Genomic DNA, 119,412 nt, shown 5'->3' with positions numbered 1-119,412 from the left:
TTCGCTAAATTAGTGCAATGGATCTTTCTGCATGGAACGAAGGAAATGTTCGATGGCTGGAGCTACGATTACATAAGTGTAATAATATAAAAGGGCAGTCGATGCACGCTGGCGTGCCACCATTAGCACCGTTCGATACCAGTTCAGTGGTCTATCGGGTGAGGGATTCGGCTCGAGAATGGTAGGTCCTGGTTTTGAATCTCGCGAGAGCGGGTTGGTGGATGCGCACTGCTGAGGAGTCCCACAATAGGACGAAACGGCCGTCCAGTGTTCCCAGGTTTTCCATGGTGGTCTAGCTTCAATTGACTCACGCTTTCAACTATGGATAAATACTAAATCTCCACAAAACCCCTTCTGATAATTAAATAAATATTTTGATTTTTAAATGAACTATCAGTCTTATATAATTTATGTTTTCACAATTGATTGATCACTGGGTGGTGATCAATGTCATGCGTATGAAGCTGAGTGACACGAGATCGAATCCGTCAGGGAGCACCAGTTCCCTCAAGTTTACGGGTACACTTTGCTGATGAGTGCCAAATAGCACGAACCCAGGGTCCAGGGTTTCCTGTTGACCACCTCCAACCACCATAATTTGTGTTTATTGGCTTATGATTTATAATAATAAATTTTATTAGTTTAATTTTATAGATCAAAATCATAAATTATAATCGACATTTAAGGCAGGTAGTTTTCAACGAAATTCATTTATTTCATAGCTCAGTTACAATTTTGGGATTTTCATTAACTATAAGATTTTACATTTGGCTGCTTACTTTCTGTTATAAAGTAACTAAACTTAATGTTATTTTAAATTATTTTGTTTAAATTGTAAAACTTATCAATCAATTCTTTCTATATAAAGTAACTGTTATTTCACACGATTTGGAACTCCATGCTCTGGTTGTCAACAACCTATTACAGATGCATATATAACTGCATTGGATATGCCTTGGCACAAAGACTGTTTTACTTGTCATGTAAGTCATTTTATTCAATCAATTTTAATTGCATAGCTACTTTTGCCCAACTTTCGTCTTAATACTTTTGCTTAAAAATTCTCATTGTATTGAAAGTATAGATACATGAATCAAAAATTTTTTCCAGCAAATTCTTTCCAGTTTTGAAAATTATAAATCCAAATTAATTGTTGAAAATGATGATCGACTTTAAAGCATTCTTGAATATAGTAGTTTATAAATTCAGGATCATTTGTAAAACGAAGTATAATTGTTAATGTTATTTATATTTACATATCTCTGACCAAATATTTAGTTCTGTTTGTGATTGAATTATTATTTCTCTCACCATATGCTGTCTACAGTTATTTGTAAAGTACAAACTGTTTCACGTTAACACTGCTTACTAGTCATTTTAACAATGTTATTATATCTTACAAACAAACACTTTATTTGTGGCGTAAGCGAGATATCCGTCTGCCAACCAAAGAACGAGTTTACTGTGCAACTGTTCATTTCGTTCTTTTTTGTGGGTGTAAACATAGTCGTTAGGAACAGAAAATATTTGTAAGTTCCTATTATTCGACCATAGATGTCCTCAAAGCGTCACTCGTGTACTTTTGGACCACCGAGTAAGTAACATCTGGGTCTGGAATACGGTATTAGGCAAAGATTACAAACCACTTGATGAAGTAGTAAATCTTCATCAACTGAGGCGGTTTGGACATGTGTTACTAACAACTAACCACTTTCTTCCTTGAAGAGTAATGTTTTCTAGTGTAAAAATAGGTTGAAAGAACCCTAGAGGAGGTCAGACCAAAATGTGGCATCAGTCCATGAAGTCAGTGACAATCGAACTGAGCCATGTAAGTAGGTGTAGACTACCTGATCATGACCGCGTGATTGTTGTAACCAGTAGTTAGAGACTTTGAATGACGTTGGCAAAATCGTTTGTAGGGGCACGGGTGGATTCACTCTTTGTCTTCCCCTAAATTCCAGGTTTCTAAATTCCTCATAATTTTTTCATTACATTAACTTATATTTCCTTCGTCTTTTTGTAGAGCCCATGTTGCCAAGTTCCTCAACCATGTTTTCACTAATTATGTTATGTTTTCTTTAATGTTATCCTCGATGCTCAATCTTTTCTATTACCACTGATACTATTATTACCTCTACTACTCAGGGGTCTACCCTAAAAATTTCATTTTGTTGCACCATTGTGGTTCGGCGATTCTAACCAATGTACATAATTACTGGGTTCAACGTTTAATCTAACAGAATAATTGATATACAATCATAAATTCACGTACTATAACTTAAAAACATGCATTTGTCTCAAACTTGACATTCTTCTAGACAAAATAATTTGAATTTAATATTGTGATACCCAATATGAACTTATTGGGAAGAATACTTTTCGTTCTTATATCTGTACTTTTTTGTGAAGGAATATAGTTCAGAAACACATTGGATTGGATTAATGAGTAGTGATGGACTCATGTGATACAATTGAAAAGTGATAATGCTTTTTTGGCAAAGTGATAATTCCAAAGATTTCATAGTGTACATCAACTTTCAGCTATTTTAAATATTTCGGGGATTTCATTGTACTTTGACAATATAAATGGACGACGCACGCTTCAATAGAAAATTTTAATTGTACACAACCCACTGTGTCACAGGAATTAGTTCACCACTCGTATCGTCAGTAAACCAAAGATTTTGAAATCACTGACAGTTTGATGACCAAACAATATGCTTTTTTTTAATTACAAAGCGATTTAACCATTCATATATATTTCCAGTCTTATCTAGTTCGTCATTATCTTTCCACTCATTTCAGTCATTTTCCTTTTTTTATACAGGATTGTAATAGAATACTCACTGGATCAAGTTTCCATGAAATTGAAGGATATCCTTACTGTGATTCTCACTATTATTCAAGACGTGGATTATTATGCTTTTCATGCTCCCTACCAATTACTGGAAGGTGTGTAAACGCACTCGGTAAACGTTATCATCCAGAGCATTTTTTATGCGCCTATTGTTTACATCCATTACAAACTGGTACATTTAAAGAACATTCAAGTAAACCATACTGTCATCAGTGTTTTACCCAATTGTTTGGTTAGTATGGTGCACAAATATCTATATCGATATATACATACATACTACTGTTTTTTGTCTTCATGTTTAAGTTTCAGATATTGGAAGTTGAACAGTTATGTTTATTACCTTTAAACTCAAAATAGTATGATAAACAGTAAATGTTAAATTATTTTTAAATACTATGCTTCAAAGTATTGTAAATACTGTTTGTATCCTGCTTTTTTATTGGTTAGTCTTACATCTCATAACCTGTTTCTTGCTTAGGCTCAACAACTTACACGAAGATTTATCAAGCACATTGTGTTAGTCAACATCCCACTTTTTAATTTACATCGCCTCTGAATGAGTGTTGCGTGTATGTTTTTTATTGCCCAAACACTATTTGATGTAAAAAAAAGTGATATATTCATTTTGTAATTTCAGTATTCTGTTATTACTCCTGATCATCTTCGCCTAATTGAATATTTTAAAATGTTTATGTGTACTGAAAATTTTGATAATTATTCAATTAAGAGAGAAGTGCATATAGCCTAAATAATTAAAAATCATTAATGTTATGATTTAAAATCTATTTTTTATCCTGATAGTTTGCTATATGCACACTTGGTGTTAGAAATGTTTCCATAATTAGCTTCATATTTAATTTCATAGATAAGTAGTTAGATTCTTGTAAAATATTGAACACCTTAATGTTGAATAACTTGCTAAAAAGCATAGAAACCGAACCTATGTTCCATAGTTGATATGAGCATAGCAAGATAGTTGATGGCTTAACGACATTTAGAACAAAATATCATCAACTGTTATATAACAACTTGCGTAATACGCAGAAGACATGCTTTTTGTTGTCCCAATAAAAGGCGACATTCCCGCATAAGACGCATGCAAACAACTCTGGATAGTTGACGACAGAATAATACTGCAAATCAAGTAACAAATAGAAGGAAAGTACGATGATGATCCATAAACAGATAGGAAATGCTATTCAAAATTTTTTTTAATATACGTGAAACGTGCCTGTCTAGAACTGTAATCTTGGAAATCCCCGATTCCCTACTTTCTCTATTTGCGATTTCGACAATTTCGCCTTTGAGGGCTTGTTTTAAAATTACTATTAGAATAATATATCCGTGTTGATTACTTGCAATTTATGCAAAAATGTTGGTACCTGTAATAAAATCTGTTCTTCTTCGTTGTTTGGGTCGTAGTTTACGGGTTTATCAATGAACCGTTCTTCAAAAATGGACCAGAGCAGAATTTAGACATGGCAATATATATTCTCATATTGGTGTCTGAAACGGTTCAGCACTAAGATCAATGATGCACCTCATGATCAAACACGACAAACTATGGTGTCAAACTCGCGGAAGCCTCCTGCTGCCTAGATCGAGGAAGTATAAAATAAAAATTTTCAAAAAAATATACTAGAACTTCTGGAAGATGTTATTAGATTGCAGTTTGGCAGATGATAATTAGCTGCTTTCAAAATTTTAATGGTGTGAGGCTAACACTTTGTGATACAGTAAAGTCTGTACATACAGTCTTAGTAAATCTTAACTAAACGCATTACTAGCAGTGAAATATACACGGGCTTCAGTTCTTTATGGTTTTAAATCCAATGCTAATTATAAAAAAACTTTACGAGTACATCATATACTGCCATATTTAAGTTCCGAGCTGACCAGTTTGGCAAAAGATATTTCCAGAGTTTCATTCAGCTCTACCTCCAGATAATATGATTACTTGAAAAACTATCCAAAGCGAAATCACAAAACCCATTCTTGTACTAAGGTATATGTATTTTATCCCACTATGATTAATTTGGAGTGATCTTACTGATTAACCCACGTAATTACACTTTCAAATTACATTATTCAAAGTTTCATGGCCTGATTCACTTTAAATTGGATAAAAAGTTACTGTTGTTATTAAGTAAAATAGATTGAGTATTTTTTTAGTTGGTATTTGTGTGGTTTTTGGTAATCTATAAAGTAAACATTGATTTCATGCTTTTTACTGCTCCGTCTGAAAGTGTTGAGCATGTATGATTGGTACTTAGTTTCTTGTTGGTATCCGGCTTTGTTGTAATAAACGGTTGGGACTGCTTACTTAAAATACCATTTTCTTCTTTCTGTTAGTCATCGTAGAAATCAGGTTTTATTCTATCTGTCGGGTTTCCTTCTTTTCACTTTTGTCAATGATGGAGTGTCTACTTATACGTTTAACGACTTGGTAAGGTCTTTCATACGGTTGCCTTAATGGTTTCCGAATGGCGTCGACGTGGATAAAAATGAATTTGCATGTCTGTAGATATTTTTTGAATTGTACATGACAACCATTTTCACGCGGAGGTGCCTCTTTATTCTGCGTCATTGTTTGTAATAAAAGGCTCGCTACACGTGTTATATCGCTTGATGTTCTTTTCGTTAGGCTTAACCGGTTGGTTCAGTAGGGGCCAAAGTTGCACTGTAGAATAGTTCGGCTGATGTGCAGCATACATCTTCGTAAGTTGTTAAAATAAAACTCAGAGAGGACTAGTGGTAAAATGTCATCCCATTTTGTTGTGTCAGCCCATGACATTGGCGGACACTTTTATTGACTGCGAAATCTTTCGAATGGGTCACTGAATGACGAGTGGTAAGCTGTTGTCTTTATGTGATTCACTCCTAAAAGTCTGATGAACTCCTAGAATAGGACAAATTGAAACTGGGATCCTCGTTCTGTAGTGGTGGTATTGGCAATCCATATTTTGATATCCAACTGTAAAAGAGTACTGAGTCTATCGACTCTGCTTATGTATCTCTAATGTGATATGCTATTGTCCACCTGGTAAACCTGTCAACACTGATTATGATGTGAGTGAAAGAGTTAAAAGGTGAGAGGAGACCGACGGTATCTGTATGAACGTGCTGGATAATGAAAATTTTATATTGCCACTGACAACACGCCATTATACCTTACTGTGCTGACATTATATGCAGTTTCACCGTCACATTTCTACATCTGAGTTAATTTTCAGCCAAACATAACGTTTCATGATGAGTTTTGTTGTAGCCCGAATATCGTAGTGTGATAGACCATGGAACTGTCGAAACACTCCTCGCCAGAAACTTTAGGAGCAAAGGGACGGGTATCGCCTGCTTAAACGTCACAGATGATAGAAAAACTCGGAGAAAAGAATCCGTAGACGTTTGCAGATGGAGTTAAGCTTTTCTTCGCACGTTTTTAAATCTGCGTTATCTGCATGTAACTTAGCCAAGGTTTCCAGATCGATATCTTGTTCTGTACCAGCTTGTTAATGTCCTTTCTTGATACGGCGTCTGCTAAGGCTGATATGATGGACCAGTCAGCACTGGTCTAGTGAGAAGCTCGATCGATGGCAAGCAGAAGTTACCTGAAGGACAAGTGCGTTTCACTGGCTAAGAAATAGATGAATTCATTAAGGAGTAGAGTTGTATGTACGCAAGTGTGTATTTATGACTTTTATTCGGTAGCACAATATACATTCTCGCTTACTCTCGTGTTTTTACCCAAGTGGTAAGGTGGGGGGTTAGTGCATACCACATCGTAAGTCAGTATCAGACTTTGGACACCACCCGTTACAACAACATTACAGTGTCCATGTCGCTTGTTTATTGTAGGATCTAATCCAACTGTCGCGCTTCACACGTTGAATGCCGATAACATGATACGATAAAAGAAAAACATATGGGTTTGTCACCGGTCATTATTGTCGACTCACGTCATTGTAATAGGAAATTGGAATGTTTTATCGTCAAACACAACTTTAATAACCCATGTCCTCAGGTTTCATAGCGTATTCGGGCTACTGACAGAAGTTTAGAAGAAAACGATGAAGTGTGACTGGGTCTTTCGCTCGTTCTTGCAGCACTGCCTCTAAGGCTCTTTCTGAGGTATCGGTGCACAAAATCAGGTGAGTTGAGGGATCCGAGTTTAAATGCTTCAATATAGCAGTTATCATCATCATAGACTTTGCGTTAATAAAAGCTGCTTTTGCATCGAGGGATAAGTTAAAATTTTCGTTTTTCTTCGAGTAAGCCACAGAAGATCGGTTAGAGATTTTAGTGTTATTGTACGATTCGACGAGAAACAATGATAGAAATTACACATCCCAAGAAATTGTCCCAGAGCTTTTAGCAAATCTGGTTCCGTCTAGTTAATAATTTAATCAACCTTCCTTTGGAATGACGTGATACAGTGCTGATCCGTGAGTCATCCTAGAAAGTTTAAAGCACCAGCGTCGAAAAGTAAACTATACGCAAACGAAGGCATGGAACATTACTTAAGTTGTCAGTAGAAGGCATGTTTTGGACTTTCATTGGTCTCGTAATCCACCATCGAGGTAGACATGGATTCCAGATATTACTGAAATGATGCAAGGTGTGTATCCAGCGTAATTACATAATAAGGACATGCATGTGATTTGTAAATGTAGGTAGCAAATACATAGACTTGTTATCATCGCAACAGCTAGTTATTGAGAGCACGAAGTAATAATTACAAAATAAGCTTTTATTAACTATCTCCACGTATTCCAGCACATGAGTTTGTAGTTTCTTCACAAAACGAAGTCCAGTCAGAATTTTACTCGGAATAAATCTCTATTAACAATGAACTCTGAGGTAGCAAACTAAACATATCTTAGTGTGCACAGCCAGCTTGCTAATATTTAGTTATGCAATGAAACATAGCCATCCTAGACTCCATTCATTGGACACCACTGGTAACTATTTATTTGTGAAAACTTTTCTTCACGCATTTGACTAGATTGCCTTACGTGGTCGCTTTTTGTAGTCAAGGAGCTACGTCTTTCCCTTATTCATCTGATAAGCTAATCAATGAACAACACACAATAAACATTGTTGAACATGGGCAGACATAAACTATACTTAAAAACTGCATCTACTACTCAATAACGCTCACAGCAAATTCAAGTACAGGCCCACAACCGAGATACTCTGACCTTCACAATATAACTTTCTATGGTTTTTCAATACGTTCTGAATCTTCCGGGTGTCGCTTGACATAGATAGGGTCATCTGAAAACAACACACATTCATCATAACTTTCTTTTGTTTGCTAACGATTGTAAGATGTGTTTATCATCTGGATTTGTGAGTTTCCTAATTCATGTAGTTTTTGTAAATCCTTGAACTCATGTACGAATCCTTGGCAACGGACGAATCTTTCGTTGAGCAACCGCTATCTTAAAAACACGACCAGGTCTACAGATGCCGCCCTGGAACTAGTTGATGTAAATTACCAACATCAGCATTATTTTGAAGACATCGGAAGGGTGCGAAAATTTTAGTTAGCTACAGAACAAACAATTACTGAAGTGGTCAAATAATAATATTAAGCTACAAGAAAAACAAAAACATAGCGTTTATATTCTTTAGAATAAGAGACTACGAATATATCCGGTACACTTTCAAAATACATAAATTCAGCCATAACACTGAACCAAAGGAATACATCTGTGTAAAAGTCCAGACATTTCTTCTTTAAAAATGGTGATTTCAAATATTCGATGACGCTCCATATATTTTAAGCTTTAGAGGTAAATAATTCATCAAAATCAATAGCTCTGTAAGTCTTCGACATTTGAAGCTGACCGCAGTAGTTTCAATGGACTTACCTAGTTGAAGGCGCTAGGTCATGCATTCGCACCAGATCACGAGTACGAAGTGCTTCAATTCTCTGACAACCACTAGCCAACCCAGCCTAGTCACTTCTCCATACATTGATATTCTACCAAATATATCCTCGAGCCTCTTCGCTTATGACTTTCAATTTAACCGGGTTGGCACGTTTCGATCATAAAAGGTGATCCCGGTTACAGTGTTCTCAAACTCCGAATATTTGTGGCATCTTCATAGCAATATCTCCTAAGTCCTTCAAACAAAATCGCGACCTCCTTCCTGGACTTCGTACTTTATTAAGTAAAGCGTTTTTCCACCTGAAGAGATAAGTATTATCCTTCTAGTCAAACCATTCAACATCATTTTGCATTTGTTGAAGATCACTTATTTGACCTTAGTTGAATTCATTAGTGAAACTATTTGTTGCGAACTTAATGATCGACCTTAAAGCTCATGCACTATCATAGAGAAAGGTTACTAGAAGTCATAACTAATGTAAAATTATTATTTGTTTTTACCAATCATCTGTAGGTCATACTGGTGCTGCGTTAAACCAGATGGGCTCAAGGTCGATCAATCTGGAGTTCCTCCTTACCGATAAACTTTCAACGTATTTGTCCAAGGTTGGTGGTCTAGATATATGCTCACCAGAACTCAAAAATTCAATAAACCAAGTACTAGAAAAAAATTCAGTTGTCCCGTTTTCAGTTGTAAATGACTGCTATCACCTAACGAAGATGCTGTCGGATACTAGCAAGGACAATATTTATCTCCAATTTTGGCGCATTTCTCTGGACACTTCAATAGTCTTTCCAGCGATAAAGCAGACTTTTAGAAATCAAGTTTTTGATGCTCACTGCGAAGAACTAAAAAATAAGTATGATAACAAAGGCTACGAAAAAATAACAAAAGATATTGGTACACCCATGGTCTTTTCAACAACTTCCAAGGTTCAGAAAACTTGCTTTTCTGAACTCAAATGCGCTAGGAAACAACTCTTTATGGTTCTCAATTTCATTGTTATTGTGATGTCCGCCTTTGCGTTCGGATATTTCCTTCCTGATTTAATGTTCGCCAGTTATTCTATATCACTCTTCTCGCGTATTGTCTGTGGTTTGTTGTGTGCGGCAGTAGTTCTGGTTGCTGACTTCTACTTCCTGCTTAGAAATTTCAGTTCATTGGAGAAAATGTATGGGTGATTCTTAATTTGCAATGTTTTGGGAGTACTGATGTTTCAGACTTATTAATGAATAACTTTGAATAACTCGTACAGGTTTATGCAGCCTTCTTAACTAGTTTTTCGGATACTTATGCGGTCAAATGAGACTTTGCTACACTTTAAATGCATCACCAGAATTTTCACTCTCAGTGCCTTCTATCAAGCTTTTCAGGATAATAAGTAACATGAAACGTTGATTCTCTAATAACCTTTGTTCTTTGTTATGACTTACTATCACTAGGTAACAATCTGCAACTTCAATTCACAGACTAATTAGGATCCCACAGCCCAAATTAAGACACTAGTAAAGTCATTAATACTCTGGGGCGTAGGACACTATTTTCCAACGTAATAAACAGTAGATTGAGGTTTAATGTGCTTAAAGGTTGCCAAGTATTGGATAATACTCCACGAGTGCACCATATCGACATCCGACTTCAGTTTATTGTTAGTTGACATAGCAGCAATCGCCTTGTTCTGGAAAGTGTATGTCTACCGATGGACTAGGGTTCATGTGCATCAAAACGTGAATATGATAGGTTTGTTGACTGATTAGAAGTGCACGACCAGAACTACTCATCTACCGAAACGCAGTTATTCCATTAAACATTCCGGTTATTCCACTGCATAAAAAAATAGCTACTACGACTGAATGATATCGAAACTCCATTATTCTCAAACGTTTATATCTTCGTAGAGTATTTGTCGTGCAATACACTTACTCAGGAATAAACGTTGAAGTCAGATTTTTTGTCCATAAAGGTGAATTAGTTAGTAAACTTGTAAATCTAAACACCAAACTACTTAAAATATATCCCACATGTCAGCCTACCGCTCAGCCAGGAGTATGTTGTTGGTTGAGTACAAATCAATATGAAAACCGTGTGAAAGCCTCAGTGTTGTTTAAGACCATTAACTGCCAAACAGTTTCATAGGAAATTATGGATTTCTTTTATTTGAAGTTAAAATATTGGGAATTAGCTAGGGGAATCAAGAAGACAAGTATATATACTTATCTGTATTTGTTTCTTTAAGCAACACAATCTTTGTTGTAATTGACACTCTGGAAGCACGGCTAAATTTGTTTGCTTCTACTCGAAATGTGTAAAATTTCTATTCCTAACAGTTAAAGTGACGATTGTTGAACTCAGATCGATAATGACTGTTAACTCCGCACCTGTAATCTGATAACGTTTGTTTACATTCCTTATACCTTCGATTATCACTATCTTGAACATTTTAGAGGATAAACAGTATAGAGTTATTGGTCTTGAAATAGCTTAAACCTTTTAAAATAACATATTCTTGCCAAGCTTATGCTCTGGTTTTGTGGACCTGCAAACTAAACTATTCCTTACACGAAATCGGGGGAAAATATTTATCTTAGGACAACACGTATGTGGAATGGAAATTACAGGAAATTTCGAGTGCTCTAAGGCACCCTTTAATTCAGAAAATATTAATGGGCCTTGAGCCGTAGGTTACCAATATTCCCTCAGAAATGTCTTCTAAGCGTCGCTCGTATGTGTTGAAACCACCGAGTGGGCAATATTGAACTAGTCGTGGCTGCATCGACTACTCATTCACTATTCGTCAGGTTTTTGAGCACGGACATGCTTATCGGCGTCTGACAATGATAGTTTTTCTTGACTTAAGAGCAGCATTTGACTGTAGACCGAGAGGTTCTGTGGCAGTGTCTGTCATTGAAAGGTGTGCCTCAGAAGTATATAAACCTTGTGAAGGCTTTTTACTGGAACACTATAAGTGGAGTGAGAGCTTATGTCGAACTGTCATCTGATTTTACAACCTCAAGTGGTGCCCGACAAGGTTGTCCACTGTCCGCATTTTTGTTTAACTTAATTATAAACCTATTGCTGGAAATAACACGTTGAACACTTAACTTATCTTGGAAGTCTGATCAGCCCTAATGGGATGGTGTCTGACGAAATCTCAGCACGGATTCAAAAAGCTCGTTTGGCTTTTACCAACTTACGTCACCTATGGAGAAAACGAGATATCCAAATATCAATTAAGGGACGAGTATACTGCACAGCAGTTCGCTCTGTTCTACTTTACGGCTGTGAAACATGGCCATTAAGAGTACAGGATACTTGTAAGTTACTAGTATTTGACCACAGATACCCTAGAAATATTGCTCGCATCTGCTGGGATCACCGGGTAAGTAATAGTGAGGTTAGACGCAGAGTATTAGGGAATGATGGTAAATCAGTTGATGAGGTCATGAATGTTCATCGACTGAGATGGTTGGGCCACGTGTTACGTATGCCTGAACACCGATTACCACGACGCGCAATGCTGACTAGTGTAGGGGATGGTTGGAAGAAAGTTAGGGGCGGCAGAACCAAAACGTGTCATCAGAGTTTGAAGTCACTAACTTCTAGTCTGAGCCATGTTGGTAGATGTAGACTACTTGGTTGGGGTCCGCGTGACTATCGTAACCAATGGTTGGAGACTCTGGGTGACATGGCTCAGAATCGATCACAATGGTGTGGGTGTATACACTCTTTATCTTCCCTTAAAATATGAGGTTAAATTGCTTCATATCTGTCTTTCTTCCTGTACCATATCCTTCTATACAACCTATCTTTTATATACTACCACCACTAAATTAACTATTTCTATGAATTCGGTGTTCATCTTGTTGTGCTGACTGGGTATGGCAACTTGGACCGATGCATATATATGCCTGGTCCTACGTTGTAGCTGACTGACTGTGAGCAATATTGAGGTTAGAGACAATGTTGTAAATGAAGATGGCAAGTTGGTCAAGGGAGTGCTGAATGTTCACCAATTGAGGTGGTTGGAACATGTGTCACGTATGCCCAACCGCTTCCTACCTCGATGCTCAACGTTGGTGTGGAAGAAGATTAGAAGATAGAGACGGCCAAACTAAATCTGGCATCAGCCCATGACGTCATTGATAATTGGACCAATCCATGTAGATAGGTGCAGACTACCTGGTTGGAGTTTAGGCATTTACCATAATCAGTGGTGGGAAACGATGGATAAAACAGCCCAGGATCAACTGAGACGAGCAGATGCATTTACCCTTCATCATCCCTTACATCCTTAGCCTCAAAACCTTCCCATGCCTCTTCTCGTCTTTCCTACTACTAGTAATATGACTGTTTCCCTCCTCAGGGACGTCCTGATACTTTCATACCGCAATCTTAGTGTGGTGTGTCAACTCGAACTGATGCACATACGCGCTAAGTCCTATGTTGTGCATGACTGACTAACTAATTGATAAGTCTTACTGATTGGACGCTATACTCGGATCCTAAGCTAGTCTCGTAACCCCTAAGCTAAATCTACACAACGACTTGAACACGAGAGAAAAGGCGCAAACTTGCGATAAGCACTTTACTCCAAAAATATAGGGTTCTTATTTTATAAGTCCTTGGGTTTTCCTAAAAATTCTGGAATGCTACTAAACATAGTAGCAGTGTAGTAAGCAGCCAATCATAAACTCTACATGTGGCTTTTCATTTTCGTGATGTTTCTAGCAAAACTTTTAGTCAACGCTGATCAGATGAAATGCTTCGTAATGTTTCCTGAGCTTGTCATGTCTATTGCGAGAAATTCTTAGGACCACTCCAACATTAATTATTGGCAACACATGTACACAAGAACTTAGCACTAAACATAATATCAAGGACACAAATTGACGTACACTGTGTTTAAAAGTGGTGCTTCCAATTAACAAAACTCTAAAGTGTAGTTAGTGTACAACGATATTTTAATTAAGTAGCCGCCCACATCATGGGTATAATCCCAGTTAGCTCTCTCGAAATTTCGTGACAGCTAGTGCGGGATCTAATTTGTCCTAAAGATATTCTGCCGGGACTGTAGACGCGATACTGACAACCCAGAGTCAATATGAAAGCTATGGCCAGAACAAGGACAACTTGGCTTATAACTTTATCTGTTAATAAACAGAAAAAACAATTCGACTACAATAATTAAAAGGAACATAGCCATTAAGAGAAAAGTAGGTTCTGAAAATACCATCTATTATTACTCCGTTATATCGAGACCCTAAAAGATTCTGTAAAGTCCTAATTGTAGATTGATTATCAATAATGGTCTAAAACATCCCTGAGTAGCTAGTTGAGAAATATATATTTGCAAAGCAAAAAAGTAAACGCCATAGAGCATAAACTAAAAATATTTTGCCAAACATCCTCTTTCTAAATGTTGATCATGTAACTATTAGCAGGATGAAACAAACTTCTAGGCATGATAGTCTGTATTCGTTTTTTCTCGAAATTATTGTACAATATGATATCCTGGTTATTATGCATCATTCTGAAATTGATGTACGCTTGTGTAAAAGACGGCGTTCGCGTTCGTATTCCTTCATTCTATGCAGCAGGTCACTTTCTTTACAATGACGATATTTATGTTTCAGATCGGAACAGTAAAGAGCTGGTATAACATGTTCATCTCCGCATTTCCTGAAAGCGAGCAAAAGGTGAGCGCAGTAATCTCGTTCGTAAGGTTTTAGTCCTGCAGCTATCATTTCTTCCTCAGTCAGCTAAAAGAAAAAAAGCGTATTCTATGTTGGGATTATTGAATTACAAAAAATATTAACAAGTGGCTTCAGTATCCAGATGACAACATTAGTTATTAATAAATATATTTTTTGTTATATTCCAATGAGTAGAAAAATCGTATTTTTGACGTTTCGTGACTTAATGCAAGTCACTTCTTCAGAGTAAGTAAATTACCGAATTACGTCACAAAACGTCAGAAATAAAATTTTCCTACCCATTGAGATATAACATAAATATAACCTCTCTGCCCAACCCGAAGTTTGTGCTGATAATGCCGTTCAGAAAAACGATGAAAGCTTCACGACCAAACCGTCAAGCTCAGAGAACAGAATTCCATCTATGGTTATCACAGGACGACTTTGACTCCTTGTATATTAGGACAATCACCAGTGATTGTGACCAGTCAGATGGGATTACGTCAAACTCCCAGATTTTAGCCAAAATATTAGTCAACCTAATCGCTAAAACTGGACCATCATATTTAAAGACCTCTGGAGCCAATCCATCAGGACCAGCTGCTCTTCCTCGTTTCAGATTAGCTATAGCCTTTTGAAATTCAGCTAGAGTCGGGGGACCTACTTCAGTATTTCATTCAGGCTGACTGGGAATGGTGGGTAACTGTAAAGTAGCTGAAGGCTAGCTGAACTACTCCTTAAAATATTTTGTGAAAACAGACCCTAGTTAACTAGTTTTAGAACAAGACTCCTCAGTTTGTAACCTTGTCTTGTATATTGAACACTGAAAAACTAACCTTTATAACATAAACTCCACTTAGCAAAAATAGTGTTTTGGTTCAAACTCTTCGTTTGATACGTTTATACACTGTGTTGATAATTTTACTAGTCTGACTTTAGCATCGTGAACGAAACTACTTTATCTTCGTTTTGCTGTCGCGCTAACTGAAGCAAAAGTGCTAGTTTCGCAACCAATCTGTTGAAGTTAACCAGTGTAATCAACCAAAACAAGCTTTGTCGGTTATATATAATAACGCTCAGTGTTTGTTATTAACTCAAAATATCGCAAAAATGCATTAGGATTCCGTGAATAGTGTTTACACCGAACAATTTACTTCAGAAGAATTTCAACCTTATTGATGTGGTTCTATCAAGCTGTAATTTCAAATGGCATATCCCCAACATCATTTTTGACCGTAAGATAAACAATTAGCAAGATTCAGTTAGTGTTTAAGCCATTTAATGAGTACAAGCATGTTTTAAAAAATTCATAATTTCCAACCAAAATAGCAGTTTGTAAATGCCTAAGTGAATCACCTGTAATGAGTTTGTCCTGCTGGAAAATTTACTTAGACTTAGTGGATTTTATGATTATCTGCCATTTATTCTTATTACGATAAATAATGTTCCAGGAGGACATTTTATTTATTCAGTAAAATAAGTCGAAAGTGGCCACAAGAAAATTCCTAGTTAGTTGTTTTTTTACTGTCAACTGAAACCTACAAACGAACCTGGCCACAAACAATATCCGGTGTCGGACTGGTAGCTTTAGAGGATATAATTGACATAGCCCACTTCAATGTCACTTTATACCTTCGACTTATTGGTTTTTATGGGAAGAGAGCAGGATGCAAATTATTAAAAGCCCGTATTACTTAGTGAATGTATGTACTAATCACTTAGTTACTCAACTTTCGTTGTGTAATTACAATCGCCAGCTTTACTCATTTGGCATGTGCTCGAGCATCATTTAGGTCAAACGTTATCTGCAAACACGTCAGTTAAAAGAAAATCTGTGAAATCATGAGCATGAAGTAAACGCTGGTGCTGTCCAGAAAGGTAATAAAAGTTTCACAATTAATTCACTCAGATCAAGGAACATAGCATAGTAGAAATACCTCTCGATTTGAGAATAATTCATCAGACTTTCAAGTCACTAACCGATGTGTGGGCGAGAATGATAATGAATGGTTGTCTTCTTAGTCACACATGTAGATAGTCTGACATGTGTCAGATGAGTTATATATTCCCCTGTCCTCATTATTTATTATTGATTGATTGTCCATTAGTTGTTGGATTGTGTCGATTTTGATGTGGAAATATATTTACGTCCTAATCAGATTAATCACGTGTTCCTGATCTGAGTTGTGTTGAAGTCCTGCAGAATAGACACTGGGAGGGAATCTAGTGTAGATATTCGTCTAAGGTAAATTAACGTCCAATTCGTATAAAAAAAGGAAACCTACCGTTATACCACTACCTGAGCATAAAATGATATTATATATATATATATATATATCCGTTTGAATTACCAGACCACAATAGCACAGTGAGCCAAAATTATCACGTCAAACACTACTCAGTCAGCTACAACGTAGGACCAGGCATATATATGCATCGGTCCAAGTTGCCATACCCAGTCAGCACAACAAGATGAACACCGAATTCATAGAAATAGTTAATTTAGTGGTGGTAGTATATAAAAGATAGGTTGTATAGAAGGATATGGTACAGGAAGAAAGACAGATATGAAGCAATTTAACCTCATATTTTAAGGGAAGATAAAGAGTGTATACACCCACACCATTGTGATCGATTCTGAGCCATGTCACCCAGAGTCTCCAACCATTGGTTACGATAGTCACGCGGACCCCAACCAAGTAGTCTACATCTACCAACATGGCTCAGACTAGAAGTTAGTGACTTCAAACTCTGATGACACGTTTTGGTTCTGCCGCCCCTAACTTTCTTCCAACCATCCCCTACACTAGTCAGCATTGCGCGTCGTGGTAATCGGTGTTCAGGCATACGTAACACGTGGCCCAACCATCTCAGTCGATGAACATTCATGACCTCATCAACTGATTTACCATCATTCCCTAATACTCTGCGTCTAACCTCACTATTACTTACCCGGTGATCCCAGCAGATGCGAGCAATATTTCTAAGGTATCTGTGGTCAAATACTAGTAACTTACAAGTATCCTGTACTCTTAATGGCCATGTTTCACAGCCGTAAAGTAGAACAGAGCGAACTGCTGTGCAGTATACTCGTCCCTTAATTGATATTTGGATATCTCGTTTTCTCCATAGGTGACGTAAGTTGGTAAAAGCCAAACGAGCTTTTTGAATCCGTGCTGAGATTTCGTCAGACACCATCCCATTAGGGCTGATCAGACTTCCAAGATAAGTGAAGTTGTCGACGCGCTCGACTACTTCGCTCCCTATCCTTAGTTCAGGTGTTGACACAGTCCAGTCCTGGATTAACAATTTACATTTAGATGAGGAGAAATGCATCCCAAACATCCTGGCATTGTTACTCAGTTCTAACAGAAAACTCTGCATTTTGTCAACATCTTCACCAAACAGGACTATGTCATCTGCGTATTCTAAGTCGCTTAGTGGACCCCCTGGTAAGAGATCAATTCCTGAAAATTCAGTCGAAGAAAGTGTTATTTCCAGCAATAGGTTTATAATTAAGTTAAACAAAAATGCGGACAGTGGACAACCTTGTCGGGCACCACTTGAGGTTGTAAAATCAGATGACAGTTCGACATAAGCTCTCACTCCACTTATAGTGTTCCAGTAAAAAGCCTTCACAAGGTTTATATACTTCTGAGGCACACCTTTCAATGACAGACACTGCCACAGAACCTCTCGGTCTACAGTCAAATGCTGCTTTTAAGTCAAGAAAAACTATCATTGTCAGACGCCAATAAGCATGTCCGTGCTCTAAAATCTGATGAATAGTGAATATGTGGTCGATGCAGCCACGACTATGTCTGAAGCCAGCCTGATTTTCTCGTGTTAGCAGTTCACGAGTCTTAGTTAGGCGCCCGATAATTATTGAGTCTAATCTTTTAGATGCTATGTTGGTCATACTGATCCCTCTATGGATAATTGTGGCCCCTTCTTATATATTGGGACAATCACCAGTGATTGTGACCAGTCAGATGGGATTACGTCAAACTCCCAGATTTTAGCCAAAATATTAGTCAACCTAATCGCTAAAATTGGGCCACCACATTTAAAGACCTCTGGAGCCAATCCATCAGGACCAGCTGCTCTTCCTCGTTTCAGATTAGTTATAGCTTTTTGAACTTCAGGTAGGGTCGGGGGACCTACTTCAATGTTCCATTCAGACTGTCTGGGAATAGTGGGTAGTTGTGCAGTAGCTGAACTGCTCCTTAAAGTGTTCTGATCATCGCTCTGAACGTATGAGCTGAGAGCAGATAAGGGTTCCGTCTTTTTCCGAGATCGTTTCACTCACACTGGACTTATTAATTCCGGTTTCTTTTATTAGTCTGAAGAGTTGCCTGGTGTTGCCTACAGCCGCTGCCTTTTCCATCTCTTTTGCTTTCGTTGCCCACCACTGCTCACGATCGTTCCTTAGACTTTTAGTCAACCTAGATTTGATTTGTTTACGCTCTTCGTCGTGTTCAGAGCCTGATGGGATGAATTTATGCGAATCCATCAGTGAAATAGACTTGGAAGAAATCCACTGGTTTTTTGGAACCCTACGGTTTAAATTACTAATAGATGTGACTGCTGTTTCCACAGCTGTTCGTATGCCTTTCCAAGCAGCATTTGGTTCAGTCTTGTTTACAGAACTGCCTAGATGTGAACTTAGTTGTTCCTGAAATTTACATTTGGATTTCTCGTCCTCCAGTTCAATCCTAATGAGTCTTCTTAGTGTAGTTTTCCTGCGTCCAGTGAGGTGCAGACAAATGCGTGCTCGTATTAAAGCGTGATCAGAGTCTAAACAAGTATTCCAATACGAGCGAAAGTCTTCTATCAAGCCTCTCCAACGATGACTGATGGCAATATGGTCTATTTGAGTCCATCGTTGGTTTGGTGCAGGTGGTCGCCATGTTAGACAATGTCTCTCCTTATGCTTAAAATTAGTGCTTGCTAAAAATAAACGATTGTCTGAGCATAGTTGCAACAGACGATCACCATTATCGGTTCGTTGAGCCGGAATACTGAAATACCCACCTAAATGTCTTTCTGTTTGATTTAAGCTGCCTACCTGGGTATTAAATTCACCAGCTACGACTACTATGTCTGAGCGCTTAGCTTTCTGAAGAAGCTCAGAGAGCTTTGTGTAAAAGTCGTTTTTCACTTCATCATGGCTGCAGTCAGTGGGAGCGTAGGCAGAAACGACGTGTGTCTCTATCCTTCCGAGTTCTTACGGAGCCATTTAGCCGGACAGCACACAGGCGACTGTTAACCGGGATCCATTCTAGTAGTGCTTGTTTTGCCCTCGTACTAAGTGCTATGCCTACTCCCGCAAGTCCACGAGAACTAGTCATGGGGTCGCCAGATACACGGAGGGTGTATTTCGTTGGCTGTCCATTTTGGCGAGGTGCGGTCAACTAAATGACCACACTGGGATCCTGTATGCGTGTTTCGGAGACACAGCATACACCAAAGGTACGAGATTTTAGGATCTTAGCCAAGGAGGCCTGTTGACCGATTTGACTTAGGGTACGTACGTTGAAGGCCCCAATGTGTAGTTTGGAGCGAGGTTTTAGTAGACCTGGGACAGTGTTTCGCGCACAGGAATCGTTGACCATGGTGACACTTGAGGAGGAAACCGAAAGAGGAAGCTTAGTGTTGAAAGTAGAGGTAGAAGGAATAGTAGAAAGTGAAGGAGATTGATTATGAATACAGTGGTCTTGAGTGCTGTTAGAGGTATGAGGGTAGTTATCACTTCCCGGTTGCCCATACCGTGGAAGGGTTCTTTTAGAGGTACCTGAAAAGGAAATTGGGTTAGAAGTGGTCTTAATGACCTGAGAGCGTGACCGCAGTGCTCAAGGGACAACTGCTTGAGGCCGGTCACACACGACTTTTTTGGGGATAGTTTTTGTGATAGCTCCGTACTTGTAGGGACCTTACCGCCGGAGACGGATATCCGTGGGATAAGGTGAGGTGTGCAAGCCCGACCACCACGTCAACGTAGCAGCAACGGTCGGGAGAATCTTCTGTCAGCATTGAGTAACAATGCCAGGATATTTGGGATGCATTTCTCCTCATCTAAATGTAAATTGTTAATCCAGGACTGGACTGTGTCAACACCTGAACTAAGGATAGGGGGCGAAGTAGTCGAGCGCGTCGACAACTTCACTTATCTTGGAAGTCTGATCAGCCCTAATGGGATGGTGTCTGACGAAATCTCAGCACGGATTCAAAAAGCTCGTTTGGCTTTTACCAACTTACGTCACCTATGGAGAAAACGAGATATCCAAATATCAATTAAGGGACGAGTATACTGCACAGCAGTTCGCTCTGTTCTACTTTACGGCTGTGAAACATGGCCATTAAGAGTACAGGATACTTGTAAGTTACTAGTATTTGACCACAGATACCCTAGAAATATTGCTCGCATCTGCTGGGATCACCGGGTAAGTAATAGTGAGGTTAGACGCAGAGTATTAGGGAATGATGGTAAATCAGTTGATGAGGTCATGAATGTTCATCGACTGAGATGGTTGGGCCACGTGTTACGTATGCCTGAACACCGATTACCACGACGCGCAATGCTGACTAGTGTAGGGGATGGTTGGAAGAAAGTTAGGGGCGGCAGAACCAAAACGTGTCATCAGAGTTTGAAGTCACTAACTTCTAGTCTGAGCCATGTTGGTAGATGTAGACTACTTGGTTGGGGTCCGCGTGACTATCGTAACCAATGGTTGGAGACCGACCATTGCTGCTACCTTGACGTGGTGGTTGGGCTTGCCTATCGTAATGAAGCAATCGAGCTATGCTGGCTGGAACAATCGTTCCTCGAGGTCCTACCATGCCAGACAGGTCGGTTGAAGAGCGGTAAGACTAAAAGCAGCAATCCCAAGGTCCGAAGGCGAAGTCGTACTGCCGACTGTACAGAGGTGTGACAGCAGTAAGCTGTTTCCTTCAGACAACCAGCATGACAGCGACGCTGCCTTCCCACAAGGAGGGGTGGGGTTAGAAAAGGTCGACCCTAAAATTGCACACCTCGCCTTATCCCACGGATTTCCGTCTCCGGCGGTAAGGTCCTTTGAAGAACGGAGCTAACACGTCAAAAATCCTCCACAAAAATGCCGTGCGTGACCGGCCTCAGGCAGTTGTCCCTTGGGCACTGTGGTCACGCTCCCAGATCGTTATTACCAACACTAATCCGACTTCTTTTTCAGGTCCCTCAAGAAATACCCTTCCACGGTGTGGGCAGCCGGGAAGTGATATTAGCCCTCATACCTGTAACAGCAAACGAGACCAAGTTGGTCACTTTCAAATCCTTCCTACTCCTAATAACTCTCTTACCTCCACGACTAACCCTTCCCACGTCGTTTTATCACCTCGCACCGCTAGGGCAAACGATTCAAGTACACGGAACGTTATTCCTGGTCTCCTGAAACCACGCTCTAAACTACATATAGGAACTTTTAATGTCCGAACATTGTGCCAAATAGGACAACAGGCTTCCTTAGCTAGGACTCTAGAATCTTACACCATCGATGTGTGCTGCGTCTCCGAAACGCGCATACAGGATCCGAGTGGTGTCATTCATTTGACCTCACCTAATCAAAATAAAGAACCATCTCGATACACGCTTCGTGTATCTGGAAGCCCTGATGCTGCTTCCCGTGGCCTCGCTGGAGTAGGTATAGCATTAAGTCGTAGGGCAGAACTAGCTCTTTTAGACTGGGTCCCAGTAGACAGTCGTCTATGCGCTGTCCGACTAAACGGATCAGTAAGGGCTCGGAAAGATATGGAAACTCGTCGTTGCCTCTTCGTCGTCTCTGCCTACTCTCCCACTGACTGCAGCTCAGACGATATAAAAGATGAGTTTTACAGAAAACTTTCTGACCTTCTCCGAAAAGCTAGGCGTTCTGATGTAGTAATAGTGGCTGGTGACTTTAATGCTCAAGTTGGTAAACTAAGTGAAAGGGAAAGACACCTGTGTGGATCTTATGGTGTCGTGGCTAAAAGGACAGATAATGGCGACCGTCTGTTGCAGCTGTGCTCAGATAACCGCCTATTTCTTGCAAATACTGACTTTAAGCATAAGGAAAAACATCTTTTGACATGGCGACCCCCGAATTCGTCCCAACGTTGGACCCAATTAGATCACATCGCTATCAGCCACCGATGGAGGGGCTCGATAGAAGACTGTCGCTTATTCTGGAGCACATGTTTAGACTCAGATCATGCTCTAGTGCGAGCACGTATCTGTCTGAGTCTTACTGGACGTAGGAAAGACACTGCAGGGAAGCCTCTAAGGGTTTTACTTAATGATAAACAAGCTAAGAATATATTTCAGGAACAACTGGAAAAACAGTTAGACAGACATGTAAGTTGTGCCCACCCAGAAGCAGCGTGGAATGACATCCGTAAAGCTGTGGAAACAGCAGTGATATCCGCTAGTAAGGTAAGCCATAAGGTCAGGGAGAAACAATGGATCTCGGCAGTATCTACCACACTGATAGATGCTCGAAAACTCATCCCACCTGGCTCTGAACATAACGAAGAGCGGAGTCAGCTTAAGTGAAGGCTAATAAGAAGCCTACGCAATGATCGTGAACAGTGGTGGGTAGCGAAAGCAAGAGAGATGGAAAAGGCAGCGGCAATAGGTAACAGTAGGCAGCTATTCAGACTCGTTAAAGAAACCGGTATTAGGAACCCCAATATCAGTGAAACCATCTCAGATAAAGATGGGCATATCATTCATTCTCAATCCAGGAGATTGGATCGATGGGCAGAACACTTTAGGGTTCAGTTCAACTGGCCTTCAGCCACACATCAGTTACCCACGATCCCCAGTCGTCCTGAATGGCAAATTGAGGTAAGTCCTCCAACTCTCTACGAGGTTGAAAAAGCTATAGGAAATCTAAAGCGAGGGAGAGCCGCAGGCCCTGACAGATTTACCCCTGAGATTTTTAAGGATGGTGGTCCAGTATTAGCAACGAGACTGACTGAGGTCTTAGGTAGAATTTGGGATCTACACGTAATTCCATCTGACTGGTTTCAATCACTGATTGTACCAGTCTATAAGAAAGGACAGAAGTCCTCCTGTGACAATCACGGAGGAATCAGTTTGACTAATATAGTGTCTAAAATATTAGCTTTAATAATACTTAGGCGCCTAACCAAAGCTCGTGAAGAGCAGACTAGAGAAAACCAGGCTGGTTTCCGACCTGGACGTGGTTGCATAGATCAGATATTCACTCTACGTCAGGTCCTAGAACATAGACATACATTCAGACGTCCCACAATAGTAGTATTTCTTGACCTTAAGGCGGCATTTGACTCCGTTGATCGTGAGGTTATATGGCAGTGTTTGTCAGTGAAAGGAGTACCAAAGAAGTACATTAACCTCATAAAGGCTCTCTACTCGAACACAACTGGTCGAGTTAGAGCCTATGGCGAACTGTCATCAGAATTGGTTACCTCAAGCGGTGTTCGTCAGGGCTGTCCACTCTCCCCATTTTTGTTTAACTTTGTCGTTGACATGCTTTTAGAGATATCACTTTCATCATCTCAATCTCCTGGAGTTGAACTTTCACTGAAAGGCTCACTTGTTGACTTAGAATACGCCGACGACATAGTTTTATTCGGTGAAGACGCTGACAAAATGCAGAGTCTTCTGACCACTATAAGCAACAATGCAGGCATGTTCGGGATGCGATTCTCCTCGAAGTGCAAAATGTTACTTCAGGATTGGGTTGCATCGACACCTGAACTAATGATAGGGAGTGAAGTAGTTGAGTGTGTTGACCGCTTCACTTATCTTGAGAGTCACATCAGCCCTTGTGGTCTGGTGTGTGACGAAATCTTAGCACGGATATAGAAGGCTCGTCTAGCTTTCGCCAAATTGCGCCATTTATGGTGCAGGCGAGATATCCGTCTAGCAACAAAAGGACGGGTTTACTGTACAGCAGTTCGCTCCGTCCTACTTTATGGCAGTGAAACATGGCCGATAAGAGTAAAGGATATTCGTAGGCTACTAGTATTCGATCATAGGTGTCTTCGACGCATTGCTCGTATATCCTGGGACCACCGGGTAAGTAATGCAATTGTTAGGAAACGGGTACTAGGTAAGGATGGCAAATCGATTGATGAAGTACTGAAACTTCATCAGTTGAGATGGCTGGGACATGTGTTACGTATGCCCAACCACCGACTGCCCCGACGTGCAATGCTTTATGGTGTAGGAGCAGGTTGGAAGAAAGCTAGGGGCGGCCAGACCAAAACATGGCATAAATCCATGAAGTCACTGACAAGTGGACTGGGTCGTGTTGGTAGGTGTAGACTACCTGATTGGGATTCGCGAGATGATAGCAACCGATGGTTAGAGACCTTGAATGACATGGCTCAAAATCGTTTGCAATGGCGAAGGTGCATACACTCTTTGTGTTCTACCAAATTCTAATCTTCTGAATTCTTCATGTCCGTATCCTTTTTCTCTTTCCAAATTTATTTCACCGTATTATACTCCTTCAATAACATCTTCAAAACCTTATCTTTCACATAATACTTATACTCTCACTACTTCTACCAATATGGGATTTGAATCGACAACTTCATCTCTGTGCTAATGTGGTATGGCAACTCGAACTGATGTACGTACGTACGAAGTTCTACGTTGTAACTGACTGACTGGTTGGAGACTCTGGGTGACATGGCTCAGAATCGATCACAATGGTGTGGGTGTATACACTCTTTATCTTCCCTTAAAATATGAGGTTAAATTGCTTCATATCTGTCTTTCTTCCTGTACCATATCCTTCTATACAACCTATCTTTTATATACTACCACCACTAAATTAACTATTTCTATGAATTCGGTGTTCATCTTGTTGTGCTGACTGGGTATGGCAACTTGGACCGATGCATATATATGCCTGGTCCTACGTTGTAGCTGACTGAGTAGTGTTTGACGTGATAATTTTGGCTCACTGTGCTATTGTGGTCTGGCAATTCAAACCGATGTACGTGTGTTAGGTTCTACGTTATAAATGAGTGACTAAGTGCCAAAGAACACATTACACTGGGAAATAGAAGCAGATATGTAAAGGATGAATGACAACTGGAAAGGATTGCCAAAGACAGGATTGGATGGAGAATGGTGGTGGGTGGCCTATGCTCCTCCACGAGGGATGACAGGCGTAAGTATGTACCACTCATTACTATATGGTGACTTACGAAGTAATCTAATTACTGTCTAGATAGTCATATAGTGTACAAAAGCAATATTACCCAGCTGTTTAAATCACTTTACAAAGTTTTATTACTTCGTTTCCTCTCTACCCATATTAATGTCGGAAAAAACAATTTGAGAAATGCTCCAAGTTGGCTTACCAAAAGTTTGTGATCCGAAATTTGGTTTACAAGTTGTTAGCACTCTTAAAACGCATGTAAATAAAAGCTTAGAGCAAAGAGAAGTTAAACAGATACAATGGTAAATTAATTGCATATTCACAGAATGTCCCGTGCATGAAAGCATTGTCTAGTTAATCATTTATGTAAAAGTCAAAAGTGTATTTGAAAGCTGGAAAAGCACATTTAAAGTGACTGATGGATTTTAAAAGTAATAGGATAACAATTTTTGTTTATTTCCGAAAAAGGATTTGTAATTTGGCACATTTGTACTGTTTTACTCTACCGCGCTTTATACCGATACAAAGAGGAAAAAATATGACCAAAATAATACAAAGCGCTATCCAAATGGAAGTCCGGGCCTTAGAGGAAAACGAATACAGATCATAAGCTGACATCTTTTCTGAAATAGTATTTGACGCCCTAGACTACTTAACATGGTTACTATGAGCACCACAAACCAAATTATTTTTATATATGACTTCTATCCCGTTATCATTACACCAATGATGTATTTCTAGTGATTTCCTTACTAAAATGAATACGCTTGAATTTCAACTTAATGCTTTTAGTAAATGTGTTTATCTTAATTATTCTATTTATAACTCGTTTTATAGATTTCCTTAATCATCATTTTTCACTCGAATATATCATACAATTCCACGCAGAAAACAGTCTAATTCTCACAAACACAGTTGTCTGTTGACCTATAAATTATGCTGTACAGTGCTGATAATGAAATAGCCTACAAGGACTGCTTCACCAAGTTGTTTCGTAACAAAAATTATTTTTAAGGCGATTTCACTACGTATTCACCGACTCGCGTATGTACATTTAAGTACTTTACGGTTGAAGTCGGACCCGAGTTGACTTTTAAAGTAATAGATATGACATCTCAACCAATATAACAGCAATATTGCAAAATACGAATGCGAGCTATAAACCAACGAGCCGGATCAACTTACTCCGAAATGAGCTGCAATGAAATTAGTTCATACCCATAAAGTGAAACCAACAGTAATGTGAGAGAACTAAGGGTAAACACAGTTAAAATACTTTTTTCTGCTCTCAGTGAACTATTTTATTGTCTAACTAGGTCAAGTGAGGATAATGTAAAATTTGAAAGAGTGAAAATTACTACTAAATTCTTGCTTCTAATGTCACACTGATTTACGTTCCCTAATATTTTAAAACTGTGAGTACGACACCATTATCACGAAAAGTATTACATTTTTCAAATAAAAGAACGTACTATGAACTCTCGACGGTTGCGACCCTCAGGAAAGCCATCAACTGGGTCAAAAACTGGGCCTGTGAAGATATCCGGCATAGATTCCGGGTCCTTATATGTTGACAGGGCGTGACCCATAGCTGACAAAAGGCAATCTGACCCGTGACCGAATCCGCCTCCACGACCTTGAGTGGCTTTGTTCAGATGGTTCAAACAAAAGTGGACGGAATTAACGTTTTTGCCAAATGAGCTTCCGTATTTGGTGGCAGTGGTTCATGGATGTCCTCATTTAGAGACGTAGGTGTATTTCATCGTAAGGATAGAAATATTGCTAGCTATTCTACGTCTACCGCCGGTTCCAAGCACGGGTTAAAAGGGAGGGTTTGGCATCGGGTCGGCAACCTCATCCCGTAGAAAATAAATTCGCTAAAAAGGCGCCAACCGTATTAAACAAATTAAATAATTCAAAATCTGTTCTTGAAGTTGAACGCCCAAATATGACGTCTCATGATGAAAGCCGACATTCTTCGGAAGTCACGAGGCCGATGCCACTTCTAACAACCAGGGCAACAATTAATATAGGTACACGGGATAACCGGATAATGTGAGAGACCGGAAAGACCATTCAAACAGCAACGAAAATGAAGAGAAATAAGTTGGCAGTACTCGGAATCAGCGAAACCCATTGGACCCAAGCTGTACAGTAAAGGCTAGATACGGGAGAGATGCAGCTGTACTCCAGTCACGAAGAAGAAAATGCTCCACACACTCAGGGCGTTGTTCCGATGCCATCTAAAAAATCACGAAATACACTTACAGGATGAAAATCTCATGGGTTCACGGTCATCAAATCATCCTTCAAAACTTTGAAGGAAGGAATCACGACGAACATTATCCAATGTTGTGCACTCACCAATAATAGCAATGACGACGATAAGGATCAATTCTACAAGAAGCTTCAATCCGTCATAGGAAAGTGCTAAGGAAAGGAAGTGACATGCTGGTGGGAGATCCAAACGTCAAAGTTGGAATGGACAACACAGGATATGAAGATATCACAGGGTGACATGGACTGGAAGAGAGAAACGAAACTAGTGAGAGACTTGCAAATCAATGTGCATTCAACAAATTGACTACAGGTGGCACAATGTTTCCATACAAACGCTTACACAAAGATACATGGACCACACTACAGAAAACCAGATAGATCATATTTGTATCAACAAAAAATTTCGAAGGACAATGGAAGATGTGAGAACCAGGAGAGGAGCTGACGTAGCTCCAGATCACCACCTGGTTGTGGCCAAGATGAAACTGAGGCTAATGAAGCACTGAACAGCTGGGGAAACACCATTACGAAGGTTCAATATAGCCTTCCTTCGAGACACTGAGAAACTCAACGAATTCAAGATAACTCTCAACAACAGGTTCCAAGCCTTACAAGATCTACTCAAAGACACTACCATGGAGGACAACTGGAACGGTACCAAAAAAGCATTAACGTCTATGTGTCAGGACGTTCTGGGTCTCAAGAAGCTCCAGCACACGGAATGGATCTTTATCGACACCCTAGACAAGATTTAAGAAAGGAAGAACAGGAAGATAGTAATCAACAACTGACAAACACGAGCAGAGAAAGGCAAAGGCTGAATACACGGATGCGAACAAGCAAGTGAAGGAGGGAATTAGAACCGAAAATTGGAAGTACGTGGAAGAGCTAGCAATGACAGTGGGAAAAGCTGCAAGAGAAGGAAATATGAAGCAACAATTAAGAAACTAGCAGGGAGACATAGTAAACCAAAGAGACCAGTCAAGGACAAAGAAAGAAATACAATCACTGAGATTCAAGAACAGAAGAAAAGATGGATAAAACACTTTTAGGAACTGTCGAATTGGCCAGCTCCATCGAATCCACCGGAAATCGAAGCAACATACACAAACCTTTCTGTAGATGTCAATCGACCAACGATTGAAGAAATCAAGATTGTCATCAGACAAATAAAGAATGGGAAAGCAGCAGGACCTGACCATATACTAGCTGAAGCTCAGAAGTCAGATACAAGAAAATGCGAAAATGCTTCGAGGTCTATTAAGGAAGATCTGGGAGGAAGAACAAGTGTCGTCAGATTGGAATGGAGGATACATCATCAATACACAATAGGAAGATCTGAGAGAGTGCGAGTACTACAGATGTATCACACTACTGTCAGAACCATGAAAGATTTTCAACAAAGTGATGTTGAGCCAGACGAAAGATTTATTAGACACTTAATTTCGAGATCAACAGGCTGGATTCCGTAAGGATCGGTCATGTATAGATCAAATCGTGACACTATGGATCATTGTTGAACAATCAGTTGTATGGAACTCGTCATTATACATCAACTTCATTGAGTATGAGAAGGCGTTTGACAGTGTGGACCGGATATTATTATGGAAAATTCTTCGACACTATGGAGTGGGTAGCTGAGAGAATCATCAACACTATACGAAATTCATACGACGAACCACACTACAAAGTCATGCATGCAGGGTAGCTGACAGACACATTCCAAGTAAGGACCCGAGTCAGACAAGGCCGCCTACTCTCCCCCTTTCTCTTCCTTCCGGCGGTTTACTGGCTTATAGAGACCTCCACATCTGACGGGAGGCACGGAATACAATCGAAAGTTTGCATGCAACTAGACGATTTGGACTTCGCAGATCATCTAGCTCTCCTATCTCATACACACCAACAAATGCAGATGAAGACAACCACTGTAGCAGCAGCCTCTGGATAAGTAGGCCTCAACATACACAAAGGAAAAAGCAACATCCTCAAATACAACAGGGAGAGCACTAACCCAACCACACTTGATGGAGAAACTCTGAGAGAAGTGGAAACTTCCACGTATCTGGGTAGCATCATCGATGAACAAGGAGTACCCGATGCAGATGTAAAGTCAAAGATTGGCAAAGTAACAACAGCATTCCTACAGCTGAACAATATATGAGACTCAAAACAACTGTCAACCAACATCAAGGTCACAATCTTCAATACGACAACAAGAACCTCAGCAACAGCCCACTATGGGAGGGACCGAATCAGGTTCCATCTGAGGAGGAAATTAGGAAATGACGTTGGAGTAGGATAAGACATACATTGAAGAAATCATCAAACTGAATCAGAGGGGAAACGTTGGCTTTGAATCGTGAACGGAAAAGAAGTAAGCCAACGAACACACCGCGTTGGGAATAGGAAGCAAACATGAAAAGGAAGTGAAAATGATTGCACAGGACCGAGTTGTATGAAGAATGCTGATGGGCGACCTATGCTCCTCCACGAAGAGGGGGTGAATGGCGTAAGTAAGTGATCATGAAATATTGCATTTAGCCCCAAAGAATATGTCATTTTCTCGTAAAGCACTCCTAGGAAGTCGCCTGAACTAACTAAGCTTGCAGCAACTTCCACAATTTGACTGTTCTGAAAAGGTATAAGGTGTGATAACAGTACATTCTGCTATGTTTCTTCCAACTTGTAAATGTAACCCCAAGGTTTTGTGTGGGGACGGGGTTTAAGTGAGTTTTTAAAAGGGTGTGATGGGGGAGTAAGTCATTAGACGGTCAACCCTGAGACACATATACTTTATTGGGTGAAGGTTCGGTGATTCGAGGAACTCTTCACGAGAGTTTAATTTGAGCTATCGAAATGATTTCGTGTTTCACTCCAGCGTATTCATATATTTCTGGAATGAGGGTGGAAACACTAAATTTCCATCTTCTTAATTGGATAGAATAAAGCTGTTGAAGATCGATTGGTAATCATTGCCGTGAAACTGGTTGAAACTGCGCTTCAGCATGACCAGTTTGAGGTTTGTCAGAGTGACATAATTGTTTCGGCAGGCACAGTAAAAAAAATGTTGGGCTCATTCAAAGCCTCTTGCGGTTTTATTCTAACGACATTAAACAGCCTGGTATGAGACAGCCATTCCGTATTTTAATTTCTGTGTGTTGGTTGAGTAGTTGTTGAGTTGCATGGATTTTAGGTGATCTTATATTTTAGCCGTCTGTTGCTGCACCGTAATCACAAAATCATTGCAAAAAGAATCAGCTTACCTTTCGGGTCGGAATACGAGAAAGTGCGGAGACGTGACAGGAACTGTTTACTATAAGCTTTTTGCAGTTGTATTTTCAACATAGCTAGATACAAAACTTGTAAATTTATCTTCGTTAGCCAAATGTCATTCTATATTTACCAGTGTCGTTTATAAGCCAGTAAACTGTTACTCGATCTTTGTTTTCATCTTCTTTGTAGTTTCATGGTGAGGTATACCGGTAATCCTAACGCGTAACTGTTTGTGAGAACAATTACAACTAAGTCTTTGCTTTATAAGTACCCGTTCCGTTATGAAAACTTATAGTACTGCATCAGTTTAGGAGTTTCTCTAAGATGTTGCATTGTGTATATACATTTCTTTACTATTATAATGTGTTCAATGAATACTAAAACGATGTATAATGCAAAAGAATACTAACTTTCACCAAGCTCCCGCGGTATCTCAGATGCTACAAATTCTTCGCTTGTGGTATGCTTTTGCAAAAATGTCGAAAGATTGAGCATAGTTGTCACACCAATGTTTGAATAATTCATCAGATGCATATTCTCTGAAGTGGCCAATAATAAACACAGTTATCGTCGACTCGAAGATTGTTCATTGATATAATTTTCCTTATACGGCAATTCGTTAAGTTGTTCTCTGATAAAAACTTGAATGTTAGAAAGGTTTAATCCCTCCAATTAATCGACAGAAGCCATAAGGTACATGTCAGAAAACGTGTGGATAGTTTCTCAGCTTAACCAATGCAGCAAACCAATCATTACACAACTGATCCAACTTCTCTGTGAGTATCGAATTTAATAGGTAGATGGGATAGCAGCTAACAGAATGTAGCTATTTGCCTTGTTGTAAACAAAGCCCTTGATTCTTTAATCCTTCTATAATTTTAACTAGTCGTTTAGCATTTACAAAGAATGTACAGTCACCAAATAGGTCGATTCAAAAACGTCAAGTGGTACTATGAAATTTCGGAAAAGTCCAGTTACAATATTCGTAATACTATTGGTTATTCACAATTTACACAACAATGACATCATTGGAAAGCATCATTTAGACCATACTCATCAATATTCATTATATATTTGTCTATAATTCAGTCAGTGATTGCAAATTCTGTTCACAGAAACCCATTCACAGTCTCTATAACAAACACATCAATTCGTATTCACCAACAACATAGCTCAGTTACCATGTTCGAAACAAACATGCATCGTTTTACTTATGAAGTATATGTTACTAACTACTGTGACGCTTGCAGTGATGTTATATGTAGTTCCTGTATATGTTCGGAAAGCAGGACAAAAAATCTGTCAGCATCAATTATTACTCACATAACTTTTCATTCTCAGATAAGTTATATATTAATATGTTGGTTCTGTCAAAATTGATCGTACTTATAATGGTTAAAACTGTTTATGGTTGTATACTATCAAGTTATATAATGTTCAAAAGTAGCTTAACGCACAATTGCTCCAACCTGCATTTACTAAACAACTGCAAGACATACATGTTCATCGGCATATTTTAGGATGGTGAATCAAGCGCTGATGGATTTTAAAGCTCATTTCTACTTAGAAAATCTGACTATGGTCTATCTCTGACTTAATAAACAGTGAATTCTACCTGCTTGAGTTTACATTGCTACAAATGACCACATTAGGTTGACTTGACTTTCACTCAGGTATTGAAAATGATCTACGTCAAACTATTAGTTATCTGGGATAAAAGCTATGTAACAGGCACAAACATTACTATAACTGACGCGTGACGATGAAAATGCTGTTAATAGCTCATCAACAACGACATCCAAGATACTTGACAACATGAAACATATACACAAGAACCCATGGCCTAACATTTTTACCCGTCCCTTCGCTGTAACCAGCCTAACTTTGAAGAGGAGTCACGATTCTTCTGAACTGTCGGAATATTATCTTGGCTGCGAACTATTCATTAAAGTTTCACACAGCGAATAGTGATGAATCGGACAATACTTGCTGGGGAGGTTCATTTATATGAATCAGGAAGAGAAGCGACCCCAGAACTAAACCATGAGGGAACTCATCAGGACATTACGTAGTCCGAGCAAAATTGAGGGTCATCTTGACACTAAAAAGTCGATTATTTAGATATTAGGCAGGCCAATCAACTAACAGTGACTTGATAACTAACCGTTTGAGCTTGTCGGTGAGACGTGGGTGAGCTGATAAAACTGAAGGCTGTGAAAATGAGATCACTTTTTCCAGTCAAGAAAGGATTGAGAAGTCATCAACTATGCATTCTTCGTTTGTAAATACACAGTCCAAACGTGATGTCGTTTAACCGTTTCTCGACTGAGTTTCTTGGTTCACACTTACAAGTAGTCCCAAATCTTCAGTGAGTTTGAGGAACAGAGCTTCAGTAGAGTTGTCGCATCAAATGCACTTCAAATCAAAGAACTAGACGTCTAGAAGATTTAAATATCCTGGAGTCAAGACAATATGCTGCCAACCCTCCAACCCTTTCAACCCATTTCATCTGTAATATTGGGGGAAACTTCTTCACTATCCTTTCTAGACTTCCTAGAGAGTTGAGATCCGCTGAGCAGTCCATTTGTTCTAAGGCTATAGAATAATTTTTCATTTCTGTTGCCAGCCTAGACAAGATTTCCCCGTCAACGTGTTCTATATTAGAACCCCCAGTAAAATCTTTTAGCAAGACCCGGCTGACTTCATATTTTCTGTCAGACAGCCGTATCAGTATAAAGCATACTCTAGGATAATCAAACGATGATAGAAACATGATGCATTCCTCTATGACCTCTCGAACCTTCCATATACCATGATGTAACGTTGTTACATTGTTACATGACTAATATTTTGGGTTTCTTTGAAGCCAACTTGTTTACAAGGTCGTGAGAATGGCTAACTAAACGGAGGACATACTCTTCTCGTTAGTCATCACAACCGAGAGAAAAAAATACTTCACTAATCATGTTCTCTTTTAGCTTTGATGACCCGAATTCTCTTTGAAGGCACAACAGTTGTTTCCTCTGTCTATCCTTTAACTCACTAATCTCTCACATTTGTCCTTCCCTCGACCGTCTTTCAAATCTACTACGCCTATGGTAGAGCTTATTTTACTAATTCGACCAGGTAAACTAACTTTGAAGCCATGAAAGGAAGGTCGATCAACAGGGACTTGTCATATATCTGAAGGTGCATCATTCACATTTCTTCTTCGTTCAACACTGATCATACATGGACCTTGATGCGCTTAACAGGTATTCAACTATTGGTCATCTGTGGTTAAAGCCAGTTTGAAAGCCTTGAAGATCGAAATGCAAATATTAGGGTTAAACGTAGAGATAACGAACCAAAATTTATTCGAATAGGCCAGACTACGTTCTTCTGTATAGCGAACAAAGCGCTTTTGAATTATTCATATTGAATTATATCAGAACACAAACTCTGATCAATTTAAACAATTCTAACCTAATAAAAAGAACAAATTATATCTGAATTACAAAATATCTCAAACAGTAAAGCCTGTGCTATACAGTCAAGGGTTTCGCTAACACAAACCAACGTGCTAAACAAGAAAAGGAATAGCTGATAAACAAGAGTTCGATACCTGAGAATCAATAAAAATGTTCCTAATAAGATGGAGTCAGGTGTCTATTTGCAGAGATTCCGGCAACCCTTCCAAACGGACAGCCAAAGGTAGACAATAGTACAATGAACCATGCCGTGACCCTGGGTTTAGCCAGATACGACCACATTATCAACCGTCCGGAGACATGCCACAGTAAATTAAATGGTGAAAGACGCACCTTTACCCAGGATTACATAACAGAAGCTCTGACAAGCAAGACTGTGGAACATAAAGTGAGGTTAACAAGAAGCCTGAGTAAAGTTTAGAGTACAAGGCAAGCAGACAAAACAAATAAGTGACAGTGCTGTTCAATGACGTGCTGTGGAAGGATTTTCAGAGTGTTCTTTTTGTTACACAACAAATGAGATTCAAGAATAATGGGATAAATGTGTAGAACACATTGAGTGAAATGTTAATAAGTATGAAAATTACGTAGGTTTTGCTCTGTTATCAGTGACAAGAAACGTTTCGAATTTTTTATAACCGACTGGAGGATTTACTAGAGACTCGACTTCGAAGTTAACAAGCTGAATTCCGGAAGGATCGATATTGTACAAACAACGCGCGATACTACAGATCATCGTAGGATAATCAGTTAGCTGGAACTCATATCCACACACCAACTTTCAAAGAGCATTTGATAAAGTAAATAGAAGAACCTTACAAAATCTTCTTTGGAAATACAGAGCACCTTAATTGACTTCCGTCATTATACGGATTTCACACGACAGGCTACAATGCGAAGTCGCACATGATGAACAGTTCACAGATGTAGGTACTGTGACATAATAACGTGTAGTTATTTGAGATATAGCATCTATGCAAACTCTAGAATTTCAGTGTGGGTATAGCTCCATATATATAAATTTCCAAAATATACATTAATTTGCACAAAATTTTAAGGATTTATCTGTATTCTGTATTTTTAATGGTTGTAGATGTCTTCTGAAAAACTCGACTATTTATAAAAGTTATATTACTCCAGAAACACGTGACAAAACGTTTATTAGAAGGTTCACAATAATAATGAATCTGATCAGGTTGTTAAAGTTGAAGGACCAACATTTAAATTTGAACTATTTACAATGTAAAATGGGTCTGATTGACATCATGATAATGGTCAATGTTATGGACAAGTCAGTTCCTGTCCGGGCAGAACAATCGTATCCAAAGTTCTTTTAACAGAATGATATTCACTATAAAATTATTACCCAGTTAAATGTTTTCATTTCCTCTTGTGACAGTCAGGACTCCCATTATCAAAGATCATCTAGAACAACAAAAGGTCCAACATTCGCAAGAGACCAAGCCTTGGAGGAAGTGGAAACTTTCATGAATCTGAGCAGCATCATTGGTAAACAAGGGCTATCTGATGGATATGTGAAGGCATGGCTTGGCAAAGCAAAGGCAGCATCCCTAAGATTGAGGAACATACAGAACTCGAAACAACCGTCTGATAACACCAAAGTTTGAGTTTCCAACGCCAACTTCAAGAACATTTTATTACATTGACCTGAAAATTGGAGAACTGCTATAACCATCAGCATGAAAGTACACATAATAATGGACACAAGATAATCCAAATTCGCTGGCCGGATAACATTGGCAACAACCTAATGTAGCAGAAAATAAACCAGGTCCCAGATAAAGAGGAAATCAGGAAAAGACGCCGTAGTTGGATAGGACACATGTCACAGACATCATCGAGCTGTACCATGAGGAAAGTCTCAACTTGAATTCCTCAATATGAAAAGACAAGGACCAGACCAAAGAACACATTGCTTTGGGAAACGGCGGCCGATATCAAGAGAATGAATTACATTAGCCTGAAGGCAAGACTCTGGATGAAGTTGTTTGGAGATTTTGTCAACAGTTTATGCTTCACGAGAAGTAACATATGTTACTAAGTGAGTACTGTTATGCACTCTAACTCTGACAAACTATACCCTTTAAAAAGTGCCTCGGCTGCCGGGAGAACGAAACGAATTAAAGCGAATCTTTCAAGGTCAGTAATAAATGAAATACAGGGTCAGCTTCAACAGACCAATAAGGATGCACTAACGGTAAATAAGACCTTACCATTTCGTTATAAGTAGGTAGTTGCTCAGGCGCTGACAGTTTCGGGTATTTTAGTATAGTTGTCTCTTTATCTTCACTGGTTGAATACTTTAAGGTCAGCATCATGACTGAAATGGTTCAGTTAGTTGGTTCTGATTTAGCATTTGTGTATGTACATGGAAGTGCTGTGTCTCCGAATTCCTTCAAATTTCTGGTTCAAATAATCTACTTAAATATTTTGTCGGGATCTCAAACTATAGCATCATCAGCATAATTGCATAGAGTCAAGACCTTCTCATCAATAAAGAGTTGAAGTATATGAGGCAGCGCTTCTTTTTACGAATTAATATGCGAAAATTCCAAAGGAGCAAATAGTGTCATATGTAATGTTTTGAGAGTGTTTTTGTCTGACAGTCACGTTTTTATGAGACTGTATGAAGATGATTTTTAGAAAAACCTATGTACTACATTTCGTGTTAACTGTAACAAAATGAATGTTCTGGAAATCTCTTCAGAGTGTGCTGTTTGACGTTATTACTTACGCAATCTTTCCTCGTGATATTTTTACTAACTCATGAAACTTATGCAACTTTATTTAAACATTTGTCAGTCTCTGGCGAAATTTCTGTGATTCGACTCTGCTCGGAGTTTACCTTTATTACCAGGTTTCGCTGTTATACCATGAATAAGAACTTGCAGAAACGTTTTGTTTGTACTAAATTGGAGGTTATGGCATGGAGTGGTTGGTGAGTATTGTTATTTAACTATCTTCTGGGAACGTTTAGCCAACTCACTGGGTCCTTGTAGACATAAGTTTAACTTCGTTCTGTCGGGGATATTTTTATTGAGTTTCGATGCGTTATTTTGTGCCACAGAAACCCTAGGTATTATAGCTAGAGTGGCATAGTTGCGAAACAATAATCGGCAAATTCGTTCATCTAATGTTGGTATTTGAGTAAGCCCTCCTGGTCCGAACAACATTTTTGTTGCCAGAACGTTTCCTGGATCCATGTTGTGAGACAGTTTACAGACGTCAAGGATGTTTAGAGCCCAATGACACTGTAGTTCGAGACGTATTTCCTGTACAATGCTCCCAGAGTCAATTAAACTAGAAGGCAGGAACAAAGTTATGGGGATGCACACTTAGAATTCGGTCGATGCGTTGATTTGTATGTAACTTGGGCTGACTTGTGGTTGCGAGAGATATGCAGCACCGTGTAACTAAAAATGATCTAATGAGAATACTTCCCCGAGTGCTTTACCCAAGGGTGTCCAGTGAAACTTATATAATCAGCGACAATGTCGAATCCTTACAAAAGTATTTAATTTGGCGATTTATTTACCACTACGGGTTCATTCAAAGATTGTCGATCTCTCAGATCTGTTCTTTCAAGGCAGTCTTGTCAAGTAGTCCTTACGTTCAAGGAACATCAGTATTCAACAGATGCGTCCCAAAACACAAGCATGTATGAAAGACGATAATGGTTGGGTGGAAATGTATAACTTATTATATCAGCATGTAGGAGAACATTAGACTGTTGAATTGGCGAGAGAATGAGAAGAGTTCCTCATAATGTCATACAGTGATATGCTGCTGACCGCTAACTGAGGGCTTCCAGCCAGAAGTTTTCATTAAAAATAACATGGCTAGCATTAATTCCAAGTGTTTAAAGTATTTGAATATAACCCAACACGCATGGTTGATTCTCTTTTAACCCTTTTGTGAGAATATGATCAAAAGGCATCATATTGCTGGCAATCAACTTCACCAGAACAAATATCCAAAATGGCTCGTTGTCAAATTGACCTAGGGTGATACCGTACAAAAGTAAAACACGTGTAAACATTTACACATGCTGGCCCTATTATGGATAGAATCTTTCCTACATGAAATAGAAGTGCCGAAACGTTCGCCATATTCTGTTAAATAAGGCCTGAAGTTCAGTGCGGTTTCGTGTGTACTAACTGATACTGCTCTAGGTGTTACTTTTCGACTACTCCCAGCAAAAATAGTTATTTACTTTCTCCTTCTGATTCCGAAGAGATAAGAGGATTCAGATTTGTATAGTAGGGACAGAAGGACTATGGCCTATGTTATTCCTTTTCTAGTATGCTTCTATGAGCATCCAGCCCTCTCTTGAATGAGTCATTGAAAGTGCAGACAACACTGCTTCGGGTAAAATGTTCCAAGAATTGATGACTCAGCGTGAAGACCCGTACGCCAGGCGTAGTTTATTCGTTCTTGGCTTTTCTACTGGCCTGCTATGTCCTCTGAGATTCCCCGATCTAGTGGGAACAAAAAGAGAGAATATATTAGGCGGAAAATCATTTCTTAGTATTCTATGCATCGAAATCAGATCATCTTATAATCTGCGATAGGACAGAGTAAAGAAGACTAGCTTTTTAAGCCCCTCTTTGTATGTTAAACCCCGGAGCTCTGGAAATGCAGGGGCATCTGACCTCTGTACTTTTCCCAGGATATTCGAGTCATTTTTAAAGTGCAGCCTTGATGCAGTCTTCAGGTTTAGTTCTCACTAGGGTTGTGTATACTGTGGTGAACATAGTAGCATCTAACTTAGTGAATGTCCGTTTTAAAGCCCATAGGGTTGTAAACCCTTTAACTGCAACCTCCCGGCAATGGGCCGTGGTCTTAAGATCGTGACTCACTGTCAGCCCAAAATACTTGTGAGACTGGACCACGGGTACAGGCACTTCTCCTATGTTATACCTATTCAATTTTGTATCCCCAAAGTGCATGTAGACACACTTTGCTGCTTTGATAGGCATCAGCCACTCTTTAGACCAGTTTATCACAATATTAAAGTCTGTCTGAAGTGTGTATGCATCTGCGTCTCCTGTTATTTTTCGCCAGATTTTTACATCGTCAGCGTAATATAACATTGGGGACTCTACTATACATGGAAGATCATTTACACATAGTATAAAAGTAAAGGACCCAGGACAAAAACTTAAGGTACTCCACTCATTACTGGTCTCCAGGTGGAGCGCTTCGAGTTTATTCTTTCTGTCTACGACCCACTAGGAAATCCTTAAGTCATTCCAAAAGAGGTCCGGCAATACCAAGATTTTTTAGCTTCAAGAGTAGTCTATTGGTTGGCACCTTGTCAAATGCTTTGCTGAAGTCTATGTAGACTACATTCACTGATTTTCCATTGTCTTGAGCCTTTGTCCAGTGCTCCCTTGCTATAAGGAGGTTTGTTGTGCAAGATAAACTTTTCTTGAAACTTTGTTTGCTGTTTAGTGAATTGTTGGTTTCCATTATGGTCTTTTTGACCATTATTTCCAGTATTTTAACTACGACATTGGTGAAGCTGATAATTCTGTAGTTCTATGGAGGTTGCGTTAATTCTGTTTTATGTATGAGAGTGACGATTGCATCTTTCCAGTCCGTGGGTAGCATACCTTTGTCAAGTGACATATTGAGTATCACAGTCAGTGAGGCTGCGATATATCGTACAATATGTCTCAGGATGTTGGGACGTAATTTATCCGGTCCTGTTGACTTTTCCATGTCTAAGGTGCTAAGAGCCTTAAGTACATCGTCTTGACCAAAGTCCACGGTGAGCAGACGGTTTGTTGACTTTGCATTTGGGTTTAGTTCTTCGTCTAGATGAGGTTCCTGAGTGAAAACCATAACCATATCTCGCCACAAATGATGAAATTTAGCTGATCCCAAGATGGTGTTTCAGAGGAATAAACAGTTTTTTGTTTCTGTTCAACATGGTTTGGTATTTGAGAGTTTGCACACTCTCAATTGTGTTACCTGTGACCTTCAGAATCATGGTCATAATCACTTCATGTGTTTGCCCCCTGAGTATTCTTCCTTAATAGATAGCCGATATCCCTTGGTACGTATAAATATGTATATCTATATATGTATGTACAAATATCCGAACACTGACTTAATAAATGCTTTGACGAGATGCTTCGAATTTTATATGCCACCTATGTAAAGCCACACTTAATACTGTATCCAAGCAGCTAGCCCATGTCTGATAAAGGATACTAAATCACTTGAGCTTGTCCAGCGTGTGGGTATAAAATTAATGAAGGGTCTTTCTAAACTCCCTTACGATGAGCGTTTGAAACGTCTAAACCTTTTCCCCTTATCGTAGGACACGAGGTGACCTAATACTGGCATTTCGTATCTTTAATTATGATTTGGGTGTTAATATGTCTTATCTTTTTGCCCCCTCCAGCACTAATAATCTTCGAGGTCATAGCAAGAAGGTTCGGAAACCGCGATCTAATAAACTAAAGGTGGGGTCCCGTTTTTCTCATCGAGTGGTCAATGACTGGAACGCGTTACCAGAACAAGTGGTATCAGCACCATCAGTGAACATTTCCAAGAAGTAGCTGGATCTTCACTGGAAGGAAATCTGTCAGGATTAACACAGGTTCATCAACCTACTATCCTTATTACTGAAAACTGACCGGTGAAAATGAAGATTTGTAGATAGAAACGCGAATGACTATATTTCACGGCAGTGAAATGTAGTGCTTCGTAGTAAAAGTAACTTTAACTTCAAGGGGAGCATTTAAAAGCTCGGGATAAGTACCTGTTAATATCATTACTTAGTTTAGTACACGTCAGTGTCCACTGCAAAAGACAACTGCATGGATCTAATCACCGTTAAGGTCATCACCTATGAGATTGGCTTAGCTGGTAGAGCCCTTGGCTTTCCGTCTTTGTTTATCATTTTGTGCCAATGACATGTTTTTAAATCATAAATATTATCAATACCACATGGGAGCACGTACACTGGACATTTGTCGAGTTTCCTATTATCCACAAATTAGAGCTAATGGATTACGTTTGTGCCTAGTTCAAGGAATAAAACTGATACGTACCATTCAGCTTCTAGGAATCAGTTAACACCTTGCCTTATAAATACTGATTAGTTGAATTCATTGATTTTCAGATCTGGGAGCCACGACGTTTTTACTGGGTAACAAAAGGTCCGGTGTCCGTAAACGGGATTAATCCAATCAGTTATTGTAAAAAAGCGGTCTCCAAGTGTCACTATTTGCATTTGTATAGAACCAATGTGGATTCCTCCAGTTAGTGATAATCCCACACCTTTCAACATTGAGAGAGAGTTGCTTCCTACTGTAATATCGGAACCATCATCCAAAACATCTAGTTTATCTTCAACTACTGGCACTTTGGACCGTGATTCTTTAAAGGAGAACTGCCCACAATATACTCCACAAAACGTCAGATACCAGCACTATCCGGTTCCGGTAATTAAAAGCACTTTTTTCATGTGCCATCTTGTGTTTATGAAATATATTCACATAGGTTGGTTGTCACTTCACTTTTTTCTCGTGGACTTTTCTTACCATTTTTTGTGTGCACAATTTGTTATCCAATACTCGATGAATTAATTGGGATCGACCTGAAGTTGAAATTTCCAGAATATCCTCCTAGATACTAGTTACGAAGGTTAATCCACTTGTACAAAGAACCGTAATGGAGTCGGTCTACTTACCTTCCGTAACAGTTGCTTTATTGATCGTCCATTTTAATACAGCTTATTGAACGATGATTGTTACTGATTTGTAGACGAACACCGATGACTCCGCTCATGAATTAATTATAACTGATAACCAGATATATTGATCTGTACATGGTTATTAGGTAATTGGAAGCTTGTCTGAATATTATTGCATATGTCTATGAATAATAAACTAAAGTCATTCAGGTGTGGGAAGACTATTTCAATTTAAGTTTCTACACCATATCAACATAAAGAGGAAGCCGATAAAAAATAAGGGAAAAGTGACACCACTAGTGTAAAAATAAACAAGCGTATTATATTAGCAGTAAACAAAATCGAAGGAAGATTTTTTAAAAGTAACTTTAAGCTCATAGTTTGGAGTTGTACTGTCAACAACACCACGGTTACTAAAGGTCATCAACTTAGTTGTTGATAGAATGGGTTTATCTCATTAATTGTTTCATATTTTGTGGATTTGGGTTTTTGTTGGTGTGAGTTCTCTCCATTCTCAGTTTTTCGACATAAAATCTGAATAAAAGCAATCATTTAAGAACCCGAAGGTAAGTGATGGGTGGCGCTAATAGCAGCTTTAGTAGTCAGTCTGTTTCCGTAAAATTTTATCACTTTGTGGATTGTATGTTAGAATTCATATAGCTTACTATGATTTCCTATCCATCAATTCAACTTGAACTTATCGATGCGAATATCGCCTTTCAAAGTAAATAGCCGGAAACACCACTCGATTACTTCGTTGCTGAACTAGCTTATTTAGGTGTTTATGCCCTTAGAGATTGTAAAGCGATTGGATGTGCTTCAAACAGATCTTAGTTAAACACTAGTGACTAAAGTTTTGTCTATACCTGACATATTTATGTTGCTCGTGTTAGAGTTCTGATTCTTGGTATAGCTAGTAATGTTGGTTAGAGTAAGTTGGCAATTAAAATACTTTGAGGGTGTAATAAATATGTTGTGCAAACTTCGATTTACCGAGTGCATATATTGTTAGATAACCGGTTAATATATGCTGTCTAGTTAGTCTATTTTCTGATGACATTAAGTTGTATGTAGCCACCGTATTAATGAAAAACAATTTATCTCATATAGATAAGTAACTAAGTTATAGCGTGAACAGGTAGCTAATGATATCATCGTCCCTTATTTTAAGCTTTTAACATATCAGTTTTTTAATGGTCGAGCTTTATGTAAAGAGATCATCTCAAGGACAGTTGATAGGAAGAGCATATGGTAAAAAAGCGTGTAATGTGTAATTTCAATGTTTCAGTCTCCGACTAAACATAAGACAAACTGAAATTCAGTGAATTTAGCAAGTGGTTACCACGTTAGTAGCGAAACCAACGTTTTGTGGCTAATAGTTCACATTTTTTAAAAAAGGAATACAATGTAGAAGATACTTTTTGAAACATTGTTCTAAAAGACTAATAAAATGGAAATTCAACATTGTTTTATCGATTCAAGTGAATTTACTAAAAGATCATTAAGGAAGAATGCAAATTTTAGCTAGTTGACAATGCTATACTTACCACGTACTATTACTATCAATCATATGTAATGTTTTTTAAACATATTTTCCAGAAGGTCAGATGCTTGTCATTCCCATATCAAACACTTCCCTCCTGTGGGTCGGCAGTGTATTTGTATACGTGGTCTCTCCCAAGGAGTGACATAATGACTCAGCTATGTTCACTTGCCGCAGCATGTTTTCAAGATACAAGCACGACCGTCGGACTTTTGTTTTCTAAACCAATATCCAAAGTAATTATATGTGCATGAATATCTGTGAATTATTTCTGTATGTTTCGATTTTGTGCTTAGGTATTTTACGGGATATTTTTCTGCTTATCAGCGTGGTCGTGCAATTAGCAAGCTATGGTGGTTCTAATTGGCTCTATAATTAAGCCTTATTTTCCTAAGATTTCGTTAACGAAATAAATAGTTCTTTGTAGCCTTTGCATTCACTAGTGTAAGTCGATCTATTATGTAGTGTCTGCTTTTAGCAAATGTGACGGTGTTCTAGAACACCGTCACATTATCACAGGCCAACAATCGTAGTGTTTCTTGATATCAGGGCTGCCTTCGATTCGTTGGACAGGACTGTTCTGTGGGATTGTTTATTGAAGGAGGATGTGCCTAAGAGGTTTATTAACATCTTAAAGGCCCTGTACACGAACACCTCAGGCAGAGTGAGGGCATACAACCACCTTTCTCCCTTGTTCCATTCAAGCAGCGGGGTTAGGCAGGGTTGCCCGATCTCATCATTCCTCTTCAACTTTGCCACCGATGACATTCTGGAAACAGCTCTGATGGATGTAAGTAATGGCGGTGTAGATCTGCTGCCTGGAGAAAGACTTCTCGACCCTGAGTATGCGGATGATATTGTCTTACCGTGCGACAATGCCCAAGCCATGAAATCCGCACTTAATCAGTTGGCAATCAGTGTCCGCAGGTACCGTATGTGCTCTCCACCTTCGTAGTGCAAAGTACTCCTACAAGACTGGCAGGATTCTAATCCTGTGCTCACCCTGGATGGTGAGCAGATTGAAGTAGTTGAGAAGTCCGTGTATCTAGGTAACCGCATAAGTGCTGGTGGTGGCGTGAGTGATGAGATCGATGCACGTATCGTGAAAGCCATAGCGGCTTATGCCAACCTGGACCATTTTTGGCGCCTTCGTGATGTTAGTCTGGCTGTTAAAGGTCAAGTAAAGTCGCTTGCGACTTCGTGAAACGTTCCGCTTACAAGCACTGAGTTTCTACAGGCTCCGACAACTCATTGAAGCCTGTACGTCTACTTCAGGTGACCGTGTGTTTGACCATAAAGGAAGACTTACGTAATTAAATTGTGCAAAGCTCGAGTAAGGACCGAGAAGCCTGGTGGTCGAAGCGTGCCAACGAGTTCGAAGCAGCAACTGCTTCTGGTAACTGTCGGAAGCTCTTTCAACTCATCTGAGCCACTGGCAGCAAGAAGTCTGGTGTGAGCGAAACGATCTGTGAGGATGACGGGATGCCAATCACTAACATCCATCGAAGTCTTGGACGATGGGCAGAGTTCTTCGAGTGGCAGTTCAACTGGCCTGCTGCTCCGGCAACATCGATCAGACTGTCCTGCCCTCCATGGCCTTTGACGACTGATTCACCAAATGACCTACCTCCAGCTCTTTTAAAAGATAATGGTGACTTTCTAGTTAAGGAACTGACTACGTTGTTTACAAAGGTTTGAGAGCTAGAAAGTGTTCCAACATTATGGAACGAGTCGATAGTTGTCCCTATCTTTAAAAAGGATTCACGTCACTTATGCAAACACTATCCGGGATAAGTCTACTTCCGATTGCGTCCAAACTATTGGCTTCTGTCATACCTCGTAGGTTGTTCAAAACCCGAGAAAGATTGACTCGCGAGGAGCATGCTAGTTTTAGTTTTGGTCGAGGATGTATTGACCATATCTTCACCCCATACCAAATGTTAGAACACTGTCATACTTATCACAGGCCAAAAGTCATAATGTTTCTTGACATTAGGGTCATCTTCGATTCGTTGGACAGGACTGTTCTCTGGGATTGTCAATTGCAAAAAGGGTGTGCCTGAAAAGTTTATTAACATCTTGAAAGCTCTATATACTAACACCTGAGGCAAAGTGAGGGCACACAGCCATCTCTCTCCACTGTTCCATTCAAGCAGTGGGGTTAGGTAAGGTTGCGTAATCTCACCATTCCTCTTCAACTTTGCTATCGATGACATACTAGAAACAGTTCTGATAGGTGTAGGTAGTGGTGGTGCGGATCTGTTGAACTTTGCACTTGGGAAGTGCAAAGTTTTTTTACAAGACTGGCAGGACCCTGATCCTGTACTCACCCTGGGTAATGAGCAGATAGGATTAGTCGAGAAGTTCATGTATCTGGGTAGCTGTGCAAGTGCTGGTGGTGGTGTGAGGGATAAGATCAATTCACGTATAGTGAAAGCCATAGCGGCTTATGCCAATCTGGTCCATCTTTGACACCTTTGTGATGTTCGTCTGGCTGTAAAAGGTCAGATCATCAACGCGTTTTGTGTGGCGAATATCTATTTGGTGCCCCCTTGTACCAATATTTATGTTTAAATAAAATAAGCAAACAAAAAGATTTTAGCAAATGTTTAGTCAAAAGTTAGCTAGTTATGTGTCATATTAGTGCGACAACGTTGATACATGACTAGATTATGCAAGACTTTTGTCCCTGAAATCAATGTCTTCGTATGAACCACCTAGCAAGGTTCAAGCTTCTGGATTTGCTTCCACAAAGTAATTATAATCAGTAGTTGGAGAATAGATTACATGACTGGAAATCGGTCGTAGTGATGTCAATACATTTGCCCTAGTTATGAACCTAGCTTTTGATCCTTTATCGCTTTTATCTCATCTGTTGTTCATTGGCTTTTCTACGGTTTTTACTTTTTTCTTGGTTTTTTGCCTATTGATTCTTTGCGATCTTAATGTGAAGTACAGTAACTTCAACCATCCTACATTTGAAGCAAGTCCTTCACTGCTTATGTTTGTCTATCAAACCAGAATATACTATTATTCCATGAAGCTGGTCACTATAGGCTCTGTTTATTCAAAAGGCTGGTGACCTACCAAGTTAGTTACCAGAAATGATATTAATCTGTTTAGAAAAAGCAAACATTATCCGCCAAATTAAACCTCACTAGTCTAAAAATAATTCGTGTCAAAAGTGAACTTCTGTATGGATTCTGTCTTATTAAGTCATGGGTCAATTCCAGTTTTCTAAGTGTCCCCAAATGCCCTGGTATGGCTGAGGGTGGAGAGAGTTAGCTGTCCCTCCCGAAACGCTCTCACATGACTACTTGCGTACAACCAGTGCCAGGGAAGTCCTTACAGCGGGGATGCTGTTTACGAAATTGAGAGGACGAAAAGCTAATGTCCGGCTTTTTAACCAGGTTGGTGGATACGGAGGGTTCATCTAGGGGAGTTAAAAACCCTGATTCCAAAGTAATGGTGCACATGGGTTCCAGGATCCTGAGGGAACAAATGGAGTTTGAACCAATTATTGGTCACCGGCTACCAGGGGAGTTGGACGTAATCCCATCCGACTGGTCACAATCACTGATTGTCCCAATATATAAGAAGGGGCCGAAATCATCCTGTGATAACCATAGAGGGATTAGTTTGACTTTATTTTATTTTATTTAAACACATAAATATTGGTACACGGAAGCACCAGATAAATATGCGCCTCACAAATCTCATTCGATTTGTGTGAGGGCTGTGATACTGCCCAGGTGCCCAAACTGAAGCAAGTGGTTTTCTTAGAGGGCCACACCCGGAGCCTTTGACCTGAAGGTCTAGTCCACAAGGCAGTGGAGCATCTTAAGGAGATGCAGTCCCATGGTAGCCGGTGACCAACGATTGAATCATACTCCATTTGTTCCCTTAGGATACTGGAGCCCATGTGCACCATTGGTTTGGAATCAGGGTTTTCCAACTTCCTTAGGTGGACTCGCCGTGTCCACCAACCCGGTTAAAGCACCGGATATCCGCTTTTCGTCCTCAATTTTCTAAACAACACCCTGGTGAGAGAAGGCAGTGAGTAGGACTTCCCTGGCAGAGGCTATATATTCGCGTGGCCATGTGAGAGCATTTCGAGAGGGAGAGCGGACTCTCCCCACTCTCGGCCTTACCAAAGCATTCAGGGGCATAACATTGGTAATAAAGAATGTATGAGAAAAAAACATATATTAAAAAACTCTTATTCTTCTGATAGATATTATCTCTGTAAAAAACGATTAATGAATATTTCAATCTTTTAATAAACATAATTTAATTTTTCTACTCTTTAAAAACCAAATAAATGAATTATTCTGATTTTTAGAAAAAAATAAAAATAACCGATTACCTTTTATGATGATTAGAAAAAAAAGAATTTTAAACTTTGAAAATATATGCAAAAATTAAATTATTTATTTGTAAGTATGTTTCAGTTTTCATTGTTCAATAACACTATTAAGATTCATAGCGCAGGTGGGTGATTTTGATGGACTTTTGTTCTCTGAGCTGAATGGTTTGGTCGTGGAGCTTTTTATCGTTCTACCTGAAGTTTGTGCTGATAATGTCGTTCAGAAGAATGATGAAAGCTCCATGACCAAACCATCCAGCTTAGAGAACAAAACTCCATCAATAAATCTATTGAATAATGAATTGAAGTTTATTGGCTTATATATATATATATATTTCAGTAGATACGGAGAGATTAAACTGTTAATAATTTAAAAAAAATTGACTATATTTGACTATATTGGATGACCTATTCAGTGTACAATGAAACGAAGAACCATGTACCTATTTATATTCGATAATTTTGATGTTTGATTATAATTTCTTGAAAAAGCTTGGAACAGATTGCCAGGCGAAACGTTGGATTTACTACAAATTCATTCGCTGAGATTTTACAACTATATATTATTCCTATTTAATGTCTTACATCAACTCGGCACTCAAATACTGTGAAACTATTCGTTCTAATTTAGACGAGAGTTCTTATATAAGTTGACTATATTGTTATACGTAATTTAACTATATTGCTTAACGTTTATATATTCGACTTAGCGATTTCATAGTAAAACCCACTCTCGGATGTACCAGGGCATTTGGGGGCATTAGTTTGACTAACATAGCATCTAAAATACTAGACTCAATAATTATCGGGCGCCTAACTAAGACTCGTGAACTGCTAACACGAGAAAATCAGGCTGGCTTCAGACATAGTCGTGGCTGCATCGACCACATATTCACTATTGGAACACTATAAGTGGAGTGAGAGCTTATGTCGAACTGTCATCTGATTTTACAACCTCAAGTGGTGCCCGACAAGGTTGTCCACTGTCCGCATTTTTGTTTAACTTAATTATAAACCTATTGCTGGAAATAACACTTTCTTCGACTGAATTTTCAGGAATTGATCTCTTACCAGGGGGTCCACTAAGCGACTTAGAATACGCAGATGACATAGTCCTGTTTGGTGAAGATGTTGACAAAATGCAGAGTTTTCTGTTAGAACTGAGTAACAATGCCAGGATATTTGGGATGCATTTCTCCTCATCTAAATGTAAATTGTTAATCCAGGACTGGACTGTGTCAACACCTGAACTAAGGATAGGGAGCGAAGTAGTCGAGCGCGTTGACAACTTCACTTATCTTGGAAGTCTGATCAGCCCTAATGGGATGGTGTCTGACGAAATCTCAGCACGGATTCAAAAAGCTCGTTTGGCTTTTACCAACTTACGTCATCTATGGAGAAAACGAGATATCCAAATATCAATTAAGGGACGAGTATACTGCACAGCAGTTCGCTCTGTTCTACTTTACGGCTGTGAAACATGGCCATTAAGAGTACAGGATACTTGTAAGTTACTAGTATTTGACCACAGATACCTTAGAAATATTGCTCGCATCTGCTGGGATCACCGGGTAAGTAATAGTGAGGTTAGACGCAGAGTATTAGGGAATGATGGTAAATCAGTTGATGAGGTCATGAATGTTCATCGACTGAGATGGTTGGGCCACGTGTTACGTATGCCTGAACACCGATTACCACGACGCGCAATGCTGACTAGTGTAGGGGATGGTTGGAAGAAAGTTAGGGGCGGCAGAACCAAAACGTGTCATCAGAGTTTGAAGTCACTAACTTCTAGTCTGAGCCATGTTGGTAGATGTAGACTACTTGGTTGGGGTCCGCGTGACTATCGTAACCAATGGTTGGAGACTCTGGGTGACATGGCTCAGAATCGATCACAATGGTGTGGGTGTATACAATCTTTATCGGGGGACTCAACATAGACGATATGAGTAAGGTATTCATGCTATTGAAGCCATGGTTTCAAGTTGACACTAATTGGGTTATATAGAATTCATGTTTTATGTCTGACATCACTTGCTCATTGTTTCCATCAATTGTGAGCTATCTTTTTGTAATAACAATTGTTTAGCACAGATAGAAGTCAATCATCGTCTCAGGGGTCAGGTTTTTTAGATGTTAAGCGAAACTGCTTACATTACACACCATTATACGGCTCATTCTCGAAGAGGTATCTCAATGGGACGAAATCGGCTGAAATTATCATAATGCAAGCTCGGATTTATATGCCACGCCACCATCAGTTTTCCTTACGCGCTATTTGTCCTTTATTTTAGAGATACTGCTTGTTGTTTCGAGCATCTCTTACCTGTGAATTTCAAGTTTGAACTCGCGTCACCGATTTTTGAACACTTAATTAGTATTATTAACCTTAAATAATTAGTATGATCAACATAGCTCTGATTTACAAACTCATATATGGTTACCGAATCATATTCTATTTCCTTTATTGTGACAATATTTCATCAAAAGAAATCAAAAAGTTCTCAAACGACAGCTAATCAACAAATTGTCTATTTTCTCATTTTGAAATACCAATAGAAGGGTTACGTTTGTCGAATTCCCCTCTACCTAACTCGCGGTATGGCTCGTTCACGTGTTCGATTAACTGGAAAATTTACACTAAGTGAGAAAGAATTAAAGTGTGTCGAATCAGCTCATCATGTGATAGCCGAATTAATCACAAATATTGCTCATATGTCTCATGTTGGTTATAAACCATCAGATCCTCTTCTCCGTGCCCATTTCGATAGACAAAACGCTTCAACGAATATCCCCGAATCTCTCCGCGTCGTACTTTTTGATCGATTTGGTGACTTATCATTCAATCCCGAGAAAGCAAATATCCTGTCATTGGTGACGTTGATTCGACTACCAGGTAAACCGTACAAACGTTTTAGTTATGTTACTTTTTAGAAATTCTTCCGTTTAAGTGTTAGTACTAAAATGAATGTTGTTTAGAGTTTATAGGAATGAAATAAATATTGTAATAAGTGGCGTGTTTAGATCAAATAGAATATTTTAATTATAAACAATATAAAAAGGCTTCTGTAACTTACTGGTGAAAAATCGTAGGCGATTACGTGCTGAAATAACTGGGCACAGGTGAACGCTAATAATAAATAATGGCTTAAAATAAGTCAATTTTCGGAATGAAATTGCAAATTGGAAAAACGTCGAGAAATATTACGGTGAAGAAATGAAAAGTTTAGTGTTATGAAAATAAGCTTTATGTCTCTAGGGCAAGAAGAGAATGACAGCCACTTCCTATGAACAGAAATCAGGTTTCGTATATTTGATACCTGTAGCTTCAATGTTCCGACACATTTTGTTTCGTATCGTGATCTGATTTACAGTATCATAGGTTACCTTGACTTTTACGGATAAGCCAGACAGTCATGAGAATCACTTGTGTATTTGCTCCTGTGTGTTTTAATTATGAAGAGTACCAGTTCCAATTGTTATTTTCCCCGAACTTCTACTGTTTATTAACCCTTGTTGGTTCATGTGGATTGTTTTGTGCTTATTATGTTCGGTGAATCCCCTGTTTGGGAGCGTCACAACTGGAGGCTATTAATTTATTATTCTAATAGTATCTGTGTGTACCGAACTTCATTGTAGCCTTTGAAATGTTCCGGTTGTCTCTTGAATATAACGAATAAATCTGGTGTATTTAAATCTTACAACTTCCGCGTTTCGCTTCTAGGCAAACATCTCTAACATTGTCTTTCATATTCTCATTGATGACATTGTAAAGTTTGAGTAAACGAACTTACGAATTCGCAAATTTCTGCTGCTAAACTAAAATATTGTTATAAACTAACTATTTAGGGTTTTTTGGTTGGAAGTACCACTTTTAAACACAATGTACGTCATTTTGTGTCCTTGATATTATGTTTAGTGCCAACTTCTTGTGTACATATGTTGCCAATAATTAGTTAGTCAGTCATACACAACATAGGATTTAGCGCGTATGCGCATCAGTTCGAGTTGGCACACCACACTGAGATTGCGGTATGAAAGTATCAGGACGTCCCTGAGGAGGGAAACAGTCATATTACTAGTAGTAGGAAAGACGAGAAGAGGCATGGGAAGGTTTTGAGGCTAAGGATGTAAGGGATGACGAAGGGTAAATGCATCTGCTCGTCTCAGTTGATCCTGGGCTGTTTTATCCATCGTTTCCCACCACTGATTATGGTAAATGCCTAAACTCCAACCAGGTAGTCTGCACCTATCTACATGGATTGGTCCAATTATCAATGACGTCATGGGCTGATGCCAGATTTAGTTTGACCGTCTCTATCTTCTAATCTTCTTCTACACCAACGTTGAGCATCGAGGTAGGAAGCGGTTGGGCATACGTGACACATGTTCCAACCACCTCAATTGGTGAACATTCAGCACTCCATTGACCAACTTGCCATCTTCATTTACAACATTGTCTCTAACCTCAATATTGCCCACTCGGTGGTTTCAACACATACGCGCAATGTCTCAAAGTTACGTACGTACATCCTTCGTTCTTGGTGACGTTTCATATCCATAAGCTAGGACAGATCGAATCGCCACACATTATGCTGCTCCTTTAGTTGTGAGATCAGCATCTACTCAGTGAGATAATTATTCAGTAACTTATTCATCTATTTCGACTAGTGTCTGCCTCTATGTAATTAGATTAATCTATCATACCAACCCAATTTCTTTACACTAACTTATTTTCATTTATTTATTTTTTGAATGGGGATTTGTGGAGATGGTAGTAATTTTGACAGTTAAATTCATGAGTCGATCTAAGCTAGATCACCATTGAAAACCTGGAAGCACCGGACGGCTGACTCGTTCTGGTAAGGGACTCCTCAGCAGCTTAGGTCGACTCGTGAATTCAACTGTTAACATTATTTAAAATCTCCACAAATCCCCATTTTGATAACAATTATGTGCCTACTGGTGACTATTTTTAAGATGGATTTCCTGAAGTTCTAATGAGAAACCGTGACCAGTTGAGTCCAATCTGTGTCGGGTGTGAGACGGTTGTCCACCAATAGATGTAGGGTTGGACAAGATCATGGGTTGGTTGAAGTTAAACATTAACACCGTTGGATACCGGCCCAGTGGTCTAGTTGTTAAGCGTTCGCGCGCGAGACTGAAAGCGTTAGGTTCGAGTCCCGCGTGTGGAATCGTGAGTATGCACTGCTGAATAGTCCCGTACCAGGACGAAACAACAGTCTGATGCTTTCAGGTTTTCACTGGTGATCTAGATGAACTAATGAATTCAGCTGCTAAGATTTATTTATTTGTTAAGGTCTTATCAATGACAGCGAGTATCGCAATGTTATGATTGTTAGGTAATATGTTTTCTTAGGGGGGAGTAATGTTACGTGCTTCTGATATGTGTAGTCGATTCCGATAGTGCTAGAGTATTTATCATGTATGGTTAACATTTTATTGTGGTAGAGCGTTAAGGTAGTTATTATTATTACTTAAACACAAATATTGGTACACGGAAGCACCAGATAAATATGCGCCTCACAAATCTCATTCGATTTGTGTGAGGGCTGTGATACTGCCCAGGTGCCCAAACTGAAGCAAGTGGTTTTCTTAGAGGGCCACACCCGGAGCCTTTGACCTGAAGGTCTAGTCCACAAGGCAGTGGAGCATCTTAAGGAGATGCAGTCCCATGGTAGCCGGTGACCAACGATTGAATCATACTCCATTTGTTCCCTTAGGATACTGGAGCCCATGTGCACCATTGGTTTGGAATCAGGGTTTTCCAACTTCCTTAGGTGGACTCGCCGTGTCCACCAACCCGGTTAAAGCACCGGATATCCGCTTTTCGTCCTCAATTTTCTAAACAACACCCTGGTGAGAGAAGGCAGTGAGTAGGACTTCCCTGGCAGAGGCTATATATTCGCGTGGCCATGTGAGAGCATTTCGAGAGGGAGAGCGGACTCTCTCCACTCTCGGCTGTGCCAGGGCATTTGGGGGCGTTAAGTTTTTTTGAGTGCGTAACAAGGGTAGGTTCGGAAAGACACGTTCAATCTAATTTTTCTTGTCACCACGGCTGATCGATCACAAATAAGAAATGATATTCCGCTTTTTGAACACAAACTTGACGATCAACATTTTAATTATGCTTCGTCGAAATCATAAAAAAACCAATGTTAAAGCATCATTGAAGGACTGGATGGCCGTTTCTTCCTAGTACAGCACTCCTCAGCGGTAAGCATCCACAATCGTGCGCGCGAATGCTTAACGTCTAAACCATTGAACCGGCGTCCTACGGTGTTAATATTGAGGATGTATATTTTGACAACAATCACTAATACGATCTCATTGGAGTCAGACATAGGCCTCCACCAAAGACTACCTGGTCATAGTCACGTGATTATCATAACCAGCAGTCAGAGACTTTGAGTAACGTTTGCAAAATCGTTTGCGGGGGCACGGGTGGATTCACTTTTTGTCTTCCCCTAAATTCCTTACAATCTTTTTATTTCACTAACTTATATTCCCTTCGTCTTTTTGTAGAGCCCATGTTTCCAAATTCCTCAACCACTTTCACTAATTATGTTATTTTTTGAATCTTATCCTCAATACCCAATCTTTTCTATTACCACTGATACTATTACTATCTCAACTACCTTAGGATTTGGCCTAAAAATTTCATTTTGTTGTACCACTGTGGTTCGGCGATTCCAACCGATGTACATAATTATCGGGTTCTACGTTTCGTTTGACTGACTAACTATTTGAGGTTTAAATCGCAATTAGAATTCATACTAATAAGCGCTTGGTTTTGAATCCCAAAAGGTGTTTTTTTCACCCAGGATTAAGAAGCAGCTTTTTCTGCCTTGAGTAATGTTAGCTCAATATGGATTGTATTGGAGCACGCTGATCGGTCATTTCTTAGCCAATTGGCGCCAACAGATACTTGGTGAAGACTTCCTATGTAAAATCCCAAATATATTAACGTTTTTCTTATTATAATTCTTACTCTCATGCTATCTTGTTTATTGGAATATAATTGCGTTCCTGTTCAACCGTGTTCTGATTTCAGAACTTATCGAGTGAAGTAAAATGTCCGGATAAAACTTAGCAATGAATAGCTGGGTCATAGTAAGGGAGATCATAATAAGTACAATCAAAGATAAACTAATATACGTTTAGTGGTTATTGAATATATATTTTCATTAGTACTTTTTCACTACACGTATTGTATTTCATTCGTTTTTTGTCCTTATCGGTTATAACTATATAAGATGTTCATTTTTGTCTATGAAAATTGTGGCTGTTTTGGTAGCTGTTTTACATTGTATTGATGGAGAGTTAATTTTGGGTTAAGCAAAATAAAGACAATGCACAGAAAACAGTTTGGTTTTTTACCAAATTATTTAATATAGCTTTACAATCGTATTCGTAGTTACTGTACATGTAGTTGCCTACGATAAGGAAGCAGTTTACCTTTGATATATCCTTTCATCAGATATCTATTGAAGACTATAGTTTATTGTTCATCTGAAGGAAATATTTCCCTCACTTCCGACAATCGAGTTTCCCAGATTGTTTTTCACCTCAGCGTGTATTTACCAATCTACTTGTCCCCAAACAGTGCCCATTCCAAGCGCTTATCTGAAAACTGCTTAGCATAGCTATCTACAGGTAATTACAAATCGTTTATTATTTACATTGTTAAAGATATGGCCATATATTTCCGCTAGAATGTTCATATGAAATTACTCACTAAGTTTGAATGACTTGTTCCAAAGAAAGCTGGATGAAAAATCTACGCGCAATAGAGGCTTTGGCAATTCATTAATTCAAGCCTGGTTTTCGTGCTCAGAAGCTGTGTTCAATCTCCTATTTTACTGTGGTCATAACACACCTTTCTTATTTTATAAGTTGTTTTTGATACATTGTTACATCTTCGTATTCGTCAAATGGATAATCCTTCACATCTCTCTTCTAAATAATACTTATATTCTTATTACACCGACTATTAAGTAACTTTATCAGACACTTAAAATTTTAGGCTAACTTTTGACTTTTGCTTTACATCTTTCTATTTTGTTATGAACTTATGCATAGAATAACCAGGAATACGGTTGTACAACTTTTGTATTTGATATCATCGAAAGATTTTCTCCGAACTGTCTTTATTTTGCTTAATTTTAGATTCAGAATAAATGCTTATGAAGTAGAATAATAATTCCTGTAGAAAAAGTTGCCGTTAAATCTACCTCGTAACCCTTGTTTCTGACATACCTATTAGGGAACATGAAATTCAGTTCGTTCTCAACTTTATATTGAAAATTACATGGCATATCTTATTGTTGTGCAAGGTACTTTTAAATGCTAATACTGCATATATCTTATGTACCTTGTCATTTTAGATTATACTGTTGACTATGAAGCACTCGGCGCACTTCTAGAATGGTCTCTTTGCCGAGATAAAGGAATTTCAACAGCTGATGATAATTTTCCGACACATGTTAAACCTGTACATGGTATTGTGCCTAAATGGCGAATTCGATTGAGTCAAATACCTCAAGACAATTGGGTTGGTTTGGTTGTCAAACCTAATCACTTACCGGATAGTGATCCTGGTATGTTTTCCATCTCAAAAGTTAGTTCGGAAACTGCTTCAAGTCCTGTTCCTGAAACTCTTGCTTCCAAACTTGGTGATATTCAGAATGTCAAAGGCGCTTCTCCTCTAACTTATTCCGACTACTATAGAATTAAATATCAACAGATGAAAACCATATCTTTCACAATAGATCCCTCACTACCATTGTTCGAATGTCTGAGAATAACACGTCATCAAAATTCGACTCAAGTTAATGCTGGTCTGAGGAAAAATAAAGCATCTATCAAACCATCACTGTTCCTATCTGATGCTTGTTTAGTGCATCCATTGTCATCATGGATTTGGTTCCAAGTTTCATTGGTACCAACAATTCTCTACCAAATGTCACGAGCGTTACTAGCTTCACAACTGTTTACAGAGTTGAATTATGAACTGAAAAGTCCTCAACCATTCTCTCAAATTCGAATAAATTCATTAACTATAAGCAATGATTCACTTTCTCATACAACCATACTTGTCCCTGATCGTTTAAGTGTTCCTGTTTTTTTGAATGGTGAACCAATGGAACAAAATATCTTTGATTTTGAAGTGGATAGAGCAACTTCAGAAATAGATAAAGAATTGGATAATAAAGCCCATAGTGAAAGTTTAGAGAAATCTACAATTTGCCCTCACCCTAATAATTTGATTGAACCAACTACATTACTCGGAGCTCGAGATGCAGTAGATCTTGAACGTTTAGAATTTTATGGTGATTCGTTCCTGCATTTCATAGCTACATTATGTGTTTATGGCACCAATCCACAAGATGCTGACGAAGGATGTTTAAGTTCCAAAAGAGGTTCACTCGTATCGAATGCTCATCTCTGCGATATTGCTTGCGACTTGAAATGGTATGAATATTGTACCGGTCAAACATTTTCGCCACCAGAACACTTTTTACCCCCATGCTACTCTGTTGCATCGGAGGTTAGTGACAAATTAAGGTTTCTATAGTGTTTTTTTACTTCCTAAATTGCTTTATTATATATATATATATATATTCAATGGGGAAAATTTTCCACTTCTTTACTTTACCATATTATACAGCTCCCGTTACTTTACTTCAAGTATTTTCATATATTGTTTCCCAACTGATACATAATGAAGTCTGTTATTTAGTTACATATTCCTTTTTTATGTACGCTTACGTATACCCTTGTAAACGCACAAGAATTTTTAAAGTATAAATTTTATGTTAGGTGAATTGAGAAGTCACATTGCATCACACTGAACGCTGGCCCAGTATACATTTGAATATATATATACATTTTTGTTTGTATACATTCAAATCAATGTTTTATCTGTATTTGACAATAACTACCAACGTTAATTTGCCCTTTAACAATTATAGTAGCCCTTACCATATGTATATGCCTCTTGGGACCGGTTTTGGTTCACGAAACATTCCTTTAAAATGTATATGCCTAAATAAAATTGTCACGATATGTATTAGAAACAAATTCGTGGGTCTAAAATTTAGTAAAAAAAACACTTCAGACTTCATTTATTTGTTTGATGTTAAAAAATCGATGGACAGATTATTGAACGTCATTACTTGAGTGAGTCTATGGTCATTTAGCAACCTTTTTAGGCAGCTAACCATAATGTCTCGTTTAGATAGCTGATTATCAACATGCTTATTTGATCAACATACTTTGTTTTATTTCCGTGTTTGTATTAACATAAACGTAAATCCGCCATATTCACATAGTGTTAATTTCATTTGATTTTAATCCTTCAGGGCCAAGTTTCATTACTCATTGGATAAATGCATAATAATTTAAAATGAAAATTCTGTTTTCTTTTTCACGCGAACATTCTCAGAAATATTCATTGTTAACAATGTTCCAGTTTATATGAGTTGATTTAAGTCTAGAATAAAGACAGTGGGGAGATGCTGTTAAAACGAACTAGATGTAAAGCGAGTTTATGTATCAACGACGAATGTATAACAACACTTCGACGATAATAATCACATGAGGCTAGGAATAGAGAAAGCAGGATTTTTTATAACTTCATACCTCAAGATGGTTATGCTAGTAAACATCACAGTATGTATATTATTGTCAAAGTAGCCAATAAGAACAAGTGTGCATTACATGGTATTGCGGCATTACAAAGGTTAAAATAATATTAAAGTGTGGAGAGAAGAAACAGTAATATTTGTCGTGGCTATACCACAATGCCATAACAGTTATGATATGAGTCGACCCTGGCAGACTGTAAATGTACCTCCGTTACCATACAAAGATTTGTACGAATGGCTCGAAGTCATACCTTTTCTTTAAGTAATGGTGGAAATACCTAGCTGATCGATTTAAAAATAAAAGAGATGTAGTTCAAGCCCTCAAACAAAGAGTTGGAGCTCTTGTGTGTTAACTAGTAGGTCATCACTTCACTGTAAACAAATGTGTAAACTTGACCAATGTGTTTTGCCGTTCGATCCTTAAAGCATACCCCCGAATGCCCTGGTACGGCCGAGGATGAAGAGAGTTAGCTCTCCCTCTCGAAATGCTCTCACATGGCTACTTGCGCACAACCACTGCCAAGGACGTCCTCACAGCGGGGATGCTGTTTTCGAAATTGAGAGGACGGAAAGCTAATGTCCGGCTTTTTAACCAGGTTGGTGGATACGGAGGGTTCACCTAGGGGATTTGGAAAACCCTGATTCCAAAGTAATGGTGCACATGGGTTCCAGGATCCTGAGGGAACAAATGGAGTTTGAACCATTTATTGGTCACCGGTTACCGATGACTGCATCTCTTTACATTGCTCCACTGCCCTGTGGATTAGGCCTTTAGGTCAAAGGCTCTGAGTGTGACCCCCTAAGAAAACTACGTGCTTCGGTTTGGGCACCCGGGAAGTATCACAGCCTATACACATATCAAGTGACTTGTGCGGGGCATATTTATTCTGTACCCTTTCGTACCGATATTTATATGTTCAAACAAATAAATAAATAATAGTTCTCAACCAACTATGCAAAAGAACAGACTGAACTTAGTAACAAAGGTCCTGAATAGAATCACAATGCACATAATTCATAGGTGTATTTGCGATTATTCTCATAACTCTGCATAAGGATATACAGACTGAGACTTTGAATATGGGTATACATGATTTGCTACAACAACGTGTTTTAGAATTTCTTTCTTACCATTGAACCCTTAAATGGCATGTGAAAAAAGGGGTGTGATATACTTAGACTCACCTAGCCTATCGTTTGATCTAGTTAATCGACCGTACACTTTTCACCTTCAATGTGACAACGACTCAGGTTACTCAGAACACATTTGACCAGTCAGTACTCATTAATTTCTTACCATTTAATTATTTTGTGTATTTTCTCTTTGTAGGCTTGTAAATATGATCCACGTCTGTATACTCGTTTAACAGATAAATCTTTGGCGGATATGGTTGAAGCACTTATAGGTTGTTTCTTACTACGTTCAGGACTATCTGCTGCATTTAATTTACTTCATTATTTTCAAATATGTCCAGTGAGTTGGAGCACCTTAAAAAATGATAAGCATTACAAAGTTGAAGCTCCATGGCACTTTTTTTTACAACCAAAATTATATTCAGAACTAAATTGTGGAAATGCTCTCAATGCTTCATGTAGATCCTTACATATTTCTAAGGAAATTATACTGGAATTAAATCAGAGGTTTTTTCAGTTACAAGAAAAGCTAGGTTATTATTTTAAAGGAATTGAATTACTTGCGGAAGCTATGACTCATCAGTCATCAATTAATAAACAATATTGGGGGAATTACCAAAGGTATTAATATTCTCGACCGTTTTCCGTGATGAGGTTTCTTTTTAAAAGCAATTTTTACTGTTTGCTTAATTGTTCCAATATTATTGTGCTTAAAATTTTTTAAATTTTTATCTATCCTGTACGATGAGTTACATAAGCTACAACTAACCCTACATAATTTAATGTATGGTTTCACGTAACGTGATTTGGCAAATAGTTTGAAGTATCTCATTTTCACATTATAAATGTATAATTTTTAAGTTCCATAAAATTTACATTCAAATGAACTACACAGAACCTTTATTTAGATGATTATTTATATGTTTCATTCGTTCAAATTGATTAGCTAAGTTTGCGCTTATCGTATCTATACTTAAGATTAAAGTTCTAGGTAAGCATTTGAACTATCAGTGACATTTCTCTTCCAGGATAAGCATCAAAATATGTCGACTGATCAAATCATAATATTGAATCCAGTCGAGCTTTTTTAATGCAGTATAATATGTATCAAATAATAACACGTCAAAAAAAGAATTCAATAAAATAACCGGCAAATGCAAGTCGAATAGAAGAGTATTCACTAATTATATTGAAATTCAAAAATGAAGAATATTTAAGTAAACATTTGTTTTCAACAACTTCATCATCAGATTCTACAATTATAAGTCCATAACTATCGTGATATTTTACAAAGGCCAAAATAGGGCATGCATTAATGAATTTGACAATGTTATATGTTAAAATTGGTGAACGTTTGCATCTGTTACGACATATATACTTCGAAATTATGTTATTTGTAAATTGAAAAGGTCATTTAATAAAGGTTAAAATGATTACCAGTAAAGTGTCCAGTCACAATCAGTATAATAGTATTATAGCAAAAATGAAAATGCAAAAAATTGTGTGAATAAGATGTATATTAAAATTTCAAAAAATGAAATACTTGATCTTTTGAAGCTTCTGATTGTTAATTATGTGTGTTAATATTTGCTTCTTAAAGTTTCCTTTAATGATATCCATACAATTCACTTAAATGTCACATTTTTTTTATCGCATTGCAAATATTTTTGTTTATCACTTGCAGGAAAAACGAACTTATAAATTTACTGCATTTTAATTCAGACCGTACTTTGTAAAAAGGAACGGAAAAAGAAAAAAAATTGACAATAAAGTCTTTCTGCAATAATACTATAGATAATTGCTAAATATTACTTCATACAAGTATACCACTCTTTATTATAATTTGTATTCGATATATTTTACTCTTAGAGTCAGTTTTTAGTTCTAAAACAATTTGTATAGCAGCTTCAAACCTACTCAGGAATACTTTTGTCTGAACTAGTTTAAGGCTCAATTACTATTTATTATCCTATGGATTACTTTGTACTAGCACAGACAAATAATCGTCAGTATACGTTAAGTGTATGTGCATGTGAATGTATGTCTGTTTGCTGAACTGCCTATTGTACCAAAGTATGGATATATAATGGTCTACCAGGGTGCTTGGTACCTGTGTGGTTGCGCCATAGGATTGAGCTGTACTATTCAGATTGTAGCGTTGAAGCCTATATGGTGTCTGGCTCTCCTGCGAAACGGGATCGAGCTGCATTGCTCGGGTTAAGCCTGAGGGCGGTGTCTGGCTCTCCTGTTAAACGGAATCCAGCTGTACTGTTTGGGTTGTCATGTGAAAGTCTGGATAGTGTCTGGTTTTCCTGAAAACCAATGCAAAAGTACCCGGGCCAACAAGGGTATATTATATAAGTGTGAATGGATATATAAACTCTACCAACAACCGACATACTGATCGGACAATAATCTAAATTTCATCCATTCTTTCACTATCATGATTTATCTATTAACCTGTATCCCTGGAATATAACATTCCCAAATCATTTCTTATTAAATGTCTTATTATCTCATTATCAAGTAAACTTTTTACAGAGCAGGATAAAAAAATGTACAATGGGTCGAGTACGAATAAATTCAGATATGTTCACCAAATGTGATACAATTTGCTACCTTTATAAGTTTAAATTTGGTAAAGAGAACAACCGCAGCAGAAAAATATAGTAGATATAAATAGGGAAAGAAAATGTCTATTTCTTTCGAAGTGAAACTGTAGTATCTTGTTTCTTGAACAAATTATTCATTCTTTCATATTTTTTTTCGATTTCATGCAGAAGTATTTTCAAATTTCACTAATTAGTTATTAAACTATGTTTCTTCTTACAAAAAGAAGTTATCGACTCATTTGACTTCTCAATCATAATTTTACTTCTGTTTTGATAACTTTTTATTTTTGTTATTTTATATCCTTTAGATTTTATGCTTCTTATTTTGTTTGTTTGTTTGTTTATTACTGCTCTTCACTTGACATACTATCGTCAAGTGGTTATCACTTTTTTAATTTTATCACACCAAAGGTTAGAATTTCTTGGTGATTCCATTTTGGGCCATATTATCAGCAACTATCTGTTTCAAAAATGTCCTAATTCATCTCCAGGTTAGCTTATTTTAGACTATTTGTTTTCGCTTAAGATATAAATGTGACAAAGTTTCAAAAATATTTTCGATATATGACTTGATATGTAAAACTAAAAAACTAAAAATGAGAGTTTATATTATTCATACATTTACTAATGAAGCCGTTCCTTAAAATTGTACACGGTAATTGATATAATGGTCAAAGGTTAATCCCACTTGTCAGAACTTGATTCATTGGAGTGTAAGTGACCTACACTTGCAAAATTAGTTCTTTATGCTTGCCTATGACATCTATTTATGTTTATTTTTCTGTTATTAATTTGTATATAAGCGTGTCGTTTTATTAGTTAGAAGGTTTATTTTTCTGGTTAGTGGTTTTGTCTTTGATGTCAGCTTATTTGGGTGTTTGCGTCAGTAACCCGGCCCCCTAAGCAGCCATCACTTAGCCACATTTTATCGTAGGATATCATATATCATTCGGGATTCTATTCATGCATTTTAATAATCCAGAACGGGAAATTTCAAAGAGGAGTGCGTACCGATTGATAATGGTCTTCGGAAGAATGCCTGTCCTCAGACGTATTTAAAAAATATAGTACTAAATACCATACTAGGATGGGAGTTAACGAGCCTAAAAAATATTTTTATCCGATCGAAACTCAAAGGTGATCAAATTTGAAACTGACACTCTAAACATTTAACAAAGCTCTGTTAGAACTTTATTTATTCATTTACATTGCAAACAAGTTATTTTTTATTGATGAATGATTAGTTTCAAATGATATCACTGATTCGAAACTCGTCCACTAGATAACTGAAACTCCCCCATAACAGTTATCTACTTTCAGTACTCTGTGATACGTTTGATTCCAAATGTTATATCTTTGTATATGATCACAGTTGATTGTATGTAAACATTTTTAAATACACATCCTTATCTATTGGTTTAAGATCAGTGTGATATCATTTTAGCCTGTCAAGTTTTAGTAGTTTTAATGCATTAGTGTTAAATATTTGTTATATACTATTTGTTATTTGTTATTTGGGGATTTGACATCCCCAACATAAATATTATTTACAAATTGCGTTTTATTAGGAAAACAAAAATAATTGTATCACTGTGTTGCTCTTGAAGAATCAGTGTATCTAAGAAAATATCGTTTTTCTCATCCTTAGTCGTCGCTTGTAAATATCATTGTCGAAAGCTAAACTAGTAGTTATCAAAAAGTAGTGACAAAATTCTGATCAAGGAACTGGCTAGATCGGCGTTATGTGGTTGAAAATGGTCAATCGGAAAACCTTGGATATTATTATCTAGTCACATAGAATAATCACCATATAGCAACTTGATCGTTCGAAATCCATTGACCTAATGAATAAACAGAAGCGACACTATTAAGTACTCAGGGATCAATCACTATAACTGACTGGGTTGTTTGCAAAACAGGGTTCCAACATCTTTTTCCTTTCCATCTTTTAAATTGCCTGCATAATCCATACAATGTCCAGTTTCGACTGAATCCAAATTAATGACTTCCGTCATACTGTGTAGACCGTTAAGAACTGACTCATGAAGGATAGACTGGTTTTCGTTCAGTTTTTAGATATATTGAGCGTATCTTCACCTTCCACCAGCTGTTAGAATACCGTCATACTTATTGCAGGCCAACAACTGTATTTTTTCTTCATATCAGAGCCGCCTTCGATTCATTGGACAGAGTTGTGCTCTGAAATTGTCAGTTAAAGATGAATGCACTCGAAAACTTTATTAACATCTTGAAAGCTCTGTATACGAACACCAGTCAGAATGAGGACATACAACCACCTCTGACCATTTTCCCTTTCAAGCATCGGGGTTAAGCAGCTTTTCTCATTCTCATCATTGTTGTTCAACTTTGCCACGGACTACATTCTGGAAACAGCTCTGATGTAGGTAATGGTGGTGTAGATCTGTTACTTGGCGAATGACTCTTTGATCTTGAGTATGTCTATGCTGTACTACTCTAGTCCATCTTTGGAGCCGTCGTGATGTTAATGTATCTGTAAAATGTAGGGTCTACAGTGTCTGGCCCTTGCGAACCAAGGATGTTTGACGATTCCTTGTGTTTGATCGTCATTTGGTTTGAAGGAACGTTCACATTTGGTGACAAAATTATTTTAGTGATATCGAAGTTCAGCAATGTGTGTTCGGGCAAACTGACGATAATTTAATTGTTAGTTATAATTTACTTATCACTCCCCGTTATTATTTGCCATTGGAATCTTGATTTCGATTTGTTTCAATAGATTATTAAAACTGTTGAAAATCATTTTTAGTCAAATGATGTGTAGTTTCTATGGCTGTACAACTGGAAGAGCGAAAAATGAACTTCATCGTTGAAACACCTGGTTGCATTTAAATGCTAATCATAATTAATTTGCTAACATTATTATTAAATAATAGAAATCAACAATAATTATGTATGTTCTCTTCTAGGTGCACTGACTACTGCAAGATCTACTGTTGTCAGTAATATTAATTTAGCTAATGTTGTTGTTGAGCATGACATTTACCCGTTCATCGATTTTGGGAATTGCAGTCTGAAAGCATGCATTGATGATATAAAGAGTATCCATCGTCAAACTGATTCACATTTTGAACGTATCGAGGTAGACTACTACATCTCTTCTATAGTTTAATATTTTTTGCTTAATAAAATCAATATGGTTCACTGAGTTTATTTTATAACAAATTATGTAGATGGCCTAAATGTGGCTTAATATTTTTAGTACATTCTATTGTGTAATAATTTCTTTCTCTATTTCCTATATTAATTGAGTTAGTACAGTCAGTGGATGCTGATTACTTATTTTTAGAAATCAATGAATAAATTGTTTTATTAGAAATGGTCAGTATCAATGTAATTGTATCCAGGGTACGAGACTAAAACAAATTTTTTAGAAATTCGTTTTGTTGTGAAAGTAGCTTTCATGATGGAGTGCCACCAGGAGGGGAACTATTTAAACTCAGGATGCACTGAATATTTGTTTTATTCTAGGTTGGAACTCCTCAGAAGTATGGGACTGGCGACTCTTGCCTGATCTCAATGTTACGTAAAACAACTTTGTATCAATGTAAACAGTTGAATTAATACTACAACTAGTTGATTGGCAATTCGATTATTCCGTTGTTGATATTTTGGCCGAAATTTGGTTAGTTTTCGTTGACATATATGCATCCTGTGCGAACTGCCTCTGAAAAGTCTCAAATACGACGAAACTCTCGTTCTAGATTCCACTGCAAACCACATTCCATCCATTCTATACTAACTTGTGAATAATAATGTTTGTATTCCACATTTAATTTTCCTTATCAGCTTCATGATAGTGAGACGACTCAGAACACTGATATCAACAATACGAATGCATTCATTCCTTACCTTTTGACGAGTGTTGGGCGCAATATTATTTCCTAATTACATTCATTTTTTTCTCCTTTTTATTTCCAATTACTATTAATCTTTTGATCCTTATTTCCTTAATGGTTTGTCATTATTGATTCTTATTAAAATTTTATTCTCTTAAAAAAATTACTCTTGATATATTACTTTAACTATTTTGATTTTTTTCCATCAACGTAAACGTGTTCCATTCTCGCACCAAGTTTTAAATAGAAGTTTTTTAGCCATTTGACTATCATATTATGTTTTGAACCATTAATTGAACGATATGTATTTACTAAAATACATGGACTAAGGTTCATATGAGCATCGATTAGGTTTGTTTTTAGTTTTTTTTGACGTAATAGGAGTGCTTCTTTGAAAATTCGTATTTGCTCTATAACTATTTATTTAGATACTTTGGACGTATTTATATTCCACAATTTATTTAGCTAATTACAAAGAAGGTTTCTTCGGGACTCAATGTCAAGGTGTTAGCTGATGTGTTTGAATCGATTCTCGGTGCAATTTTTGTAGACAGTAATGGTAATCATCAAGTCGCGTCTTCTATTATTCATCGATTCCTGGGTAAAACTATGAGTACGTTTTTCCTTAATAAAAATTCTCTACTATATTGGCTACTGATTTTTGAACCCTTTCTTACTACTCTCTTACCTTTGTATTCACCTACAAACGCATGTGTATGTGTGTTATTTATTTTAAATAACTTCATGTAGTTAAATTGTAATGAAATTTATTTCCAGATTGTTGACACTCTTCAAGAGTCACTTGCAAACTTGAAGACATAGATTCTGTTTCATAGTTTTCGGTTGTGTAAGTTAATTACCAATTCGACATACCTCAGTGTTAATCATTACCACTAATTGTTCGAAAAATTCTGAAGCTCCAAAGTCAATCGACATTTTTCTAAAAATAGCACCCTCATACTTTCTAGGACTTCAGTGTCACCAGTTATGATGTAACATGTCATAATAATAAAAGAATGTCATTGTGGTGTATGCTACTAATGTTGACGGAGATAAGTAGTATGTAACACCAGTCAAACCAGCTTCCAGGTGAGGAGGAAATTAAGAAAAGATAATGGGAGTGGATAGGACATACATTACAGAAATCACGAGACAAGCGCTAACTTGGAATCCTGAAGGGAAGCGGAAAAGAGAAAGGCTAAAGAACACATTACGCCGGGAAATAGAAACAGATATGAAAAGGATGGATAGTAACTGGAAAGGATTGTCCAGGACAGAGTTGGATGGAGAGTGCTGGTGGGCGGCCTATGCTCCTACGTGAGGGGTAACAGGTGTAAGTAAGTAAGTAACACCAATCGGAAGTGGGAATCTTGGCAGCAGAAGACTAAGGAGATCAACATGAAAAGGATGGAACGGAAAATAGAAAGGAATTGTGAACTGGAAATTAGCTAATGAAGTGTATGGTTCTTATACTTTTCCAAGATACTCTGCAATTTTGTACTAAAAAACAATCTGTTGTCCTCACCTGTGTTCTCGTTTATTACGACATCACATTCTTACATTCCTTTTAAATCCAATTTCCTGAACAATAATGAGTTGTATGGTATGAATATCGACTCGTGTTTTCTAACCGAGAACCGTAATTAAGACCTTAATAAAGTATTACAAAATCACTCCCCGGCTTTTCTGACTTTAGTGACTCAATAAGCCTCAGAGTAAAGGCTGCACTAGTCGACTGAATCCTCATTGACAGTCGGAAGTGGACTGGGAAATAAACTCTAACTGTCTGATCTCCCTCGGAGAATAATTATTTTGCTTTGCGCTTAATGCTTTAGTGAGTGGTTTGTAGTCCGTGCAAACACTAAAATTTATACCTTCTACTCTATGTCGAAAATGTTTTATTGCCAAGTAAATTGCTAGTAATTCTCTTCCAAAATTACTATATCTCGTTTGCGTAGGATTCAATCTCTTTGAGAAAAATGAAAGCGGCTCCCACGTGCCATTTACTAATTGTTGTAAAACAGCTCCTACCGCCACATTCGATACATCTGTCATGATAGCCAATGGTGTTTCGCTCTTTCTTCTAGTTAGTGTAGTTTGTTTGTTGAGTGCCTTCTTGGCGTTCTCGAAGGCCTGTATTGCTCCTGCTGATAACTGGAATGTCCGGGCGTGTCCCCATTACGCATCGGTCAATGGTTGAAGTATTGCCGCACAATTCGGAATAAAACGTCTGTAATAATTTGTTAGTCCCAGAAATCGTCGTAATTTCTTCAATGAGTCGTGTAACGGATAGTTTCTGATGGTATCCGCTTCTATCGAGATCGGTGTAATACCTTGAGAAGTTACCATGTGACCAAGGAACTGTAAGAATCCCTTTCCGAGCTCACACTTTTCAGCGTTTATGAAAATTCCATGTTCTCTTAGTCGCGCGAATAATTGTCGTAACTGCTGTATATGCTTGTCTATAGTAGTGCTGGCTACTAGTAAATCATCGATGTGCGTGTATACTTCAGGTAAGCCTCTGATGACCTGGTGGATAAATCGTGGAAATGTTTGCGCTGCGTTAGTCAGTTCAAAAGGCATGCGTAGGAATTCATTTAGCCCAATCAGGGTCGTTACCGCTGTCTTTGGTATGTCCTGTGGAGCGACTGGGATGTGATAGTATCCTCTAATTAAGTCGATCTTCGAGAAGACAGTATCGCCTTTTATACTGTAAGTAAAATCATGGATGTGTGGTATAGGATATCTGTCGGCTACTGTTTGCTCGTTGAGAGCTCGGTAGTCTCCACATGGCCTTATTTCTCCATTCTTTTTCAGGACCATGTGTAACTGGGACGCCCATGGGCTGTTTGAAGGCCTTACAATGCCCAGCCTCATCAACTTGTCAAATTCCTGTTTTGCAATTGCTAGTCTTCTTGGGTCTAATCTTCTTGGCCTTGCGTTAACTGGTAGCCCGTTCGTTATGATATGGTGTTGAATGGAATGCTTAAGATCCTCATTACTGTACATTACGTTCACAAGTTCGGGAAACTCCTTTAACAACAATTTACGTGGATCACCGCGGCTTTTATCTATCACCAGATTCATGGAAACAGATTCTGTAAGTGTTCCTCTTATCGAAGTAGTGTGACTACCGTTTATAAGTCTGTAGCGCCGCGAGTCTACTGGTAGATTAAAGTTACATAGGAAATCGATATCTATTATGGGTCTGCTATGACAAAGTCCCAGCGGTATGAAGCGTCTCGTCCGAAATCTAGGGACAACTTTCGTTTGCCATATGTTTTGATATTCGATTTGTTCTCCGCTTTTAGCACTAATGACGTATTAAGGTTTATTTTATCTTCACTTACTGGAAGTACTACGCTAATTTCCCCTCCCGTGTCAACCAAGAATTGCGCGTCTGTCGTTCGGTCTTGTATATAAAACCAGCGGCTATTTTCAGGCGTTATGTTCGCTGATGGCGTCGCCATGGACAATCGTAGGTATCGCTTACCTGCTATGTTAAATATACAAGGTTGTAAACATTTTCTAGCTCTATAACCGTACATTTGATGATACCAACATATCAATGGAGCTGCCCGTCCTCTGGAAGCTTACCGGTTTCTGCCGCGCGAGCCATCTCGTGACAATCTTCGTGGCCTCTAATTCTGTAAGCTTGCGGCACAAAACATTTACCTCCTTCTGTAGAGTACTGATCCTGTCATCTACCATCAAGCTGTGTAATTGAAGGCTTGTTTGCTTTGCTCTTTCGTATATCCTATCAGCTATTTTCGCTATGTTGTCTGTGTCGGCGTCAGTATCTCCAACGGCTAAGATCTGTTGTACATTGGACGGGAGTCGGCGAAGCCACAGTTGATAAAACAAGCTATTGTCTATTTTTCTATCGCCCAGTAGACTTTTCATATAATTTTTTAGCTGCGATGGAGTTCTATCCCCCATTTGTACTCAGTTGAGAAGCTGCCCAACACTTTGTTGGTCTCTTAGAGAGACAGTTTTAATTACTACTTGCTTTAATACGTCGTACACTATCTGCTACTTTATCTGGGAAAAGTGTGCTTGTAAGGTCAAATTTATCTCTTTGCAAGTTAATGCGGTTAGCCAGAAAGTAATTTTCGAGTCTAATAAATCAAAGCTGCGGGTCAGTGACCTTAAAAGAGGGACAGGAAGATTAAGAGTCCTCACAGACGGGGTTTGCTGTAGACTTGACACAGTATTTTCGGAAGACATGTTCACAAAACATTTTTTAAATAGTACATTAAACAGTGTATTAGAGTAAAGCCTGATGAGTATCTAATCGAAAACAATATTGTTCGCTTATATATGTTGTTCTAAATCACAATATGGGAATTTTTCAAATTTTACTAAATTGCACCAATATATAAATTGTTTGTGGATAATCGTTTCTTATTATGATTATTATCGTTACGTTCAATAATTTTTGTAAGATAACGTACATGTAATTAAAATAGTGATATACTAAATCCACAGTTATGATTATAGTCCATATAGTAATCCGATTTGAGACGAAGTGCGTTGAATTTTCGGAATTAGATGATATCATCATAATTGTTTTGTGTTCGTACGTTGACGTTACCGATTTTGCTTCGGGTTCGTAAGTCGGGCGTCGCCAATTCTGTAGTACCGTGCTTCGTTAATCGTTCACCTCGATGACCGTTATTATACAAATATCAACGGTGCATGAAATCAGAAGGCAAAGAGAAGCTGCAACTACAGTTTATTATCAAATGACGCAGGCCAGAAATCTACAATCACATGAGCAAATATCAGCGAGCACGAGCAATTACATAGGCAAATTTATAGTCGAATTGTACAAGGGCTCAGCAAAACAATGCAAAAGTTAATAGTGGGATTTAAGTGCGTACATATATGAGGGGGGAGGATGAGTCATCGGATGATATTTAAGCAATCAACGTTTTGGCTACAGTTTGTCATGTGCTCTAGTGATCATAACAGTACATTGAAATATGCAAATTGTTACTATCCAAATGACAATGTCTGTTAAGTAAGTTAGTAATAGGGCTTAGCCGAAATTAACCATAATCGAGATTGGTTGTAGGATAGTTGCTATACTAGGTTTGTTTGTGTGAGGTAGTTTTATGTCCATCATATTATTAAACAGCAAAGCACATTTCAGTTAATTATTACTCACAATAGATGTGCTGGTTAATGTAGTTTTCATCTACTTACAATTGTTGACGTGATAATACTTAGGGCTTTAAATCGCGGTATATAAGGTAATTAAATTCAAATTTGCTAGACACCATCTTTAAGTAGCTGTATGAAGAACTGTTTAATTCATTTTTGTTTTCAGTTTTCTGTTATGAAGGTATTCATTACTGTGAAATTCACTGTGTATTGTAGCTCTTTGACTACATATTTTTTTAAAATGTTTGATATTTCAATCTTCCGTTTTTTTTCAGATTCTGTCATTACTAATTTACTCGTTCAACCAGTCAGTTTACCATATCCTGATATACGATATAAGTAAGTTAAAGATGTATTCCTTTTCTCTCCGCTAAAAGACTTGTTGTAGCTCGGCTATTTAGTCCTATTCGAAATTCATGTGCATGTTATGTGGTGAATTAGTGGTTAAATTCCCTTTTCCTCTTACCAATGTGTAGCATCACTGCTTCTGCCTATGTGGCCTGCATTTCGTTCTGGTGGTACTTACTTACGCCTGTCACCCCTCACGGAGGAGCATAGGCCGCCCACCAGCACTCTCCATCCAACTCTGTCCTGGACAATCCTTTCCAGTTACTATCCATCCTTTTCATATCTGTTTCTATTTCCCGGCGTAATGTGTTCTTTAGCCTTTCTCTTTTCCGCTTCCCTTCAGGATTCCAAGTTAGCGCTTGTCTCGTGATTTCTGTAATGTATGTCCTATCCACTCCCATTATCTTTTCTTAATTTCCTCCTCACCTGGAAGCTGGTTTGTCCTCTCCCACAGAAGGCTGTTGCTGATGGTATCCGGCTGGTGGATGTTGTGTATTTTTCGAAGACAACTATTTATGAGTACTTGTACCTTCTTGACGATGGTTGTAGTAGTTCTTAAAGTTTCAGCTCTGTACCGTATGACTGTCTTGACGTTCGTATTGAAGGTTCTCACTTTGATATTAGTTGACAGTTGTTTTGAGTTCCATATGTTCTTCAATTGTAGAAATGCTGTTCTTGTTTTGCCAATCCTCGCCTTTACATCTGCATCCGATCCTCCTTGTTCATCAATGATGCTTCCCGGGTACGTGAAAGACTCCACATCTTCCAGAGTTTCGCCATCAAGTGTGTTTGCGTTGGTGTTCTCCGTGTTGTATTTGAGGATCTTGCTTTTTCCTTTGTGTATGTTGAGGTCCATTGATGCAGAGGCTGTTTCTACATTTGTTGTCTTCGTCTGTATTTGTTCGTGTGTATGGAATAGGAGGACTAGGTTATCTGCGAAGTTCAAATCTTCTAATTGATTCTGAGATGTCCATTGTATCCCCTGCTTCCCCTCAGATGTCGAGACCTTCATAATTCAGTCAATCACCTAGAAGAAGGAGGAAGGGGGAGAGCAGACAGCTTTGTCTGATTCCGGTCCTTACTGGAAATGCATCTGTCAGCTGTCCTCTATGCACCACTTTGCAGTGTGGTTCGTCGTATGAACTTCATATAATGTTGACGATTTTCTCTGCTACCCATCTCATAGTGTTGAGGAATTTTGCATAATATTCTCATATTCACACTGTCAAACACTTTCTCATAGTCAAGGGAGTTGACGTATAGTGACGAGTTCCACTCAACTGATTGTTCGACGATCCGTAGTGTGGCGATTCGGTCTACGCACGATCGATCGTTACGGAATCCGGTTTGTTGATCTCGAAGTTGGGCGTCTACTGCGTCTTTCATCCCGTTCAGCAACACTCTGTTGAAAACTTTTCCTCGTAGTGACAACAGTGTGATGCCTCTGTAATTCTCACATTTGCTCAGATCTCCTTTCTTTGGTATCTTGATGAGTTGTCCTCCTTTCCAGTCCATCGGCACTTCTTCCCGAATCTTCTTGAATAGAAGGTGAAGCATGTTTGCAGTTACTTCAATGTCTGACTTCAGTTCTTCGGCTGGGATATTATCAGGTTCTGCTGTTTCCCATTCTTGATTTGTCTGATGGCCATCTTGATCTCCTCGGTCGTTGGTGAAGTGACATCTATAGGAAGGTTTGTGTGTGCTTCGATGTCCGGTGGATTCAATGGGGCTGGTCTATTCAGCAGTTCCTAGAAGTATTCTACCCATCTTTTCCTTTGTTCTTGAATCTCAGTGATTGACTTTCCTTTTTTTGTTCTTGTCTTTTTTTTTCTTGGTTTATTTTATTTCCCTGCTAGTTTCTTCATTCTGTCATACAGTTCATCCCTACTTCCTTTTACAGCTCTTTCTACTGTAGTTGCCAGGTCTTATACATATTTCCATTTATCAACTTGAATGCTCTTTCCCTGTTGTTCGATTGCTTCTGTATGCGCAACCTGTATCTTGACCTTTCATACTCTTGTTTGACTGTTGTTGATTACCATCTTCTTGTTCTTCCTTTCTTGAATCTTGTCCAGGGTTCCCATAGAGACCCATTCAATATGCTGGTGCTTCTTACGGCTAAACACCTGTCGTTTTGAAGCTATTGCTTTTTATCTCCTTGCAGATATTTTCCATAGTATCATCCTCTCCTATGAGTAGACCTTGTTAGGTTGGAACATTTTGCTGGTAGCTATATCAAGTTTGTCGAGTTTGTTGACAATATCTCGAAAAAAGGACGTATTAAACCTATAAAGCGCTGATTCTCCAGTCATCCGTTTCTTTAGCTTTAGTTTCATGTTGGTCACCACCAGGTGATGATTTGAAGCTGTATCAGCTCCTCTTGTCATTCTCACGTCCTCTATGGTTCTTCTGAATCTTTCTTGGTGCAAATGTGGTCGATCTGGCCTTCTTCAGTGTGATCCGATGAAACACGCGTACCAAATGTGTATGGACATAAATTTTCAAACCTCCCACCATTCTCGTTCCTTTCTTTTAGTCTATGTCTTCCCATGATATCTTCATACCCTATATTTTCCATTACAACTCGAGCGTTCAGGTCTCCCATCAGCATGGTCATGTTCTTTCCTGAGCACTTCTCTATGATTGACTGTAGCCGTCCATAAAATTGTCCATTATCGTCTCCATTTCTTTCACTATATAACATTCCTTGTAATCTTTTTCGTTTTTGTTTTGAAGGGCGTTCTGATAATTGCTGGATTCATGGTATTCCCATCCTATAAGTGCTTATCATGCTTCTTTGGACAGCATCAAAGCAACTCCCTGAGTGTGAGGAGCATTTTATTCTTTATGACCAGAGTACAACAGCATTTCTCCCGAATACATTTTTTCTGTTCAGCTTGGGTTCAATGGGTTCCACCTATTCCAAGCACTTCCGGGTTGTGTCTCTTCACTCCCACAGCTATTTGTCTGGCGCTTCCGGTCTCCCGTGTTGTGCGAACATTCCATGTGCTGATTAGTTGTTGTTAGAAGGGACATTGATCTCGTGACGTCTGAAGAATCGCGGTCTACACAATGACATGTTATGACGCTTCTGAATAAATACTCTTAAACTCCCAGAGTAGGATTTGAATTGTCCCGATGATGTTCTGTGGATAGCCTATTTTTTTTAGAAAAGTTGTTTTCTATGGGATGGGGTTGCTAATCCCATGCCTAATCCTCCTTTATCTGGGCTTGAGACTGACAGTAACCCTAAAAGGGCTCTAAGCGAGGTTAAACGTCTGTATAGATGGTTGGTATAACCGTTTCACATCTACCGAGCCAAATAATCAGGAACGCCATAATTCAATCATTAACTAAGTTTTTTCGAGGATATGTATGAAAAGTATAGATGTAGAACACCTGAATTGTTCTTAACTAGTCTATGCGACCAATCAATTCCCACAAAACTGGGTATAGTCACATTTTCAACAATAAAAGTTATTCCTGTCTAGAAGAGGACTATTCAGTTGAATTCTCTTCGATAGTGGTTGATCAAATAGGAAGATTATAATTACATTGGATTCTAGAATCTCGCGACAAATTATTTTCCAATAACAATATACGTTTAAAACATATAAGGAACGAAATTTCTATTTTTTACGTATTTATTGAACCATGCAAAACCAAAAATTCGGTCATTCAACAAAATAGCTGATATAATATAGGGTCATGTAAATTCGAACTAAGCACAGTCAGCAAAAGATAGAGTAGAATTAAAGGAATGATCAAGGCTCAAAACTTAGACAAAATCACGATTTCTAACGAATCAAGAGTTGAACGTCATGCACATTATTATGGAGGATTGGGGAGGATAACATCACAGACAAAATGCAGTCATTTAGAGAGATTTTCTCACCCTTGCACGCCTATTTACATAAAGTACAATAATGATTTTACTACTGTTCTTTTGATTTTTCGTTATAGTTGGTAAAATCTAAGCTATCACGTACTTCTATCTTATTTCAATGTATGTGTTCCTTGTGCATGATATAAAGAATTCTTAGAATTCTCCCTTAACATATTTCAGGTATTTATAAAGTCAGTTTACTTAAATTTATACCGGTTTCCCCATGTTGCCAACTTTAGTAGGCTACATATCGTTATCATTACGCGGTTTACATCAATATGTTACTGGACTTTCAAATTATGATTTCCAGGTATCGTATTGGATTCAGTTTGTTGAATGAAGTCATCCAAATTTCCTTGGTATTTTTAGTTTGTCTAAGCATGTTCAAAACCATAAGGTCACAAAATAATCGAGAGACTAGGAATTTCATTCTCAGCTTCTATTGATATATTTTATACACTGAAGTGTATGAGGCTGGCATCTGATTTCAACCGTTTCAGATTTATTAATCGTAGATGCTGGTTTGACGTGCTGATCAGGCTTCCATATAGTTCTGACTCAGTTGAACTTTATTGACTTATTTCTGGTAGACCTGCCATGCCAAGCTGACCTGTTTGAGAGCGGTTAAACTAAAAGCAGAAACTTTAGGTCGGGGGATGGATTTATACTGATAACTTTCAAACTGAACTCATCAATCGGCGCAAATTAGACCACATTATCATCAATCCTCTTTAGAGAAGCCTGATATAAGTCTGTCACCTATTATGGAGAACTTCCAGGCTCTTGATCCTTTAGTGTGAGTGCACGTTTGTCTGCGTCTCAGCGAAAGCACCAAAGACACAACGGCAAAACTTTTCAAGGTTCAGGTTAACGATGAAATAATCAAGAGTATTTATTTTTAAAGTGATTTTCATCCCGATCTGGTTTGATACTAGAATGGCTGTGAAAACAGCATTAAAATAAATTTCGATGTCATCTGTTGCATTAGTTTATGCTCGAAAACTCATCCCACAGGGCAACTTAAAGAATGTTTGACAAGAAGTCTACGCAGCGAACATGAACTGTGGTAGCCAGCGAAACGGAAGGAAATAGAAACTGCCGAAGTTGATCTACAGTATGAATCACAAATTAACAGATGTTCTCCATTTTATACCGTAGAAAAATGAACTGGTTTACCTTTTCGCGCACATGTAGTGTTCTATAATCAATTGAGCGATTTTTTTTTCTCGAGAGTAGTGCAATTTCGTTCCTATGTTACTAGGTATAAAACCAATTAAATGTGTTTACTAGGAACTTGATGTCGTTTTTATGTTAAAATGCGGTGACAAATAATCAGGCTAATTTGAAGGACGTCAATCCACAAGTAATCCTTCACTCCCACTTTTTTTTTATCACCTTTGGTTATATTTGCATCTGACTGATATTCTTTATTTGATTGTAACTCCGAAATTTCACTATTACAAGCAAATTAACTTCAATTTTTAGTTTTTCCCATCATATTGTTCTTGGTGTTACCTATTCACGTGTAATTTAATGAATAACGTGAAAGTTGAGTTGTTTGTTTTGTATTAGATATTTATTCACGGTCTTATGCTTATTATTTGACTCAGTTTTAATTAAGCTGCTTGATTTGTTTGGTAATTTATTTGACCTGTTTAAAATTTTCATAATGTTCTCAGCAACTCAACTGCTATGTCACCAAAGTTACATGAAGATATTCATGATTCGGTTACATCGATTAATGGTAAGCGCCTATGTGTGACAGAAAATACGTAAAATTGTTCTCGTTCCCGAATTGTTGAAGAAATTTGATGCATAAGACAGCAAATAATTCTGATGATCAAATCAAACACTATTTTTGTTGGGATCTATTTTTTCTCGAGCATTTTATTTTTTCTACAAACATGCTTTGAGTCACCTCTCTTGTATTTGTAAAAAACTTTTTTTATTTTCTCATTCACAATGGTTCTAACTAGAAGTATACATAATCTTTTTAAATGTTAAATAAAGCGAATTATTCATAACCGACAAATTGCTTTCTCAGTTAAATTCGCTTTTCGCAAAACTGTGCTTTCTCAGAATAACATTTCTAGCGTTAAGGTCTTTTAACAGTATATTTATTACAAAGATTTCGTTAGGTTCCATTACATTTCACCACTCTGTAGTAATGAATGTGCTTTCTCAGTCAGTCAGCTACAACGTAGGACCAGGCACATATATCTATCCGTCCAAGTTGCCATACCTCGTTATCACAACAATATGAACACCGGATTCATAGTAGTTAATTTAATGGTGTTAATATAAAAAAGAAAGGTTATACATAAGGATATGGTACAGGAAGAAAGAAAGACAGGTATGAAGCAATTTTAATCTCAAGGTTTAAGGGAAGGTAAAGAGTGTATACACCTGCGCCATTGTGATCGATTCTGAGCCATGTCACTCAGAGTCTCCAACCATTGGTTACGATAGTCATGTGGACCCCAACCAAGTAGCCTACATCTACCAACATGGCTCAGACTAGAAGTTAGTGACTTCAGGCACTGATGCCACGTTTTGGTTCTGCCGCCCCTAATTCTTTTCCAACCATCCCCTACACTGGTCAGCATTGCGCGTTGTGGTAATCGGTGTTCAGGTATACGTAACGCGTGGCCCAATCATCTCAGTCGATGAACATTCATGACTTCATCAACTGATTTACCATCATTCCCTAATACTCTGCGTCTAACCTCACTATTACTTACCCGGTGATCCCAGCAGATGCGAGCAATATTTCTAAGGTATCTGTGGTCAAATACTAGTAACTTACAAGTATCCTGTACTCTTAATGGCCATGTTTCACAGCCGTAAAGTAGAACAGAGCGAACTGCTGTGCAGTATACTCGTCCCTTAATTGATATTTGGATATCTCGTTTTCTCCATAGGTGACGTAAGTTGGTAAAAGCCAAACGAGCTTTTTGAATCCGTGCTGAGATTTCGTCAGACACCATCCCATTAGGGTTGATCAGACTTCCAATATAAGTGAAGTTGGTGACATGTTCGACTACTTCGCTCCCTATCCTTAGTTCAGGTGTTGACGCAGTCCAGTCCTGGATTAACAATTTACATTTAGATGAGGAGAAATGCATCCCAAACATGCTGGCATTATTACTCAGTTCTGACAGAAAACTCTGCATTTTGTCAACATCTTCACCAAACAGGACTATGTCATCTGCGTATTCTAAGTCGCTTAGTGGACCCCCTGGTAGGGGTCGACGAGAACGTTATTTCCAGCAATAGGTCTATAATGAAGTTAAACAAAAACATACACTGCCAAAGGACCTCTCGATCTATAGAGTCAAATGCTACTTTTAAGTCAAGAAAAACTATCATTGTCAGACGCCAATAAGCATGTCCGTGCTCTAAAATCTGATGAATAGTGAATATGTGGTCGATGCAGCCACGACTATGTCTGAAGCCAGCCTGATTTTCTCGTGTTAGCAGTTCACGAGTCTTAATTAGGCGCCCGATAAGTATTGAGGCTAGTATTTTAGATGGTATGTTACTCAGACTAATCCCTCTATGGTTTGTACCCCTTCTTATATATTGGGACAATCACCAGTGATTGTGACCAGTCAGATGGGATTACGTCAAACTCCCAGATTTTAGCCAAAATATTAATCAACCTAATCGCTAAAATTGGGCCACCACATTTAAAGACCTCTGGAGCCAATCCATCAGGACCAGCTGCTCTTCCTCGTTTCAGATTAGCTATAGCTTTTTGAACTTCAGGTAGGGTCGGGGGACCTACTTCAATGTTCCATTCAGACTGTCTGGGAATAGTGGGTAGTTGTGCAGTAGCTGAACTGCTCCTTAAAGTGTTCTGATCATCGCTCTGAACGTATGAGCTGAGAGCAGATAAGGGTTCCGTCTTTTTCCGAGATCGTTTCACTCACACTGGACTTATTAATTCCGGTTTCTTTTATTAGTCTGAAGAGTTGCCTGGTGTTGCCTACAGCCGCTGCCTTTTCCATCTCTTTTGCTTTCGTTGCCCACCACTGCTCACGATCGTTCCTTAGACTTTTAGTCAACCTAGATTTGATTTGTTTACGCTCTTCGTCGTGTTCAGAGCCTGATGGGATGAATTTATGCGAATCCATCAGTGAAATAGACTTGGAAGAAATCCACTGGTTTTTTGGAACCCTACGGTTTAAATTACTAATAGATGTGACTGCTGTTTCCACAGCTGTTCGTATGCCTTTCCAAGCAGCATTTGGTTCAGTCTTGTTTACAGAACTGCCTAGATGTGAACTTAGTTGTTCCTGAAATTTACATTTGGATTTCTCGTCCTCCAGTTCAATCCTAATGAGTCTTCTTAGTGTAGTTTTCCTGCGTCCAGTGAGGTGCAGACAAATGCGTGCTTGTATTAAAGCGTGATCAGAGTCTAAACAAGTATTCCAATACGAGCGAAAGTCTTCTATCAAGCCTCTCCAACGATGACTGATGGCAATATGGTCTATTTGAGTCCATCGTTGGTTTGGTGCAGGTGGTCGCCATGTTAGACAATGTCTCTCCTTATGCTTAAAATTAGTGCTTGCTAAAAATAAACGATTGTCTGAGCCAAGGAGGCCTGTTGACCGATTTGACTTAGGGTACGTGCGTTGAAGGCCCCAATGTGTAGTTTGGAGCGAGGTTTTAGTAGACCTGGGACAGTGTTTCGCGCACAGGAATCGTTGGCCATGGTGACACTTGAGGAGGAAACCGAGAGAGGGAGCTTAGTGTTGAAAGTAGAGGTAGAAGGAATAGTAGGAAGTGAAGAAGGAGATTGATTATGAATACAGTGGTCTTGAGTGCTGTCAGAGGTATGAGGGTAGTTATCACTTCCCGGTTGCCCACAGCGTGGAAGGGTTCTTTTAGAGGTACCTGAAAAGGAAATTGGGTTAGAAGTGGTCTTAATGACCTGAGAGCGTGACCGCAGTGCTCAAGGGACAACTGCTTGAGGTCGGTCACACACGACCTTTTTGTGGGTAGTTTTTGTGTTAGCTCCGTTCTTCAAAGGACCTTACCACCGGAGACGGATATCCGTGGGATAATGTGAAGTGTGCATTTTTTGGATCGACCATCTTTAGCAACACCCCTCCTTGTGGGAAAGCAGCATCGCTGTTATGCTGGTTGTCTGAAGGAAACACCTTACTGCTGTCACACCTCTGTACAGTCAGCAGCACGACTTCGCCTTCGGACCTTGGGTTTGCTGCTTTTAGTCTTACTGCTCTTCAACCGACCTGCCTGGCATGGTAGGACCTTGAGGAACGGTTGTTCCAGCCAGTATAGCTCGATTTCTTCATTACGATAGGCCAGCCCGACCACCACATTAAGGTAGCAGCAACGGTCGGGAATGCGCTTTCTAGTGATATACGGTATGTTGTGGGTTGGCAAAGTCCTTACGCTATGGTGTTCAAATAACAAGTCCATTCATATAACTCAGCAATGTCGTAAGAAAACCTAAAAATACGAGAGCTGGAGTCGTTTATGGTCGGGGTACCTTTATTCAGCTTAAGGTATTTCCTTATAGGTATACATGTGACTGCATATAAGAAACGTATTCTTCTACAATTTGAGGATAGAAAGATTGAGATTTATCTAAATTAAGGTAGGTTAACTGGTGACTCAAGGTACGTTGTTATAGGAATCAATCCCAAGTTTGAACTTGATGGTTTCAGGTAAATTGAGCATTATGTGGAAGGTTGATACTAAATATATTTTCGTTATATCCCAATGAGAAGGGAAGTTGCGTTTCTCACGTTTCGTGACTTGATGTAAAACACTTCAGAGTAAATAAGCCACTATTGGTACTCTCTGAAGAGTTCTGGAACAGTTATTTTGTGTTTCGGTAAATTAGTGAACTAATTATAGGCTACCAAAGAGTGACATTACTTGTGTCGGGAAAAATATTCTCTGGTGTGTGACCCTATGAGATGGGTTGCAGTGTTGTTGGACTAAGTCTGTAGTGTCGGTTGGTATGTTAAGCCCATATACCTTATTTTAGCTTCTGGACAAGCGAATTTACCTATCCATCATGAGTCACTTTTTGACCTAGTTTATTATCCACTTACTAACCCTGACTACTTTTTATATGACCGTATGTGTGTGTGCACTTCTTTTCCTATCCACCACATGTCTGTAATTTATTTTTATCTGACTACAAATATCAATTAACTCTTGATTAAAGTGAGTTTGTTTACCCGCCATCTCCAATGTGCATTATTTTCGCTTCCTTCTCTCGAGTTTGCTCACCCGTCGTCTCCAATGCGCGTCATTTTCGCTCCATCACTCTAACTTCCTGTCCAGATCAATGAGTTTACAAAATACATGCATTCTAAATCCATTCTCCTATTTGACTTATTTAACTCTGTTATTCATCAACGCGGTTAAAGTCATTTATTACACACGAGGATTGCCAGGATGTATATCTTGACAACAATCATTCATATGATCTAACTGGAATCAGATCCTAGCCCCCTCAAGTCCTTTTATGAGACACGGATATGTCTTCGACTTACCAGACGGCTAAGTGCCTACACTTTGTGATAAATACTGGTTCACCTAGACGCAGGGTATTAGGGAATGATGGTAAATCAGTTGATGAGGTCATGAATCTCCATCGACTGAGGTGGTTGGGCCACGCGTTACGTATACCTGAACACCGATTACCACAACGCGCAATGCTGACCAGTGTAGGGGATGGTTGGAAAAGAATTAGGGGCGGCAGAACCAAAACGTGGCATCAGTGCCTGAAGTCACTAACTTCTAGTCTGAGCCATGTTGGTAGATGTAGGCTACTTGGTTGGGGTCCACATGACTATCGTAACCAATGGTTGGAGACTCTGGGTGACATGGCTCAGAATCGATCACAATGGCGCAGGTGTATACACTCTTTACCTTCCCTTAAACCTTGAGATTAAAATTGCTTCATACCTGTCTTTCTTTCTTCCTGTACCATATCCTTATGTATAACCTTTCTTTTTTATATTAACACCATTAAATTAACTACTATGAATCCGGTGTTCATATTGTTGTGATAACGAGGTATGGCAACTTGGACGGATAGATATATGTGCCTGGTCCTACGTTGTAGTTGACTGACTGGTTCGAACGGTCAATCAATAATTTTTAAGCTGAAGGTGGTTTTGTTTAGGTGACCCATCTTGTGTGACTGTTTCCTCCCTGATACATAGCCTTCGACTGATTTCTATAACTTCCAAAACAGTAGAAACTTCACAAGAGTTTCGGCAGCTTGAGTGTTCTTCGGGATCTGAGTTTGGACAGTAAGAGAGTTTTCACAGTTACAAAGAGGTGTGGTTCTTGCTATGCTTATGGAAATCGAACGCTAAGACATGTTTTTTAGCGATAGAAATGTTTGAGGTTCAACTCTTATTATTGTTGTACCTGCAGGATACAATTGGTCTACGGTCTTCCAAAAATTCAACAGACGATGTAACCTCTTAGCTTTTAGTATTGATTCCCTCAAGTGACTGATTGCAAAATTGTGTGATTTTGGGATCCATATGTCAGGTTGGACTTAATCAGCACAACTAAACTAACTGTAATTAGGATTCATAAAAGACGCAGAATTAACTGCATCGAAATCGCCAATAAGTGGGATTATAGCATTCAAACTACGGAAAAAATTTTTAATGTTAATAGGATTGCGTAGATGTTATATCCTAAATGAGTCACTTTTAGGGTGTGTTTGGCACTTGAATAAAGAGGTGATTATTTTCAGTCGTTTTTAGTATTGAACTGATTCAACTTTGGAAATCATTATTTCTTTAATACAATATTAGCTTCAAACGAAGGGCACACACTCAAGTTGAGTGTGAGTTATTTCAAAGATTAAATTTATGGAAACGTTCTAGAATAAGAATACAAAAATGCGTCAGTATTTCTTCAGAATAACTCTCAATTGAATAGTGGGAACAACTTGGAATGCTTTCTCTATCAAGTCATCAACTGTTAAAAGATACCGTTTGAGAGAGCATTCTTCACTGTCTGCAAAGTCTAAATATTTGAAGGTACCCAGAATAGAACGAATGGTGTGTATTTTGTAATCTTTAAATAAGCTCATGAATGATATCGTTAGACACTTTTCAACTTCATTTGTTCTGAAAGAGGTGTGATGATGCTTCGTCTAATTTCCGGTCATAGCGTTGAATAGTTTTATCGACTCATCACTTGTGCCTGCTAGTTACTGTTAGTCGTTAGGGTATTGCGGTAAATAAATCCCCAAAATAAACAGTTCTGTGTGTTTTGACAGTGGTGCTGACCTCGTTAGTTTTGCGAGATACACCCCAGAGGAAGGCGCTCGTTCACTCATCCTCACCAGATCACGAGTTGGTACTCCGTACTACTCACCCTATGCAAATGGTAGCTCGTTTAGACCAAACGATTCTCGTTTTATCGATAGTTTCACAAACATATCTTCGAACCCCTTCATTTCTTAAACCTGATATGACTGTCTTGGTATAATTCGATTATACTGGTATTACATGTAGAGGCGTTGTACAACTTCTTATATGCTAGTTTAGTTTACTGTATGATGCGGTGGTTACCGAAGGCGTAACTGAATGGTTTTAAAATTTTAGCCTTGTTAGGTATGTGTGCCTAGCAGCCTGAAACTAGTTTAGGAATTATTCTATAGATAGTAAAGTCCCATAAAGTTCGTTTTCAATGGAGAAAAATGTGGCACTGGAATATGGTATGAAGTCGTTTGTTGCTCCCTATCAGCATTTGTGTAAAAGCAACACGAATATTTGAGGCTTTATAGCGCGTTTCTCCGTAACACCTTTATGATCGAAAGATACTTGTTCAAGTCGGGTATGAAGAAACCTAAAGATATATTTTAAAAACTATCAAACAGAGAAAAGCGTCTGATCCAAGCTCACTAGTTGCTATTGGTTAAATGACCGTCAAGAAAGTTGAAGGATAAATGTTTTTTGAAGATGCACCAACTCATGTTGAATGTGAAACTGTATAACTGTTTAGAAACAGAACAGAACGATTTAAATCAGTTTTTAAGCTCCTTTTGTACATGAAAACTAATTTACGTTCCTTTCCCGACTTCATATATTTGTAATAAGTGTTCGCAAACTACTTGTCAATGATAGTGACCATTAAATGTGATTACGGACACATCAACGTTAGCGCTGCGGCTTGAATTCTTTATACAAAGTCAAAAAGCTTTTGTACTAACATGGCTAAAGACCCAGCGCATTGACTATTGGAATCTAAAACCTTCGCCGGCTACTGCACGACAGTTTATACTTGTCAGTAAGTCGTGGCTAACAATGACTCCAGTGTGTGTGGAAGGGTTATATGGACTGACGGGAAGGGCGCTTTTACGGTTCATAAATTGCTAAAGTAGTTTGAGAATACTCGAACTTGATCAAAGTCGTCCTCCACTAATGATAAAGCATAACAGCTTCAGGTAGTGCTGGAATATTTCCTCTTATTTTTTTCCTTTGGTTTATATACGAGTACCAACGTTTAGGAAATTCTATGGATACCTTAACAATTTTCTCTTCGTACAACATTCTAAACTGACGGAGGGTCGACGCACAGGTATTCTGAGCTTTTTGATATTTAGATTTTGTATCGTAAGCTCCCAGTGACCTGAAACAATTTCAAATTCTTCTCCCTTACGAAGATAAGTGTGAACCATCCTACTGAACCATGGTGAAGAATATCTCCACCTCACCTGGTGTAGTCCAAGTGATGTAAGGTGCAGCAACTTACAGGTATATATTTCGAAATACATCCAAAGCTGTGTTAATTGAGGACTCTGGTTCTATTGTCCAATCTACCCTGAGTGCATTAAAGTCTCCTGGGATTAGAAATCGACCACTTCGTGACCAAGTATTGAGACTGTTTAGCAAGACCTCACTTACCTCACAGCATGGACTGCGTTAGACCAAACCAAGCAGCAGCTCTTGTCTCTTGCATTTCAAGCGGCAACTAACTAATTCACACGTCCCACTCTTATAGGATACACTGTCGATGATGGCAAATGGGGTGATATTCCTACCGAATAGAGTTATTCCTCCTCCATTACGCTTCTGGACTCTGTCGCCCTTTACCAACGTAAAACCCTCAAAATCAAGTCCCATACTATCTATAGGCTGCGTCAGCCAAGTTTCTGTGACTGCAATTACATCTGATTTGGTGGAGTCAATCTGTGTACCTAGTTCCGGTAGCTTATTGAACAAGCTTCTTGCATTATTGTAACAGATCCGAAGCCTATTTTAATGGCTTCGTGCTGCACCCATAGCGGATTCGGCATCATTCTCTGTCGAGGCCTCACAACCCGAAAATTTACGATTTTTAGGTCCCTTCTGCCAGCGTCTAACCTAGGTTTTAGTTCTTTTTTGTCTATAACAGAGGATAAAAGTTTACCTATCAAGAATATTTTGCAAGTAACAGTACATCTTACATTCGGCCTGTACCAAATATTTTGGAATACAGTGCCAAGTAGCACATCTGTTGAAGCATATAGCCCAGGTCATTTCAAATCATATTCGGAACATAAACTTGCTTCCCGCGTGCAGTTTCAATCAGCGAGTACTCCCGCCCTTTCCTCCTGGGCGAATTTTCCAAGCAACCTTACTAGCTCATTTGACAGATTCCTCACGAACTCTAGCTATCAAATTATCGAGCTATTGAAGAAGACTCAATCCCTCACTTCAAACCCATATCACCCGCGAGGGTTATGACAACGTTAATCGAGATACTCTCATTCATTTTAACTTGGTAGGCTATTTGTTTAATATGAGTCTTATCAACGCTAAGTCGGTCTGCTATAAAAAGGCAGATCTAGCCCTGTTTGTATCCATATATCAACCGTTGCTTAAAATGATATCTGAAGCATGGACTAACAGTGATATTTCCGACCTAAGTATATCTCTTGATAACTATTTCCTATATAGAAGTGATAGATTGAAAGGAAGAGGCGGAGAATGCCTTATTTACGCCCACGAAGATCCTTAACTTTTTGCCGAACTATTTAGTGAACACTTTCGTTTTTTCAATAACTAACGAAAAACCACTAGATGATTGAGGCCGATTCCAGTACCTCCTTGTGAAATTACCAATGTAGACTTCAATGTAAAACTATTCCCAAGGCAATAAGTACATTGTGAAGATACAACAGGTATTGTACCTTGACAACACTGTATCAGTAACGCCTTCTATAATTGAATCGCGCCCACCCAGTGAAATCAAAAGTCAGAAGCGAGGAGATTGGAAGATCTATTTCATAGATTATCAATATACCGTGAAGTGACTGATATAATCTGGCTAGTGATCGCAGGAGACTTTGAGCACGCCGTTCCAAACCGTTTTCTGGTGCGGATGTATGACCGAGCGCCCTAAGCTAAGTGAGTTCATTAAAACTAATGTGGTCAACATCCAATGTCGAATACTTACAGAGCTATTGATTTTGGGGATTTATTTACAGCTACAGATCACTCCTCTCCTACTGAGGTAGTGATGACCTGCGACGTGGACAGCCGGAAGTTTAAACCCAACGAGTTTTTCGTTGGTAACCACTCTTCTGATAGCTTGCTATGTGTAGCAGCGTCTGGTCGTCTTTCCTTACACTAAGGGACCATGAAGTACAACATAGTAATAAGGATACAAAGTACAATGAAAATTTCGGTTCCTTGTAAACTTCATTGTTCTTTTTGTCGTTTTTTCCCGCCGTCCTGGGAAAGAAAAAATAGTATATGTAAGTGCATGTCAAAATACACAAGTACGCGCGTAAAGACACAAGGCGAGTGAAAAGATGGAAACAAACTAATACACTTGTGACAACGTAAAAGCCATTCAAAAAATTGTATTTTTGGTTTTTTACTTAAAAAATTCAAATGTACGCATATTAGTGTAGATGTTTTTTGGAATAAATATATAAGTATAAGCATACTAAAAATTTTTAATATATATAGTACAAAGGAAAATCGAGATAAGGGAAAAGGTTAAATGGTTTTTAACGTGCAATAGTCGTTCAAATGTTTTGGAAATCTTACTCTTCTTCCAGAACTCGTCGTTCTAAGTTTATTTTGAGATACCACTAAAGTATTTGCGTGTGTGTTGGCTATTAGATGAGGTTTTATAAGTGTAGGAACCGTGTCGTTCGATTGTACCGAAGTGAGTCTTGACGTACGAAGACATGTGTACTACATCGTAAATCAGGTTGAACGAAAACATCAGTTGATTGCGATCGAGTGGAAGTAGGTTTAATTGGACACATTGCGTTTGTAAGCCTGCTCGTGTAGGAGTTTAGATCCATGTTCATTGAAGAGAACGAAGGATTCACGAATTATCCTGGGAGTCGGAGTGTTGTTCCATAAACGAGTTGAGATGCAGTGTATCCAATGTCAGCTTTCACTGCATTGCGGATACCTATTAAGATGAGTGGAAGAGCGTCTGTCCACTGTGAAACGTTTGCAGCTGATAGCGAATCTTTTAGTTGTCAGTGAAAACGTTCTACCAACCCGTTTGCTTGTGGGTGGTAGGCGGTCGTTCGGAAGCGCGTGATTCCTAATAGTGTGGTCAGACAACGGAAAAGTCCAGTTTCGAAATGGCGTCCGCGGTCTGTACTGATGGTTGAAGGGCAGCCGAAATTTGCTACTTATCGTTCGACGAAGGCGCGGACCACTGTCTCAGCAATAATGTGCTTGATAAGTACTACTTTTGTAGATCGAGTGAAACGGTCTACGCAGATTAAAAGATAAAAGCATCTGTTTGGATCCAGATAAGGTTATACCAAATACATATGAACACGATCGATTGATTGGAAACTGTTCAAGGAAGTTATACGAGACAAGGCGTCTGCAACTACATTGATTGCTCCGGAAGTGTGTTGTATGCCTGAAGTAAACTGCAAAATACAGTCCAGTTGTCGAGACTGTCGAGGTGAGTACTTGCCTGAAGATGAGCTTGAAGAGAAAGTAAGGGGTTTATGATCAGAAAACAGGGCGAATTCTCGGCCTTCGATAGAATGTTGGAAATGCTGTACAGCACAATACATAGCTAGGAGTTCCCTACCGGAAGTGATATACCTCAATTCAGTGTCTAGCAACCGTCTCGGGAAAAATCCTAAAGGTTATCAGGAGTGGTTAATCCATTGTTGTAAGACTCCTCCGATTGCTGAGTCGGATGCGTCTACGGCGATACTAATGGGCGCTTGAGTGTCCTGATGTACCAGCATGGTTGCATTTGCGATAAGTTACTTAATTGTGGAGAATGCTTTTCTCATGGTGTCGTCCTGATTAATGGATTTCGCATTTCCACGAAGTTGGTTGGTTAGCGGTTTCATAAGAGATGCGCAATTTGGTATGAACCGTCTACAGAAACTAACAAGGCCGTTGAAAGTGCGCAACTGCTTAATCGTGGTCGGTTCTCGGTAATCCAGAATGGCCGCCACTTTGCTTCTAAGGGGTCGGATGCCTTGAGCATCAATGGTGTGTCCTAAGAAGTCTAAGGAGTTGGTCCCGATTTGGTATTTCTGAATGTTTACAGTAATGTCATGCCTTTGAAGTCGTTCGAAAACAATGTCCAGATGCTGTAGATGTGATTCTCTGTCCGGACTTGCTATCAATTATTGATCAACATAAACGTGTACGAAGTTGGGACCTCGGAAGACGTCATCTGTGAACCTTTGGAAGGTCTGAGTAGAATTTGGTAGGATGAAAGGCGTTCGCGAAAATTCGTAGAGTCCGAAGGGAGTGATTATATTGGTTTTGGGAATGTTGTCAGAAGCCAAGGGAACTCGGTTACACGCTTTAACCTAGTCCTTTTTCGAATAAACAGTTTTACTTCTCAATGTAGCCGTCAAATAGTGAATGTGAGGCAACGGGTAACGATCGGGAATGGTTTTCGCATTAAATCGACAATAGTCACCAGTTGGACGCCAATCGTTGCTGTCCTTTTAAGGGACTATATGCAAAGGAGATGCCCATGAGCTGTTTGACGGCCGAATGATTCCTAAATCTATCATGTGCTCGAATTCGTTTTTAGCCAACCTTGTACTTTCGAGAGGTAATTGACTTGCGTTGGAAACTACAAGTGGTCCTCTCGTCGTGATGTAATGTGGGGCATTGCTGATTACACACGGCAATTTCGGTTGCGGTTGATATATCCCGGAGTATTTATCGAGTAATGGTTGATATAAGGGGTCTATGGTGTGCCTGATTGTGACTGGAGATAATTTGACACCAGAAAGAGGAGTTACGCAAACAGACAACTTAGTGTTTCCGTCTACTAACCTTCGTTTGAGTGTGTCAATGAGTAGACTGTGGCGTTGTAGGAGGCCTATACCGATGAGGTGGAAAACTTTCGTTGTCACATCTGTGACGTATAACAGACGGCTATGTTCGCCGGCTACGGTTGCCGTTAACGCGTGCCGGCTGAGAAGCTTCCCGAATTGTTTTTCGTGTGGGTCGGTTAGGTGTTCGGGTGATTGCAGAGTTTTCTGCAATTTTTGTAAGACTTTCCATACTGGTTATGATACCAGCACTAGTCGGGGTTATCCGTCTCTCGTAGTCTAGAGACAGATCGGCTACGTGAAGTGGTTATTCGAGGAGGATGTGAACGTTTACGGTCATCAGGAAATCGAAGGAAAAGTGTCAGTGTATGTCATAGATCCAAAATATCATTCTGGGTTGTTTGAGGTTTTTCTTTGACTGAAAAAACCTCGCATTAGTAGATTTTGTGATTTCTAAGATGCGGTCAGCAGAATCAGCCAGTTCATCTACGGGGTTGTTTTGAAATGAGACGAGAACTGCTTGCACCTGTTGGGGGAGTTTAGATAATAAGAGCTATTTGAATAGGCCTTAATCGAAAGTTCTTTGGCCTATCACCTCTCTCATCCTTAGCATTATGTCTGTCGCTGAGCCATGTTGCAGGTCGATACTATTAAGGAGTTGATCTGACTTTTGTCGATCGGTTAGGTCTCCGCGTTGAAGTATCGATCGTTTAAGAGTTTCGTAATGTTCCAAAACATCAGTAGTAAACATACTATCTGTTACGTACCTGTAAAATTCGCGCGGTAGTGCCTTGACAACCGCGAGGAACTGTGTGCGTGAGTCCATAATGCTGTGCCCGCAAAAGTCGGCTTCTGCGTAGCAGAACCAGGCTCCGATATTGTCCGACCAAAAAGGCATTAGTTGAAATGAGGGTGAGGGCATAGTCTTTCAATTTAATACTTCGGATTTCTGTTCAGTCGTAGTGAAAAATCAAGTATTATAATGAACGAAAAATAAATAATTAAATTATATCCGAAAACTCGAAAAGAAAATATCACAATATATAAAAGTCAAAATGAAGCAATGACTAATGAAATTCCAAAAAGGAACAGACTCACAGGTAATAGGTTGGTGTACCAGATCACGTCGGGTTCAACACTAAAGATACAACCAGCATTGGAGTTTGACAACTCTTTACCAGCAACACCTTCTATAGTCGACTCGCTCACCCAGTTAAAATCGGAAATCAGAAGCGAGGAGGTTAGAAAATATATTTGACTTCCGATATTCTGGAGGGATATAAGTTCGAAACTTCTAAAAGCCCCCAACTTCACATGTATCTATTCTCGACCATCAGTTGTATGTTGCAACGCTACCTCCATAAAGTGCGCCAAGTGTGATATTGATATTGACATGTTCCTTATGAAATCCATTTACATTCATATCTTATGAAATATCAACCCAGATGAGTAATTTTTTAACAGTGAAAATTGTAACTTCTTTAACAATTTGATCTTGCTTGTAAACCGGCATGCCTCATGTAACAATGTTATTTGAGAATAAATTATTATTATTATTATTATCAATATATCGATAAGTGACTGATCTAATCTTGCTAATGATCGTAGGCGATGTTTCACACGCCTTTCTGTAACGTGATCTGGTACGGATGCATGACCGAGCGCCTTCAGGTAATTAAGTCCACTAAAACTAATGTGATCAGCGTCCATTGTCGAACACTTACAGAGCTATTGATTTTGGGGATTTATTTACAGCTAAATCACAAATTAACCACGATCCGGTTTACATCTGCTCGCAATTCTTTTTGCTTCCAGAAAAACAGAACAGGACTCCCTCGAGCGAAATTATCCCTGAAATTTACCCAAACCGGACAAAATTTTCCCAAAAATGGGGATATTGTGGAGTTACGAAGCAACAATTGGTCCAACTTGTGGACTACAAGACAGAGAGGGCTAAATCAATGTTCTTCGCAATGATTCTGTGGTTTTGCTGCGGCAAAAGACCACTCACATATGATAAAACCTGATATTCGTGCAACCCATTGGACCCCTGACAGACCCTCAGCTTTATTGGCTGAATCTGATCTAGCGAAAGCGGAGACATTTGCTAACTATTTCAGTGAAGTCTACTCTACGTGTAGTGTTACAACTACTTGTCCCGTTGACAATGAGACACCAGCCATAGGACCTTTACACGTGACAGAGGATATTGTTCTTCCTTTGATAACTAACCTAAAACCTTGTAAGATACCGGGCCCCGATGGGTTACACCCACGTTTACTGTCGTCGCTTGCGGACATTATCTCAAGACCGCTCACGATGCTCTTCAACATGTCCCCTTCACAGGCTCAACTACCTAGAGACTGGAAAGACGCCATAGTTAGTCCTATATTTAAGGATGGTCAGAGACGGATCGTATCTAACTACCAGCCTGTTAGCCTGACCAGTATAGTAGTTAAGTTACTTGAAAAATTAATTCGGGCTAAGCTACTGAGTCACATAGATTCGTACAATCTGTTAACTCCTGAGCAACATGGGTTTCGTAACAAGCATTCATGCTTGACTTACTTACTCATTGCGAGAGCGGATTGGACAGCTGCCCTAGACAACGGCCAGTCTGTCGACGTGATATTCATAGATTTTAGCAAAGCGTTTGATAAAGTTTCACACTTAGGTCTTATGCAAAAGCTCTCGAGCTTTGGAATAACAGGTGCTATACAGGAATGGATAGGAAGCTTCTTATGTGACCGCAGACAGAGAGTAAGGGTCAATGGAACGCTATCCGAATGGAAACCGGTCAAAAGTGGTGTACCCCAAGGCACCATCTTAGGCCCTCTACCTTTCCTTCTGCATATTAATGAACTACCTTTATTACTTAAGTCGTCGACGTTATTGCTTGCGGATGATGTTAAAATCTGGAGAACAATAAGAAATGAGACTGATCGTTGTTATCTGCAAGCAGATTTAGACGACTTAGTTAGGTGGGCTCATGATTGGGGCCTGGAGGTTAATTCCAGGAAGAGCGTGTTCATGCACAACGGGCACGATATTAGTTACCATTATACCATTAATGGTACATCTCTGCCACGCGTTCATGAGCACAAAGACTTAGGAGTAATTATAAGTCACGACTTAAAAACTAATACGCACTGCAATGCGGTTGCTTCTAAAGGCTTTCGCGCGCTATGGTCGCTTCGCAGAGCATTTAAATGCTTTGACGAGGAGATGTTTCGAATTTTATATCCCACCTATGTAAGGCTACATTTAGAATACTGTATCCAAGCAGCTAGCCCTTGTCTGATGAAGGATACTAAATCGCTTGAGCGTGTCCAGCGTGTAGGGACAAAATTAGTAAAGGGTCTTTCCAAACTCCCTTACGATGAGCGTTTAAAACGTCTAAATCTTTTCCCCTTATCTTATCGTAGGACGCGAGGTGACCTTATACTGGCATTTCGTATCTTTAATTATGATCTGGGTGTTAATATGTCTTACCTTTTTGCTCCCTCCAGCACTAATAATCTCCGGGGTCATAGCAAGAAGGTTCTGAAACCGCGATCTAATAAATTAAAGGTGGGGTCCCGTTTTTCTCATCGAGTGGTCAATGACTGGAACGCTTTACCAGAACAAGTGGTATCAGCACCATCAGTGAACATTTTCAAAAAGAAGCTGGACCTTCACTGGAAGGAAATCTGTCAGGATTAACACAGGTTCATCAACCTACTATCCTTATTACTGAAGACTGAAGACTGGAATGACTACCTCTGGTTAGGCCGTTCAAGGTCGCTTAAACCGAACAACGGGTGACCTTAATTGCAGCCGCTTGATGTGATTTCGGTTAGTTACAGTCTGCCAACAAGTCTGCTTTCAAGCTTAACTGTACAACATTCGATTCCTAAGTGTGATACTCCCTTCAAATATCGCTTGTATGTCTTTTGCCAAGTTATCAAATAAATTTGTGATTTCTAACAGCGATATGTGTTGAGAGATTCGTTGTATAAATTACCTGGGTAAACACGTGATTTAGATGTGTGTCCTTGTACTTTAAATCGTTATCTCTAACGTTAAATTTATGTTGGCAAAGGTGCAAACCATAAATAACCTTTTTTACAGTGGTATTATGGTACATGAAGTGTTTTGAATCAATGTAAATATTGCTTATACATCATTAAGAGATCTACCTTGATTAGCTATTTTTTATTTGGCGAGAAATACTTATGTATGGATGGGCTTGTGTGGTTACTAGCCCTTCTTTGAAATATCTCATACAACTGTCATGCAGTTAAATATGTACCTTAGAAGATGTTGCGAATATTTGCGCAAATTGAACATCATTTTTCAAATATTCGTACTCAAAAATGTTATTTCATTTCCTTTATGGCAGTCAAAGTGGTTAATATTGCTTATTACTTCGTAAGTAAGTATATTGTGACTGGTGGTTTGAAGACAGATGGCCTACCACCTGTGTTGTATCAAGCTTTCAAGTGTCTAGTCTTTGTATTTACATTATTATTTATTATTATTTGAACACAAACATTGGCACAAGGAGGCACGGAATAAATATGCCCCACATAAATCATTCGATTTTCGTGAGGGCTGGGATACTGTCCGGATACCCAAACCAAAACAGTTTTTTTTTGGGGGGCCACACCCGAGCATTTGACCAGAAAGTCTAATTCACAAGGCAGTAGAGCAATGTCAGGAGATACAGTCCCATGGTAACCGGTGAACAACGATTGGTTCACACGCCATTTGTTCCCCCAGGATCGTGGAGCCCATGTACACCATTGGTATGGAATCAGGGTTTTCCAACTCCTAGATGAATCCTCTGTATCCACCAACCCGGTTAAAACACCGGAAATTCGCTTTCTGTTCTCTCAATTTCGTAAACAACACCCCCGCCACGAGAAGGCAGTGAGTAGGACTTCCCTGGTAGTGGTTGTATGCACGTGGCCATGTGAGAGCATTTCGGGAGGGAGAGCTGACTCCTCACTCACAGCCATACCAGGGTATTTGGGAGAACATTTGGCCGCGTTGATAGGCGTCAGTTACTTTCCAGATCAACTAACCAGAACATCTAAGCGTGCCTGAAATGCACATGCATCTGGGTCTCATGTTATTTCTCTCCAGATTTTTACATTGTCAGCGTAAAGTAGCATCGGAGATCCAACTATACTTGAGTTTATTTACATGCAGTATATAAAGTAAAGGACCTGAGGCAAAACCTTATGGCACTCCACCAAGTACTGATATCAAGGAAAAACATTCGGAATTTGTTCTTTCTTTCTGTCGGCCTTTTTTTCTAGGATGGCTCAACTTGTGAAAAGTGACTGGTCTCTCTGCAAGATCTGCTTTGACCCGCTTCGAGTTTTTTTTTCTATACTCTTCTTATTCCTGAAGTCCAACTTGAAAAGAGACGTTCAGGCCTAGCTTTTTTTTGTTAATTTTCTAGATGCTACCGTAACCTGATCGCTGACTTTATTTTATTTCTTGATCAGATCTATAAAGTCCAGGCTTTGCTCTTGTATGCTGTTTTGTGTTCATATGGGGATCTGTGACTGTTAACTCATGTATTTTGGAGCTCTCTGCAGTTTGCTTCTACTTTCTGTGTTTTCTCATTTTTCTTGAAGCCATGCCTATATCTATATGTTTGTTATTAGCTACGTTATGAGTGTCTATATCGATGGTTTCATCCAGATCTAAAGCTTGGCTTATGTTGATGCTCATTTCTTCCTCAAGATCTGACAGCTGCTCATCTGCTGGCTGTTCATATGAGGGTATCTTTCTGTGTTTAACAGCTCAATCGCCTCAAGAATCAGCAGACCTTATGGAGTAGCATGCTTTGCATAGTCAATGTGATAGTGGTTTGCAGCACCTCTTAAATGCGGCCGATGTGAGTCCAGTGCACACGATGTGATACCACTTGTTGCGGTCGCCACATTGCATTACACATTTGAAACTTAAAGATTCATTCAACGTGGGAAAATACCACTTCCCTTTCTCAGTAGCGCGCGTACCATCATTTTTTCAGTCCCAATTTTAGACGACAATCAATGTACTTCTCTAGATTCTTTTACAGTAATCTCATGTGCACAATCTTAGGTGATTTGCTTAACGGTTCGACTTTTCACAACAATTTCCTTGTTTACATTAAAATTAATCGTGATGCGTAAAATAACCTTCCTGGTTCGATATATGCATATTAACCTTGAGGTCGCCCTATCGATCGTAATTTGCTTGTATTCGTGTTCAACTTAACCGTTCCATGACTCCGTTGATCGTGAGGTTCTGTGGCAGTGTTTGTCACTGAAAGGAGTACCAAAGAAGTACACTAACCTTATAAAGGCTCTTTACTCGAACACAACTGGTCTAATTAGAGTTTATGACGAACTGTCATCAGAATTGATTACCTCAAGTGGTGTTCGTCAGGGCCGTCCACTCTCTCCATTATTGTTTAACTTTATCGTAGACGTGCTTTTAGAAATAACACTTTCATCATCTAAATTTAGAGAGGTTGAACTTCTACCAGAAGATTTACTTGTTGCCCTAGAATATGCCAATGACATAGTTTTATTCAGTAAAGATGCTGACAAAATGCAGTCTTCTGACCACTATAAGCAACAATGCAGGGGTGTTCGGGATGCGATTCTCCTCGAAGTGCAAAATGTTACTTCAGGATTGGGTTGCATCGGCACCTGAACTAATGATAGGGAGTGAAGTAGTTGAGTGTGTTGACTGCTTCACTTATCTTGGGAGTCTCATCAGCCCTTGTGGTCTGGTGTGTGACGAAATCTCAGCACGGAAACAGAAGGCTCGTCTAGCTTTCCCCAACTTGCGTCATTTATGGCGTGGGCAAGATATCCGTCTAGCAACCAAAGGACGGGTTTGCTGTGCAGCAGTTCGTTCCGTCCTACTTTATGGCAGTGAAACATGGCCGATAAGAGTAGAGGATATTCGTAGGCTACTAGTGTTCGATCATAGGTGTCTTCGAAGCATTGCTCGTATATCCTGGGACCATTGAGTAAGTAATGCAGTTGTTAGGAAACGGGTACTAGGTAAGGATGGCAAATCAATTGATGAAGTACTGAAACTTCATCAGTTGAGATGGCTGAGACATGTGTTACGTATGCCCAACCACCGACTGCCCCGATGAGCGATGTTTTATGGTGTAGGAGTAGATTGGAAGAAAGCTAGGGGCGGCCAGACCAAAACATGGCACAAATCCATGCAGCCACTGACAAGTGGACTGAGATATGTTGGTAGGTGTAGATTACCTGGTTGGGATTCGCGAGATGATAGCAATCGATGGTTAGGGACCTTGAATGACATGGTTCAAAATCGTTTGCATTGGCGAAGGTGCATCCACACTTTGTGTTTTGCCAAATTCTAATCTTCTGAATTCTTTATGACCCTATCTTTCTTTTCAAATTTATTTCACTGTATTATACTCCTTCAATAACATCTTCAAACCCTAATCTTTCAGATTACTGCTTATACGTTTACAACCTTTACCACTATGGGATTTGAATCGACAACTGTTCGCGATCATTGCGTAGGTTTCTTGTTAGCCTGTGCTTAAGTTGACTCCGCTCTTCGTTATGTTCAGAGAGAGATGGAATGAGTTTTCGAGCATCTATCAGTTCAGTAGATGCTGCCGAGACCCAGTGTTTCTCCCTAACCTTATGGTTTATCGTACTAGCAGATATCACCACTGTTTCCACAGCTTTTCGGATGTCATTCCGCATTGCCTCGGGGTGGGCACAACTTACATAACTGCCTAATTCTTTTTCTATTTTTTCCTGAAATAAAACGACGTGAGAAGGATTAGTCATGGAGATAAGAGAGTTATTAGGAGGTGTTGGAAGGATTTGACTGTGACCAACTTGGTCTCGTGTGTTTTTGCGAGTATGAGGGCTGGTGTCACTTCCCGGCTGCCCACACCGTGGAAGAGTATTTCTTGAGAAGCCTGAAAAGGAAGTTGGATTAGTGTTGGTCGTAACGACCTGGGAGCGTGACTGCAGAGCCCTAGGGACATTTGCTTGAGGCCGGTCACACATGACCTTTTTGTGGGGTTTTTAACTTATTAGTTCCGTTCTTTAAAAGGCATTACCTACGGAGACGGATATCCATGGGATAAGGTGAGGTGTGCATTTTTACGGTCGAACTTTTCTAACCCCTTCCTTTCTTGTGAGAAGGCAGCATCACTGCAGATACTGGTTGTCCAAGGGAAACACCTTACTGCTGTCACACCCCTCTACAGTCAGCAGTACGACTTCGCCCTCAGACCTTGAGTTGCCGCTTTTAGTTTTACCGTTCTCCAATTGACCTGTCTGGCATAGCAGAACCTACAGGAACATATGTTCCGGCCAATATAGCTCGGTTGGGTCATCACGATAGGCAAGCCCAACCACCACGTCAAGGTAGCAGCTACCATTGGGTCAGAGCACAACCCTGTTCAATGAATCGAAGGCGGCTCTGGTATAAAAAAACTACAATTGTTGGCCTGAAATAAATATGGTGGTGTTCTAACAGTTGGTGGAAGGTGAAGATATGTTCAATATATTTAAAAACTGAACGAAAACCAGTCTGCTTCTCATGAGTCAATATTTCCACGGATTTGAATAGTCTAAGAAGTATGACGGAAGCCAATAGTCTCGACACGACTGGAAGTAGACTTACTCCGATAGTTGTTGCATAGATGACCAACATCCTTTTCAAAAATATAGATAGCTACTACTTCATTCTGTCATGCTCCAACAGTATGGACGAAATATTTTCAAACAACCCAGCCAGGTCTCGAACCGAAAGTTCTCCGTCTATAAAAAGGTCCGGAAGCAAATCGTTTGGGCCTTGTGATTTTTGTGGCTTCGGGAGTTGGAGTTTCTCGCAGACTTCCTCCTCGTTAGGTTAACCGTTCTTCACCGGCCATGGAGGACAGGGCAGTTCAGTCGATGTCACCGAGGCAGCAGACCAGTCGAAATGTTTGTCGAAGAGCTCTGACTGTCGTCCAAGACGTAAAAAAATGTTGTTGACTGACGTTACATCAGATTCCACCCACTCCAGACATCTTGCTGCCAGTGCTGTTAGAGGTGTGAGGGCAGTTATCACTTCTCGGTTGCCCACACTTCTATGAATTCGGTGTACATCTTGTTGTGCTAACGACCGATGCATATATGTGCCTGGTCCTACGTTGTAGCTGACTGACTGACTCTTGCTGCCAGTGAATCGAATGAGTTGAAAGAACTTTCGGCACTTGCCAATGAGGATTCAGTCGACTAGTGTAGCCCTTTTTCTGAGGCTTATTGAGTCACTTACGTCAGTAAAGCCGGAAAAAGTTGTCACAGAGTCTTCTTAAGTATACACATAAAACAGTCTTGTTGCATTTACAGATGGGGAGAGAATTCTTAGTACTTTACTAAGGTCTTGAATATGGTTCTCGGATAGACAGTACGAGTAGATATTTAGACTGTCCAAAGACATAGCCAAAGCTTTCTGTTTCACAATCTGTATTAGTGTGCAAACGTCGAAGTAAGCCTGTTTGAATGGCACACGTCGTTCCAGAAAAGCTAATTCATGGTTTTCATTCATTGGTAGCATTAAAATTTTGACCATTCAGTGGCTGGAGTTCATTTCGGGTAGGAAGAAATTTCCACTGTAAGCGAGCTCGTTTGTGATTTGGAAATGAAGAACAAACACAGAATGGTAATGAGAGGGAATAGAAAGATAAGGAAATTTAAAATAACTTTGTATTCAGTTAAGTAAATGGAATAGTCGTTTATGTAAATAATAAGTTCGAGCAAAAGGATTTTGTTCACTAATAATCACCATAATTGTGTGCGGTCTGGAATAGTCCTCGAGTACTTAGACCGAAGTAGGTTTTGTGCAAATATATTCACCTTATTTTCGGAAACTCCCCGCTGTACCAGGATATCATCTTTGCGTGAATAGAAATCAAATGAAAGCTCGTAGTTACCGTTGTACATAAATTCAAGGAACTTGATTTTATTTCCCATTGTTACAGAAGTTAATGTTAAGCTTGTACCAGTCTTTTTATTTTTCATCTAGTTACTAAGTATGACGGACAACGTGAACGAAAGTTGTGTTTTCTTTAAAAAGCGTAGTCGAAAGAATATACGACAAAAAGAGGGTATTGATTTAGCATAAATTTTATTTTGAGAAAGGTTCTTCTAGTGAAGATGAAGCAGTCATAAAAACTCAGAAAAGACGTCACATTAATAATATGCTTTATCAACAGGTTTGCTAGTGATAAATGTAATATACAGTTTTAGACCTCAAAGTTTAGTGGTAACAAAAACTGCTCATCTGATGATGATTCTGATAAGTTTGATAACACCACTCCTAATACCGTCACTTATAAGGCTTCCCATTCCAAGGTAAATTTTTTATTATAATATTTAGAATTTTCAAGGAATCTAGGATAACAAAAGAGCATATTGCAACTGCTACTGTGGAGGTCGATACCGATGTAAAATGTGATGCACAAGCTATCTTTGAAAAGGCTCAAAAAATAAACCAGGTGTGTTTTCTACTTCATTCATAGAATCATAGTTTGTGTTTTCAGGAATCTCAGAATCGTAATATATATAAGGGACTCAACAATTACGCTCAGTACATTGAAAAGAAAGACACTGTCATGGGCAATGCATCTAGTGGCTTTAACCGTAAAGGTCCTATGCGAGCGCCAGCCAATTTAAGAGCTACTGTAAGATGGGATTATCAGCCGGATATTTGTAAAGTGTGTATATTTGTTTTGGGCCTTAAGTTACTTGCATTTTAGGACTACAAAGAAACAGGATTTTGTAGTTTTGGGGATAGCTGCAAGTTCCTGCATGACAGATCAGACTATAAACATGGTTGGCAAATAGAACAAGAATTAGCCGAGGGAGTATATGGAATTGATGGTGAAGACAATCGTTACGAAATATCACACAAATCTGAAGAAGAAGAAGAAGGCTTTGAAGGCATTTCATTATTTTGCATGATTTGTCGCAAAGACTATAAAGACCCAGTTGTAACCATGTAAGTTTCAATAGACCTATCTACCTAATTCTAAAGATGTAAACATTACTTTTGTAGTGACTGCGCTCTTCAGAGATATAAGAAAACTGCACGGTGCTACGCATGCACTACAGATACCAAAGGCTTCTTCAAATTTGCCAAGAATCTATTATCCCGTATTAATATGCTGCGTGAAAAAAAGAAGCATTCTGAATTAAGTGAAAGTGATCAAGAAGATCAGCATCATTCCTGTTCGCATTCTCCTGTTCACTGTGAAGGAGAACAAAGTGATAAAGGTAGCTGTCTTAACAAAAGTGTAGAGACTGGTTGGGCTTCAACCAATAAAGTTCAACTTCCAAAATCATCAGAACCGAGTTGGGCCAAACCCGAAGCACCAGAATATTGCAATTCCGATGAAGAAAGCGATTAAAGCCTTACTGTTATACACAAATGCACAAATATGTATATACATCTTAAATACACAACTAAAATCACTCCACTTTTTCTCCCTTCATTTTGTTCCACTTGCTTAACGTCTGCATTTTTTTTTAGGAAAATGGATGATTTTTATGAGGTTTTAGGGTGTACCATGGATGCTACGGAAGACGAAATCAAACGAATCGTTAACGAAGCTCGACTTAAGTTCCATCCAGATAAAAACCCAGATGTTTCAAATACAAAATTCTTGGTCATAGAAAGGGCATGGAGTGTTTTGCGATGTCCAGAAAAACGTAAAGCTTATGACGCCTTGTTGAGACAACATAAAATTATATCTCACTCCGCTGGGCTGCCTATACAGTCTGATGTATCTTTTGACCAATTTCATGATGAAGGCAAATCCGTCCATGACGTAGACTTACAATCCCACAATCAAGAGTGTCACTGTTATTGGTTTCCTTGTCGCTGCGGTGGAAGTCATGTCTTGGACGACCTTGCTGTACTATGCCAAGTCCCTTATGCAAAGTGTACAAACTGTTCCTTACTCGTGCATGTTTCTTACCCTGAATCTCATTGAAATCTTGAAATTTGCTTTTCTGTTATTTGCGCTTTCTTACTGTGCTGCGTTTTTAAGAATATATATACATATTCCTGTAATTATTGTTTTACCAAATCCCCTGGGATTCATCTTGCTTATCTTTTAGATTTTACTATTTTTAGATGTCTTCAGACGGGGATGATGAATTTGATGTCCCCTCTGCCCCTCCACCTTTCAAAGGATTAGAAAAAGATAAAGTCGAGACGAGAAAGCGACAAGCACTGTTTCTACGCCAAGCTTTACGGATCGTTGAAAGACTCGCTCACAATCCTGTAAATGTTAATATGTTAGCTTATGCTGTAAGTATTAATACAGATATCTGGTTAGTCGTTTTTTTGTATTTTGGACGATTGTTTTTGTCCAATCAATCGAATGTACTCATTTATAACGAGCGAATTTTTTTTCTAATTCTCATATATCCAATGAATGTGTAAACGTAGTTGAGACCACTAACGTGAATATTTTTTGTATTTATTTATATTCTTTCTTAGGAAACGCTCATATTTTAAGTAAAGGTAGGAAAACTCGCATTATAATTAAAACTGATTACACGTGCACACGTTCTGGGAAACTTATCACATTTATTGAGGTTAGTAATGTGTACCCTTGAATTAAAACTCAGTAGTCTAAATACTACGTGCTTCTTGCGAGACCTGAGCGTCTTGTGTACGGCCTGTGTTTTGTTCATAAGTTCTTGTTGTTGAGGTGTTCCGTAATGAGAAAAACTAGCTGTCTGATCTTTCTTAGATTTTAGTGACTATTCAACTAAAGTCAACCCGTAACAAGAACCGGAAATTATTTCACTGGTCGTTGACAAAAACTGACATATCAGGATGTATCCTGCACGTCAAGACTGTATATTAATTGATAATACCTGAATAAAAATATTTATATTTTAATATGGCATCTCCTTAAGAGTGTTTTCTCAAACTTATTGATCTTGGAAAGCCTTCAAGATTGATTAGATCTAAAAGTGGCCTAAGTTCACATTCCCCTCTAAAACCTCTCGAAACTAACTTCTGGGTGCAATAAGCCATTCTAGTAGTGATGACCTATCAAACATTCTTAGCATAATTTCTTTGTCTTCCAGAAACTTCGTAGTCGACTTCCGTGATGCTTAATTTTCAGGAAATAAGCACTGTATGTAGAGTACCGCAAATGGGTCAGAGTTGAACTAGGCATCATATCAAGTCGAGGTGACTTTTAAATTCGGTATATTTCAATTCAAATTTCACTGTTTTATTAGGAACTTTTATTATCTGGATATCGTATAACAAGTCGTTAGTGGGATTAGAATGAGTGTAGAAATTAGTTGTTAGATCATTATACAGTCGACTTATATTGTAGTTTTTGGACATTCATCATAGAGTAGGCTTTAAAGATTTTTTCATGTACATGAAAATATTGTAAAGGAAACTATATAAATCTTACTATTTTCTTAGTTTATTTGCCGAAATTTATATTCAAGTGATGACGTTTACGTTCTCCCATCCATTTAGTTACCATGGTTGGAACGTGAACAGTATGATGATATCTCGATAGAGCGAAATGCTTATGGAAACTGTGGTTATGCATTATGTTCCAAGCCTAAAGGTCAAACCACTAAACAGAAGTACCGTATTTGCACAACCACTCGGAAAGTATATGATATTACCAAGCGTCAAGTGAGTCTCACACATGAGTTTATTTTCTGAGAAATAATATAACAGGGCAAATTATAGGTTAGAAAGGTTTATTTAGCAGTCGTTCTGTATGTAACAGGGTGTTAGACAAGGTTCAAAATAGCATATCTTATGGTTTACTGATAATTATAAGTGCATTTTACGATTTTAACGGTAACGAAGAAAGAGTTATTTACAAAATTCATTTATGAAGTACGCGGAAAAATCTGATTTTCGAATACCTCTGTTTAAAAATTCTGAATTCCTTAGTTTCGTCGCCGAGGTTTAGCTTGATAATTTCAAAAGAATTGAGCATCAGATGAATTGTTAACCATAAAAATAATGATAAGTTTGTAACATCCCAAAGAGTAGAAAGTCTCATTTCTGACCGGTTTGCTTTTTCCTGAAGAAGTGACTTACATTACACTGCGGAACATCGGAAACTCAATTTTCTATCGACTGGGGTATTAGGAATTTATCATTATTTTTATTGCTGAACCTATGAATGATTCCTGATAAGCTTATATTGCTAGATTTATGTGCTCAAGAATAGCGCCTTTTGAGCGGCGTGTTGTTGAGTCGAGACAAAAAACATGATATTATTTCACATGGACCCTGGGATAAGTTGTTGTATTAACTAGTATTTCATACACTGTCGAGTCAGTTGTGATTTTAGGTGTAAAAATGTACATAGAAGCAAAGGCGTACGTTAAAGGATCGAGATTGTTCGGAATTCGTAGTAAACCAAATACCCATCCACTTGACGTTTTCAGGAACCAACGTTAACGGTGGATCAGTGGCTAAGATAAAGCATAGTATTACAGAGGTCAGTGCTTCAAAGGTCTGTCTATCATAAACCTGTGAATTATATAAACTGTGAGTCTTTATGAATTATGTCGTGAGTAACCACTAGAAATACGTTTTATTTCTGTAAATTTGTTTTGAGAATGTCTGTTCTTTCCAATCTCCATAATCTTAGTTTTAGAATGAGGTTCGTAATTTGGTAGATACTCAATATTAATCAGCTTTTTATTGCTATTCATTTTTAAAAATAACAATTAAATCTACTGACTCTGTTCGTCGTAGCCATTTTGTTCAGACTGGTGTTACCGCGCTTCATGTTACATACGAAAACAGATTTCCAGAGAACCAGCATGGTGCCGTTCATCAGATAGTTTAAAACCGTGTCACATAAATTTACTACCTCCTAACGTTCCAGGACATGTTGGTAAAGTGATTTTAGATGTTCAGAATCGTTTACTCCTAAATGGATCTGAAAGTGATTCAAGTATTGAAAACGAACTTAATATGAATGCTGAATCTGAATCTATTGACTTGTCGAGTAGTACATTGGAATATTCACGTAAGGAACTCGAGAAACTGGCACTTGGAACAAATAATGAAAACAGCATCGTAGTTCGTGAGATTTGTCCACGTGCATTGGACTCTGTTGAATCTACAGTTACTTCTTATGATGATCAGTCAAAAATGCATCTTACGTCTCCATCAGATTGTAAAAATCCGTTAGATAACCAAAATAATGTATGTACTAATGTATGTGACAGACTTTCGAAACGTTTACAAGAATGGCTAACTGAAAAAGCCTTTGTAATTCTTACCACCTATACATTTACATCTGAGGAATCAACTTCGGTTGATGGGTTACATAGCAGAATTTTGCAGCAATTTTTCTCAAAACATGTATCATCAAAAGAAGAAATCCGGGAGGAAACTCAATTTTCTGACGTGAGTTGATTGCCTTTTTATCTGCTTTCTATCGCAGTACCATTCCTCAATATATATATGCTTACCACATAGTGTGTTAACAAACTGTTACGTACTTTTAGTCCAAAGCGATGGTTTTATTTTAGATATGGTCAATAGTTAAGGAAAATTATTCCCCTTGACGAAACTAACAAATTAATTTCGTCGTGAAACTAAATAGGATATAATGATTTACTGATTGTGGTTAACCAGTCTGTCTGAGCTTGGACCTTCACAAAGTAAATATTTTGGTCTTTCAAATGTTGATTACTATGATAGGATAAAGTTTGACTCCTTTTCCTATTATAGCGATTCCCATGTCTTATTTTGGTGTGCACTGAAATATTACTGTTAATCAGTGTATGGATCTTTCTTGTGATTCTCTCCTCCACATGTTTCGGTAGCACGTTTAGTGATCCTCAGTGTCTTTCCAGCTTAATTGTAATGGTTTAGGCCTCTTGAGATTTGCTAATGGTCTCTACGACCTAACGATTATTTTAGCGAAATCAATTAGGGGTTCGTGGTTTCTGTGTGTAAAATATAGTCTATATTAGCTAGTATTCACTACAAGGAACTTATATTTCTTTTATTTCAACCTCATCTGGATCGTAATATCGAGTATTTTTATTTGTATAAGACAGTTGTCTAGAAATCTCGGTATTTCATCCATTAAAATACAGGATTATTTTAAAATTTGTTTTTCCCAGTATCCGCTTACCTGTGTTCTACCACTTATTGATTCGGTTTCTCCTGAAGTTCTCCGTAGACAAATCCTTCTGGATGATCTCAAAAAAAGGTAAAGTAATTATTTTGGGTGAGGTTTTTATGTTCATTTAGTTATACACAACACTTCTGTGGAAGTATATGTGCTACGTAGGGTTTTCTTCCTGCTGTGTACTAAACTTGATTTTTCACAGGGAATTACGTGTGAAGAGAAGGCTAATGTGTGTGACCCAGTGATTTAGTCACATTTGTCGGTTAAAGCAGTTTAATCTATTAATATGGTAAAGTGTACTCATGCATTAAGTGATTGATAATTGATACCAAGTGTTGCCAAGTTTTAATTATTCATAACACGACTACTGGCCAGATGAATAAATGATATGTGACTCAGTGTTTTCAAATATAATCGTTTACCTGATTGTGGGCTTTTGGTTAGCGCATGATGAAATCATCTACAATCTTACCTACTTTCTCGAACTAGGCCGTATTAATCTTGTTCAGTTATAGCGGTAGCCATACCAATATTTGTCTATTTACACCAAAACGTAATGTGAAGAATCGGAATAATTTGCTGTTTACTCGAAAAAATATTCTTTTAAAGAATGTAAAGAGACAAGAGTCATCAACAAACATGGTTTCTTAAATAAGATGGTAATTGCGATTAGTAAATCTTTTTCTAGACAGTCATTTTCGAATTGATAATTAGTAAACTTACAAAACTAGTCATTAAGCTAGTGTGGTACAAGCTTATATGATTTAGGTCTACATATATGAACTATGATGGCATGTCAACAATGTGATATCATTTCAAAGTGAGCGGTAAGTTCTGAATGTAAAATTTGGAGTAAAAGTACCTAGACTTATAGTCCCCTAGTTACGTTTAGTGTGGTTAGGGATGTTCCGTTCACTTTCATTAGAGTTAATTAAACTAGTCTTTTGAACAACTTGGAATCCCAATCTACCAAGTTTTCAGTAGCTTATAATTGTCTTTCTACTTAGCTGGCTTTTGTTTAAGCTAGCGAATTTCGGTGAGTGACAAGTACCTTCTACTAATACTATATACTGGTGTGCTTTATTCTTCGACTGAGTCACAACATTATTACTTCAATTTAGCGTAGAATTCCAAAGGGAGTTTGAATAAAGCACTTAATAAAATAATACATAATAGTGAACTAAGTGATTGTTCTAGTATTCACTTATTTTAAAAAAAACTCGATTTACTTTTTTAAATTCTAGCATGAATCCAATATTAGATGCTTTGAAAATAAATATTTATTGCATATACAGAAGATTAGAAAATTCTGTGCTTCATTTTAAGTAAGTTTCTCAATTATTCAACAAATTTATAACTGAATTTAATATCCTGCCCAATATCGTGAAAGTAAGAATACATATAATTACTGTAACTATTTTCATAAAATTTACGTTTCTGAAGAAACATCCTTTAAAAATTTTCTTCCACCCATGGTCAAAAGATCGTCTTTGTATTGATAAGGATTTGCAACTCAGGTGAATGACTTTAGTGTCTCATTTCCTAAGCTGGATGGTTTAGCTGAAGAGCTTTCTTCGTTTTGGAGAATATTAGGGCCTACTTGGAATGGATGTCGTTTTACGATCATTTTGAACTTTTTCACTGGAATAAAAGTCCGCATCATTCAGCGATTAGTGCCGTTACATTTCCGTTTAGTTAGTAGTACAGCTTTTGCAGTCATATCTCGTCGCCATAGTTTACTTACTTGTGACATTGATAGCTGACTTTTGTCTCGCCATTCGGTGATAATAAGACATCGATGATTAAATATTCTACCTATATGTTGGTTGATTCAGATAAACTCTGTTGTCAAGGTACCAATTCTCTATTGAGACGATACTGCATGAAAATAAAACAACTTTTTGGTAATAACATGTACCAAGTAAGTCTTGGAAACTTAAAACGTAATTCTCTTTTTTGATTTGACACTACGATTTCACTACTCATTAGCAATATTTATATTTTTTCTTTTGCTTTTAGTCTTACAAGTAAGAATATACATATGAACCCGAACGAAAGTCAATTAATGGCTTTAGTGCTCCTATTCCTCATGGCAAACGTAGAACCTGCTTTGGCCCAACTCACAAAGGACGAATGTATAACCAGATTTCTAAATTCAATACATGGACCGTCTTTGTTACTGTTTAAAAACAAGATCATAAACCAAGCAATGACTCTGTACCGCTACGATTCAGATGACTAATCTATTTCAGAACTTTAATGCATCGAAGGGCTTACCCTTTTTCCGAAATGTTGGATTTTTTGGTGGCCAACAGTTTCATGTTTCATGACATATGTTAGCTGGAGGGGAAAATACTGATACAAGATTTACATTGGCAAAGACTGAACTCCGTGATTGATACAGTTGTAAAATAGTAAATATTTTATAACACAAACCAATATTACTTTCTCCGTGTACATGTGCTGCTCATTATTTTTGTACAACAAATGATTTAAATAAAACGTGGCAATGCATTAGTTTTTTGGTTTTCAGACACTCGAATGAGAACTGACGAAAGATTTTTTGTAAAGATTAAGATATTAGTAGCGTTGCAAAAACGACCAATGTTTATGAACTCTTAGTGACGATTTGATCAAGTACTGAGATGTTTCACTAATGATAATCTCCCTACTTCAACGCCACATTTAGTACTGTTTGAATCCTACACTACATTTTTGTTCAGATGTATAGAATAGTATCAATTTAAAATATGCTTATAATATTCTACAGTACTGCGTATTCAGATGATATGCTAGATGGTCTGTGTTATACGACTTGGAAAACTGCACTTGTTAGAATAATCGGATCTACCAGTTAGTGCAGAATATGAAGAAATTATGTCAATTGTAAAAAATGCTTGGGATCGATTCACTCAAAATTGGTAAGGTGAGAATGCAAGCACGATAAAAAGACTAACGTCTCAACTATGTTGTGGGAAGCAAGTATCCTTGATATAGTTGCTATATAATTATCGAAATCATATGAACAATTTTCGCAAAAGGAACTAGCCTTATTCGTAATTGCGTATTTTTGAATTGCTGGTTGAGCATCGAATGTTAGATTGCTTTTTTTTCAAATAACACTTACCCGGAAAGCGAAGTACTGTGTGATTTATTTTAAGCAAGTGTTTCACTTTGTAACGTAACAAGTACATTTATTATACCTAAGCAGCAATTTGCCATTCTTACTTTGTGAAATACACATTACAATTTTAGTAAGCATACGAAAGTTATATTTCCTATCAATACATTTCGTTATATTGAGTGGGTTTTGGCAGGTATTAAAAGAATATATACAAGTATCATAGTGTTTAAGCAACTGGATCGAGAGGACGATTGAAACCTCCACGACGATTCATGTACTGACGATACTTTCGCTGTTTTGCTATGTTTGCCACATAAACGCTGTTACCGATAACATGTTTTCCTTTCGTGGTACCGAAATTGCAGAAACCCATAGTGCGCATCATTTCTGCCTCCTCTTCGGTTACAGGTTCAGTTGGTTCTGCTAAAAAAATGAATGAGTTTTAAAAATAACCTACCCTCTTCATACTCCACGGTTTCTGCTTCAGCTGGAGGTATGGGACTCCTAGAGCGTGTACGGCGCTTCCATCTTTCGTCGTTATGATTTTGTTCATGTCTTCGTCGGCTATCACGGTCTCTGCGTTTTTCTTTTTCATGTCGGTATCGGCTTCTCTCTACATCTCTTTCATCACAGTCGTATCCGTGGTCGCGATCTCTTCGATGGTAGTCTTCTCGATGTTTACGAGAACGCTCACAATTATCATTACGATCCCTGTACCGGTCGTGAGATCTTGATCGAGGGCGTTTGTCATAATCTGTAGATACAAGAAAAACACTAGATTACATGCTGTGTGACCATATTCCAGATTATATTTGTGTAGAATTATGTAAAAATATAATGCCTTAGAGGACAGTTGGACCTAAAGTGATTCCTGACTTTTTTAATTTGAGTGACCGCGGTCTTTTCGATAAGAGGGAGTGAGATAGAGAGTGTAGAGCTTGAAAAGCTTTGTAAATGCAAAAGGTCTACTTAGAGAACACAAAACACACCTAACCCAATAACTTGCGGATTAGAAGACTGGATATGGGTACTTTATTTTGCGCTCCAAAATAATATCAAGACGGAGGAAATATGTCAATTCAATAGTTGGATTCGTGAGTCGATTTAAACTAGACCACCAATGAAAACCTGGACGGATAGTTCGTCCTAGTATGGGACTCCTCAGCAGTGCGCATTCACGACTCCTCACGTGAGATACAAACCTAGGACCTCCGGCCTTGCGACTGGCTTCAAGATGTACTTCCTGGAGTTCTAGTGAGAAGCTGCGATTAGCGGAGTTCAACCCTTTTTGTTGTGAGGCAGTTATTCACTGAAGATAATGGTGGACGGTCGCCCAATATCGTGGATTGGTTGAAGTTACTCATTAACACCGTTGGATGCCGACTCAGTGGTCTAGAGATTAAGCATCCGCGCGATCTGAGGTCCTGGGTTCGAGTCCCATATGTGGGATCGTGGATGCGCACTGCTGAGGAGTCTCATACTAGGACGAAACGTCTGTCCAGTACTTCCAGATTTACATGATGGTCTAGCCTAGATCGACTCATGACTTCAACTACTAAATTACTACGATCTCCACAAACTCCCATTCTGAAAATGTGTCAATGTAAGGGCATTCCTCAACAAAACTCAATTTGAAAACGCAAGTGACGATATGTTATTCAAATTTATTTTCTGAAGGCTTGCACACCTTTCACAAATATGCTAGTCCATATAACCGCGATCGTTAAGTTTGCAATATTCGGATGGAAACCGAAAAAAGTTATAAAATTATTCTTACTACCTGCTTAACATATATAGGTGCACAAGTTACCGTTTCCGTCTATAACCCTACTTGAAAAATTCTAAGAGTCAATATAAATGACTGTTTTTAAGTACACATGTCTAAAATAAACTTGTCATATTCGGACAGTCATTACGTGTTACCGAAACTAAGTCGCCTCAAAAACACCAAGGGAAAATGTACAGTAATTTGAACTTCTGGACTCTACTTCTTGAAGTAATTGGTGATTAAATTGATGATGTCTGTAACTTTGTGGACTCAGGTAATTATAAGCTGAAGTAAAAAAGAAAGAACCCTAACGTTAAGCTAATGTTCCGCGTGTATCAACGGGAATAGTTGAATGGAATCAGTAGATTCAGTTAATTAATAGACAGCGTAACATTATGAATGGTTTCTCGTGCACGACAGACTTTATGAAAGAAGCGGGCTGGATGAAACTCATATGCTAGGAACAGAGCCTGAAGATGTAGTTTGCATTGAATTTGATCAAATATTTGCAAAGGCTATGTCTGAAGCAATTAAGCTAAGGGATTAGTTTAATTGACTAGAGATGCTATTGTCAACCAGTGAGTGAAAGTGTGATTAAAGTGTCGTCTCGAAAACTAGCATCCAGCAGGGAGCAGCACAAGATTGACGGTTGTTCAAAATAAGTTAGCTCATGTTAAACTACATTATGCTGATATAAAGAAGAAAACGTAAAATCACTTTTGGACAATCCCAACCAGTTAATGCAAGTACGTGCGTCAAAATATGCCTGTATAGGTAGTAGACACGCAAGCTTGAACAGCCATTCCTATCGTTAGTTTATACTAAAGGTGAGTGATCAATTAAGGAAGGCCAAGGCTGAACGCTTCTAGCTTCAGACCGTCTTAAAATGGTACGAGTGTTATTAGTAATTTCACGAATGTAGGAATATGCACAACGATTACTGTCTATGCAAACCGTACAATTCGAATTACAGAGAAATATATATCTGGGTCGCAAGACTTTGTTTGAATCAGAACCGATTCTGAAGACAATGTGCGGTGACCACGTTGTTATACGATGGAAGACCAAGGCTCTTCCTCCGAAGTCCTACAGTAGCTTAATCATAATGTGTGAGGTACTAAGAACTGAAGTGTAAGTGGGTCAACAGGACTGAGGAATTACAGAGAGAAAGCATACTTAAGAGTGACGTGATAGCTTAGTGGTTAAGTCAATCACTAGGTCGCTGGTTTTACTTTTGTAATCTAGTAACACTATGAGTTATTAAACCAGGTGTGAGTAGAAGTTGACCACACTAAATCTGCACTTTAGATTGTGATACGAATATTAAAATATAAGATGGAGTAGAATATTCATGGACTTATTGCTGAAAGTGATATCTTGTCAGACATTTTCGACCTTAAAAGTGCAACTTATACTTTTATTTATTTATTTTTTAAACACATACATATTGGTACAAAAGGGCACCAGATACATATGCGCCACACAAAATAATGAAAGTAGGAAGAGAAGGGATGAAAAGATAAGGCGGACTGAAATGTACAACCAGAAGAGCTCTCTCGGTTAAGAAAGTTAGAACCATTCTTTATGTAGAAAGTAAAAGAAGGTTGCAGCAGGATCGCCACTGGCTTCTATTCTGAGCCATATCTGATAACGTCTCTAGCCACTGTGTTGCACCATTTCCCGGACCCCAGCCAGGGAGTCGTGAAGGACCAACAGAAGCTAGCCCTTTGCAGCTTTCTTTCATACCACGACACCATGACATACACTGACTTCCTCTCCGCTTTTTCCAACCAGTCCCAGAGTCGGCAAATAATGCACGACGTGGAAGTCTCTGGGACGACATTCGTAAAACATGTCCAAGCCACCGAAGTCGGTGTTTCAAGATGGTGACACCAATTGAATTATCGTCTCTGCGCCCGAACACACGATGCCGAACCTCTGCATTACTAACATGGTGTTGCCACTGTATGTCAGCAATCCTTCGGAGACAAGGATGATCGAACATAGAGAGTCGTCTAACATCCTCAACTCGGAGAGGCCAGGTTTCACAAGCATGGGGCAAAACTGCTCTCACCGACGCGTTGTAGATCCGATCTTTTACAGCCAGACTAACATCACGAAGGCGCCAAAGATGGCCCAGATTGGCATAAGCCGCTCTGGCTTTCATTATACGTACAAATGACATGAAATGACACACTACACTAACTACACTGCAACCTATATAATTAGTTGTTGATAATAAAAGTAGGTGCGCAAAACTTTTGGGTGGTAATGGTCATAAGTAGGTTAGATTTTTCAATACGTACTGAAGGATTTTGCTTTACATTTAGTAATAAAAAGAGATACACTTTTTAAGTCATATTTCAAACAGCCTAACAGGTAAAATACTTGTAGGTACAAGGAGAGCGATGTGACTTATTAATAAGACTGTAGTTCTTGTATTTTGAAAATTTAAGTATCATACACAGCTTTAAGCTTTTATTCATAAAATACTTAACCTCTAACTCATTATAATGGCTGAGAACTGCAACCTAGCACAAGACAATGAGATGTATAACTGAAGTCATGATTTTCGAAGTTATTTCAAGATCTCACGATAGTATAAAGAGACCACTAAAGTATATCCCAACACACCTCTTGGCATTCTATTTTACAGATTTCCTCCTTGACGGGTTTCTCAAGGTCAAAATCCACAAATGACTCAGTTGGTTCAAATAGTTGTGAACGATATATGAGATTCTTTCGATCAACGAGTGTTATGGTAGCGAATGATCCTTCTGGGTAGGTGCCTGGATATGTGAAATAAATATAAGTAAAAAATCGATAATAAGTTGGATATCCTATATCTTTGTCGTGAGCTTGTATAAACGGATTGATTTCTTTGAGATCTCTCTTTGATGTTTCAGTACTGTCCAAGGTATTTGGCAATGTCCAATGAGGGGGTATTCTAGCAACTCGGTTGTGATAATTACATTCAATTTCTATCGTTTTGTATATTTTATAAATCGAGGGCATTCGTCTCCGGACTGTAGGGTTTCTGGTAACCAGAAGCTATCACGTTGACAGATAGGAGATTGGTTGATTGCTATGCAATAAGTAATAAGGTAAAAATTCGAGTTTTAGGAGAAGATGACTTTTTAAAGTTTATCGGGATGGGACTGATTGGGAAGGTTGAGATCCCTGTTTAACTCTTCTCAAAGTATCTCGTTGTTACTATCCTGGAGACTGAGAAGGTCAGAGCTATCCTTAAGGTTCATAACTGTGAGAAAATCACTGCTGGACGTGAGTGCTTTCCCAAGTTTTCGAGTACTTTCAGCTTGGTGTCCTTTTTGTTTGGCAGTTAGATTTCTGTCCGGATCCTCGTGCATTTTGTTGGCTGTTTGGATAATCTTAAAGGTATATTGCACTGTCGATCCACTAGCTGGTTTGTTCACAAGACATGGTCTGTTCAGCATTTTCGACAGCGACAGTCAATCTTTTTCAGCTGTGTTGACGACGTTCCAGTCACCTACATTGGAAGTTCTAGACGCCACAGTTGCACTTAGAGAGTCTGTTCTGAGGGTTAGAGTTTATTGTGAGGGTCCAGCACCGTCGATGTTATGGCGGGATTGAGTTCTATCATTTTCTTATTAGTGCTGTTGCATGTTCCATTGATACTGATCTTGTCAATAATGCTCTTCTCAATATAACTGCCCGCCTTTGTTTGATTACCGGTTAAACGACTGCCTTTTTCATAGTTGCAGATGATATTTTTCTTAGATCTGTGAGAAGTATGATAATATTGCTCAGCAAGTCTCATCATTCGTGTTGCAAGAGTCACACGCCCGTTTGCTATCCGTCTGTTGCAAGCAGTTACTTTAAGGTCTGTTCCTGCTTTATGTAGACAACCTTTGTATTTGCCACACTGAATACCACTGCATACCACAGTTGATAGCAAAGCTGCATCTAGGTCACCTAGTAGTAAGCTGAAGAAGAACTATGGTTGAATATTAACTGGATAATACTCAAAAAGAAAAGTAATTTACTGAAAGTTAAACTCAGAACAAATCCTTTGAATCAAAAATGATACTTTTAATGTATAAGGACAACAAAATTGGGGCGTTATAAGTCAATTCTTGATAATGGACAAGAATAGTCCTTCTGAAACTAAAGGTTTAGAGCAGTCAGTCATTGATAGTGGGAATGATTGAAAAACAGTATTTTATGCACTATTTTACATTTGCATTGCACAAGTTGCAAGGTTCCAGTCGGTCAAACTGTGGTTCCCTATAGATTTTATTTTTCATCTTCGATTCTTATTGACGTTACAGGAAGAGAACAATTAAACGACTTAGTCTACGTAATTTGCATTCTTCTCTAATTTCGTCTGGTTCCGTTACCATATTGAGCGATGGAAGTTTTATAAAAATTAGTAGTTAGTGTTGAAGTAGCTAATAAATTTGTGATTACACTTATGCCGTAAGGGATTTGAAAATGCAGTCCTCAATAACAACGTCATTGTACGAATCAGGTGTTATTGTGTCAAGAAGTCACTTACATTGTATTCGTAGTTTTATTTTAAACAATCCATATAAATGATTTTACTTTTTAGAGAGACCAATACAGATAAAGTTGACTTATATGGGGAGTGTAAGCTTTGGTCTCTTACAGGCTGGTGTAGATGGGTTCAGAATTATATAAGTTGGGTTCGACGTTCGTGTAGTGGCATGTTGTGAGATACATTGTGGATATAATCCCGTTAATATATTGGTGAGATGCCATTATGTTTATCTTATATACAGATGTAAGCACTATAGAAGTGTTACATTAAAAAGAACCTGACCTACCCTTATGCAAATCTATGCACAACTTACTATCTGCATATGATATTTTGCCGACGCATTTGAGTAAACGTTTGATTTCATCAGTAGTTAACTGAAGAAAAGTGAGGTATCAATAATTTGGTATGGCGGAAATTGTCTAAAAACCTTTCAACGACACGTACAAAAGCAGCGAAGAAACCTTTGACACATGATAGACTTGATTCGACCTTTCATATACGTGCTATTTTGCTTTCAGACGCACGATGTATGGATTACTTTACATATTTATTTGATAAGTATGTTAGCGATATTATTTTCTTTATGCTCACTGGGTTGGTATTTATTTGAGTTATTCTACAGATACTACGTAGTAGTCTTTTTATATCCATAATGTTTAAGTACCGATTAAATTTATTTTAAGCGAGCCGTAATGTCAAACTAGAAAGATCCGGCAAAGAAAAACAAAAGCATATTCCATGTTTTTGTTGCTGTCAAGAAGTGGAAATCGACATTTCAAGGGAATAAACACTGTAGTAAACATTACTAACTTAATACTTTTATCCATGTGATTGCAAGTTCTGAGTAGCTTTTATTAATAATTCATTCTTTTATCAAAACAACGAAAGTCAATTTATCAGGCATATCATTGCTATATTACAATCGTTGTTAAAAATGAACACAAAAAGGTTTATTTCTACTGAACACACTCACAATTAACTTCAACTGGGACTCCTCTGGGGATACTATCAGTCTGAAGCCCGGATAAAGCAGGGTTAGGCGTTGAGTTAGCGACCCCAACCCATAGAAAACTAACTTACTAAAAAACTCTTACCAGAAAAATTATCTAAACCATTTTAACTCTGTCCTAGGAGTGAGAAGGTCTTCACTTGGAATAGTTATGTCGTCTCACGGTAAAAGCCGAGTTCATTCGGAAGTCACGAGGTCGGTGCCCCTTCTACTAACCAGAGCAACCATTAATTTAAGTATATGCAATGTTCGTATAATATGGGAGACCGGGAGAGCCATCCAAAGTGTTGCAGAAATGAGGAGATACAACCTGGAGGTGCTTGGAATCAGTGAAACACATTAGACAACAACGATTAGCTTCAGGAGAGCTTCTGTTATACTCCGGCCGTGAAGAAGAGAATGTTCCATATACACAAGGCGTTGCACTGATTCTATCCAAACAAGCACAAGAAGCACTTATAGGATGGAAATCTCATGGACCCAAAATCATCAAAGCCTCCTTCAAAACAAAGAAAGAGGGCATTACAATGAATGTCATTCATTACTATGCGCCTGATATAGTAGCTGATATAGTATCAGATCATCACTCGCTGGTCACCAAGATGAAACTAAAACTTAAGAAGCACTGGACAACGGGGCGGACAACATCACAAAAGTATAATATGACTTTTCTTCGGGATACTGGCAAACTCAACAAATTCAAGATAGCCCTCAACACTAAGTTCCAGGCCTTCCATGAGCTTCTCAGTGGAGAGGGAACTACTATAGAGAACAACAGAAAAAGGATCAAGGAAGCAATCACTTCAATATGTCATGAGGTTCTGGGCCAAAAGAGGCATCATCACAAGGAATGAACCACCGTTGATACACTAGATAAGATTGAAGAAAGGAGGAGAAGAAGGCAGGAATGAATATCAGCCGAACAAGAACAGAAAAAGCCAAGGCACAAGCTGGATACACAGAAGTAATCAAGCAAGTGAAGACGAACTGATCTAGCAATGACAGCTGAAAAGGCTGAAAGAGAAGCGACGACCAGTGAAAAGCAAGGAAGACAAAGTAATCACCAATATTGAGGAACAACAAAACAGATGGATAGGGGACTTCAGGGAATTCTTGAATCGACCATCCCCATTGAATCTACCCAACATCGAAGTAGCACCCACCGACCACCCAATCGAAGTTGGTCCACCAACAACTGAAGAGATCAGCATGGATATCCGAAAAGAGCGGCAAAGCACAAGGAATAGAGAGAATTCCAGCAGTAGCACTGAAAGCAGATGTAGCAGTAACTGCAAGGATACTCCACATTCTCATCAGTAACATTTGGGATGAAGTACAAGTACCGACAGACTGGAAAGAAGGACTTCTGACCAAAATACCAAAGAAAGGCGATCTCAGCAAGTATGATAACTACAGAGGCATCACTCATCTCTTAATACCAGGAAAGGTCTTCTTTGGGGTGTTGTTAAACAGAATGAAGGACTTCGTAGACGCCCAACTTCCAGACCAACAGGCAGGATTCCGTAAGGATTGATCGTGAAAAGACAAAATCGCAACTCTACGGATCATTGTGGAACAATCGATTGAATGGAATTCATCACTCTACATGAACTTCATTGACTACGAGGAAGCATTTGATAGCATGGACAGGACGACACTATGGAAGCTTCTTCAGCACTACGGCGTACTTGAAAAGACATTCAGTATGACACGGGATTTCTATGATGGATTAAACTGCAAAGTCGTACATGGAGGACAGTTGACAGACTCGTTCGAGGTAGAGACCGGTCTCAGGCAAGGTTGCTTACTCTCAACCTTTCTCTTTCTCCTGGTGATCGACTGGATCATGAAGACGTCAACATCTGGAGGGAAGCACGGGATACAATCGACAGCTTGGATGCAGATGGACGATCCAGACTTCGCAGATGATCTGGCTCTTCTATCACACACGCAACAACAAATGCAGGAGAATACCACCAGTGTACCACCAGCAGCAGTAGGTCTCCATATACACAAAGGGAAAAGCAACACTCTCAGATACAATACAACATGCACCAATCGAATCACACTTGACGGACAAGCTTTTGAGGATGTAAAAACTTCTACGTACCTAGGTAGCATCATCGATGAACACGGTGGATCTGATACAGATGTGAGGGCGAGGATGGACAAAGCAAGAGCAGTATATTTACAACTGAAGAGCATCCGAGACTCAAAACAACTCTCAACCAACACCAAGATCAGAATCTTGAATACAAATGTCAAGAGTGTTCTACTGTATGAGACGGAAACCTGGAGAACTACGGAAGCCATCATGCAGAAATTACAGGTGTTTAATAACAGTTGTCTTCACAAAATACTTCGGATCCGTGGGCCAGACATTATAAACAACATTCACTGTGGGAGACAACAAACCAGATTTCAATGGAAGAAAAAACCAAGAAGAAGCACTGGAAGTGGATAGGACATACATTGAGGAAATCACCTAACTGCATCACAAGACAAGTCC

At 38.6% G+C, this 119,412-nt stretch overlaps 8 protein-coding genes across 8 annotated transcripts in view; 6 read left to right on the top strand and 2 right to left on the bottom strand.

Annotated features, from left to right (window-relative positions):
- The window catches only part of Smp_140310 (paxillin-related), a gene marked incomplete at both ends in the record, with an annotated part of 16,764 nt that extends 13,159 nt beyond the window's left edge, over positions 1-3,605 (top strand). The window contains one exon of the mRNA XM_018791602.1: positions 3,495-3,605. Within this exon, the coding sequence (XP_018645210.1) occupies positions 3,495-3,605 (111 nt within the window). The remainder of the gene's footprint in view (positions 1-3,494) is intronic.
- Positions 3,606-9,291: 5,686 nt separating this feature from the next.
- On the top strand, positions 9,292-10,156 carry Smp_033620 (hypothetical protein; the record flags this gene model as incomplete). The annotated part of the gene is made up of 1 exon (XM_018791601.1): positions 9,292-10,156. One exon carries the CDS (start codon positions 9,292-9,294, stop codon positions 9,931-9,933), a length of 642 nt encoding a protein of 213 aa, XP_018645209.1. The 3' UTR covers positions 9,934-10,156.
- Positions 10,157-13,882: 3,726 nt separating this feature from the next.
- Smp_033610 (hypothetical protein) lies at positions 13,883-27,266 on the bottom strand. The gene is made up of 2 exons (XM_018791600.1): positions 27,092-27,266; positions 13,883-14,511 (listed from the first exon to the last, which is right to left on the bottom strand). Exons 1-2 carry the CDS (start codon positions 27,206-27,208, stop codon positions 14,278-14,280), a joined length of 351 nt encoding a protein of 116 aa, XP_018645208.1. The 5' UTR covers positions 27,209-27,266; the 3' UTR covers positions 13,883-14,277.
- Positions 27,267-36,829: 9,563 nt separating this feature from the next.
- Smp_033600 (ribonuclease III, putative) lies at positions 36,830-77,739 on the top strand (the record flags this gene model as incomplete). The annotated part of the gene is made up of 10 exons (XM_018791597.1): positions 36,830-36,863; positions 41,802-42,123; positions 43,974-44,153; positions 50,843-51,179; positions 56,692-57,854; positions 60,284-60,708; positions 63,111-63,190; positions 65,648-65,820; positions 67,043-67,190; positions 77,657-77,739. Exons 2-10 carry the CDS (start codon positions 41,926-41,928, stop codon positions 77,737-77,739), a joined length of 2,787 nt encoding a protein of 928 aa, XP_018645207.1. The 5' UTR covers positions 36,830-36,863; positions 41,802-41,925.
- A 22,602-nt stretch (positions 77,740-100,341) lies between these two features.
- On the top strand, positions 100,342-101,784 carry Smp_033590 (hypothetical protein; the record flags this gene model as incomplete). Its single annotated transcript, XM_018791596.1, has 7 exons — positions 100,342-100,414; positions 100,449-100,522; positions 100,557-100,661; positions 100,697-100,804; positions 100,850-101,023; positions 101,066-101,307; positions 101,344-101,784. The coding sequence occupies 7 exons, from the start codon at positions 100,342-100,344 to the stop codon at positions 101,714-101,716; spliced, it is 1,149 nt and encodes a 382-aa protein (XP_018645206.1). The 3' UTR covers positions 101,717-101,784.
- A 91-nt stretch (positions 101,785-101,875) lies between these two features.
- On the top strand, positions 101,876-102,301 carry Smp_210160 (hypothetical protein; the record flags this gene model as incomplete). Its single annotated transcript, XM_018791595.1, has 1 exon — positions 101,876-102,301. One exon carries the CDS (start codon positions 101,876-101,878, stop codon positions 102,299-102,301), a length of 426 nt encoding a protein of 141 aa, XP_018645205.1.
- Positions 102,302-102,444: 143 nt separating this feature from the next.
- Positions 102,445-108,704, top strand: Smp_210170 (hypothetical protein; the record flags this gene model as incomplete). The annotated part of the gene is made up of 6 exons (XM_018791594.1): positions 102,445-102,621; positions 103,822-103,986; positions 105,070-105,729; positions 106,455-106,543; positions 107,707-107,787; positions 108,482-108,704. 6 exons carry the CDS (start codon positions 102,445-102,447, stop codon positions 108,702-108,704), a joined length of 1,395 nt encoding a protein of 464 aa, XP_018645204.1.
- A 1,035-nt stretch (positions 108,705-109,739) lies between these two features.
- Smp_140290 (U4/U6.U5 tri-snRNP-associated protein 3 (U4/U6.U5 tri-snRNP-associated 27 kDa protein) (27K) (Nucleic acid-binding protein RY-1), putative) lies at positions 109,740-114,010 on the bottom strand. Its single transcript, XM_018791593.1, has 3 exons — positions 113,989-114,010; positions 110,044-110,340; positions 109,740-110,009 (listed from the first exon to the last, which is right to left on the bottom strand). Exons 1-3 carry the CDS (start codon positions 113,996-113,998, stop codon positions 109,813-109,815), a joined length of 504 nt encoding a protein of 167 aa, XP_018645203.1. The 5' UTR covers positions 113,999-114,010; the 3' UTR covers positions 109,740-109,812.
- Positions 114,011-119,412: the final 5,402 nt, after the last annotated feature.

Source organism: Schistosoma mansoni, assembly GCF_000237925.1.
Source record: "Schistosoma mansoni, WGS project CABG00000000 data, chromosome 2 unplaced supercontig 0108, strain Puerto Rico, whole genome shotgun sequence".
In the NCBI taxonomy this organism is placed as follows: Eukaryota; Metazoa; Platyhelminthes; class Trematoda; order Strigeidida; family Schistosomatidae; genus Schistosoma; species Schistosoma mansoni.
This window is presented reverse-complemented; position numbering and strand designations above follow the sequence as displayed.

Excerpts from the sequence above, each read along its gene's own strand:
- Smp_033610 (XM_018791600.1), bottom strand. The coding sequence starts at position 27,208 with ATGGGTCACGCCCTGTCAACATATAAGGACCCGGAATCTATGCCGGAT. Across the intron at positions 14,512-27,091 it reads GCAACCGTCGAGAGTTCATA|CTGACTGAGGAAGAAATGAT; the intron begins GTACGTTCTTTT and ends TTTTTCTTTTAG.
- Smp_140290 (XM_018791593.1), bottom strand. Across the intron at positions 110,010-110,043 it reads AACCGTGGAGTATGAAGAGG|CAGAACCAACTGAACCTGTA; the intron begins GTAGGTTATTTT and ends TCATTTTTTTAG.